Source organism: Haemaphysalis longicornis, unplaced genomic scaffold (assembly GCF_048455015.1).
Source record: "Haemaphysalis longicornis isolate Haplotype H1 unplaced genomic scaffold, Haemaphysalis longicornis Haplotype H1 scaffold_1, whole genome shotgun sequence".
Lineage (NCBI taxonomy): Eukaryota > Metazoa > Arthropoda > Arachnida > Ixodida > Ixodidae > Haemaphysalis > Haemaphysalis longicornis.
The window spans coordinates 481149141-481293319 of NW_027526203.1; the positions used below are offsets into that span (position 1 = coordinate 481149141).

General features: G+C 47.8%; 1 protein-coding gene across 1 annotated transcript; it reads left to right on the top strand.

Annotated features, from left to right (window-relative positions):
• The first annotated feature begins 40159 nt into the window (after window positions 1–40159).
• Suv3 (Suv3 RNA helicase) lies at window positions 40160–80811 on the top strand. Its single transcript, XM_077688349.1, has 14 exons — window positions 40160–40615; window positions 40791–40868; window positions 40945–41052; window positions 41128–41242; window positions 48274–48442; window positions 50206–50317; window positions 54672–54841; window positions 58332–58383; window positions 58756–59069; window positions 62092–62301; window positions 67143–67322; window positions 72162–72310; window positions 75487–75626; window positions 80548–80811. Exons 1-14 carry the CDS (start codon window positions 40321–40323, stop codon window positions 80709–80711), a joined length of 2256 nt encoding a protein of 751 aa, XP_077544475.1. The 5' UTR covers window positions 40160–40320; the 3' UTR covers window positions 80712–80811.
• Window positions 80812–144179: the final 63368 nt, after the last annotated feature.

The window sequence follows — 144179 nt, forward strand, 5'->3', positions numbered from 1 at the left end:
CTTGGAATACTTGCCCAACCTTCCACAGGCCTGTAGCGACGTTGCCGCGGCGCAGTTGCAGAGCAATCACGTCGGCCTCCGCCGACGCTCTATGCGCGCACAGAATCGCGGCGCCAGGCTTGTTATGACTTGTCATGCCTCGATTTCAGCCGCATTGCTCGTCCGGGCAGCAAGCTTGAGCCAGGCGGTTACAGGTCGGGTTAGCCCCACCTGCCACGGCGCACGAGGCCTGCAGATCTGGGCGAGAGTACGTGGCAGGTACTGCTTTCACACGTTCTGCGCCCGCCATCCGTTTTGTTTTCCCAAGCACTTGACTGCCGACAAATGTAAGCGCGCCGCTCAGTACCGGAAGGACCTGTCGAGCTGCCTCCCACTTTTTTCCTCTGCTCCTTTCCATCATGCACGTATGAATTCGTAGAATGATTTCCAAGGGGGGATAATCCCTGCGACGTCGCGCTTTCAAACGGCGCGTTGTGCCGTCGATGGAGCGTCCAGCCGAGGCGCTTGCTGCCCAGTGTCGGAAGCAGCCCGAGTTCTCTTGAAAACGGCGCTCATCACAAGCCCGCAACCCGAAATCAGTGCACGTGCTCCTTACAACAGCGTCGTGTCTGCCTTGGGCCATTCAAGACGACGATGTTGACGCCTCCCCGACGACGTTGACGAGCTGACACCCGCGCCGGTTGCGAGACATGTTCGGGCGCCAACCCGGTCGGCATTCCGGAACCGTCGCCTTTGACCGCTTTGATCTGGCCCGCGCCTGGCTCTGCCCTCAGCCGCCGAGCATCTCCGCTAGACGGACGATCGGGGGAATCCCATGACCTACCGCGGATCCACGCATGCCGGCTGCTTCGTCTCGCCGCAACCTGGGCTTCCTGGCGTGCCTGTTCATTCAGCTTACGCTCGTCGACCGTGGTTCGACAGCCTCGCGGCCAGTGGGCCAACCGCGTTCACTGGCCGCGCCTTGCACAGAGAGCAGCCGGCCCATCACTTTCTCCATTCTGCAGGCGAACTTGGTGCGTGACCCTTTTGCGCGCCGCCACACGTTTTGAGATGCGCCCCGCCCACCTCGCGAATGCTTGCTCTCGGTTCGACCACCTCACAAAGCCGGCACGAACGACGCCGTTGCACTTGCCGTAGGTGCAATGGACAGCTCGCTAAATACTAGACAGCCGAGCCGGCTATGAGTGCACTGCAGGGCGAACGAGGACCGGCATTGCTTGGAAACGTGATTCCCGGCTTTCGCATGCCAGCTATTGCCAGAAGGAGGCATTCACTCGCGTAGGCCGCTCCAGTCGGGTCTTCTCTCTGACTTTTCTCCCGAGTTCGGGCCCAGCTGTGCGCGCCAGTTGCCATACTAGCCGCACATCTCACTTCAAAGGTGCCCACACGAAGCAGAACCCTTCCTTCCTAAAATCCGACAAGCTTCCTTCCCTTAGCAGAGTGGCGTTGGAACTATGCTTTCCCTGGGGGAGCGAAAAATGTGTTGCCATCATCATCATCAATCATATTATTATTATTGTGGTTATTTTCTAATATCATAATTTAGTTTCTTTGAGTACTTCTGCGCGGTCTGTACAGTGGCGCTACAATTACTAGTGTGCATAAATACATGCAATCGACCCACCGACATAAAACCAAATCAAACACATTCAAATATTCACTGAGGATCACAGATGCCGGAGAGCGCAGTAAAAAGGCCAGCTAGTGACTTCACGGTGACTGTGCCATCTCCACGAGGCAACGGTAGCATCCAGGATTTTATACCTTTTTTATTTATCAATGCAAAACAAGCAGCGTACATCTCAATAAATAGAAAAAAAGCAAAAGCAATGCATTCTCCCAGAACATTTATATGCATGCCTCCTAACCGCGAACATACTACACTCTAAGAAATCGGGGCAGGTGGGCTTCACGACAACGCCCCAGAATGACCATTCAGAGTGCCTAAATGTGCGAATTTGGCGAATACCGAGGCCCAGCATGCGATTAAAGTAAAAACAAGGATCTGCGCTGGGACAACAGCGCACACGCACGCCTTGCGAAGTTGCCCCAGTGCAGATCCTAGTTTTTACTTTAATCGCATGCTGGGCCTCGTTATTCGCCAAATTCGCACATTTAGGCACGCTGAATGGTAATTCTGGGGCGTTGTCGTGAAGCCCACCTGCACCAGTTTTTTAGAGTGTAGGAGACTTGCACACCGTAGGCCGCATCGGGTCTTCTCGATAAGTCTTCCCTGTTTCGTGGTATTTTAATGTTTTCAGCACTGCGGCAGTGTCTACAGTCAAACACTTTTTCCTAGTCTATAAATCCCCCGGGTAAAGGGGTTTATTGTACTCCACTCATTTTTTTATGACATGGATGAGATAAATTCTGGAGTGACCTGTCCAAAACCAAACCTGTTCAACTGTTGTAATAATGGCACGTTCCCACCACCAGGTAAAATTTATTAGATCGCACCATTACCGAACGAACAATTACATACAAGTTCACTGTTCTTGCTGAAATCGCTGTTCTGTCCAGATAGCAGGGTTGGCATTGTTACACTGTTTATGTGCGTGGATGAGTGGGATTTTTTTAGCAAGATCTATCTTTTTCTGTGCCTTTTATATTTTTCCCCTCTATCGTATAATTTCTTTGATGTTGCAAACTCTGTACTTCTTGACAACTTTCGTGATATTTCATCATTCACTATTGCATAAAAAAACATTGTTGTTAGATATGTACTGTTTGATAGTACCTGCTCCTGTAAAAATCCCGGTAGGATTGACAGTATGCATAAGTAATACGATTAAACGCATCTAGAGGCCCCGCTACAAACACCCACACCTATTTCTTGGCGGTGGTTTAAGTCGGCGGCCGCACAAGCAAGTTTCGGTGACGTCATTGAAAAATCGCCGGAGAGTGGCCACTGCTACATATATTTTCTTTCATTTCTCGATTATTTATTCGAAGTTTGCGATAAATGTGGTGTAATTGCTATTTGGGCAAGACAGTCTTTCTAATGAACCAAACTTGTATTCGGTCTTCACTGCCCCTTTAAGCTCTTTCCCATTACCCTTTCTGTGAATCAGAATTATGTTGGCAACTTTACAGGCTAGGCGCACCCTAAAGTCCTGAGGCATTCTGAAAAGAGTTATGCAAGCTTTCCTAGTAAGATGTCGCCTCCCTCAGGTTACGCCGTCGTCTCCTGCGGGTTTTCCGCTCGCATATCCTCGAGAGCCCCTTTAGTTTGTGGCGGGACCTCGCAAGCCACGCTTCCAGGCTCTTTGCCGTCTCCCCTGCCCCAGTAACGCTGCTTCCAGCGGGAAGCTTAATGTAGATTTTTTCCGCTAATTATATTACCTTTCCCGTGTTGGGCGGAATGGCACTTTGTTCGCCAATGAGTGCGCACATGTCTATTTTCCACTAGATATCTCCTTCTTAGTGGTTCTTAGGCCACCTCCATTCTTTACGTATCCTCAATGTTTGCCATGCCATAGACAGAATGTCAGTTACTTTTATTCTGTTAATCCATTTCGAGAACTCCGCATATAAATCAGATCTACCGCTCTTGACACTTTCACGTTTCTTCCTTTAGCAAAAAGCTATTCCGTTCTCTTAGACAGTTTACCAGTTTCTTTTCTACATGCTGACCCTCCTACAGCTACTGCTGACTCTGTGATTACCTCGTCAAGTTTTCATTTAATTTGTCCCCGCTGTCTTCATTATATCCGGTTAAAAGCACGAATTTGCCCTCAAGGGTTATTTTAAGCTGCCGCACCCTGGCTCTTACTGACAGCAAGTCGGCTTTCCTACTTTCCGTCATTGTTATCCTTCCTCTTTTGAGATCTAGCTCTGGCATGCACTTCAACAATTTGCGATCGCTGCTCTTAATATTACCTAGCACCTCAACATCGCACACATTACACCTGTCTTTCAGAATGAAATTGCTTTCATGTTTAGTTGTGAAGTTGGGCTTTTGTGTGGCCATTTCCTATTGCTTCGTTTGCCCAAGAATGTATTCATGACCCTCAGGTAATTTCTCTCCGAAAATGCAACCAGTGTGGCAAGTCGGCTATTACGACGGTCTATTCCAAAGTTTCCCATTACAATGTCCTTTCCTGTACATACTGTCGTTCCTATGATAGCTCGGAGTAAACGGACCCTCCTGAGATTCAGCTTAACATCCGTCCGTCCGTCCGTCCGTCCGTCCGTCCGTCCGTCTGTCTGTCTGTCTGTCTGTCTGTCTGTCTGTCTGTCTGTTTGTCTGTCTGTCTGTCTGTCTGTCTGTCTGTCTGTAATAAAAAGATAAAATTGAAACCACAAAAGGAACTTCAACTCTGACCTAAACCGCTCACCCAGAGCGGAGAAAATTGCATATGCAAATATGGTCGGAACTTTTTAGTTAATGATGGAATAACAACTTGTGCAACAAACGCACACCGATTAAGTAATTTAGAATTACACAAAACGAAACTGAAAAGCATCGACTTCTATCAGATAGACGTAACATTGGAGAGAGAGAGAGAGAGAGAGAGAGAGAGAGAGAGAGAGAGAGAGAGAGAGAGAGAGAGAGAGAGAGAGAAAACTTTTTTTTATTGAGCATTAGGTGCGGGGTGGTACCTTATTCCAGGTAACCATGCGCCGTCTTGGCTCGGCCCGCGCTCTCGACCAGCAGAAGTTGATCTCGAGGAGGGAGCTGGACAGCAGTATCTCCCACTGCTCAGGAGATGGGGATAAGATGACGTGTGCTGAAAGGCCTCGAACGAAACGGGCGTGCACCGTGACTTTTTTTAGGGGCGAAGCTCCTTAAGTCATGGGTCTGTCTCCATCCCTTGTGTCTCGTGGTACGTGACCGCCGCATGCTTTTGGAGATGTCGCAAAGTGGGCCGCGTTGCACGCGCAAGAACCGGCTGCAACCGGCAGCGCAAACTCGGCACCGGGAGCGCGAGCTTGTCTGTGTTCACCAACGGAGGCGCGAGCGCACGTGCACTGCGAGGGGGAGATCACGCAAGAGATCACGCCACGAACGCAGGCAGTCGTTCTCGGAGATCGAACGAGACGCAAGGACCTTTGCTCCTTTCCTCTCGTCTTGTTCGGGCACAAGTTCGCCCTAAATAAAAGTTCTTTCTTTACCGTTGTGTCCCATCCTACGTGACAAATTGTGGTGGAGGTGCGGAGTAGTCCTCGATGGCGCGGGGTCTTTCACCAGGTGTGGGCCTGGGAGCATTGACTCCGAAAATAAAAGTTGATTTGTACAATGTACGCACACAGTCTTACGTCTTTCTTAATGATGTAATGGGCGAACTTTCACGGGAGAGTTACGGTTACCGATGATCTCCCCCTCTCGAGCTTCGTTCCACTTATCATCATTCATTCCGTGGATATGGCGTGATTTTTTTTCTTCTCTGGCCTTCCCCAACCGTTTGTTTCCCACACGAGCATCAAACTTATTTGAAGAAACCCTTCAGATGAAAAGACCACTCCGACCTGTGCGTCTAGCGCATAATCGGGAAACGGCGGGACAGTGACAGCTGAAATTTTGTGAAAAAAAAAATTATTGGCAATGCAGCGTAATTTGTAATACTAAATGTCTCCGGTAACAATTCATTCCATAAGAGAAGCTCAGGCAGGGGAATATTGGAGAGCAATTGTAATTTCTCTGGGACAGTTTTTCTCTACCTTAGCCTTGAGGCCATTTTCTGTGACACCAATTTCTCCAGGACCATTTTTTACAGCACCATTTTTTTCTGTTGCCCCTCTAACTTAAGAGGTGCAGCGTCTCGGAAGTTCTTTTTATTTTTTTTTCATGGACAGATAGAATCTGTCTAAGCTTTTCCGCCAAAAGATATACAGCAGGTAGGTATCGCGGATACACGAAGTTATTTTTCTGCGAGTATGAATAAGCAGGGCTTCGCCTTCCTCTATGGCGAAGCGCTGCCTGCAGCCCCATAAATGTATACAGCCCTCAAGGTAAAGCTCTCGGCCAGCGGCGTGTGCGCCGGTAGTTCCGCGGTATTTTTACAGCGAAGCTTTCTACCTCTAGATCCGGTATGCGCGCTCACTGGGGGTGCACCCGAGCCGAGAAATATCCGCGTAGTGGGAAGAGGGCGCGGCGAGGTTTCATTGCACGACAGATATCGAGGGCTTAAACCCCGCAGTGGCGAGGGCGGCCCCTCTACGCCAGTATCTTGCCGACGATCGAGGCACACGAACGCAGCCGAACGTGCGAACAGGCAAGCCGCGAAATTCCCCGTCGTCGTCAATTCTCCCGTTACACGGCGGCAGCAACGAGCAGCGGCGCAACGCGTACGAGACGGGTCGTTGCCATTCACAAGCATTAAAACGGGTCGCAAAGCGTCTCAAGCGGCAAGATTACGAAGCCCTTCGACAACGCGAGGCGGAAACAAGGCATATCTGCAGGCCTTAAACTGTGCATGCGTGCTCTCGCATTCCCAACCAATAATGGGGTTTAGGCATCTCCAGATTTCTTCTATCCTTAATATGTGTGACCCAATGAAAGCGAAACAGCTTCGCTGGGCAATCAGCCACCATATGATTGGGTCGGCCTTCGGATTTTTGCACTCCAGAGACAATTGTTTCTGTGCGGACACCATTTATAAAGGTTTAGTTTAATATTGTTACAAACGGTAAATTGGCAGTGGGGAATCAGAACCGCCATTCTGACAAAATGTCTGCTGGGTTGCCCCCCATGACGATGACGCCGCCGTAGATGCCAGAGCCCCCTGCCGAGCATATGCACTGGACTGTGGCTTGCGTTTTAGGATACATTTGTGCTGCTGGCAACGCTTCTGGCCGCAGGCCCGGGGACTGTGGGCCCTTTTCCGGGCTCATCGCGTTCTGCCCAGTACTACAATGTTCGAGAAGGTTATCTAGCTCACTATACCAGTACGTTAGAAACGGCAACCATGGCAACATCGGCTTGTCCTTGGTGGCTATGGCGGCGGTCACGTTTGCGCTTGTCTGTTTGGGGGAGGGGACTCAGGGGAGGCGGCCCAACACCAACTGTTGGTGTTGGGAGGCCCCGGCACGTCCTTCTCCTCAATCCGCCTCTTTCATTGCGGTGTGCTGCCACCTAGCGTGCCTAGCGGAAGTTGAAGCCGTAGGGTTTGCCGGCGTTTCCTCCGGCTGCGTTCTCGTTGTATGCACGGCAATCCCACATTACGGCGAGGAGCAGCCGAAGTTTTTCTTCTGTATTGGTGTTATAACGCCTTAAGATGACAGCCCCTGGTCATCACATAATACCAGGCGGCTTCTTATCACTGAATGAGGGCTGGCAGAGAAATCTCGGACAGATCCGTGTGCCGTCCGAGCAGCAGAGCGAGCAGTACTTGGAGTCGTCTGGCATGAAGTGCGATCGCCAGCTCAACAAAGGCCGGCAGTTCGCAAAATGAAGCGCTGGACACATGTACGATTGGTACACGCGATTCGCATGCGACTGATCGTTACGACTGTCGCCACGACTAGTCATACGCGTGAATTTGAGACGGCCCGATGCGCGCATGAGATGCGTCGTCGGCGTCGCTCCGCCCACTGTTTTTGCTCCATGGTCAACTACGATGATCGCTGAGCTGAATTTGTAGATTCTGCGCGTTTGTTCGCAAGAAATGGAAAGCAATCGTGAAGCGTTTTCTGCCCTCGGAAACAGTCCGCGCACACGCCGGCCGCGCCTGCCAGCTCGGCACACTCAGCGGCTCGAACCGACGCAGACCACGGTAGCAACCGCGCTTGTCGCTGCTCTTCTGAATCAATCTGATCGCTAAAAAGTTCCACATGCGAGAAAGTAGGTGTTAGTGTGGTGAAAAATTGTGCTAGGGATTGTTGTCAGGGCTTATTTTAAAAGCGGCGATCAGATATATCTGCCGCGATGCAAGCCGCCTACGCTGACCGGTCGCTGCGGCGCGCGGTGCGCCGAGCGGTCGAGAGATGGCGATACCTGCGCGGAAGCATCGAAACAGGCTACGCAGATGTCTTGGTCACCGATCGCTCAAACGGCAGTTATAACTTAATAGAGTTCCACATGCAAGAAAGGGGATGATAGTGTAGTGAAAAGTTGTGTTGCGGATTGTCATTCGCAGTTGCACAGATAGCAGCCATCAAATATCCGCCAGGATGCTAAGCCTATAGTTCCCATCACCCGAGCCGACGCGAGCGACGCAAACCGCCGTAGCCGATCGCGTGCGGCCGACGGGAAGCGATAGAAGCCGACACCGATCCCTTTTCGGCACTCCGAGTTACAGCGGAACGCAGCACAAGTTGTGGGCATTGTTCCGCGCACAACGAGCACACACAAAAAATCGAACGATGTAAATACAACCACGACCCCTTCCCGCTTGTGCGGGAGCTGTGGGGAATGTCGTCTGCTGCCCCTACTGGACTGCTTAGGGACTTGGCCGCTAGGGGATTGCGCATGCGCAGTGGGGTTGTGAAAGAGGCGGATTCGCATACTGCTCAACTTCGCGCAAGAGACTTTCTCGAGGGCGCGCGCTTTGCTCACTATGTCCGCACAGTTGTCAAACATGGTGTTGAAATCCTCCATGCACTCTTGAGCTAACGAGCAGTAGCAGTTTCCGAAACGCTTGCTGATGGAGCCCAGACCCATGGTACGACGGACGATCATGCGGTAGCCGGAGAGGTTCAGATTTGCCGCGTTTACGCGTGGGTGCCTGAAAGGTAGGACAAGGTGATGTTTCCACAGGGCCTTCACATCCACATTAAGCAGGTGCTGCAGTTGGCTGGACGTGCAGCGACCAAGATGCCTGAAGGAGATGGGGCGGATGCACCAAGCCGTTGATAGGATCCAGAAACTCTTCTTCACGGCCCCCGTCTGCATCACTTGGTTCTGGCGCACTCATTTTGTTTTGAGAGCTGTCTCCTTCGGCTCAAGCTTCCGTATTCCTACAGCAATTACGGCCGTCGGCAAGCCCGTATTCTTCGTGGCGGGATAGAAGGACAAATCCTCGACCCTCGAGCACAAAGATCGAATGCGGGGGTGGATGGTCAAAGCTGACCAAACATCAGAATTACTGCTGCGAGCTTTGGGCGTGCGCATGTTTACCTGCACAAAAATTTCATTTTTTTCTTCCAACCACTGCCTCGTATCTTTGTTACCAATTATCTCTTGTGATTATTCACTTTATCTTAATTTATATTATTTCATTGCTAATTCATAATTTTCTAAAGCGGGCACCACAGCCTCTTAGTACTCCCCATTCCTGGCCCATCCCCCAAGTGCCATTAAATGAGGAACGACGACTAGTTATGACCACGACAGCAATGACAGTAATTCCAATTGACAGTGGCGTGCTACGCCATGATCACCTCTATGAATGTGTATATGCGTGTGTGTGTGAGTGTGTTGCTTTATTGGAAGCGAAAAGACAAGGAATTCGAGGCACTTCAACGTAAATCCGGTAGGATCCAAACCCAAGGTTGTGGATTCAGATACAAGCGCAAAATTTCTCTCCATTTTCTTTCTTTTCTACCATCCTGAAATTCCCATGTTTATGCAATACAAAAAAAGAACTACTGTTTCTATGCCCTCATTGACGTTCTGCAGTGTTGGCTTCCCTCACTATCTTCATTCAGCCCGCCCCTAATCGTAAGCTACATACATTTATAGTATATAAATCAGTGCGTCAAACCGGGAAAAATACCGGTTCGGTTACGGTTCGGGTTCGGATAAATTAATTTCGTTACGGTTCAGTCCGCTCCGACTAAAATCATGCACTGAACCGGTTCGCGAACCGGTTCAGGGTTGAATCAATAATTAAGTGCAAAAACATGTTTTGTAGTTTAGACTCACCAATAATCTTATGAAAAAATTTTTTTCATTCAAAATACTGCTTTTTTCTAATAAACGTGGTGCAATAAGTCAACTTTAAACAATTAGCTCAGGTATAATTAAAAAATCCCGGGCCATCTCCACTGGCGTGAAACCTGGGGAGCGGCTAAGCATGCAGTGTATGAGTATTCAAAGATTGTAAGTCTCTCGGTTGCACCACGGCACGTACTCATTGGCCCCTAAAAAGCGCCGGTGGGAGGAGCAATAGCGCGCTTGCTGAGGCGGTGGCACTATCTGTGCCGTAGAACCGGATTTAAGCAATTAAATGAGAAACAGACTAGCCGTAAGTTGTCTTCGCGTCACACGCCGCAGCACGCTAAGTGTGCTAAGAAGTGGCGCGAGGCGTTGGAACGAGCGCTCCGGTGTGTTCTTTTAGTAGGCGTTACGTTCTAGAGCGAGGCGTTGGTAAATGAGTGTCCCGGTGTTTTAGTTCAGTGACTGCATGAGACGGCAGGAGATGCTGACAGCCCGAGCTCTAAGGTGCTTTGCCCCTAAAACGTACCAATCATTTCTTCAACCAGCCCTTAGTCGCTCTAGGTGCTGTAAAGCGACCGCTAAGAGACATGACTGTGATGTTTATTCGTGCCCCTTCTTTCATTTTATGGAACCACCTGAATGCTAACAAGATGTTAAAGCACTGTTAACTCTGTCTTAATTATTTTCCTATTACATCACTGCTCACATTTTGTAGCAGGAATTTTGAGTACTTTGCGATGTTTCTTATCTTTTTTGATGAGAACAGTGTCCTTGAGGCCATAACGAATTCGAGAAAGTTACCAAAGGTTACTTCCTTCAAATAAGGCATGGTTGGAGTTTGTTTTCAATAATTTAGCGTCCCAAGCAAAGTGTGAAAAAGGCGCAGCAGAGAAACAGTTTCGGCAAAGGCTGTGGCACTTTGAGTTTTGGGCTTGTTATCAACGTCAACCAAAACGGAACGCTGCCAGCATTCCTATGTCAAAACAGTGCACAACAAGCTTCCACGTAAAGCGGACGCACGCATGCACGCACAACAGGGCGTTCTATCCCACTGTGAGGAGCAGCGCTTTTCCTGTACAGCAGGAAAGACTGCAGTGGCAATAAGTGAACTCGAGTGTCTGGGGGCCAACGCTGCATGCAGGCGGACCTTCGAAGTCGAGAGAATACAATCTTCTCCAATTTTGAATTAAGACGCGAAATTTTGCATTGGCACATGTTTTTTGTTATCCCCCCGTTGAGTGTTTTAGGCGCTTGTTTTTGCGGCGCTCGTTCTTTTTACCCCTTTCTTGTTTTTAGGGTTCACCTTACTTGCATAAAGCCGATTCCCATGACCAATAAAACCATATGGTTTCTTCAGTCAGGGCAGGTATGCGTTTCTTTCTTCCTGTGTCCCGCCCGTCGCGCTGTTATTCTTACGATTATGTACCAACCACTCAGAACTTCCAAATAATTGAGCTGCTACAAGTAGGCGCATTTGGGGTTTGAGGCTTGGTCGGTGCGCAGTGGACCTGGTTGCCCCTGCACAGTCTCTGCGAGGGAAGGGCAAAGTCGGTGGTTCATTTCTCCTCGAGACAGGCTGCCAAGAATGTCGTTTATTTTCCCGGCATATCTTTTCAGTATTGATGCGCAGTCTTTAAAGCATTTTATTGTCACGAAGGGAGCATTCGCAGCGTTTTGATTCATCTGAAGGGACAAAAAGAGATTGCAAGCTGATGGTGCCCGAACGAAAAAAGCCCCAAATGACATTGACCACCGGTTATTAACAACCCGTTATTAACACACGTTATTAACAACTGGTGGTTAAACCGTTTTTTCGCGAGCTGGTAACCATTATTTATTTTTTTCGGTTCAGTTCCGGTTCGGGTTAAGCTGGCTCAAAAAATAGCGGTTCGGGTTCAGCTCAGCAAAAAACCGGTTCAGTTCGGTTTTCGGTTCAGTTCCGTTCCGGTTCGACATCCTGATAAAAAAACTCCCACCTCCCCTCGCGGGAACCCCTGTGTAGATGCGACGCATAGGCGGAGCGGCGAAGGGAACGCGTTTTATAGCGCGCATAACGTTGAGGGGACTGCGTAAGCCGGTCCCAGTCGATGACGACGTTGGCGTACTTGTAAAGCGGCGTGGACTCTAGGTGTTTGAGCCAAGCGTGGATGTTGCTTCGCCGGAGAACGGCACACCGGTTATATGCGCAGCGCGCCCGAAGGAGAGGAAACCGCGGAAGAGAGAGTACTGCACATGCGCCGGCCCCAGCGCATCTGCCGCGGCTATGACGCAACGTGCCGCGGCTATGACGCAACACAATCCAACACAATCCACTTTAATCCAATCCAATCCAAATCCAATCCAACCGAATCCAAGCCAAGCCAATCCAATCAAATCAAATCAAATCAAATCAAATCAAATCCAATTCAATCCAATGCCCCTCGCGAGAGAGTGTTCGTTATCGGAGAGGAGAAGGGGTGAGCGGCGGAGAGCGCAGCTCGCGCGGCGAGGAGAATGGCAGAGGGGTGGACAATGCCGACAACGACGACGACGCCGGAGGGACAAGGCGAGTGAATCAGATGCTCTGCATCTAATATTAGCCCTGATGTTGAGTTGATTCATTCATACTTGCTCACATGGGGACGGCTTTGTGAGAGCGCGATCGCAATAAAGGCGGCGATTGACGCGCCCCTCGCAGACTTGTCCGAGCATGTTCCTTTGCCGCGGACACGCGGGAATGGAATTCCGCAGGCAGCAGTCACGAGAGGATCGGGGATGCCGTGGCTCTCCTCGCGTGCCAGCGTACGGATCGCGTATCCGGCGTCATCGGTGGCACGATGTCGTCGACCGCACTCTCGGCCCGTGAGCAGACGGCGCCATGACCTTCCTCACGGCGGCGCAGGCTGGGCCGGTGGGGCTCACGGGTTTCCACGAAGGACCCCAAGTCCTGGGTTCCCGCCGTGCCCTCAGCAGAGGTCCAACGAAAGTTGGCTGAGAACGGGGGCAACACTTCCTGTGACGGGGCCATCGGTCATCGTCTGGGCACGCCGCCGAGTGCAGGCCACGCCGGAGCCGGTCAGGGAGAAAGCTCGCCAGCCGCTCGGCCAGACAATGACCTGCGCGTGCTTCGTTCTGTTTACTTGACTCACGACGCGGCATCGACGCTTCGTGCTCGCTGTCAAGGTCACCGGGCCATTCATGCCACGGGCACACACACACACACGCCGCCTATGCACGCGAAGGATTTCATCATTCGGCGGAAAGTTACTCGCAGCCGCTAGCCCGCTTTGGGCGCTTGGCTCGCCGCGCCCCGCGGATTCGCACTAGCTGGGGCTGTCGAGTGCACGCGACGCCGGTCCCTATTAGCGGGAACTGCAGAGTTGCGCACCAGCTTTATTCGCGGCGACTCATTCCAGACACTGATGTCACTTTGGGCCCGCACTGCAACATTCACGCCTGGGAAAATTTGGTTACCGGGGCTCACCCCTGGCCCAGTTTGCGGGAATAGCTAGCGATTTCACCATCCCAGATAATTTTTTGCAAGAATTTCTATTGAGGCTGGAAACGTTTGTTAAGAGGCGGTAATTTTGCTGCAATGCTTTTCCACCTCTTCTTACATGAACACGCGGTGAAACATTCAACGGAGCTTGGGAAGTCGTTCCTCAGTGAAAATGTCTCTCAACAACAGTGGTACATAGGTATATCCTCCTGCACAGAGGAGCAGAGGAGCGACTAAACGGACCTGACACGCAAGTGAGATATGGACGGAAACGCTGTCCCCAGCTGCGGGGCCAGTGTTTCAGGCCATTGGAACACGCATGTGTTGAAAGTTGAAAGTTTATTTCCAGTAAAGCACATACAAATCTTTATCAAGGGAAATCGGGAAAAAGTTGCTCAATTGCAACTTGACGGGCCCAAAAACCCTTTCAGCAGCATGCCAGTGGGCTAACACAATACTCTTACATATAGAAGAGGAGAAAAAAAAAAGAAGAAGAATAAAAAAAAAGAGTTAAAAAAAAGAAACATTGCAAAATTGAAAGGCATAGAGACAGCAACCGGTATCATGCACGGGGTAAAAAATAAAGATACGAGAATACCGTCAAACTGCAGGTCATCCAAAAAAAAAAAAAAAACGCGACAGACAACGGCAATACAGTCACCGACATCACTGTAGTGAATGGTAGAGCAAGTAAAAATATTCAAAGCAACGTACTGGCAATACTAATTGGCAATGGCAGTACTACAAGGCACAGGAACAAAAAGCCGAAAACGAGATAAGAAAAATGTAGAGGGCAAGATTCACAGCGCTCAGACCATTCTAGGAAATAAAGCAATCGTGTAAGCTAGATAAAGAGGTGATATCAACCTGCTTGGCAGCAAGGTTGTTCAGAAGAGTAGTCAATGTGTGGCGAAGCATTTGCATACCGTAATTCGTGAGCGAGGTACTTGCCAGTATTCTGGTGACCTAGTGCTATACAATTGAACGCGTCGATTTAGGAAGGCTATGTTACATAAACGGTTTTGGCCAGATGTTTGATCCTTTCTATATGCTAAAGCTATCGATAGTGGAATAAGTGATGAATTTTTAGAACATGTAGTTGTCGAAATAACGGTTCTGTGGGGCATGCGAATGGTGCGTTACAGATTAAACGAATTATTTTCTTCTGTAAAAGAAACAACTGATTTAAATTTGAAGCTGATGTCGTGCCCCAAATGAGACAGCAGTAGTTTAAATGACTGAAAAATAAGGCATCGTAGATTATCATTTTTACCTTTAAAGGGAGGTATTTCACACAGAACAGCATTCCTACAACTTTAGAAAGTTTGCCCGCAAGAAAGTTTATGTGGTTAGTCCATGACAGGCACTCATCAAAAATCACACCCAGTGTTTTGACTGAGCTTACAATTTCAATTTTGGAACCAGCTAGCATAATGTCATTTTCCAAGGTAATATTCTTGTTTTTTGCCTGAAACAGAAGGGCTTTCGTTTTATCGACATTAATTTCAAGTCCATTATCAGTGGTCCAGCGGTAAAGTTTTTCTAAAACAACATTTGCCGTAGTTGCAAGGCTGGCAGCACAGTTCGAGGTAAATAACAGAGTTGTATCGTCGTCATAAATCACATATTTGGTGTGGTGATCAACAAGCACTATATCATTGATATAGATATTAAAAAGAAGAGGACCCAGTATGCTTCCCTGTGGAACACCAGCTTTCACTGGTAAACTTTGGGAAGCAGTTTTTATCACAACTAATTGGATTCGATGTTCCAGATAGGATGTAATCAGGTCTAAGGCGACACCACGGATTCCATAACAACCTAATTTTTGGAGTAGGAGAGCATGATTAATGTGATCAAAAGCCTTGCTGAAGTCTATGAAAACACCAAGCGTGAGCAGGCGTGTTTCTAAATTTTTTAGGATAAATTCTTTTTGTTCAAGAAGGGCGTGTTGTGTGGATGAGTTCTTTCGAAAGGCGTATTGGCATTCAGTAAGTAAACCTTTACTTTCAAAAAATCCGGAGAGACGATTAAATATAATTTTTTCAAGACATTTGGAAAAGACTGGCAGTATTGATATAGGTCTATAATTTGTCATTTTAGTTTCATCTCCTTTTTTGAAAATGGCAATAACTTTTGCTACCTGCATTTTTTGTGGGAAAACACCGGTGGAAAGACAGATCATAAATATGTGCTAGTACCGGAGCGATAATATCTATGCAATATTTTGCAGGTTTAATCTGCAGGCCATCCACGTCACACGCGCTGCTATTGCTCAGCTCAGAGAAAAGACAGATAACTTCGGCTTCATTTGTGGGGCGCAAGTACATAGTTTCCGGGCAGCTAGTTATGGAAAGACATGCATTAAGATTTACCGTTGAAGTTACGATTTTCGTGAAGTAATCAATAAATGCATTGGGTAACGATTCACCCCGAACTTCTGTGCCGTTCTGGACGATTCGTTCGATGGTGTGGTTGTTTTGCGTTCGGTTTAGCAGTAAATTAATTTTTTTCCATAGCTTCCTGCCGTCGTTACCGCAAGTTGAAAATTGCTTTTCGTTGTAGCGAGCTTTTGCACGGCGTAGCTCGTTATTTAAATTATTGCGGAAACGTTTTTAAGTCGGCTATTTCACGCGATTTGATAAACTTATTGTACAGATCTTTCTTAAGTCTAATTTTCCTGTATAGTAACTCAGTAATCCACGGTTTACGAATTTTAGTAGAGCGCTTTTGGTGAAAGCCAAGGGGAAAATGCTTCTTGTAGCAAGTACTAAAACGAAGAAGGAAAGTTTCATAGGCAATGTCTGGTTCTTGCGTTGTGTAAACATCTCGCCAGTCAAGAAGGCCCAGTTCATCCCGAAAGCTCTCAAGACGAGAAGGTGTGATAAGTTGAGTCATGGGGATTTCATGTGGCACGTGCTTTTGGAAGCTTCGATTTAAACTGAGAAAAATTGGCATGTGGTCACTGATGCTACAGGAAAATACACCTGCCTTGACAGTGGAAGGGTCAACGTTTGTGATGAACAGGTCAAAGCAAGTTTCCGTAGTACAGGTAATTCTGGTAGGCACTGCTATTGTATTCAAACAACCGTATGTACTCAGTAGAATGTTTAACTCACGCTTCATTTGACTATCAGCTAGCGTATCTATGTTAAAGTCACCTCCCCAGACTATACCATACTTTAAATCAGACATTTGCAACAGAAACTGCTCAAGGAACGAGAAAAATGCCTGAACATTTCCATTCGGTGGGCGATAAAAAACAGAAAAGACAATGCGACCATAAAGGACAGATAATACTTCATAGTTGTCAGTTATATGGCAAAAGTCTTCAAGGCGGTTTACATGAATATTATCTTTTACAAGAAGACTGACACTACCCCCACGCGAGGCAGTTCTAGACTCTGTGAAACAGTTATAGCTAGGTAGTTTCCACGGAATTGTGCAGGCATCATACCAAGTTTCTGACAACATAATGAAGTCATATTGAAAATCAAAGGAACCAAAAAATGAATCCAGTACATCGAACTTATTTTTCGCCGACTGACAGTTCAAGTGAATGCATCGGGTAGCGTTTTTGTGCTCAGGACCAACATGCGTAGAATATTTGAACAGATCTACCCAACCTGCGCGTGCCATAATTTAGTGCTATCACTTCTTCCAACTTAGTTCATCATGGGTTCAGTCGCTCAAGGTCGGCCACGCATTTTATCAGATGAGCACGATCGCCTTCCTCCTTTCTAACGAACACCTTTCCGTTTCGGTGCCAGGCAAAGAGAAACTGGTTATCACGAGCCCAATCTTTTGCAGTTTTTAGCAGCGTCCTGTTACAGTGACTGGAATATACAGTATATTCCAGTCACTGTAGTCCTGTTGTGCGCAGTTAGGTTCTCAGACATATAAAGGCCGGTTTGGATTGTTGCCAAGAGCTTTCTTTTTTCCAGCCACAACTCTTTCACCGATTGACGTGCGAAACGAATGATGACTCCAGGAATCTTATCAGCCTTGCATGGTAGCCTGTGAAGCGCCGTAACGGTGCTCTCTGTTAAAGGCGGAAGTTCTAGTTTTGATGCAAGATGGTTCAGCTCTGTCATGAGGCACTCATCTTTTTTCTCTTTCAGTCCATGTATCTCAATGTTAAGTTTTCGCGTCTGGTATTCGAGGTCGTTCACAGCGGCAGATACCCTTAGGAGTTCAGCATCGGTTCGGGATTGTTCCAGCTTTAGCACTCTAGATTTGATGCTTTTAATCTCACTGCCGTGCTTCGTGACGTCTGCAAGAATCTGGTCGTACTTTTCCGACATGTGTTTCATGGATGCTTCGATCTCGCTGACCGTTTTTGTCAGGGGAACCAACTCATCAAGTTTCCTGTTCATGTCTAAAAGCAGGGTGGAAAAGCGAGTCTCGTTACATTCTTTTACACCAGGCGTCCCAGATGTCCCCTTTCGGCATTCAGGGCATCTCCAAGCCTTCTTGTAGTCTTCCCATTTCGACTTAAAGGTGGACTCTGAAACACCTGAGCAAGCGCCTAGATGGTATCGGCTTGAGCAATCACTACATGCCATTGAGCAGGCATCAGGCACAAAGGCCTCACAGCATTTGGCACAACAGGTTGCATCCATAGCACTCACTAGGCGTTCGTGCCTAGGGCGACAAGGTTACAACCAGTAGCGTATAACAGGGCACAATAGTGTGAAACGGCATTAGAATGAATACAATGCAAGCAGTGGTGGCAGCAACAGCAGTGCAATGAAATCTTTCAACGCTTTAGGCAGGTTCAGGAAGAAGCTGACACTAACCTGCAAGAACGTTTTCACACGTTTAGATCGATGTGTCCGCCACACTGCTGCTGCTGCCAAATGCCGGGGGAGACGTCGTCGGGCTTCCTTTATAGCTGCAGAAGATGCCGTCACCGTTGTGGGCGTGATGGTAATCAAGCCAGTTAAGGCGTGATGCGAGCAGCTCGATCTCGGTTCCGTACATGCGCAGCAGCGCAGGCACAGCCAGGGTCCGGTGATTGCGATTGGCGTACGATGAATCCCGGTGAGGCTCCGTGCAGCAACTGCAAGAACGTTTTCACACGTTTAGATCGATGTGTCCGCCACACTGCTGCTGCTGCCAAATTTCATTCAATCGAATGCATTCAATCGAAACGCGTTAATGCATTCAATCGAAACGCGGGTATCGAAAAGTGTTCCGTCCAATTCTTTCAGACGACAACGTCCCCAGTAGACCACCCTAGTTCTCGTACAGCAGTTTTCCCCGACAAAATTATAGTGATGAGTAACACGCGTGAACAACTTGACCAAGTGTTTGCGTGAAGTAGGCAGCGTGAAAATCTTGACTAAATGCTCGTTAGCTAACACGAACAGATCACGTGTGGAAAGACCGCACGCACCTGGAACGACACGACACGTATACCAAGTCGCACCTCACGGGTCAAGTAACTTCCCAGGAGCTTGAGGCAGTGGTTCTGCAAGGAAGGGGAGCACCCGGAGGGACCTCTTGGAGGAGGGGGCCGTGGGAGTAACATGCACAGCAGGCTTACCAGTGCTTGCTCGGAGAGCGCTTGGGTGGACGATCTCCCGCCCACTCGCTCACGTCCGCCAGTGCCGCGAGCACGGCACTTGCGTGAGGACGGGCTTAACATGAAACGGCTTTTTGTACAAGTCTGATCTCATAGCGCAGTATAAGTTGGCGCAGGCTCAAAGATCTACATTTATGGTGCCTTCAACGCTGTCTGCATACTTCGACTGAGACACCGCGGACTACTTGCTCCATCGTTCTGTCCCTAATGATGCCAAGTGCATCTTCACGGATATTCACGAAAGCAAAACGACGACGCTTCCGTCATTTTCTTCGCTGCCTGTGGAAGCACTCACTGATATTTGGAAGCGTGGGTGGGCGGTGGTTCTTCAGGGAAAAAATAAGGAAGGGGGGGGGGGGACGACAAAGAACTCAGGCTACTTCTGAACTTTTTGCATTTTCCCCTTCATTTTTGAGCATGAAATGCAGATACCCAGTTTTGCTTGAAGCTGTGTATTGGCAAGATATATGGCGATAGCGGATCATGTGCATTTCTGCGTGTGTATTTATATTCATTTCTTTTATTTTGCAGAACAACCACTGGACGGACTCCTGGGCTAAAAGCCGCGAGCGGCAGCTTGACTATGCCCAGGAGCCCAGAGGAGTGAGTGTGTATCAGTGCACCGTGCATGCAGAACTGTCCTCGCTTCCTCTGGTCGTTCTCCACTTCTCCGCGATACTCGCTCTCTAGGGTTATCCTCAGTTCGAGCTCCCTGCCTATTAAACTCTGGGCACATCCAAGCATCGGGCCCCGTCAGGTGAGCTTGGCGAAACCCTCCAACTTGATTGAATTTTAAAGCGAAGCCTTCTATGCCTTACTGGTGGCGTCGTTGGTCGCGCAAACACTAAGGGAAAGTCAATACACTTCGCTTAAAAAGGCGCATCAAGCGCCTCAAAGGGAAAACGCGTGGTCGGAATCCAGCTGGGCCCCTCGTGAAGCCGACGTCTATCCGACTGCGCCATTCCGACAGGGCAGAAGCAGTTTGGATTTTCGACTTTGGCTCAGGTAGCACGGGAGGATCGGGTTTCAACCATCTTTCTCTTAAGGAAAGGGCTTTGATTTTTTTTTTCGGCTTTTACTATGAGCTTAGGTCATGCATGCATAGTGAACGTCCCACGACGAGATCTGCTGAAACTGCCTTTGCGCCACAACGCTCGATATCTGCTACCATTGACATAAACTGTGACCCCGACGTTTTCAGCACGAAACGTTTCTTAGGATACCCGCCTATAGCACTTCCGTAATACGCGGTACGGGCACCCGGTGGCTCCACCTCCCATTGTCGAAAGTCTACAAAAACAAAAACAAATCAGTGTCATTCCACTGCACTGTGTGAAGGTAGGTGGCCAGTGGATCTGTTGGTTGGCTACAAGTCGTGCGGGGAAGCGTTCTGAGTTAATGTAACCACGCAGAGGTCTTGCACCTCGCGGTTTCGGGGTCGCTGACTCTGGATATCGTCAAATAACGACTACCTATAATTACTTTTCGGCCGTGTCTGGAGTGCCGTCCGACGGTATTATAAGCACTCCACTAAATCGACGTCCACTGGCATTTTATAACAAAATTGCCGCGTCTGGAAGTACATCGCTCTAGATAACGTAAAGCTAGGCTACCTAACCTAAACATAACATAAGATAACCTAACGCACACAAAGAAATCATATAAAACAGCAAAACTAACCTAAGGCATAAAAATTACACTTCAATAAATTAATGAAAAAAAACTACAACAACCGTACGGCAAGAGCCGGTCTCGAACCTCAAGAAGCTAAGCTCGAACCTCTGCACTACAACGGCAGACTCTTTGTCCGGTGCTAGCCTAGTGTGAAATATTCAAATGTCGTCGGACGGCACTCTAGCGATGCCTGCAACGATCAGCTAGAGTGCCGCCGGACGGCACTCTAGACACTGCGTTACTTTTCGGTAGAGAGCGATGGAGTTAGCTTGCGCGGCTTCGACGTCTTCTCTCACCACGACGATCAGCCATCTTTCGGGGCATTGTGGGAAAACTGCGTGCACAACAACAACAAAAAAAAAACACTTTAGAAGAGCAGAAAAAGACGACACTGCGCTTGTGTCATATTATTATCTTCTTCCAAAATGCTTGTTTTTTACAATGAACTACTGCTCAGGTTGCTGTTCATCCTGCTTGGCCCCTGAAGGACAACAAGAATGAAGAATACTGCAGGAAGGTTGCGCATAGGGCACCCAACTGCATTCCGAAGTTTTAGTTTCAATACTGAATTGAATTCAGGCTGTTTCTTGCTTTCTTTTCTCTCCTTATTGTGTATACTGATTTTTTTGTCGTGGTTGCGACCTCCCCGAAATAAAATCTTGCGTACGCTACAAGATGGGCTGATAAACAACGATTCCATAAATTAGGATGGTCTGCACACTTTCTGCTACGCAAACCACAAGCTTCTCCATTTATACTAGGAGCACCGAAACGCGTTTGCGCCGTTAAATGTTTTCAAATATTCAGAAACAATCACCTGCACAAGAAACGCGCGACACCTTTTATTTATTTATTTATTTATTTATTTATTTATTTATTTATTTATTTATTTATTTATTTATTTATTTATTTATTTATTTATTTATTTATTTATTTATTTATTTATTTATTTATTCGGACGCTACCAACCTTGTGCCCCCGCTTGATTCAAAATCGTTTCTGCCAAACAGAGAACGCATCCTGTTTTAAATATATATACATATAAATATATATTTTCTTGTAATGATAAGAATAAAAGTATAAATATCCGGCTATGCTTTGCATATGCAATGCACCTCCTTCTGAGAGTACAGGCTGAAAGCGCGAATAACGAGAGGAACGTGGGTTTTACGCGGCGAGGTTGCACCCGAACTACCTGGAGTGGCCCGGAGACCCGCGGATTGGTTGATGTCACCTGGCGTTCTTTAGCGTGTGCATAGATATCGTGCACGCATGCTAGAGGAACGAAGTCTCATGTGCGGGTCGCTTCCCGTTGCCTGTCGCAACATGGCCATGCGTTTGGCTGCCGAGCACGAGAGTGCGGGTTCGAATTCCGGCCGCGCCAGCGGCTGTTCCTCTCGCGAAGGGGAAATGTGAAAACTCCGGTGTGCGGTGGATTTCATCTGGTGTGCATTAAAGATGACCAGGTGGCCTACATTAGTAGTCAGCACCCCTCTATAGACCAGCTGTAGTTTTGGCGCGTAAAATGCGTTGGAGTTTTACAAGTGGGGACCCATTCCACGCGTGCCGGCCCATTTCGTTCCCCTGCTATGCTGAAGCGCGCCAGTTCTGTTCGCTAACTGGGTGCCCGTTCGCGTATCCTATACTCATTAGCGGATCGATCACAAAACAGCAAAGAGAGACGCCGCCGGCGATCGTTTGCAGCTCGTGATACGGCCTTCATGAAAAATGAAGTATGCAAGTTTCTGAAACGGAGCCCGCGCGGTTGCCCCGTGCGTACCAACAAATTACCAACCGCTTTCGTCTTTCTATTTTCGGAATGCGAGACGACTCCTTGAAGCCGGTGCGTAGTGAGCAGGGTGACATGCGGCCTGCTCTATTAGAGCATGAACCTTTACGAAGATCAGCAGGCAGAAGTAATCGTAAGAAAGGGGTTCAAGACGGCGCTCAGGCTACCGATATGCATGTCAACAGAAAAGCTGCTGGCCTTGGGACCCCTTCTATTCTGAATTCCTTCTCCACTCGAGCCTCCAGTCGAGCAGATCGGGGAAGGCGATTTTTGCATGTAAAAGCATTGCGGTATCCTCCGCTCAACCGAGTCTAGGAAACACATCGAGTCGAGGACAGGCTCAGAATACGGCCCTACTCGAGGCCCAGACTGAGAAGCTGGTGCAGACCCAGACGGATAGGACGCTCTTGCGCCAGCTCGGCTGTACCGAACAAATGTCCAAGACAGCGGACATTGCTGACGAAATCCGCCGTCGATTCCGGGTGAACCCGATACCTAAATCACGGGCCACCCCTCCCTCCACCAAGGAATACGGCAAGCACGAGCAGGCTTCATAAGGCGCCTGTTCTCCACCAAGAACACAGTGCACGTGGATGCAAAGTCTCAGACCTTCATGAGATCACCAGTGGCGTTCGTTACGTCACAGCTCGCTAGCGGGACAGAAAACGAGGAGAGAGAGAGAGAGAGAGAGAGAGAGAGAGAGAGAGAGAGAGAGAGAGAGAGAGAGAGAGAGAGAGAGAGAGAGAGAGAGAACGAAGAAAGCCGACCGAGGAATGAAAGCCTGATGGCTCGAGCTGAAAGCCCGTTTGGTTACGTGGGTATTCGAGCAGCATGCTGAAGGCTGGGAATAGTCTACGGTTCAGTTGCACTGAACAAATGTGGGCTAGAGAAATGGAGCCTGTTGGTTCTGCCCGTGGCGGTTCTTGGTGACTCAGATTTACGAGGCACAACTGCTTGGCCATCAGAGCATGCACCACCATGTGTCAAAAGCTGCCGGAGGACATTGCAGAAAGTTTGAGAACTTCAAGGCATTCCTGAAGGGGAGGCTTCTTGAACGGGAACGAAAGGCGGGGCTTTTTTTGGACCGGTGCAAAGAAAGGAAGTGAAGGCGTTATCTGGACAAGTTTGAAGATGGGAAGCAATGTCAACAGGAAGCGATCTTGCTTTGTTCCTGTCTAACCTTATTTGAGGCTAGAATTGCCATTTCAGCCTTCAGAAGTGTCATAGGGAGGGGGTATTGAGGGGATTCGGCTGGCCGCAAGTTGTCACCCCTGGTATACATGGTTGCTGCGTATGTATAAATAGAAAGAAATGCCATCAAACAACTATATATGACACGCGCGAAGAGGAGTTTGGCGATGGGCGCCAGTCGGAATAGCGCTTAAGAAGCTTCATGGGCCATTTTTGGGACAAAGTAGTCTCTGAAGGTTGGCACACAATATCAAGGCGTCCGATAAGTCCTAATTCAGTGACGCTACAAAATAATCGCACAATTCGCCCATAAAGCCGCTCCGGCGCTCGTCGATACACCCCGGCCCAAAGAAGGCCAAGGCGAGAACCGCATCCGGGAAGTCCAACAGAGCCGAGTGACGTCGCATCGTCCAACATGGCTGCGCCCAGGTCGCCACTCTCTAACGTAAACTACGCTCTTCAGGGTTGCCAGGTTCTCGCAGAGTAAACCGCCAAATTTTGCGCCATATAGCCCAAAAGTAGCCCAATGTCGACCTACAAAGATAGCCAAAATAACAAAATCATAAAACTTCACACAATTTATTTGATTGATTGATTATGAGGTTTAACGCGCCGTCGCTACACAGGCGGTGAGCAGCGCCGTAGTGCACGGCTCCTGATTAAGTTTGGCCTCCTGGGGATCTTTAACGTGCGACGAAATCTCGAACACACTTTTTTCGCCTCCATCAGAAAAGTGGCTGCCGCGGCCGGGAATCGAACCCGCGTCCTTGGGCTCAGCAGCACAACGCATTAGTCACTGAGCCACCGCGGCGGGTACGCAATTCATTTGAAACATTTATTCACATATGTCTGCTGCGAAGAGCTAATTTATTTACCGAATTATTGCAAGTAATACAACCAAACATCACTCGTTTGGAGGTTTGGAGCTCCAGTGTGCATTGGGGTGATATTGAAATGTGCCAAAAAAATCTCGGGTGGCGCAAAGTCCTTAGAACCCTGGCCTTTCTTATCAGTTGAAATTTTACATGCAAGATGTTTTCCAACGTTTCTACACACATTCTGTTCCTGAAGTAATTTTTTTTTTGCTACAGTGACTAGACTGAACACTCGTTCTACTCTAGCGGTAGACACTGGCATCGTGAGCGGTGAAATGGCTAGTTGCGGACTCAGAGGCTGCATTCCAAGTCGCGGGCAGCTTGGTAGACAACATACGAAGCTGTCTAACTAGACATATAAAGGAATAAAATTGGAACGGCGCCACGGTCCCAAGCGCACCACCAGCGCAGACGACAGCCTCGTAGCAGACATGTTGAGAAATGCAAGCCGCAGGTTTCGTAACTAATATTGCCATTGTTATCACAAACATTACGTAATATAAAAATTAAACAAAGTCATTTTCAACCCTAGTAAATTATATATTTCAATGAAAGAACAAGTGCTTTTGTTCCAACATTAATACGCAAGAAGGTGGCGCTGGCGTCACTTATTAGTAGCCTGCATCGTTGATAATAGCATCCTCGATTAACCGCACCGGTGCGCACCGGTGCACACCGGTGCGCCTTTTCATCCTTGATAAACTGCACCGGTGCGCACCATCTGCCCTCGATAAACTGGGGCGCACCGTCGCGGGGCAGTTTTTCGTTGCCCCATCGCGCACCGTGAGAGCTGACGGTGCGACGGAGTGCAATCCCGAGATGCATCGCGAACGGCGCCGGCGAAGCGGCTTCCCTCTGCCGTCTGCTGCAGCGACGGCGTATCAGTACAGTGAATTGTAGCATCGGTGCACTCGTGTGAACGCGGAACGAGCTGTATATTGTTGCTGACAAGCATGAATTGCTTGCGAATTATTCACACAGCAATGCGACGGGCTCATAACGGGCGTCAATAAGGGCCGGAGATTGAAAATGAGGATGCGAACTTCGTGTACTGCAAAGAAGGCTGAATGCATGGCCAGCCAGTTGGAGCTTTGCATTCGTTTCATTCGATTGCATTACACGAACAGTTACTGGAGTACCTAGACATGTTTTGCTGTGGCGGAAGGGCGGAACATAACAGGCACTCGCGTTATGGCTCTCAGAACGAAGATGAGAAGCAGCTTGTAGGCAGCCGTTTAGTGGAAGCGGTGAAGTACGTAGTCGCGCATGTGTGACGGATATGGCTTGCGTGTACATATAATCATTAGCTTTCAATAAATATCACTTTGCAGTGGCGCTGCTTTATATTACGCTGCTTTTTAGCCACTTTTGAACGGTTTGATGAGTTGATTTCACAGCTTAAGAGATGGCGCTAGGGTAGAACCGCTCAGTTCGTCCTCGATCAATGCACCGTGCCGGTGCGCACCGTCGTTGGGCACCGTGCACCGCGCCGGTTTTGGGGGCGACCCCGGTGCGTGTTTATCGAGGATGCTATAACTTTGATGCCGCCTACTGCTTCGTTCGAACTGGAGCGGTACTTAACATGGTGGGCTGTCCGCGAAGATGGCAACTAAGACGTCTAGAGGGGAAATTGGAACGCACCAAGAGACACTAACAGGCGCTACTTCCAAGCTTTATACTGTAACCGTAACAGGAAAAATTCTAAGACGATATCGTATCTCAAACGAAGGGTGGTAGCGATAGTGCAGATTTACAAACTGTCTAGAAATATTCTTTCACACTTTGACAGTGACGATGTGCTGATGCTTTTTTTCCCTCGCTTTACTTATGCAGTAGGCTTCTATAATATCTCTCTGTGTCTTATCTGAGGCCTTCTAATGAAACTTTGTTTTTCAAGTTTAGCAGGTCACCCACGCGACCTTCTATATTGCTGCGCACTAAACTTTTGGGTGCACCGGCACTATAAGTGTTTGAACAAGAGATAAAACCTTTGCGCGGTTTTAAGTGCGAATGCAGTTCTTAAGCGAGCCTGAAGCGTCCGCCGCCGTCCGCATTCCGCCGCCGTCCGCATAGCAACAGCTGCGGGTGCGCGCGCTCCTCGTCTTCCTTGGCAACGGGGGGAGATGGGCGCGCGCTGCCTGGCCGCTGACATGGCACATACCCACGTGGGGGATTGGCCAGGAATCTCCTCGTCTTCCTTGGCAACGGGGGGAGATGGGCGCGCGCTGCCTGGCCGCTGACATGGCACATACCCACGTGGGGGATTGGCCAGGAATCGGGCGTGAGAAGGGCTAATGCACCCGCTTAAAGGAGTACTGACACGAAATTTCAAAGCTGAGATCCGCTCTAGCAATGAAGTACAACGACAACACAAATAGGTGTCTGTGCATGGCACATACCCACGTGGGGGGATTGGCCAGGAATCGGGCGTGAGAAGGGCTAATGCACCCGCTTAAAGGAGTACTGACACGAAATTTCAAAGCTGAGATACGCTCTAGCAATCAAGTACAACGACAACACAAATAGGTGTCTGTGAATAAATGCATCTTTCTTTCTTTGTAGTTGTTTGTGTGTGTGATCTCTCCTTCGCGAACATTACCGAACCGCGCAAATTCAACTCCTGCATTCGCACTTTCACATTCTTCCCCTCTGGTAAATGCGGGAATTTTTTTAAAACTTGTATCTATACAGAATCGTTACTGTCCACCCTTTGGATATTTCTTATGCTCTTAGGTGTGTTTCTGTTACGTCTCGAAAAATAAATCAGCTGGATCAGCCACAATTTGTGTCTCTGCATGTCTAGTCTTTTGTGCCGTTACTCCACGCTATCATGCAGAAAGGATTTAAAGACCATGAGCAAACCAGCTCGCACCAGAATCCTGGTGCGACTGCTTTGTTTACTATTCTTTTGTCAGACAGCCTAAAAGTGGCGGGTTGGCTGATATGTTTCAAGCAAAGCCCAATTGAAGCTAGCCCAACTGAAGCTAAATAGCTAATAGCATTCCCGATAAATCGTACCGGTGCGCACCGGAGGAATCTTCGGTTACCCCGTCGCGCACCGAGAGAATCGACGGAGCGCCGGGGAAGCCGGGGGGCAATCCCAAGATGTATCGCGAACGACGCCGAGGAAGTAAAGCTTCCTGCGCCGTCTGCTGTGTACTGGCGCTGAGATGTTTGAGTGGCGCCCCCTGGCTCTGACGTCGGCTGAGGGACTCGCGCCGCTGTCGCCTGCTACACACCGCTTGTGAGCGGCGGAAGTGTCTGTGCTAGAAATCGCCCGCTTTGTTGCTTTGTAGTGCATTAAAAAGCGTATTTATAGTGATTAAGTTACTTTACTAGCTTCTGACGCATCTGAATAATTTGAAGCTGTATCCCCCCACAAGTTTGCAACCCACGAGGAGATAGAGAACAACTTTCTTCAGAGCATCGGTCAGAAGAGCGTGTGTAACTCGTCCTTTCTAGCTTCGCGAGGATCAGCACTCAGAGCTCCTCGATAAGTATTCAAAATGCGTAGGCTTCCCTGCAGTATTTTTGAGATGCTCTTAGGAAGAATCAACAGTCTAATGCTACGTACCAAGCAGCGGGGCCCTACACGCGCCAATCGCACAAGGAAATAGTCTTCTGTTTCTTTCGTTGGTTGTCTGTATCAGATTAATGTTTCTTTTTTTTTTTGTGCCCAACGTTTTATTTTTCTGCACCGTCACAAACGTCTTATTAGGAGGTTTGGGGATGTTTGGGAGGCTCACAAAGATACTGTGGATATTTTCTTCAGGTTGTACGGCATACATTCCCACCTTCACAAATTGGCTTTCATTCCGGCTGCGTGCAAGAAGGTGCATATCCGCATCGTGCTTTGTTTATTCACATGCAAATACAATGAGAAGGTTTGTGCTACGCTACTGCGATCGCGCCCCAAACAACGTTGTCCAAGGCGGCTTATGTACTCCGAATTTCTATCGTAACCATCATTATCATAACGAACTGACTCTCAACCCGAACAATGATGACATGATTATGGTATTGAAGGCATGATATACTCGCTAACTAACGGAATAAATAGTATACATGCATATATTACAAGAATCGCAACCGATTAATATTTCCAAGCAACTCTTTACTCATTTCCAACTGTTCCAGGCGCAAAGAACAAATCCTACTCTATTCGGGATGGCGTTCTATCAATCGAAGAAAATTACTTTTATTATCTTGTCCTGGACTGAGGACCCGGCCCACTAACCAGCTCGATTTCATTGTTAAATAAAGTTTCCTCCTCCCCCTACTCGTCCTCCTCTTGAGTGCAGTTTTCCTATAACGCATATCCGAATATCGGGAAGATATGGCTGTGGAAAATGTAACGAAATATCCCTCCAGGTCTGAACAAACATAGTGTTTCTGTATCTTTACCGTAGGGGTGACTCGTTTTGCTCATTGCAATAAACCGCCATACTGGTTAGAAGCCCGGAATAAAACCACCACGCGCCTATGCACACAGTGGGTTATTTGGAACTCAACCTGCAGTTTTTGCGCGGCCCATAGTGCATGTTGGCATATGACAACGCCATGACAACGTAAAGTGATGTAATACAATTCTTTCGAGCGTTCGGGAAGGTTGCAAAAGCTGTTTCACCGTACATGTGATTACCGAGAATCGTAATGCCTTCTGCCAAAGGCGGCAGCTTTGAAGGCCTAGAATTTGTTTTGGTCTCCCATTTTCTCTGTTGTTGGTTATTAGCAGCTGACTGTTCCCTTTGTTCGAAAGATGGCTTAATACAGAAGCTGACGCCCAGCTCCGACTCTTCGCGCTCCGCACAGGACCGGCTTCGCGCGAGGAATAGGGCGACGTCGGCAATGTTTCTTCCGTAGCGGTATCCAAAACTATACTTTAACTCACACCATGAGCTAGTCTTCGTCTTCGTCCATATTCATCTTGTTTCCTCTATTACCCCGCATCTCGCTAAGGCGCGTTGGAGGCCGACACGACGACGTAGCGACGGCGACGCCGACTTGTCAAGGCGACGCAGACAAGGCGACGCAGACCGCCTTGTCATACCACGCCGACGGCCACACGAACACGTCGGCCGACCGAAAGTATGTGTGGTGTGACTAGCTCACTGACCGAAGACGCCGACAATACGATCGTCAGAACGGTCGTCGGGAATAGATCGAGAAGCGAATACTGCGCCCTGACAACATTCGTGCGGTAATGAATGCGTATGTGTTCTGTTAGTTCTAGAGTGTAATAAACATAGTAAGGTCCATGATGTTCATACAGCTCAACACATGCGATCCGTATTTCGGCTTGCGACGCGTCGTCCGTTCGCTTCGGCGACAATTCGTTTCCCGTTGCGCTGCTGAGCACGAGGTCGTGGGTTCGATTTCCGGCCGCGGCGGCCGGTTTTCTGATGGAGGCGAAAAGCAAAAACGCCCGTGTGTACGAGATTCCGGCGCACGTTAAAGATCACCAGGTGGTCAAAATTAATCCGGAGCCCTCCACTACGGCGCGGCTTATCGCCTGCGTTGCGTCGGTGCGTTAATCCTACAATCAATCAATAAACAATTCATTTCCAGAAGTTGCAAACTGCATATGCATGTGCGACGACCAGCAACGCTTGTAGAAAATGTAGGCTCAGTTGAGAGCAGAAGAGGAGTTGCGGACGGTTTATTAGGCAATAAGGAATCAATATCGATCAAAGGTTTTTGCGTAGTGCGTAAAACAAAAGCACGGCGAGCACTATTCCCGCAGGGCGAAATCACAGTCGCAGCCGAAACAGTGCTGTTGCTGGAGCTCATATATATGGTGGGGGCTTTATGGAACCTTACTGCGCCACTGTTATTCAAAAAATGTTAAGTTGACCAGCCACGAATCCTTGAAATCAAGTAGAAAACATTGATGTGACGCAAAGGGTGTGCCTAAATGTAGTATACATGTTATTTTCACGTAATCCCCAGTTATTTCATGGCGCAGCGGGTACCCTCGCACCGCCCAATCAAAGTTGTCGGTTGAAATCCTGGAAGGGTGTTTCTTTTTCTTTTGCCTTTTCTGCCTTCAAAGTGGCATGGTTTGCGAATTATATTCGCGAATACAAAACAAAACGTTTTGGTTCAACTGTGGAACTACCATGTCAAACGTGAATGCATTGCTTAAGTGAGGCACGATTTCTTCAGTTTTAAACTCGTGCTTTGTATACATATAGAGAGGCAATTGTACTTCTAGGTGACGAAACACGGATGTGTGCATTTTGCAATATTGGGGCGCGTTTATATACGCCTCGAGCTTCGCGATCGCTGCGCCGCCTGCCGCCGCTTTTCCGCGGCGTTGACGGGATTTGCGCTGCGTGACTGATAGGGGCTCGTGCAGTGTTTCGGTTCTATTTCGCTTCTTTTCGCCTTTCCGTGCCCTAAAAAAACTTGTTATGGTGACAACTATAGGCAAAGAGTACGTTTAGGTCACTCAAAAAGCAGCTGCGTCGTCGTAGAGTACGCGATCGCCTGCAAGAGCTACCCGGGGACGCGGTTCTGCGAGCTTCGTCGCCGCTCATCCGGGCGTCGGCGACGGCAGCAAAATATCACCCATGTCACCTCCAAAACATCAGGCACAAATGAATTCTACTGACACCTAATTTATACCTGATACTGGCACAATGAGAGGTTGGCTTCATTTTGCAGCGTGGACAACGAATTCGGCTTCGTTTCGCATATATACGCCGCAGAAAAATATGTTTCGGGGATGTGATTACCCAATCCCGGACAATAACTTATGCCTTTTATAAGAATATAAACTATGCGAAAATGTAAAGTATATTCCAAGCCTGTGCGTCGTTAAATATGTGCCCACACACGCGATATAGCAAGAACTAAGGAAATGAAACCACAGAAAAATAAATGCTGTGCCAATGCGGAATTTAGAAACATATTAGCTCGAACGGAAATGAAAAAAAAAAAACAGTGCAGCTTCTGGCATGCTAAAGACATTCGTCTAAACTTAAGCCAGGTAGGTTTCACTAGACCAACTGTACGCGAAATGCACTGCTATTTCGCGAGACATCGGTGAGGGGGGGGGCGGGGAGGGGGACGCCGTGTACAAATGCGGAGCGGAATCAAGCAATGAACGTTTTAGTAATCCCGCACATAAATCTCGCGTTCACTTTCCTTTTGTTTTTCTACTTCAACGAAGATCTGATCGTACGGCGGACGCATTTTTGGAAGTATACAGGGTAGGCTGTACAACAAGCGATGAAAGGTGTCGTTGGAAGAGTGTGGTATGTGATAAGGCCATCTGATTTCAGTTTCTGGTTTATTCTGCAGGCTCCCTGTGCCATATGACGATATTTCGAAGAAGCGATTAGTCGCGGACTCGGATTATATTGTAAGCCCGTCTCCGCGCTGCTCGCAGAGGGTATATGTAGCAGATGAAGGTCTGCGGGCGCTCACCTCACGACAAGACGACTCTGTCGTGTGCTGATCCCCGAGTATAATTATGCATTGTCCATCGTACTTTTGTTGAATATTCCCGAAATTAACACAGACTGGCTTGTAAATGGTGGTGATCAATATCCGAGGTATAATATTGGCAAACGTAACTGGTGTGCTGTCAGGTATGAGTGCTCCGCTGATTATGTAAGCGCACAAAACCGATTTAAATAGTAGTGTATAGCCGTAGCATGAACATCTTAGGAACCGGTGGTTACGAAGACACGGCTAGTAAATTCATGTCAGTGTAACTACAATCGGCTCCATCATACGCCGGTTCCGCGACGCTGGCCTGTGACACACACCTGGCGCTTATACAGACCGAAAATACCACACTAAGATCGCGTCGGAAACATTTACACTTTCGTAAACACACCCCATTTGCGAACAGAGTGACTGCTCCACACAAACATGGATCTCAAACACCCACAAACGGTAAATCTCAGTCGTGAACGTGCCGCAAAAGCAGCGGCGGCAGTGGGGAGCGGGGCGCGGACTCCCGCGCCTGCTTTCGAAACGGGCCGCTAGGAGGATTTCAGTGGCGCCCCTACAGGCCGCGCTCGAGGCGTATAGGCCTCCTGCGCTGGAGTTTTGGCGACATGCAGCGCCCCTAGCGGCCGACGCCTCTGGGTAGTACAAAAGCAGACGACCCTCGCCGCCCTCCATATGTTTTCAATTACAAGCCAGAGTGAAAGTTGGTTGTGGCGCTTTGTGGCGTGTTTAAATGACTGCAGACTGTATACCTTAAAGTAGTTGCAGAGGCAAAAAAAAATAATATCCGCTAAAAGAAGCCGATTTGTCGGCTTTCTTTTGAGCGAGCTGTCGCGGTGGTCGCGGCGTGGGACAGTATCGCCAGGTCGAGTGGTTTAACTGTTTGACGACAGTTACAGTTTTTTCTTCTTACGTGCGGTCGACAAAGGCAAGTTCGCGAGTAGCATAAACACGGAACGCTGCCCATCCTATATCCTGAGGTAACTGCAAAAGGTTGCTTCAGCGGGAGCATGCAAGCGAACACAAGAATTGCGCAGCCGACTAAGCTGACACTGCTGGCCTGGCACCGCCTTTGAAACGAGTGGAAATTTTTTTTCGTATTTTCGCAAACTAAATGATTCTTGCGTAACGTTTTACGTCGCACGATTTACGAACGGTAGGGTACATGTATACTAGCGAGTAGGTGGGGCAATAGCGCCAAATAAACAAATTCAGCGCTATTAAAGGACGCAAAACATGCACCAAATTACACGCCCGCTGCCTGCAGAGATGTGTACTTCTATAACATCACATAACACAGCATAACATAACACAGCCGCATACACGGCGTGGGGCCCCGAATATTTACATACGATCATCACTGACTGTGTTGGTTTTCTAGTGCAGGGGTCGTCGAATCTGAACGCCGACACCCCAGTTTTGACTTCAAATGGACTTAGACAGCGAGACAAGAACAGAGAATTGGCGTCCTCCAGTTAAATTGCCCCCCCCCCCCCCCCCCATCTTCACACTTCGCCAGATTATTGTCAAATATTACTAGAAATTCGCTGATTTTTTTTCTCTTTGCATTCAAAGCCCCCCTCCTCCTCCCACCCGATTTGCCGTCCAGCCCTCCGCCGTGTCGGCTGCATGGAACTCGGCCTTTGCTGACCCTCATTCTAGGCTATTAAGTGCGAACTGGGAATGTATGCTGCAAGAGCGTAATTAAGTAAAGTGAGAGCAAACAAGGAAAGCGAGCGGCCTCTTAGTTCGCCCGACCACTTTGTTTTACGGCCACTAATTTCGGAATCGCAAAACAGATTTCACGCTTCTGACGGTCGCGGCATTTTGTCACTGACACACGCAACAAAACGGCAAGCTAACGCTGCACCATCTATTCGTAACGGCGACGCAAACGAGCACTGTTTAATGAAAGTGCACGCATAGTGCACGTGTGCAGGTACGCAAAACAGCGGCGCTCCGCAGCAGGCGAGCCTGAGGTCCGCCGGACGCGCTGGCTTTTCAAAGCGCGATCATCGCCGATTGCGTCACTCTTCTTTTTTGATCGGCTGTTTTTGAGAAGTCTTTGTCACCTAGGGTATTAGTTTAAACTAGAAATTTCACTAAAAATTTCACTTCGAACTACCATCGATTGGTGAACGTGCGAGTAGCAGACGCCGTCACGGTCACGGCACTTTCGTCGGCGCTGTAAACAAACGTGTTTAGCGCTGCAAAGCTTTTTCCCCTAATGCCAAGTTGATCGTTGAAATAGATCGGACGCGTCAGGGATGAGCTGGTGACCACGTCGCAAAATAATCGGGAGTGTCGAGCTCATTTTGCTACTGTCAACACGGGATCCTATAGGGACCGGGCAGCTGGACGGGTGGCGCCACCACTCGGCGCTCCCCTCGTCAGTGGAATGAGCCGGTGCATTGGACTATACAGCTTTCCGTTGTTTTTGTCGCGTTTGCTTCGGTGCTTTGTATGTTTTGGTGGCGTTGTTAGCAGACATGTGAGATGAAACGAAGTCTAGAAAGATGTGTTGGGTTCTCAGATGCAGTAATGACTACGTAAACTTGTCGGAAGCGTCTAAAGTTGGGTATCGGCTGCAATGGCATGATCGCTTTTTGCAGCGATCTGCGCTTGGCTCCACCCGGTCGGAGTACGAATAAAACTACTATTATTAGTATTATTTTCTTCTTAAATGCACTAACGGCTACGCTAACTTATTGGATGCTTGTAAGGTTGGGGAAGGGATACATTGACACGAGCGCTTTTTGCAGCGCTCTGCGCCTGGCTCCACGCGATCTGAGTATGAATAAAACTATTAGCAATATTAGAATTCATTTCTACCACTTTAAATTATCTTCACTGGCTTCAATGACTACGGTTTCCACGCCAGCCTTAGCGCTGGGATACCTCGATACGTGTGCTTTAAAGATGTTGTGCCACCAAATTTTAAGTCTGTAAAAAGCCTGCTGTAGGCTTCCTCTGCATGCAACGACCCTCAACACGAAGTGCTGGGTACAGCAAGCGCTTAATATATATTTTAATTCGCTTCTAAAAATTACCTAAATGCTCTTCTGGAAATCGGGACCCATCGCTAGCGCCACTAACCATGACGTCAGTGAATTGCCAGCTCAGCAAAGTTTGTGACGTCATACAACGCTAGCGACTCGAGCGACGTCAACGTGAACTCCAGTTACCACAGTTTGTTTGGTCGCTTGGTCGTATCGACACACTATACCGATACGACGGCGACGACAACGCGACGCCGACGAGTCGTTAAAACATCGGCCAACTGCCGAATTGCCAGACCGCGTTGTCACACCACGCCGACGGCGACACAAACACGTCGGCCGATGGAAAGTCGCCGTAGTGTGACTGACTCGCCGACCGAAGACGCCAACAAAACCGGTCGCCTGACTGTTCGCACGACGCGTCGTCAATCGACCGAGAAGCGAAAACTGCGCCCCGACAACATTCGTGCCGCAATGAACGCGGCTCTATTTTGTTAGTTTCTGGAGGGTAATAAACTCAATAAGTTCCATGAAGCCCATGCAACTCAACACTAGCGCTAATGCGATCCGTATTTTGGCGTTCGACGCTTCGGCCGTGCTCTTCTGCGACGCCGCTACCCCGGAATGCGTGTGCGATCGGCTCGCCTGTAGAAAATATAAGGTCAGTTTCGTGCAGAAGAACAGTTACGTAGGGTAATTTGGGTAATAAGAGATCAGTATCGGCAAAGGTTTTTAACGTAAAACGTAAAACCAAAGTACGGCAAGCACTATCCCTTCAGTGCAAAATCGCAGTCGCAGCCGGGCACACTTATTTTTGCGAGCGCTTTCGCAGAAGAGCAGAGTTGATGGCGATAAGCTGTCGTGGGGGCTTCGCGGAACCTTGCTGCGCAAGCGCTATTTAAAAAATTTGAGTTTACAAGCCAGGAATTCTGTAAACTAGCTAGTAAACACCGACGTACGACTCCAAGGATGGGCCTCCATCTAGTACACCGGCTATATCGCGGTGTGGAATTGTTTGTTCGCTGGCTCAGTGGTCTCGCGCGTTCCGCCCGTCCGGTCAACGTTGCCGGTTCGATTCGCGGCGGGGGCACCTTTTTTTTTTTTTTTTTTTTTCTGAGCGTTTTTTTAGCATTTGTATGGTTTGCAAATCCATGGTTTTCATTTGTCTGCATCCGAGGATGCAGACAAAGAATCCGCGTCGGAGCTGTCGCGGCTTGACGTGACGAGTTGGCGTGTTTACTTCCGTGGTGAAGCACGTATGTGGGGGAGCAGACGCCGCAGTAAAGTCGCAACGTACCGCAGCGCCGCCGTGGCAGAGGCTCCTCGCAACAATGTGACGTCACTGCTTGAAGCGGCGCCCAGAAACCGAAACCGAATCCTGTTCACATGAATCGTGCGATAATAAATTTTTCACTCAGAATATGTGCGTGTGAGAGCATGTATCATGCTTTCTAACGAATTATAAAACGTTTGCAACAAAGAATGCACAAGCAACAAATTTGGTGGCACAACACCTTTAAATAGAAAGGCACCTGCATACGAGATGGATTACCGTGTAGCCCTAGAAATTTTACACTTTCTGTAACCGTGAGCTTTGTACCTTCGGTTTTGGTGAGCGACACTGTGACAGCATGGGAGCCTGAAAGCCGAAGTGGAAATCCCACGTCTGTGGTGGTCATTTTATCAAGAGCAAAAGTTATTCACCAACTCAACAGCCCAAGCTACAAACCATCCCTCCTCCCCTTCCTGTTTTACCACCTGCGTAGAATAAAGGTTGGCACCGATAGTTAAAAAAATGTAGCAGTGTTAACGTCAGCCGGTGTTTTCTAATGCTTAAGTATTCTTTACAGAGTACCTAAAAAAATCGTGTAATGCCTGGTGAAGACACCAAAAACGCGCGATTAGTTGCCTCAAATATGGGTGCATGAGCCCGAGTCCTCCACCACGGACACATTTCCGACACGCCGGAAAAAGTTTAGATTTGGAGAGGGGGCATGGAAGTTCAAAATTAAACAGCAAAATCATCTAGCCCTCCGTCTAATGATTATTATGGTTGAACACAAAGCTTTCTTCGTGCGAAATCGAATGGGAAATGGTCAAAGTCAAAGACGCTGCAATCAAAAGACCAAACTGCGTGCTGGTCAAATTCAACCCTTAACTAGTCAAAGTTTAAATCCAGAAGACAACCAGGGAAACCCATACGATAGAGCTTTGCGATAAACCATCATCGTCGTTAGACGGAGGTGTGCATGATTTTTCAAGCGTAGGTGGCAGCTTGTAAACCGACCGCAGCATTCAGTTGTTAAGCTGAGTACAGGTTTCGGGCACCCTCCTGTCTTGCGTCCTTCAGCCACGCAGGAATTGGTTTTTGAAAAACTATTTACCAACTAGCCAGCAACCATTGCAATTCTTGTAAAAAAATGCTTCTCCACGACAAGCTATAACGTTCTACTATCATGCGGTATTTATTCTATCAACGATTCCCGATTACTGTAGTAAGAGCATTTCTGTGAAATTAAACCGTAGGTAATGAAGTTACGGAAGCGTCGTCCGTCACAATTTCTGTTTTGAGGTCAATCTTCGAAGACACCCCCCAACTTTGTCTTTCGCTTGTGTACGACGTCGACGCCGTTTCGTCATCAACTGCCATAGGCCAGCGCCGCAGCATTCCTAGATTGGTCGCACACACCGGCTTTGTGGGAGAATTTAGCGGCAATACACTCCTCGATTCGCGAAACTGCATGCAGGCATGAAAAAATTGCATGAAGCAACGAACTTTCACTTCCAGCTTGACTTGCAGCTTGGCGCATTGGGCGTCGTCTGCTATTTGTAAATACTGAGTATGGGCGTAAATAACACACATGGCATGCCTCGTAAACGTCACATCCACGCTCAAGATTTACCGATCTGAAAAATGCACGTGGGGTTACGTACGCTTTGCAAGCCGCACCGCAGAAAAATGACAGAAAACCATGCATAACTACGCTGCGTTGACCGCCACCGGCATTCCACTGACGAGCGGTTCGCCACGGGCGGCGCTGTTCGCTGAAACGACGGTGGTGGCATACAACGGCCGCCCGGTCCCTATGGGACCCGCGCAGCTTTGTACTACCCGGAAGTACTGCCCGGAAGCCGCTTGCGCAGCGCCCCCTGGGCAGCGCAGGAGGCCTATGGAGTAAAAATAGTTTCCTCCCATCCACTTAAACAAGACACAATGTATACACTTGGGGGGGGGGGGGGGGGGAGGGAGAGAGGAGAATATAGGGCCGCGGCCGGCAACCAAACCCTCCACATAGCGTAACTGGCAGCAATGAGCACGTAAAAAAAATGAATGAACAGCCTTTGTAGACAGAAAAGGGGCTCCAGGCCATCAGGAGAAAAAGCGAGGGCGGAATAATTGTTTAGTGCAGTTTGTGTCACTAAAAAAAAACCTTATTTAGTGACACTAAGTGCATGCATATGCACAGTCGAACAAAGTGGCAGGCGCGCACGGCTCCATAACTCACTCTACTCCTCCAAGACCCCTCGCAATATCTGCTACGGTGTACTTGTCTAGTAGTCGATAAACACAGGGTCGCGTAGGAGTTTCCCGAAAGTAAGGGGGGGAGGGAGGGGGAAATGGAATGCACGACGCACTCTAAAAAAGTCCCTGTGCCGTGCCGTGCCGTGCAACCCTTCGGCTGCTTTTTATCACGGTTATAATTGTTTAGAACCGATCAGAGTAACGGAATGGAATATTACAAGTGTCTGTGTATACGCGCGAGGATGGCGTCACCAAAACACGACCAAGCTCGAGATTGGCTCGAACTAGCGGCCAATCAAGCAATATTTAAACCGACGTTGGTTCGGAACGCATGTACGTGTTCACTCTAACAAATTTTGAGGAGATTCTTTAGTCATTCGCTCACATATTTTAGACTCATATGTACCAAGACATGTCGTCGCCGTGAACGCGTGGTGACAGGGTCGATCTCTTTTCGCGTGATTTTTCGGCGTGGTGTGGAGGGTAAAAGTCCCGCCCCATTCCTTCAATAAGCTTTTCCAGCCGTGAGCGGAGTGCAGGACTCATAAGCAAAATGATAAAAAAAAAAAAAAAAAAAACAGCCCAAACGAAACGCAGACGGTCAGACGGCCCCGTCCCAGAGCGATGCTGCGGCTCAGGATATCGCAGAATAATGCGATGTTTTGATTTGCAATAACTCCACTAATACTTATCGCTTTAACAAAATTCTTGAAGGAGGTAATTACTAGGACATTGATTTACCTGAAAATGCGAACACCCTTCTATCGGCAAAACAGTGCTGGTTGACGTCAAAAGCAAACACTTCGCCTGCCGCGTGCTAGCGTCAGGAATTTAGTTTTGAAACTAAAAGGTGACCCGGTCATTTCTCGAAGACGACACGAAGGCTTTTGCGTATGCTGCTTTAGAGAGTGAGAGCTGGCTGTTATCACATAGCAGAATAACAAAATAAGGTTAGTCGTCAAAATTGGTGCTAAAAATAGGCCACAAAATGTCAAATACTTGAGCACAGGCGAGTGGACGATTTGTCAAATTTTGTTTCAGTAACGTCGAAGCACCTTGTCCGGCCCCAAAAACTGCTTGACATGAACAGATACTGAGATTTTTTCTTAGCTAATGCTGCGAAATTCAACATGATGAGGTGTGCACACTCATGGACAAATGAAATGCGAACACAAAAGTATGAACCGGAACTCACTAATAGCGCAGTTTCTTTCCATGCAAGTCGGATTATGGCAGCAACAAAGTTTGGAAAAGCGACTTTCCGAATATAAAACAACAGCGCCTTTACACTGTCTCTACTAAACGTATTCACACATTTTGTGTGGTCTGGTTCATATTTTCGTGTTCCCATTTCATTTGTGCATGTCTGTACCTAGGAATTTAGTTCATAAGGTTAGCCAGTTTAGTCATAATCATAGTTTTATTTGCACAAAGAGTGCGCCCACCCAGTAGTGTGCACGGCTAGACAGAAATACAGCTACCCTTACGCTAGTGCGCCTGCTAGCCCGCCACTGGGTGGTCTGAGGGAGCTAACAATTGGTGCAAGGTTTGAATATTTCATTACTAAAAGAGACCAAATATTTGTTGGCCAGGAAACGGAGTCTAATACAGAGTAACTTCAAATGCACATGACATTTACGAGAGCCATGCTACGTGGACTGTTTCAGCAATTCGAATTAAGCGCGCGTCGCTATGAAATATGTGATGCTGCTGCCGATGTGCTGCCGCCCTGCCGCCGTTTTTCGGACAAAATCAAAACGTATCAGTTTCCGGTTCCGGGTCAACTATGGTCGCCGCCGCTGCGGTCACGTTGCCGCGCTGCCTTGGGAGGGTTATTACGATGTAACTGCCAGTGTTTTTCGTTCAAACTAAAAAGTGGTCATGTGTAACTCATAAATTGGCAGTAGACCTCAAAGTAACAAAATGCGGTTGCTGCGACTCTCCGTCCATTGCTCTGTGTGCGCTTGCCGGTGCGCCAACCGGACTGCGAGCGGCCCTTCACGGCGTCTCCACCTGCGCGCGGCGGCTCCGGAGACTCTTCGTGGGAGCCCGTGGTCTCTCTCGCGGCGATTTCAGTATGCCTGTTTGGTGCGAAACACCCGACAAAAGACCAGCAAAGGCAGCGTGTCGTCACTGTTCATGCCGGTGCCCGTGAAAGTGTCCAACAATCCGGACGATATCAATGTGGGAGAGGAGCTCACCACAAAACTGAAAAAAGGCAAGTGCGGCAAAATACTTTGAATGAGCATATATTCCATTTTCTGTGCATTGCCACGTTTGAGGTCACTGGCGATTATCCCACCGAAATAATCGGTAATTTTCGCCAACGACTTCTCCTTTTATTGTTGGAAGACAGCCTTGGCGTCTGCTAATGGGATTTTTCGATTTTTCAGAGGACCTTCTAAAGTTGCTAAACCAGTTTAGTAAACGGCCGGAAGTTATAAAATGGAGCGAGGAAAATGGTCTGGATGGTAATGTGCGTTTGCTATTTGGTCTTTGGCGTCGAAATAACGTTGCTTGTGGTGTTAAACCAAACTTACCTTGCAGCTCGACTATTTCACCAAGCCTTCGTGAGCTTTCGCCGTTACTGCATGGAGTCAGAGCAGCTGCCTGCAGACTTGCACATAGTGTTCAGCGACCTTCTTCAAGGAGGCAGTGCGTACCTTACCACTTCAACTAGTCGCTAACTGGTGGACTTCTTGAATGTCTGATGACATGGGTTGCACACAGGGCATCTGGACGACCTAGTTCCCTATTTTCTTCAACATGCAAGGCAGATCTTCCCTCACTTGGAGTGTATGGAGGAGCTGCAGAAGATCAGTGATCTTAGACTGCCTGCAAACTGGTAAAGAAACATTCATTATTAGCTGCGAAGGCACTGACAAAATGTGTGCTGGTACATGAAGGATGTGATAAGCATTTTGTAGCTTCTCTGTAGCAAATTGATTCTACAAATACCCTGTGACGTCTGTGGCTGCACCTAAAATTTGCTAGTCAGAAAAATCTCACTATTATAGCTTGGTTATTTCAGGGAAAAAAACAGTGCTGCGCACTGAAGAAGTCCAGCAGTGTGTGCTGTACGTCTGCAGGGCTGAAGCACAGAAAAAAAGCGTGATATCTGTAGGTGCCACCTGTTTGCGTGAATAATGATGGGACGTGTGTATGCATTACCCTTAACTTTTGTCGAAATAGCTGTTATCGGAGTGGGCCTTATGGTGTCGAGATACAGTGGGCTGTAAATTCTCGTTATTGTGTAAACACTGTTCAAACTCGTCAGCTGCTAAAACTCGAGTTTTATCATGCTTGCTAGAACTTAGAATGTACGAGTGCATGTCAGAGATTGCTGCAAGGTTGCACGGCAGCACTGTTAGCATCTTGCTGCTGAAGAGAAAGGGTTCAGCCATTGTAAATCTGTTTTATTTTATTTTTTTGCCACATCACTATTGTTTGAAATGATTTTTGGTACTGCCTGACACACATTTTGCGCTAAAAATATCTTTGGCAGTAAGCAAGTCAAGCCACATCGATCACGACAAAGTGTGTAAGCGAGCTCGTGGCTGCTATGTGATTCATGCATCCGTCTGGTAACCGGCAACCACAGAAGTAAACAAAAGTATTTGGGATCTCAACTGAGAGGCAACAATGTGCAGGGTGTGCCGACTGTTGTGGAAACCGCAATGCCCTGTCCCATTTGGGCGCTTGACTGTAATCGGCGTAGCTGTCAAACCTTCGAGCGCACTTGTGTATTATCCGCCTGAGACCCGGGGTGCATTTGGACGCGCAAATTTTTTCTAAACCTTCATGATAAGTAAGTAGGATTATGAGAGTGAAAAGTGTTAACTGTTTTTTCAATAGCCCTCTTAGTTTCAGCGCAGCAAGATGTCCAATACATTGGACACTGGGATGCTACCAGGTCTTTTCCCCCCGCCACGCATGTAATGACGTACAGGAGATATTGCGCTGAAACTCATGTGCAAAGATGTTTTATTAACTGGAAAGGTAAATTAGTGGATAACGGATATAAAAAGAGCAGTCCTCTGCTGAACAAAAATTTCGCTTTTGCGTTCACTTCCTGTGGGCAATTTTAAAACACCTTCTGTCCTTTTTGATGAAGAAAAAAAGCTGACATTTGGCCCGAAACAACTCTTTTCATGTCGCAACCCTATAGTCTGTAACAGGTAGCGTTGGCAGTGTCTGCCGGGCGTGGGAAGTGGCTAGTGCTCTTTTATTTGGGCTTTCCTGGAGATGGTCAAGCTATTCTTTGATGGCCACTTGGCTTCATCCTTATTCTCCGTTTCGTCCTGCTTCCCCCCTGGTGCAATGAGGGTCTCAGCAACAGACTGGTGAAATTTCACAAAATTGCTTCACCCGTCTCATCAGACAAGCGAGGAGGGTCTCCTAATGAAAAAAAGACGCGCAATTTCGCCCACAAGCCACTAAATACCAACAGCACTCGTTTGCTTTTCATAACAAGACCATCGCAAAAGCTCGTTCAAAATCTCCTTGTTAAGTACTGGTGGCTGATGTACTGGGCCCACAAAATCAAAAGAAGCTCGGAAGAAAGTGAGCGTGCGAACAGTTTAAATTGTGTATTTCGTGCGTTCGCTGTTGCATTAAGTTTATTGTAAAATCAAAGATATGCCTTGAAAGCAGGTAGAAATACGAGAAACAGTATTTGCTTCTTCAGCCAGCGCTGTAGAATGCCACACCGCTGAATGCCACCATTCTGGAACAGTTTTGGCGGGAATGTGAAGGATGTGTTTTCACCAATGTTGCCTAGATGGCACCAGCAGGTGTCCAATTTAATGGACAGCGGAGTTTTGTGGGGATGAATGCTTGTCATAGGAGTATTACCTCATTACCTAATGCCCAAAATATTGAACAAATCTTTATAGCCAGGTCTCAGGAGGCCATACTGAGTGTGATAGTACATGTGTTTTGTGCCAGATTATTTTAAGTGTCAGGGGAGTCAGCTTAGTTTGGAGTTTGGACCAGTGGCGTGGCCAGAAATATTTTTCGGGAGATGTTATACGCCACCGGTAAAAAAAGGGAAAAGAAAGAAATCCTGCTCTGCAACAAAATTTTTGCCATTTTTCGGCTTTAATAAACCGACACCCTTATTTTTGTTTTTACATATAGTCTATCGATTTAGTGTGCAAATAGCGTAGGCAAAAAGAAAGGGGAGGGCGAAAGGAAGGGGGAGGGAGGGACATGGCTCTCAGAAAATTTCGGGGTGTGCTGCTGCTGATGATGATTGATGATTGCTATTGGTTTCCCCTTTGAAGCGGGGTGATGACATGTCATCTTACCAAAAAAGGACTAATATAACCATGTTTTACACTCTTGGTTTAATACTAGCGCTGCTTAGGGCAGGCACTAAAGCTTATTAGGCCCGAAAAACTTTCTTTTCCGTGTTACAGGTGGTAACTGTCCTAGGCAATATTCCCCTCTCTGCTTTTCGTCCACCAGCATTCTAATCTTCTTTTCAGGGGGGGGGGGGGGGGGGGGTTGTGCTCTGACACAACCCCCCCCCCTCCCCCTTACCACCCCCCTGGCTGTGCCCCTGCTTTCCACTGTTCTTTAGAGGGAGAGGGGGAGCACTGTCTCACTTCATGAAGTGATGGTGACCAGTACAGTGTGCAAAAGCACCAGCAGGGACTGAAATGGTGGCCCTGTCAATTATGAAGGGAAAGACTGCATCATATGCCAAGACAAAACAAAGGAAAGATCCCTTCACCTGTAGCTAACCCTTCACCTGTAGCTAACTTATCTTCACAATGCACAGGGAGGTGCATAGGTTTTGTGCCTAGTAAAAGCTTGATCTTGACGACTGAGTTTTTGATGCGAGGTTCCTGGAGCCTGTAGCAGAGTGGACAGTGAAATGGAGGTAGTCTCTTTTGAAGGAAATGAAGTACATCAAGGCAGCTTGTATTTTGAAGGGACGAAAGTGCCCCATTGCACTTCTCGGGGGTTGTTAACTCTACGAGGCTGCCCGAGTCTTTTCTTGTATCTAAAAATTGTTGCCACTTTGATAGCCATGAAAGGATTGGCTCAGTGCATGTTTTAGAAGTAGCGCAAATGTCTTGAGGCACTTGAAGTTTTTGAGGCAGCCTCATTTGTATCAAAATTCCGTGTATAGCGAATATATTTATAATCCCAGGGGCGTTGTTTTAATAAAGGTTCACTGCGCTTGACAAGTAGTCTTGTTTAGAAACATTTCTGGGGAAGCTGCGGCTGGTCAGGCAGTAAAGGCGTATATAACGTCAGGCCTGTCAGTCTTAATAATTGTGAACTGAACAGTCTCTTAGCACCTACGTCTTGAATGTGCAGTGTTACAACCTGAGATGCCTTTCTCATATATACAACACGTTTGCGCACTGAATTAGAAAAAGGCATATTTGCATATTGCAGGACACACGAGAAGCAGAAAAAAAAAAAAACAGTATTTCGACGTTTTGCAAAATAGTCGGGCTTCTAATACAAACATTATTATATGGGTGCCAAGTGGGGAGTCGGAAATATTTTTGTTCCACTTTTCCATATCAGTTGTCACATTACTCTTTTTCCCAAAAGCTCATTTTGGTTAACTCTTTTGTTACCGTGGGAAAATAGGTGACTTTTAGTAGGTTTTCGTATGTATTTTTTGTAATAAGTAATATAATGGTTGTAGAGTAATGATATAGTCAAAACTCGATCTAATGAAGCCCGATTTTACGAATTTGCTGATCTAACGGACAAATTCGGATTTCCCCACAGGTGCCTGTACTGCTCAATGCTTTTATGAACCTGAACTAATTAAATTGCTTAAGCACCATTCCCAATTTAACTAAGCATTTGAGAAACAGACGCATTTAAGAAGGAGCAATTTGGAATGTGTCTTGTCAGAACACCACGAAGTTTATTGCGTCAAGTCAGAAAAAGGAAACAAAGCATCCAGTTGCGTTTTTACGGAGTTCTCTAATCTTTCAAACCTCTCTCACCCCCATATTTTCTAAAGTAAAATTTTTAGGCTACTACTACTCGTGGTGTTTCGCGGCGCCTGTGCTTTCATTGCCATCTTTGTTCTGGGATCTCACAAAGGAACTGAGGATACGTTGTCCACGCTTGAGTGCTACGCAAAGTCTGTGACAAAGGCGAAACGCACAGGCTTTTTTGCCAGGAAATAAATTTGTTTCTCCCAGAATGACTAGAGTTTTATTGTTGATTGATTGTAAGGTTTAAAGGGACAGACAACCGATTTTTGCCGAGTATATATTCTCTATCCCAAATGAAAGGGCATCACTTAAAGCACCTTGACGAGAAACGGTTTTGCTGATAACGCCCTAGAACTTTTTAAATCGAATTTTTTGATCTACGAGCCGTATGTGTCCCTCCCAAAACTAATGCTGGCAACCATGACATAGAGTAGCTCGGCAACATACCTTTGTCTGTATGCGAAATGAAAAACGATATTTAAAAACTTGTTCCCAGCTAAAAAAACTTTGAATCGCAGGCTTTTCTGTTCCTTTATGTGTTTTTTAATGCAACGGTCTATTTCGCACGAATGCGCCATCTGTTGGGATAGACGATAGGTAGAATCTGGCTTCACGTTGTGGAGGCGGGAAGTTCGATTCTCCCCGGGCGCGGCGTTTTTTTTTTTTTTAAGCTGCCGTTGGCGTATTTGGAAACTGAAATAAATATTTTGGCAGAACAAACGCCGCTGACTCAGGCAGAATCGTCAAAGCTCCTTCGCTGGGTTTGTTTACTGAACGCGGCCGTTGATTCTGGGCATAGAGGCTCAGTTAGCCACACTGAGAAGCATGCTGAGAGGCACCCAGCGACGGCGGTAGTGTGCGCGGGCGGTGTGTCTAAAAATTTCAGAATAGTGTTTAGAAATACATATACAATTTAACCTTGTACAAAAACTTGTGTTAAAAGGTTTTCAATACGCAAATAAACGTTTGAGCAGTTACAGTAGCTGCTAGGTTTGCAGGTCACGTGACAGGGACACATATTGTAGTGTCAAGTTTCGACACTACGAACCGCCACCCTTCCGATTTCAGGATGTTTGCTGCCAAATTAAAATTATTTCCGCCAGTTTGTTTAGAAATTGCTTGTGGTTATCGGGCTATATAAAACGCTGGCTTTCATATGAGCTAGAGAACATATACGCGACAAAAATCGGTTGTCTGTCCCTTTAATGCGCCGACGCAATGCAGGCGATCAGGTGCGCTGTATTGGAGGGCTCCGGATTGATTTTGACCACCTGGGGATCTTTAACGTGTGCTGAAATCTCGTACACATGGGCGTTTTTGCTTTTCGCCTCCATCAGAAAAGCGGCCTCCGTGGCCGGGAATCGAACCGGCGTCCTCGTGCTCAGCAGCACAACGCCTTAGCCACTGATTCACCGCGGCGGGTAGAGTTTTATTGTTATTATTTTCATGGTGGACCTTTGGTGCATTGCTCAATTATCGGGAGCTGAGAACCGCGGCCTCTGCAAGTACAGTGTCATGGTGGCTGCTGGGATGCGCCTCTCTTTAGACATCGAAGTTATGGAATCAACTGCTTGTAAAATGACAGTCCCGATTTTACGAAGTTCTTGATTTAATGAAATAATTCCCGGTTCCCGGTAGCTTTATCAGATTTGGTTTCAACTGTATATCAATAGATAGCTAAGTAAACATACTTTTAAAATGTGCAGTTTTAAAACTGAAATTAGAGCGTAATGTACAAAAAAAATCTTAAAAGACAACATATATCATAGAACATATAGAACATTTGTAATGGTGTGCTCATACATAAAAGGAGTAAAAATGAAAAATATTCTGAAATATGCAAATTGTTTGTGAAGCAGTCGTGTACATTAGAGGAAAGTTTCAATGGCCTAGCACAACTATATGAGTTACACTTTTTTCTTTCCTGCCCTGTAGAAAATGCCTTGTTCGACCAGGTGGCACAGCTGATGATGGTCCGGGCTGGTTCCGCACATTTTCGTCGTCCAAACTAAAATTCGATGGTCCGGGATCATCTTCAGAGTCACTGCTGCTATAAACAGCCAAATCGTCGCTTTCAAACGCAACATAATTGCCAGAAAGGCATCATATGTGTGAGGGTGCCGCAACTGGATTGTCTGCCACGTTCGTAAACAAACGGAGTATTTATGAACAGCACACTTTGAATCGCCGTTAAAAATTTTTACTGCTTGAAAACATACAAACTATGCTGGAAATGATGGATCAGTGCCTGGAGAATACGATGGATGGTTCTGCTAGTCCATAGAAGTGCTCATATTTTTAAAATTGCTCACGGCGCATTCGGGTCATTGGTGACCGATGTTGTATAGATGCGGTGGCGAAAGAGTTCAAGAAACAATCTTATATAATTTGGCTTTAACAAGGAGTTTTTCATACATGTGCAACACTTATCCATCCAATCTAGTACCACTAATGAAAGAAAGAGAAACATGTAGTTGAGATTTGAACAAGCTTTTTGGGACAAGGGCTTTACCAACCAGCGTCTTTGTGCATTCGTTTCCTCCATTTTCTTTGTAAATTACTCAAGTATTGCACAATCAACAGCCCACTGTAATGTTGGACTTGGTGCTGTGTGCTTGGGCTGAAGGAAATAGCACAAAAAGCACCAGGGCAGACAAGAGAGAGACAAGGCAGATGCGATGTTTGTGTCTTTCTGCTCGTGTTCCCCCTGTTTGTTTGGTAGTTTTCATGGCTTTCTCTGACACAAGCGGCCCTAATCTTCACCTAAAGCATGCTTTCGGAGAGTGGTGCTTCAGCATTGATATATGTCATGGCACCACTTGACTTACGTGGCTCACAAAGCAAGGATCTTCTCTGGGGAGCCTCTGTCCTAATGCATTGTGGGAACTTGCTCACTTTCCAGGTACCCAGAAGCGCGGGCTATACAGCGTAAAGTTATTTTCCATGCTGGACCCACAAACAGTGGTAAGACACATGCAGCACTCGAAAGCTTTCACAATGCAAGCACGGGCCTTTACTGTGGACCACTGAAAATGCTGGCTGTAGAAGTTTTTCAAAAGACTAATGAAAAGGTGAGTTACTCGGGGACCTTTCCAAGTAGACATATTTTTGTCCTTGCATTTTTAATAAAAAAAAATCTTGCGGTATGGTGTAGCCACTGTGGCCGAGCTAAGCTGCTGCTAGAGAGCAGTGAGAGGCGGTAAGACGGGGTGCCGTTTTAAGTTCTGCAGTATTACTCGGACTTTGACAGATAACTTTTCCTTGTAGTTTTACTCAGACAAGAGGTATTTTGGTAATTTTTACTGAAACCACATTGGCTCCTCATACAAATTGTGTGCCCAAAAAGCACCGGAATGAACTTGAGGAGACTGAAATATGTTTCAAAAGAATAAACAGCGCAGGACAACGAAACACAGGAAAGGACGGTACAAACAGACACATATTTACTGGCCTTGTTCTTCCTTGCTGCTAGGATGCATTTGTGTGCAGTGTTCGAATAGATTATCACGGAGCCACAGCTGCTTTTCTTCGGGTGTCTCGGGCCACGTTTTTCACCCTCTTTGCTCTTAGGACTTGCCTGCTGATGCAGTGTGTGTGCTTGAGGGGGCCACGGTGGTGGGATTGGATGTGCAATGGAGGGGAGGGAGGGCTGGTTACTCTGGGCATTGCAACACTGCTGCAGTTTCTAGGAAGATTAGGAGGTTATTTTTTTTTTCAAATTATTTTTTACCACTGTCTGATAGTAGGAAGCCTTGACCTTGAGGCCGATAGCAATTACCAGTTTTTCTCCTTGCCCTTTGCATGAAGTTGTGGCAAAAAGAAATTTTTTTGCTGCTTTCCTTAAAAAAATTGCAGAGAATTTGTATTGGAGCCACTATTGACCCAAATGACATCACTGTCCTCCTTCCTGTGTCCACTGACATTCCCTTGTATTGAGCACACATTGTGATAACTTTTAACTAACATTAGCTGTGTAATGCTTTGCTGTGATGCCCCTCAGACAACTTTATGTCTAAAACCTGACTTGTTAGTGCAAATGGAGAAGTTGATGTGACTGAATGACTGAAGGTACTGAAAGAAACACTAAACGGTTTTAAGAACTCAGTGAAACATCCCGAACATGCCTATTCTGTGTTTCTACACAGCAGTATGTTAGATGTAGACCAATTTTATTCGTAATTAGCCCCAGCTCATGGAGCACAACAAATTTTACATGTTAGGCCACTACAGGGATGAATTTTAGAGCATGTACACTGTTATAGACCAAACAAACACTTCCAATCCTTAAGTATGAAAAGGAAGATAACCTTATTATCCTAATAAGTGGCTGTAAGTGTAGGTATATTGATATCCTCCACTGTCCAGTATATCAGCTGATGTCATGTGACATCAACTGTTGTAGTGGACACCAGAGGAATTAACCCCATTTGCTAGCACTGCAACTGATTTTACTTACTCGGGCGTTGTACAGTGCTTTTTTGTACACATTTGCAGTAACAAAGAAAGGTTGTCCAGTGGGGTGGCACCTTTCCTGCACTGTCCATATGCCACAGTGCGAGTCCATTCTGCCAGCATGGAATCCACTCCAGTGGTCAAGAACAGTTGCCTTGTTTTTGGATCGCTTGATGTGAAGATGTGTGTCTGTCAAAGCTTTGAGCTGTGGAAAGAGTCCTAGTCCCCGTGGCAGGCTGTGTGTTGGGTCTGCTCGAAGAAAGGTTCAGCTGTCACAAATGAGTGTCCATGCCAAGTGTTGCCTGGAGAATACTTTTTTTTCAAGCTGCCAAAAATGTGCAAAAGTATCCACAGGGCCCCACCTTGGTGGACTTGATTGCAGGGCACTCCGTGCGACTTGGTGACGGGGGAGGAGCGTCGGTGTGTGCTGCCCGATGGTCAGCCTGCCCCCCACGTGGCGTGTACAGTGGAGATGGCTGCCGTTCACGCCCCTTGTGAGTGGCATGACTTCTCTGCGGGTCTCCAAAGGCATGGTGTTGGGGCATCACGTCCTTCCCAGTGTCCCAGGACCTCCAGATCAGATGCATACCTGCTTAAATTGTTGTGCTGCTGTGAAATTTAAAATTAATTAGCGATTTTTATTAACCTTAATTTAATTAAAATTTGCACTTTAAAATTACACTGGATGCTGTGGAATCCAGTGCATAGAAGTACCCTGACTAAACTTCATACATGTGAGCTAATGTGTACACCTTGCATCCCCAATGGAGAATCCATTTCCTTTAGTAGTTTTTGATTTGGCACTCGGCATGAATTATGTACACTTACCGGTCCTATTGGCTGTTTTAAAGATAAGTTCAGTCTTTATAACAGTTTTGTGTCAGCTTGGAGACACTGAGAGCTTGACATTCTGCTTTATGTTATGATCCTAAAGATTTGGCCAGGTAGTTTGGGCACGCACTGCTGTGGCTCTCTCGCAAAGGAGCCCAAACAAACAACACTCAGCGTATGACAGAAAGAATCTGTATTTGTGCAGTTAGCCGTATCTGTCCTTTTTGTGCTTCTCCCAGCTGTGTGAAGCTCCTCCGAGCGGCTCAACATTTTCCTGTATGCCACAGGCGGAGGAAGCAAGCGGGCGGAACACTTGTGCAGCATATTCTGGGGCAGGGAAAAGAAGTGCAAACAGCCCTGACAAATCATTGCGGATTTACCTTGCCTTGAATGAGGGAGGCGAAAAAACCCCACAATATTTGGGCTCTCCATGTTTCTTCACCAAGGTCAAAGCGAAATTCCTCCTGTGCTTTCGTGTTCTTCCAAGACATTGCAGGGTTTTCCAGAGTGAATAGGAGGGAAAGCTGTAGTCATGATGTTTTGTAAAGTATTCTGTAACTTTTTATTTAACCTCAAAGCATATCCTTGGCATAACAAAAGTGTCCTTTGTATATCACGAAGCTTGGTCGCCAGAAAAAGAAAAAAAGCAACTCGGAGGGTCTCTACTCAAGGCGTAAGGGGAATGCAGTGAAAGCTAGCCAGTGGTGCTAATTGTGTACAAATAGAGGAAGATGGTAAGGACAATTCTGGGTATTTATAGCACCCGTTTGACCAATCTCCTGTGTGCACAGAGATGATGACCATTGTAATAGCAATAATTTTGGTGTTTTGCGAACATGGGGGGCAAGGGGGCGCCATAGAGGCTTTTGCTTCAGAACTTTATGCGGAGCTCACTCTGCTTTGTTGGAAGTCCCAGCTTTTTACAATACCTTCTGAACTGCAAGTGAAACCGACAGGTTGCTTGTCACCTTCCATCAGGGCATTGTTTTGCTGTTATGCACATGTTTGGTAGTTGACCCGAGGCAACAGCAGCCGCACTTTAGATAAAGGGGAACTTGGCAAACACTTGTGTACATGAGGCTTAGTGCCTATTAACCATTTTCATGTTGTCTAAGGTTAACTGGAGCCTTCACTTTGAGTCGCTTAAAGGGGCCATGCAGACAAAATACAAGTTTGTTTTATTCAAAAGATTTGGGGTTTTGTAGTGCTCTATTCACTTGTCCGGCAGCAAACGTTCCTGTATTCACTGAGAAATTAAACGATGAAGCCAAAATTTCAATTCTCCCGCTGCATCGTGTGCTTCAAGACGTCGGCAATGACGTATTGAGGGCAGGTACTGAGAATGGGAGATAGTATGTTGACTAAAGCTGCTGCCAACGGCTAAAACTAGCTGTTTCTTAGCCCAGTTACCATCAATTTTTATAGATGGTGTAACGATACTGCTTGTGGACTATGTCTGTGCACGTTTTTTTTTTTTTCTCTGACCGTACTTGTACCTGGCTGATTGTTAAGGTTGGCAGTAATCGTGTCGTGAAAGAGTGGGTATGACTCGACAGGAAGTATCACGTAAGTGGCAGTGTCGCTTATGCCAGTTGGACAGCGTCGTGTCAGACAAGCCAACGCCTGACGGCAGTGCCGCGTCTGCTGGCATTGTGCGCACTGTATGCACTAGTGCTTATATGTTCACATGTTCATTCGTAAATTACATTGTTTATTCCACCCTTCTTATTGCTACAAAAAGACTGCACTAAAACTTAGCGCAAATAGCTCGTTCTGCAAGCTTATAATTTGTTTAATTTGTGTTGGGTTTTGTTGGCCTAGCCAACCGCGACAAATTGCTCAGTGCCCACACTGCACTCAGAAAGCTCAGTGCAGAAAAGTTGCTAGTGAGTCGCATGGCTATTCTCTGTGCTCCTCATTATGCAGTTTATTTAAGTGAAGTTTGTGTTAATAGTGGGGTCAGTGTTATTCTAACGAGGAAATCTTTTGAATGATGCAAACTTCAATTTTGTCTTCATGGCCCCTTTTATGAGGCTGTAGTTTACTTTTCACTGGTGGGACTGTTTTTGCTAACACAGTGTTAGTGACAGCAGCCCCACTCGTTGGTTGGTGGCTGCCTTCTTCTGCTCTTTTTTGGCCCTTTTGAAGTGAGGAGAGCAAGGAATGCTGAAGTGAGTGGCCTGAGAAATCAGCTGGGTTTAAGGTGAACTGAAACAAATTTAGCAGTGCAAGGTGCCCTGGAAGTGTATTACCCAGGGCATCTTGCTGCTAGGTTTACATGCTTTAACTCTGTCCTTACTGCAGTAAATTGACCGATTTTTAGGGGTCTAAGAAAACATTTTTTCTGTGCTAAACAAATGAGTTAGGCACATATTGCAGTGACACAAAATGCAGGCGATTCAAAGCCCTTTCCAACGACACCAGTTTTAATCATTTTTTTATAAATTGTGATTGTGAAAACAATTATCATTATCAAAATTTTTGTCCAGGCGTCAAAGAAAATAAAAATAGGAAGTTGTGTATAAGAAACCACCGGTAGTAGAAAAAAATTAGCATATACATTTCGTAGGTAAACATTTCAAAAACCCATCTTAGAAAAAAAAAATGATGTACTCAGAACAATTTGTCAGATATCAAGGAAAATGCCAGCCCGCGTGGTGTCTGTGCCTTGTGGCGAAGCCCAACCCCTATTTTAAATTTCGCAATTTGGGATGGTTCTCTGGAAGAAATCTGGTGGTTTGGCATTATTAAAGACACCAGTTAGTCCCCACGTGATGTAAAAACACCTTGTCAATGATTACGGCGAGCACAAGATTCAATGCAAGCAAGTGATGTGAAGAAATTTACTTGGAGTTGAAAACCAAACACGGTGGTGGATGCTTATTGACGTTCTGATCAATACTCATCTGTCAGAACTTTCATTTGCAGTTTATTATCATCTTCTGACTCACTGTGGTAGCCCTGCTTGCAGGAATAAGGTGCGATGCGCTAGAATCATGCCCAGCAATCTTTCACCAAGCACCTGTCGCGCTATGAAGAGTGTGCAGCACTATGAGCCTACTACATTGCAGCGCAACCAAACATTAACAAGCCTGTTGGAGACTGTCAGAACAGACAGTTCTACTGAGAAACGACACTAGACCTCCGGAAATACCCTCGTACAGAAACGAAACTGGCGAGAAAACAACTGGTGGTGTTCAAGGACGGTTGGAAGCAACCTCCTCGTCTGAACTGATATCAGACGACTTGGTGTTATTTTTCGACTTTCAACTGAAGCTGTTATCGCAGAAGTAAGGCATGGGCAAAGTGGAATCACACGCGGCATGCATTTTTCGAGGAACAGTAGCGAGCGACAGAGGTGCCATGGAAAATCTCCTTGAAGTTTGGTAACTGCGTAGTAGAGCCAAATATGAATTTAACAGCGCAAGAACGAAATTGAAACTGCTGGAAACTGACTGAAAATGCTAGGTCCACTTGTTAGACACACGAGAGACCTTCAGAAATAAGCTTTGGCAGAATAAAGCTGCCCTTTTTGCAAACCAAAGATCACTAGTGAATAGCCGGTGTCATTTTCAGGTAGTTATCACCTCTCAATGCGGTCCGATTTTAAAGCTGACAACACAATTTGGTATATGACTTGCTAGGAGCCTTTTAATAATAAAAAAAATGGATGGTAATGCACCATAACCACGAGTGGCATGCTTTTTTGTCAAGCGCAGCAGCCATGCCCCCTTTCGCGAAAAGACACGCACCTAAGCTGGCAAAAAATGGCGTCAAAAATCTCAATGTTGCCAGAGCGGGAAAATTTAAACTGCTTCTAAAAGTGCAGTCCCAGACTAACTACTGGGGCGTATTATCTGTACGAGAAATGACTACAACATGTCGAAATCGGCAATTTAAAGCATTGATCACTGGTGATTGATTTGAATAGGCGTGGTAACGACAGAGTTAACCATGTGCAGCACTGCAGCCGCTGTGTGTATGTCATACCCCTGGTGGGTCTGTCGTTGGCTGCAGATGAAGTGGCGGTGATCGACGAGATCCAGATGATGCGGGACCCTCAGCGTGGCTGGGCCTGGACTCGTGCCCTGCTGGGGCTGGCAGCCAAAGAGCTGCACCTGTGCGGAGAGCTGGCCGCCATCGGGCTGGTGCGCAGCTTGCTGGCTTCCCTGGGCGAGGACCTCGAGGTACGGCCCCGCCACCCACCCCGGGGGAGGGCGTGCAGCAAAGCAGGGGGCTGCTGCTGGGCTCGCTGCTTTGACGGTGGGACCGCCTGGCTCGTTGGTGATTCGCCGTCTTTCTACGAGTCGGGATTCTACAAGACAACTTGTGGTTGTGACCAGAGAGACTGAGACTGTTTAGCTGAACAGGCATACAAAGCGATAACCTGAGTAAGGGGTGGGCTCTTGTGCCTTCCAGTAGGAACGACGAGGTTGTATGCAATAGTTTAGCGACAGGCTTTGTAACATGCTTACAGAGGGCAGCACAAAGCTGCATGTATAGTCAGAGGAAGCACCGGCTTGTATAAATGTGTCCGAACACATTGTCCTGTGTGGATCAGGAGCTGTTCACATCTTGCCATTCTGACCACGTGCATTACCCCGTCTGCAGTTTAATCATGAACAACTAGCTAGAACATAGAATGAACTTGATATTCTGCCTTGAACTGGGCAGACCTTTCATGCAGACATCGCAATATTTCGAAAGTTTACGGTGATGCTGCAATGCAGGGTGTTTTGAGGTGCTTGGGCAGTTCCAAAATGGGCAGAACATGGATGGAGGGTGGCGACAGATAGGGAATGCGTTCAGCAAACTTAACCTGCAAGGGTCAAAACTGTTTGGAAGCTTGTGCACGAGGATCGTTAGAGAACAGTCTACAACATTGCTGCCATTGTTGACGTGTCATGAGAAATAGTCTAGGCAATCTTCACATGTAATTTGAGCATGCGCCGTGTCGCTACCAAGTTTGTCCCCTGGCTGCTGACCCAAGAGCAGAAGGAACACCGTGTGAAAGTTTGCTGAGAACTCGGTCAGTGTACCGGTGATGACCCGTCCGTCCTTCATGTTGGGGATCATTATTGATGAAACTTGTGTTTATGAGTACGACCCTGCGACAATCTTCGCAGTAGAAGAGCTGACGAGATCCAGTGCCAAAAAAGGCCTGGCAGGTTCATGCTCATTTTCTCTGTCAACATTTGCGGCGTTATGCACTGTGAATTCCTCCCCTTGGGATCAAACCATCAACAGCGAGTTCTACCATCAGGTTACAAGGTGTTTGAGGGAGGAAATTCAGTGAAAGCAACCAGATATCTAGAGCACAAAAAGCTGGATGCTGCCTGGGCGGCCTTACCTCATTCGGCGCCCTGTGCGGACTGCTCCGAAAGCCTCCCCCCAGGCCGTCAAACTCAGTTTTACAGTGACACTGTCTATGGCTAGGATCAAGCAGATGGTGTCCAACATGTAAACAAGAATACCATGTGAGCGTAGCACCATTTTGCGGTGCCCAGTCAAATCCTTGGGATCATAAAACTGTGCACCACTCCTTCAGCGTGAAAATAAAAATCATAAAATTTAATAAAAACGTCCCAGGACCTCCTTATTTTGGTATAACACGGCTTATATTGCCCCTGAAGAGATGTATTTTCAGCAATGAATTTGTGCTTAGACGTGAAGATGACTTTAATTGGCCTATAAATGTAAGCTGGCTTTTCCACATTGGGTGTTGTGCAGTGAAGGATGTCCATCTATGGAAGGAGTATGATTACAGAAAACGGCTATGGCTCCTGTTTTATTGAAACTATCCTAAAATCTGTTATATGGCAATTAGTTGCCAAGACGGCTCTGCCATGACGCGAAATTTCATTTACGTTTCAAATTTACATACTTCGTTGTGAAGTTGTAAATTTTTAGGCATTCCCGTCTGCTGTCAATACGTGGGCTTCTACGGGAGGGAAACGGACATTTGCCCGCTAGAGTAGAACTCCAGTCTGCCCGAGTTTCAGTCAGGTAATTGGCCAGGCGGTGTTCTCAATCGCAAACTGCAAAACAGGAACTGGGAGGCATGCTCAGTCGCAGATGGCAAACAAACGTGTATTGTTTTGTGCACTCCGTAGACTTTGCCCTGGTAAAAGCGTGTGGTCACTGACGTTGAGGCTCGGCACCACAGCTTTGTTGGTCGTCCGTCTTCACAGGGCGGGACACTGAATTTTTTTTAAAGCGAAAACCTCCTTAGTGGGACCTGTCCTGTCAAAAATATGTTGCATCCCATAGACTGGTTGGCCGACCGAAAAGCTCTCGTCAAGAAATACAAGGAGGTCATATTCTGTTATGACGGCTCCTAAAACATGTCTTTCCAGTAGTGCATTCGTGTTTAGAGGTAAAGCCGACTTTTGAGGTACCCATGTAAACTTGGGTTTTGTAAGCTGGCTTCCCCACGTTGCCCGTTCTGCAGTGAAGCATGGCCATCTATGGAGGGAGTGTGATTACAGAAAACGGTTTTAACTCTCCTGTTATCAAAAGTATCCCGAAACATTTACATGACAATTACCCGCTAAGAGGACCGACTCTACATGCATGGAACCGAGCTTCTAGTTTGTTAAAATGGTCAGTTGAAAATCGGGAAAGAGGAAGACAATACATGCATCGATCATGGAGGAGGAGTACAATGGTATATATCTAATAATTCACGTGTCGGTATACATTTAAATTGCTCGTAAATGCGTTGTGTAGTGCTTTTGCGCTTCTCTCAACTTTCTTCAGGAAGGGATGCTAGATGTTTTGTAATTACCTTTTTGCGATTGATTCTTTTTTTTTTAGGAGGATGTCTAATCGTAAAACGAAATTGTGTTTGACAGTTCATTCATGTGGGCTATGTATTTGGGTGGCTGAAGCCTGCAATGGGAACCGCGAATCAATGCACCAGCCACAATTAGGTTCTCATGCATGACGCCGCCTAAGGTCTGATCAGGTCACAGAACATGCACATTTCAAGCAGATAATGCTGCTTAAAATGCACAAACAAAAAGAGGCTTGTCAGGAAAAAAAAGGGTAGTTGTATTAACCAAAATGCCAGACAACTGCAGTTATTCATGAAGAAGCTAGCATGCACTAACTTTTGATTAAAGTTGCTGCTCCTTGAGAGTTGCATTTTTGATTGCACTTTTTGATTTCTTTAAAGTTCTGGCTTTCTCTCTCAATGGTCTTTTCTTTTATTCTCAGGGCCAAACTCTTCCTGGTCGATTAGTCGGAGGCAATTGTACCACACGTAGCTACATTTTAAGTGTGTGAAACCAATGGAGTGAATCTTATGCCAGGAAGAAAGTATATGCAAATATGATGACTGAACTGGGATCGCTAGGAATGGACACAATTAATTTAAAACGTAATGCCAAAGGCATTAGAAAAAAGAAAGGCATGCCTCTGTTTGACAACACAGAGGGGTGCATCTGCGACCAGAGTAGCACAGACCCTACCACTGTCTTTTTGTGTGGGATGAGCATTGGGTCGAGGAAGTATTTGAGCAGTGCGCAGAAATTATTCTGGGGGTGTTTTGAGGGGCATTGAACTGCTCACTCACTTTTCAATCAGCTCGGTCACCTGCCCAATCAGCTTTTAGTTGAGCTTTGTTATTGTTTATGTTGTGTTTCTTTCTCACTCTATCTTTTCCAACTCTTTCAGGTCCGAAAGTACAAACGCCTGACACAGCTGACTGTGGAAAACAGAGCTCTTGGTGAGTGCTTAGAAGTACTGGCGAAAGCCAGTAATTGGGGCTTGCCTGTCTCGTATACCACCTTTGCTTTTGCTCGTTGCACATTTATACTAAGCCAGACTGTACTGGAATCAGCACCTAGTGGGGCACAGAATACGGCTGTTCCCAAGTAATTGATGTGACCCTATGAGTATTTCTCTATAAAGCTCTGGGCACTTTACAAGGGCTGTAATGGCACCATTCTCAACTTGTTCGAGCCCCAGCAGGGCATCATTCATTCGCTGATAATGGATATGCTGGTGTTCTGCCACGAAGTGATGGCTACTGCCTGTGACCAGTTTGTGAAAGAATTTGGTGGGCGAGTGCAGCAGGGGGGGGAACTTTCGCACGCAGAGAGCCTGGAGAAGATCCAGCCAGGCGACTGCGTGGTCTGCTTCAGCAAGAGCGACATCTACCAGGTGAGCCTGCAGATCGAGCGCCAGGGCTTGGAGTGTGCGGTGATCTACGGGGGCCTGCCCCCGGGCACCAAGCTGGCCCAGGCGCAGAAGTTCAACGACCCGGCCCACCCGTGCAAGGTGCTCGTGGCCACTGATGCCATCGGCATGGGCCTGAACCTCAGCATCGGCCGTGTCATCTTCTACTCGCTCGTCAAGCCCACGCTCAACGAGCGCGGCGAGCGCCAGATGGACACCATCTCCACCTCGCAGGTGCACACATTACTACCCACGCGGGTGTCACGACGGGTGGGGGAGCAGGGTGAACCCTAGTTGGGATAGGAGGGCCTGTTAGGCGGCAGCGTGCTCTGAATGTATGCTCGCCTTGGGAGCTGCCTAGGCCGGAAACCTTAGTTATTATCGATCAATTTTGCTGATTGATGGCAAGTAGCCGTGGCCAGGACCCTCATGCTGGTATGTTCTGTATTAATTCAAATTGTTGATTAATTAAAGCCACTCATGTGATTGGCCATGTTTGTCAAGCTTTGGGAAGTCCTCCCTTACATGTGCTGCTCTATTGGGCTATTGGAATTGAGGAGGTGCCTATTAGAATTGAGGGGAGCTATTGTCTGATTCAGGAATGCAATTATACATTAAAATTAAAGCCTTTTTCTTAAGAGAAAGATGGTTAAAGCACGAAGCTTTCTTTCATGCAACGTGTGTCAGTCAAAGCCCTAAATCCCTACTTTGACCATGTTGGAATGGCGCAATAGGATAGACGTTGACTTCATAACACGAGGGACCCAGGTTCGGTTCTGACCACAGGAAGCAGGCGCTTGATATGCCTTTGCTTGTCATTATCATCGTTTTGGGAAACCCATTGCGTACAGTTGGCGTTCCTGCAGTGCGTGTTGGTGCGACATCGAGTGCCATCAGTGGGACGCAGAGAGACGTTGCACACTTGCACTTGCATGCTCTCATTGGCCAGGCAATGGCAAGATGCTGCTCTTGGTGATCGTGGCATGCTTCTGGCATAGCTGACCTCCATGTATGCAGCTGGGGCACTATGACTGGGTGATCACCGACATGTCTCCCAAAGCTGGTGCACACTCTTGCTCCTTCCCTATGTCCGTTTTAAATGGGCTGCCTCTCCATCTCTGTGCACTTAATATGGATGAGAGGATTTTGTGCAGACAGGCAACACTGTAAAAGAGAAATTCATCCTGAATTTTTAGATTGAACAAATTATTTACGTGATATAGACTTTTCATCAAGCTTGGGCAATCCTTTCTGCATGGATACAAGAGAAATGTAGAACAAATTCTATTCATTCGGTGTTTTTCCGAGAGTAGATGTCCCTTGTCAACAACATGGCAATTGCAATGTTGAAGAGCGTTATATGTATTAAATGACTTGAGTGTCATCGAAAAGGGCCTGTCCAGCTACACAGCAAATTTTTTGCAAAGCTATGTGCCATCAGAAGTTTATGTTCAAGAACAACAGCTCTGCCAAGTTCTCGGCTGAAGGCCACTGAACGATGGCACTGTAATACGGGGATAGAGGGAGCATCTTTAGTACAAACATCACTAATTTTCATCAGGACTGGACAGACAATCTTGGTATGACAAAGACCACAATGGCAGCGATGATGACAACTTCCCCTATTGGTGTAATGTACAGCTTATGCGAGAGGGTTGATGCTATAACAACATAAAAGGTTTTGGAAAATGTGCGTAGGCCTTATTGGTGTAACCACTACAGTCGAATCCCGCTACAACGAAATTGACGGGACGCGCGAAAAATTTCGCTGAAGCGAAAATTCGTTGAGGCGAAATCCGCCCCAACACACCGCGGAAAGGCCCGAAAAATAGCCCCGTATGTTTCCGCATCATTGGCAGCAAAAAAACAATGTTTAGAAAAAGGAGTGACGCGCAATAACGTCACGTTTATTCGGATAACAAACATACCAATGGTTATCTGTGTTCACTGCACGCAAAGAACGCGTTACGGAGGGGGGTGAAGAAATGCAGGCGGAAAACGTATTGCTGCACAACAAGGCGTGCCCACCGAGCTGATTACTTTCAGATAGCTGCTAGGCTGTCGGAAGCCCCCCTCGCTTGTGGCAGGAGCAGTGGCGTTATCTTATCCTCTGACGGCACTGCAGCTACTGACCTTGGCAGGCAAGACGCGCGCGCTTGCATTAAACATTACCGCGCGCTCGCGACTAAGATAGGATGACTTGGCTTCAAGACCAAACACGCAAACATGATTTTTGCTCTTGGCTATGAAGAATGGTAGAAGGAAAACGGCAAGGACAGCTGCTCACGAGCCACAACGCATACATGACGGCGCCGCGCCAGCAGCGGAGCACATTCGTGCGATTTCAATTGGATACAGATTGGCTGTAGCTCCGGCTTGGCGAACCGGGCCTGTGCCTCATGTAAAGACGGCCAGCCACATCGTTATCACCATCAAACAATGGCGACCGCCTATGAGTTTTTTTTTTTTTTTTTTTTTTTTTTGGTGGCGGTGTGGGCGCACCGCGCATGTTTTCGGTAAAACTAAGCGTCCTGAATGTTTAAAAAGTTACAAATAGCTGGCGCTATGCTTATTTTATTGTGAAATAATTGTTCAAACCCAGCCCAATTCATCGAAAATTTCGTTGAAGCGAAAGCAAGTCAGACAAATGGTTCGTTGTGGCGAGGACTTTGTTGCATTGACTTCTATGGCTAGCTGACGGGGAATTGGTAATATTTCGTTGAAGCGGAAATTTCGTTGAAGCGGACTTCGTTGTAGCGGGATTAGACTGTAGTTCATTTTGCAGATCCCCCACCTCAAGAAATGTGTATTGCGCTACTGTCTGTAACACTCTTCATGTGTTTTCGAAAAACCAGATGATGGTCCTATGTGAACAAAAAATTATATATATATTTGATTTAAAAAATAGCATCACTGTCCCCTCTCCCCCCATTCATCTCTACCACCAACATGTGGGTAAAACCATAGCTTCTACATTGTGTTTTTTGCCAGTAATTTGTTTTCAAGGCAGCTAAAATCGGGATGATTTTTCACCAGCCATTTAGAAGTCCCGTTTATTGGTTTTCGCTATCATTATTCACATATGCCCGGACCATAAATCACAAATATGCTGAAAGTACAAACTTTATGGTTATGGGGAATGTTAACCTTGATAGTTGATGGTGCAGGGTGATTGCTACTGAGGGAATGGACCTGATGACGGCATGTGAGGGCAAATAAAGTGCCTCCCCACTGAAGTATGACCCCGCCATTGCAGGCTCTCCAAATTGCCGGCCGCGCAGGCCGTTTTGGCAGCCGGTACGAGTCTGGCCGGGTGACAACGCTCAAGCCGCAGGACCTCCCGGCCCTGAAGCAGATTTTGGGCGCCCCTGTGGAGCAGATTGAAGCAGCTGGCCTGCACCCAACCGCCGAGCAGATTGAGCTCTTTGCCTACCACCTGCCCCATGCCACCCTGGCCAACCTGGTGGTGCGTCCCCTGTCTCACACTTCTTCGCCACAGAGGGCTACCCTTTGGCCAGAGATCTTCTACATGCATCATCACCGTCGTCAGCCTGCTCAGGTCCACTGCAGGACGAGGGCCTCTCCCATTTACCTCCACCCGCTCCTGTCTTGCGCTGCTCGAGTTGACAATTTACCTCCGAATTTCTTTATGTCATCCCTCCATCGGATTTTAATGGTTTTCCCCTTCTTCGAGACCCATCTCTTGGTATCCACTCTGTTTCCCTAATTGTCCACCGGTTGTCGGTTCGTCTCTCCACACGGCCAGCCCAAGTCCATTTCTTTTTATTTGTCTGAACTACGATATCTTCTACTCTAGTTTGTTCTCTGACCCAGATAGCTCGTTTCTTGTCCCCGAGTGTTATTCCTAACATTTTTCTTTCCATGGCCCGTTGAGCTGACCTAAGTTTGCTTACTAGTTGTTTAGTAAAGCGCCAAGTTTCAGCTCCATTGTGATCACCGGAAGCATGTGCTGGTTCTAGATTTTTCTTTTAAGGGATAGAGGTAGCTTACTTTTCGTTATTTGGGAGGGCTCTCCGAGTACTCCCCAGCCCATAACTATTATGCGCCGGATTTCGCTCTCGTGGTTGGGGTACGCACTAGCCATCTGTCCGAGGTTGTTATATTCTTTTACTTTTTTTAGAATTTCGTTTCCTAAGCTGAAGCGGACGATTTTGGCACGCTGATTCCTCATTGCTTTAGATTTATCCATATTTATTTTTAGCCCCACGGCCGTGCTTTCTGATTGTAGTTCCTCAAGCATTGTTTGCATGTGCCTTGCAGTCTCACTCAGCGAGACTCTGTCATCCGGAAACCTCAAATGGCTCAAGTATTCCCCGTTTATCCTTAATCCTATGCTTTCCCAGTCAAGCTTTCTGAATACCGCCTCCAGACATGCGGTGAATAGTTTTACCCTGTCTTACTCCCTTTCGGATCGACAATTTATTGTTTTGCTTCAAGAGGATTATCCTGCAGATGTATTCCTTATACAGTTGAACCCCTTTATAAGAGACACGTACCGGGGAGCAGTTTCTGTCTCTTATATAAGATGTCTCTTATAAGCAGGGTGCCATGTTTTTACCAACTGATCAACCCATAGTTCAATGTGGGCACCGTATGACTCAAATAAGCTCAAAAGAACGCTACAGCATGTTGAAAAAGATTCATTCTAATTAATGTTTGGCCCAAGCATTTATGAAACTTTGTTTGCTTCATGACTGTATTTACACTGTTTTTTACAACCAATTCTAGAAGCTTTTTTTCCTTTCCTTGTTTGTGGAAGATGAATCGTAGATGTTGAGTTCACAAGCCTGATGAATAGTCAGAGAGCACAGCTTCTTCCGCTGTGTGCTCAGGCTATTCATTACGCTTGCAGGACTCAACATCTGCAGTGCTTCTTGATTGGGAGCTACGCGAGTGGGAGAGCCCGCATGTGTGATCGCGCTCCATTCAATGGACGGCAGTAAGCTTCAACCACATCTGTAAGTTGCATTTTCATTGGCAGGGCTTCTCATTGTCATTTCATAGCTGACTGAACCACTTTGTGTTTGCTGAAGTTACAATAAATAGCGACTGCAGGTGTCTGTCCAGGATGGAAGCAACCTGTGCTTCCAGGATGGAAGCAACTGCAATTAGTGACTGGTGGCACTGTGTCTGAAGTTAAAATGTCTGTTACAAGCGAGATTATTGATTAAACTTCAAGGATAACTTGTCCCTTATAACCAAATCTTCTACATCCGATGTCTGTTATAAAAGAGGTCGATTTAATGGGAGAGATAGGGCAGCCAACCATGTGGGTGAATAGTGTCTCTTATACCCATTTGTCTCTTACATCAGTGTCTCTTATAACGAGGTTCAACTGTATATGTCTTCTAGAAGTCTTATGTAGACCTCCTTTATTCCCTGGTCCTTTAGTGCTTCTAGAACGGCTGCGGTGGGTACAGAATCAAACGCTTTCTCATAGTCTATAAATGCTGTAAAGGGGTTTAGTGTATTCTGCGGATTTTTATATCACTTTATGGGCAACATGAATGTGATCCATAGTTGAGTACCCTTTCCTAAACCCAGCTAAATTCAGGCTGCCACCTATGCGGCTAACTATAACTTTGGTAGACATCTTTTAAACAACTGAGAGTAGGCTGATGGGTATGTAATTCTTGAGGTCCTTGGGATCTCCCTTTTTATGAATCAGAATAATGTAAGCGTTTTTCCAGGGTATGGGCACTTTTTGAGTTGTCAAGCATTCCGAAAATAGTACAGCAAGTTTTTCCAGTACAATTTCTCCTCCCTCCTTCAAAAGATTCACGGTTATGCCATTGTCACCTGCAGCTTTTCCTCATTTCATGCCTCTGAGAGCCTTTCCTACCTCCTCTTTAGTTGCTAGTGGGACATCGCAAGTTGAGCTTGTACTCTCAGCAGTTTCCCCTGGTCTAAAGTCGCTGGCGTACAGCCTGGTGTAGAATCGTTTGGCTACCTTTATTATTTCGTCCAAGTTGTGCATAATGTTACCCTGCTCGTCTCTAGGTGCGTACATCTTGTCTTTGCCTATGGCTAGTTTCCTCTTAGTTGCTTTCAAGCTTCTCCTATTTTCAGCCTTTCCTCGATCACTGCCATGTTATATGCATGAATGTCGATTGTTTTACTCCTGTTAATCAGTTGTGACTAATGACTAATGCACTTGGCTAATTCAATCTGATCCGCTGTACTTGACTCTTTGATGTTCTTACGTTTGGCCATTATTTCCCTCATTTTCTTAGTTAGCCACCGCCTCTGGTGCTCACGCGTTCACACGATCCACAGTGGCGCTTTAAGGCATTCAGAACAGCCGACGTTTTGCCCATTGCAAGCAATGTATTTCAGCCGGGGACAGTTACGAATTCGTATCACACTAAAATTTGTGCCAGCCATGATGGTATCACCGAGATTTTACTGTATGTGCAGGCTGCAAGCCTGGAAAACTTACAGTGGAGATACATGGTGTGCTTTTTGCAAGCATTCAGCTATCTTGTCTTGGCAAAAGGAGAAGAGGAACGGGCTGGCTAAGGGCAACACATGTTTAATTAGTTACGCAATGATACAGTCTGACAAGAAGGAAGGAGCGGCTCCCCTATTGGCACATTGAGGGATGGACACCCATGCAGAAGAACAGTCCTGGCCCGCCCTGTTGATAGGGTGCTGCAGCACCGCAATACACAGACACGATGACACGACAAGGGAAAATGGCAATTTTGAAACCGAAATGAGGAAAAAGTTGTCCAGGCAGAATGCATGCCTGCTGGCAGACTGGGCAACCCGAGTAGGTCCGGCAACCCGGCGGCTTGAGTAGAGGCATGCACATGGCCTCATTGGGAGAAGCGCGCAAATTGGAGCTGAGCTGTCTCTGCGGTTGCCAAGCTAGCTTGGCAGACCGGGCCGGCTGAGGGGGCACTTTTTGTTTCATAGCTGTCTGTGTGCTGTGCCAGCAGGGGCAGCGCCGTTTGCTATCTTTTTAAAAATTATCTAGGCATTTCACAGAACTACCGGTCATGTCCCTGTTGCCTTAGTGGTACTTACGGCGTATTCAGGACAAGTTTGGCTGAAGTAAAATTTTACTGCTGTCAGCCTTTAACCAACAAACATTGATATTGAAGACTCTCCATGGCGTCAACCGACATTGCAAGCCAGTGTGACGTCTGTGACGCAGGATGTTTTCTCTTCCTTCGAACGTTTAAAAAGTAAAAGTAGAATAAAAGTTCACACGTGTGGAACTGCTAAATGCAGTGTGTGTGTGACTGCATTTTGCAGTTCTACACGTTTTGCAGTTCCAAACTCACTTTAGTGTCCCTTTAACGTTTCTTGAATCAAAGATATGTTCATTGTAGTATTTGGCATTTATTACGTAGAGACAGTGGGCATTTGAGGGCGATGAAACCATGACTTTTGACTAGAGGCCATGTTTGCATATTGTTTTCGGCCTATGAAAAAATTAGAACTCCTTTTTAAAGCGTTGTGCTGCAGGGAGCGCTAGATGTTTGAATTTATTGGTGTGCTGCCGCCACCTGAGTGCTGCAAGTGCCATTCAGCAGCTGCGAAAGGCATTATGCAACATGTATCATTGCTTAATTTGCTTTCTTAGTTTTCTAGCAGACGCCTGCGTGTATGCAGCAGTACAAGCAAAACTGTTTTCTATAATTGCAAGGGGTTGATGCACACGGGGTGGCTGACAGTGTAGACAGGTCTCCTGTGTGCATTGCAAAGCTGCTACAGAATTGATGTCGTTCATTTGGGCCTTTGACCCTGTATGTCAAGATGTGAAAGTTCGAATTAATCCTGCAAAGCTATTGATTGTCTTTTGAAGAAACTTTGCCTTATCAAAAGCGTGATGAGGCATCCAAAAATCATGATATTCGACAGCAGCAGTTACCAGAAATGTTGCAGCAACTATTGATTTACATCTGTTTTTGTCATGATCAGTGGTGTTTTATTTGTTACATTGGCGTGGATCTTTTGAATGGAGCCTGCCTTCTCTGTCTGCCAGAGTGCTTGGAATTCGATTCCCGTAGATATATTACACCACCAATGACAGAGTAACATGTGCACTCACAAAATTGGCTGTCTCTTATTTAAACAGCTTAGGAGAGGACGGGGCATCTTGGACAATAGACTCGCCTGTTGCAAATTTAGCGGCACTAAATGCTTTAGCAGGTGGAACTTGTCTTTGGTGCAGAGTGGGTTGCTAAAAGTGTGGGGTATCTTGGTGCTCTTCTGCCTGCGTCTCTGCCCTGGTGTTTTGTTGTGCAAGAATGTGCACTTTCCTCCTTTCCCTGGCAGGACATCTTTGTCAGCCTGTGCAAAGTGGATGCCTCATCCTACTTCATGTGCAACCTGGAGGGCTTCAAGTTTCTCGCTGACATGATCCAGCACGTACCTCTGCCCTTGCGCGCACGTTACGTCTTCTGCTGCTCGCCCATCAACCAGAAGATGCCCTTTGTGTGCAGCATGTTCCTCAAGGTGGGGAAGCGGTTGTCATTTCCGCACTAATTGATGTTTTTCGGCAGGGCACCAGGTGTCCCATATTGGCCTCAATTTTTTTCAGAATGGGAAAAATTAGTGTAGGAAGAATTTTTTATTTTGCTTGAACATTTTTGTTTTGTTGCATTATTTGTGTGGGCCAAGTGGGCTTGATTGATCTGCTTTTTGTTGTTCGAACATGGTGTGCTGACCTTTTCCAAGTTAATTGGCAGGCTGCTAAAACAGGGGTGAGACAGCTGTGCATGTTGCGCAGTTTTGATGCAAATTTGTTTTCTGGCGCCAGGCTGTTCCAAAAGCTTGAAAATTGCGGAACTTGTGCCAAACTGCTCCAAAACAGTCCGAGAGCCAAGGATTTGAATGCTCCCGTCAGTTTCCGTGGGGAAAAATGATTACTGACGGCATAATGTTCCAGCAACCTCTTGGTGATGCTGTTTGTAAAGGTTTAATCAATTGGTCATTCAATAAAAGATTCGCATAAAATTGTCCTCGAGATAGTTTTTTTGGAAAGTCACAATTTCGGGTTGCACACGTGATATTCTGTGAGTTTTAAAGTTTTCCAAAACCATTGCAAAGTCCTGTTGAACAAATACTTATGTGTACTGAGGCGACAAACTACTACTTCTGCAAGTTGATGAAAAAACGGCAATTTTCGGAGCGCCGTATCTCCGGAACGACATCACTGGGCTCTGCTATCGTGGGGAAGATGGGAAAACACGGCCGCCGGGCGAAGCAGTCGCTCGTAGTTCAGGCAGAGTGCTCTTCGCCGATCTCTACCGCGGTTATGGTCACGGAGGTGACTGGGTTTACATTTAGTCGTTTGATCTGTTCTGGGAAGTTGTGCGACTCGAAAGACGGGGAGTTCATCAAAAACAACTTGGTGCCCGCGAATTTGCCGTGTTTCGGCCTTGAGTGTGAGGTGCGGTGCGCGCTTGAAGTGAAATTTCGGTCTCATTGCGCTGTTATAAAATGGTGAGTTATTGCTACCTTTGACAGCGCACTTGCGAGCGGCGTGAATGGTACGATGGTCAGTACAGAAGTGGCGGTGCAGGCTACATCGCCGCAAAATGTTCAAGCAGCGTCCGATAGCGGGACGGGCTATTATTGCACACTAGTAATAATGGTTCATCTAGCTGAAGCGAAATTTAATGCCAAAAGGGAGGTGGCTAAACATAACAATGTTACTCAAATTGCAATCGTAGTGAACGTGCACCTTGGGGATTGAAATGCGAAGGCTGGTGGGGCGCGACGACCGTCACCTCGCTTTGCACAACGTTTGCCGGGGCTCTACACTTGTGCGTAAAGCCGAGTCTGGGATTACAAAAACAATAATTTCGGCATTCAGATGATAATAAAAATACCTTACGATGGCTTAGTTTTTCCAATAAATATTCTCAACAGCACTCCTCGCTGTCTATGCATAGAGCCTAAGAATTTAAAAATAGTTTGTAAAAAGGTGGCGCGGTTCGTACCTTGTGATACTCTGGTAGAAAAAACTTTATTAAAAGGCTGTTTCGGTGTTATGTACATTGAAAACAGATTAAAAAATGCACTTTTCCCCTCAACTTTCAAAAATTTGATTTTTTATGCTCCTAAGGTGACATAGTAAATGTCGTTCTTCTGCTCCATATCAAGGTTCTTCTGCTCCAAAATTGAGATCTCGCTGCTCCGAAAACTGCTCACAAACCTCACTCAGCTGTCTCACCCCTGCTAAAAGGGCCATGCCCAATATGAGCAAGAGGAAATGATTTTAATGCCGTTTTCTGATTATGTACAGGCATGTAAAAAGTTCTATGTAGTGCTAGTTAGAACATGTGTATAAACGTGGGGTAGTTTGCTGGGGATTTTAATTGGAACAGCATTCATCACGTAAACTTAGCTTAGTCTATCTATTTTCAATGTTCAGACACAGTTTTTGTGGGCCCATAAGTAAGCATGCGTTTCTCTCTTCTCTAGTTGGCGGTTTGAGCTTGCTGCACGAATCCGATCGTTTCGTTGGGCCAATCGCTGCTGTGCAAAATTCCTCCGTTCCGTGTTGCAGTGATCGCAAGCAAAGAGCACTAGTGTTGTTGCCAGTCTGTGGCCATGGGGCTCCTTTTGTAGCAGCATGAAGGAAAGACACCAGATTGATTTAGAAAAGATTCACTGTGACTGACGTCTAAAACCTATTCATTTACAGTGGACAGCTTTATTTTGAAGCTAAAGGGAGAATGAAGACGCAGCGTACGGCCAGTTTTAATGCATGCTTCAGTCAACTAACCTACGTAATAATTTGTAGAGACCGGATTTTAGGCAAATGCTTATTTTGTTTCTTGCATTCTTATCGCGCCACTTCGATATATGAGCATGAATCAGGCTTACAAGGGCTTTTATGGTGTTTTTACGGTGCCTAGAATGCCTATTTTGGCGCTTTGTGCTTAAATGCCTATAAGTGCCTAAAAATGGCTATTAAGTGCAGTTTTATTCGTGTTACCGAGCAGCTAGCATTGTCAGTTCGGATCTCTATTGAGTTCAGCCTAGTCCTCTAGTTCAACCAACCCTTGGAAAGCAACTGCTAGCATCAGTGGAATGGGACGCAGTGACAAGAGGCCCCATTTTGAATAAAAAAATCTGGAGATGGGGATTTGTGCCATCATAAAGAGTAACATTTTTGGTTTAACTTTTGTAGCTACAGGTCGGGCATGTCTTTGTTTGAAGTTTACATTTACAGTAGAATCTCGATGATACGATTCTGGGTGATACGAATTTCGGGATGATACGAATTTCTGAAAAGTCCCGGCAAAATTGCATTGTTTGCAATGGGAAAAATTTCGGCTGTTACGAACGGACCTGCGCGGCCCGGCGGATGATACGAACGAGCCGGCGAGGCGCCCGACTGCCGAACAAGCAAGTGACGGCTCTCTCTCCCCATTTGTCACTCTTCTTTCTCCAGAAACGGCCGGGCTGTTGTTTTCTGCTCGCGAAAACGCACCCCGCACGCCCCATGCGCGCCGCGAAACCTCTCGCACGCTGCGCGCGCCGCGGCCGGCGGCGGCAACATGGCGGTGGCTTCGGCCGCGAAGTGGCACGGCCGCTTGAGCGACTGCTTCTAGCCGCTCTTTAAAATGCCGCTCAAGGCAGACACGAAGTTTCTTGTGCAGTAAAGGAGCTGATAACGTTGGCGAAAACGGTACTATAAAACACCATCCGCGCCGCTAGTGAAAGCGCCCATAAAATATCTGCCGGAGTGCTAAGCCTAAACATCTCGGGCGGAGCCGGGGTGCTGTCTCGAGCGTTTCGCAAGTCGTCAGCGTCTTTTTCTGACCGAGGTAGGAGATACCGCGGGCGCGAAATCGTCAATGCGGCCTTGAAAATACAGCGCGCGCAAAGCCGAGGCGTGCGAATCGCGTGCAAAAACGCACCATGCGGTTCACGCTTGACTGTTGCGGCGTGTAGCCGGGAGTGAGGAGACAAGCGCGAAGCTAGGCGAAGCGTTGCGCGCTCCAGAAAGGACTGCTTTGTGACGTGGGGGTTTAAAAAAAGCAGAAAAAATTATGGATTTGTTCACGCGAAAATAAGAAAAGAAATAAACGAAAACTTTTTCCAGCGCTGAATTCTTTGGTCTGTGTTGGTTCATACGAATTTCGGATGATACGAATATTTGTCGCGGTCCCGCGAGATTCGTATCATCAAGATTCTACTGTATGTACAAATTTATGGTGCCTATATTTACGAAGTTTGATGCCTAAAACGTTTTGCCTGCCTATTTTAGACGCCTAAAACGTGCCTTTTTGATTCCTGGAAATCCGGCTTCTAGTAATAAAGGAAGCAGAAGAAAGGGTCACGATTTCTTTTCTGCACTGACGTTTGATGTTGTATGCCTAATTTGCAGCCATGTCTGGTGATGATGAACGTTAGCGTCAATAAAGAGGCATTATGAGCATGCAAACTGGCTGATTGTGGTTTAAAACTTGAAAATGGTGCTATTTCCTAGTGATTTCGTAATAAACAGATTGCTGCACTATGAAAATTTACCCGAAAGGAGCGATAAGTAAATGTTTTGACTGAAGGTGTAGTGCCATCTTTTAATGGGACAATGTTGTTATGGTGCCTAGGAAATTTGACTTGTGACCTTAAAGACTGCCGAATTCCGGCCTGCTAACACCCAAAACATTGGGTGTTAGTTTGGACACAAATTTCAGCAAAATAATTTCTTGAGCAAGAGCTTCGTAGTCAGGTGCCAGTCTTTTGAATGGCGCAAAGTTGCAGGCTGTCTTCATGGTCCACCTAAAGCTACAAAGTGCCGTACGAGCTACTACTAAGTTCGAATTAGTCCAATGTCTGGATCCTGCTGCACTGTGCCGTTTGGTGTGAAGTGAGGAAAGGGGACACTTTCAAATTTGCAGTTCTAATCGCAAATAACTTGTTGGGAGCATTGTTCCTTGTCAAACAAGCATGTAATGAGGTATGAATGGCCCAGTCTTTTGAATGGCGCAAAGTTGCAGGTTGTCTTCATGGTCCACCTAAGGCTACAAAGTTTGCTCAGGGGATTGTGTAGCATTCTCTTCTCTACCACTTCTCTGATGAATTTGTGAGGGAAACTTTCAATAACTGAACTTGCAGCTGTCACTCTGTTGTGACAGCACACGTTTGATTCTGACGCCCCTGAGAGAATGCAGCAAATGCATGCGGGACTGTTGTTGTGCCGTGCAGTAGTGGACCTTGGAAGAGCTCTGCGGGCCCTCGAAGTGGTTTCACTGGTAGCGGTGGGGGAAGGTGTGCATGTGGGGACGATGTGCGTGGGCAGCTGCGGGAGGTGTGTGGGCCTGCTGGGCTGTGCAGTTTGCCCGCCAGTATAGCCGCAACGAGCAGCTCACCTGCCAGTGGCTGGGGCGAAACATTGGCTGGCCCCTGGCTGTGCCCAAGTCCATCATGGACCTAGTCCACCTGGAGGCGGTCTTTGACGTGCTGGACCTCTACCTCTGGCTCAGGTGGGTGGGAGAACTGGGCCAGCGAGCTTCTGCGACTCCACGCTGCTGCTTTGGGGCCATGCACTGGGTGGAATGGGGCCAGCTGTATTGTGGACTGTGGGGGCAAAGGAGGCAGTGCCGAAATGCAACCTCTGCATGAAAGCTCCATGGTTGCTGGGTTTAGGCAAGGATATGGTTTGGCCTGAAGCAAGGCAGCTTCACGAGGACCGGAATTTACAGTTTTTCCAGTATGCTTCAATAAGTAGCCCACAAAAAATGAACAAAAAGGCCAATTTAATAGCCCTTGTAAAAATACTTTCTATGGTTTAAAAAAATCAGCCGATGAAACTAACACGCCGCTGTCATTTTTATTAATGTATATTGTATAGGGAGACAACTTTCGTCTGATGTGTGTACTTCAAACACAATTGTTTAGTATTAGTGTATTACCGTAATCAGGGTATAAGTCAAACAACCTACGGTTGTCACGATTTTCTTAATCGAAAAAAATTGAAAAAGAAAATTCTAAGTGGCTCTTTTATGAACATTAGTGTGAATTCTGGGAAGGCAACCCGGTGTGTGGGGCAACGTATGGCAGGAAAAATAAGCGTGATTTATAAAACCTCATAGGCATTATGATCCTGCTTTGCAACCATCTGTTCATAGATCTTAGTGCTCACAATGGCTGAATTATGACTTCATCTGCATTGCGAATGCCGCTGCAAGCACAGAAGTTTTAAATATTTCTTCTGCTAAGGCCACGTCATGCTTTATATAAATGTATAAAAAGTGTGGGGACCACAATTGGGGAAAGTGCATTGTAATGAGACATGTGGTCGGCTTTTCCAGTGCAGGGGTGTCAATGCCTTCTTGTCAAGAAAGCTTGATTCCTGCGTCATACTAGTACAAAGTGAGGCAAGTTTGACACTCTTTCTGATGCTCTACGTAGAAAAAAAAAAGGGACATTACAGGCCTAATGAAAAGGTGGATATTTTGATGAGAAAACTGGGCACTGGCACTGTGGCGCGAAAAGAGAAGCAAGAGGGTGGCGCTGGCCCAGTGCCCAGGAGCACCGTCCTCCTCTTGCTCTTCAGCTGCACGCAACCAGAGCACTGCTTGCGAGCCTTTTCACCGGTGCCTAAGGAGGGTGGTGCGTTTCGGCGGTGGTCGTAAGCACTCAAAATGCCATGCATTTGTGCCAAACTTGTTCTGCCTTATTCCTTGTTGTCAACAAGGCATCATTTTATCTATTCAAGTTCATTGCAACAAGTGTGTATTTGAGTTTTCTAACTTTTATGCACTTTGAAACATTCATTATTGAAACCAAAGCACAAATTTATACACAGACAAGAGAAAAAAAAATATCAGAGCTTACTGTCAAGTGATTTCTTTTATTTTCTGGAAAAAAATATGTAGTATTATACCCACACAATGCCTTGCAAATCTTTGGAGTTTTGTGATAGTGCTATTTGATTCGAAACCAGATTGAATCCTAAGAGAAAATGGTAGCTGGTCCCAGCTGGTTTATGGTTAAATTCCCAGATGGCCCCAGCTTGCAATTTAACCATAAACCAGCTGGGACCAGCTACCATTTTCTCTTGGGATAGCATAGTAGTATTTTCTTTAATCTTCAGAGTATTCGATTATTTTTATTTTCTTTTTGAGGATGGGCAAGGTAGGACGGTGACGTTATTGGTAGTTCTGGTAAGGGGTAACGGTAAGTTCATCTGCGGCTTTTAATTGGTGCAAAGTAGGATTATTGTGTTAAAATGGCCATAATCAACTGGTGGCTTTTTGCCCATTTTGAATTTTTATTTATTTTGCTGACTGCAGGACAGTAATTTGGCCCCAGCAGCATAAATGAGATCTTTCACTTTTAAGACTTCCGAAATAATTTAAGGGGGGACACTGCTCTTAAAAAAACTTTTTTAATTGCCAAGTAAACTCTGTGAAACTTGTCAGTCTTGCTACTTTTTACCCACTGATTTCGAATAGGGTATTATTTTTTCAGTTGGTCAATTGGTTCCCAAGATAATTAGAGATAATCAGTCATTTTTGGAGGAACAATAAACAAAATAGCATTAGTCATAACACTGTAATCTTTGCATTTTCCAGCACTATGAACACTGGTGAATGCAATAAGAGAATTGGTTTTTTGATGCACTGCTTGGAACTAATTTTACGGCTCATGAAACTTTGGTGGCACCAGTGGCAAGGAACCATTTTAAATGCCCATTTCAAACATTAAAGTTTAATGAGCTCTAAAACTAGTTCCAAGGGTGGACAGAGTTGCATGCCGACGACTAGAAATGAACCACTTCATGTTGCGTGAGAGCTAAGCTGTGAAGTTGCTGGGAGGTAAGGCTCGCAAAGTAATATAACTGACTTTAGGAAATAAATGTTTGGTCTATGGGCGATTTTCTTGTCGTTTATGTTCCGTTCTTGCGTCAACAAAATTCTCACTAAAGCAAATTTTTTGCCTTTTTCTCAGAAGTGATTTTTTTATTTATTACGGGGTTCGATTGTAATGAAAATCCTGCATTCCCAGGAGCCTCTGTGTTGAATGGGGGAAGGAAGAAGCTTTTTGCACATTCGGACTGGTTGCCCAAACGAAATAATTCTGCTTCTATTTAGGGAGCCAGAAATTATTCTTTGCTTTTGCAGCATGAAAGCCCTGAACTACAAAATGTGTGGAGCTACTGGAGGTGCAAGCAATCATGCAACTTTCATCAGCTATGGGTATCACTAGACAGTGACTTTTTTTTCTTTTTAGCTTGCGTTTTGTATTGCACAGTCAGTTGCAAGAGACTGGCGTGGTAGCATCAAAGCATTTCTTTTTGTGTTTTTGCAACCAAAAAGTTGCTGGGTTTTGGGCGCTCTTGCTCAGTAAAAAAAATGATCCTTTTTTACGGGAAAACGATAGGTCATGTGTGTTTCAAAACCAGGCTCTTTTTTTTGCTTTGTTCTTTTTTAGGACCCATGGCCAGGAGTAGGCATTTAAAAATCTAGTTAGTGAATATTAGTTAATATTGCAGGTATCGGCATGATTATCCCCTCATTGTGTGGCCACCAAAATGCAGAGGCATGCAGAAATGGACATGGTGGCTATTGCACCTCTGCAGGGCCAGAAGAACGTTCAGTAGGCTGTGCGTTTTAGTTTGCCCCTGTCCCTTGCTCTGTGGCTCCTTGTGATGCAGCTACCGTTTTCCTGACCTCTTCCCGGATGCGGAGGCCGTGCGAGCCATGCAGCAGGAGCTGGACCTGATCATACAGAAGGGTGTGCTCAACATTACGCAGCTTCTGCGCGCCGGCATGGAGAGCGCCTCCGAGGACGCAGGTGGGGGAAGGCAGACGTCCAATTCTCTTTGTGAAAATACAGAGAAACCTCGACAAAGGAGCAGATAAAAAGCCATCTGCTTAAAAGCCAAAGTGGTGCATTAGCTGGTTTGATCCCATGAAAACAGTAGTTGCCTTCCCCGCTTTTTTGATGGAGGCGACAAGGAAAAATTGCCATGTGTTTGAGATTTCGGAGCACGTTAAAGATCCCCAGGTGGTCAGAATTAGTCCGGAGCCCTCCACTACGGCGTGCCTCATCGCCTGTGTTGCGTCAATGCGTTAAAACTCCCACAATCCGTAGTTGCCTTCCACTTCTGTATTTTCTCTTTCCTAAGTTTTCGGTTTGAGTCGAGGTGTGCAGGCAATGTTTGAAGGCAGGAGGTGGCGAGGGCAACAAGGGGGGATGGGGGGCGGGATGCAATTCAGTAGGATTATAACCAGGAAGCATTTTTTTATTTGTCCCATCTAATTCCCTTAATCGAGACCTTTAATTTGGTATCACACACACCCTGGCATCGTCATTTTGGCTTTAACCCAATCTACAACCCACCATGACTATGTCATGATTATAAGCAGGAAGCATTTTTTATTTCTCCCACGTGATTCCCCTCATCGAGACCTTTAATTTGATGCCCCACACGCCTTTGCGGCATCAATTTAAGTTTTCACCCTGGCTATTATTATTCACCGTGACTATCTCATGATGTGGCCCTTATTCGGGTTAAAGGTGCGTCACCAAGACCTTTAAGTTCTTTCTTTCTTTCTTATTTCTTTCTCTACAGAAAGGGGAGCATCTGACACCTCATTTGCACGTCTATGACCATTATTATGTGCGCAGCGTGTTCGCGAAGTTTAGCTACTTCTAACTAGTACTGATCAGCAGTGTGACTGATTTGTGATGGGATTCTCCATACTGAGACCTACAATTTGATACCCAGCTGACCCGAACGATATCGCTTGAAAGTTTAGCTCAAGCTATGACTAACCATGGCTATTTTGCGAGGGGTCATTAGCTGAGCTAAACGCGTGCCTTCGGGTACTGTTGCGGGATGCCTCATTGCGGGTGTGCGAACTGAAGCCACACTGACCGCGCCACAAGCACTGCAAAGCTCGAGAAAGACACACTTGGCTGACATCCAGTGCAGAACGTCAAATAAACCAACCACACCACCCGGCCATACCACTGTTCTGCGGAAACGCACACGAAGATTTGAAACCGAAATTGAGGCACGTAGCTTCACTGGCTCACAGGTCACTCTCGCTAACAACACAACCGCTGCTAGACTGAAAGGCGCAGCAAAATATGAACAGCTCAAACAGCAGCGGTAAGGTGAGTGCCGGTAAGAAAACAGGACACAGTCGTTGGCTCCTGTAACTGGAGACCGGAAAGGAAAAAAAAAAAAGCAAAAACTCTACAGCAGGCTCACTGTCCAGCCGCCGAGTCCCACGGTTGGCTGTCCATAATATCAGCCCCACCCCTATTCTCTTTTTATTATTTTTTTTTTGTTCCCGGCCAAGCCCCAGGGCCGTCTATAAGAAAGAGCAGACATGGCGGTCCTGAGTGAGTCCCCCTTAAAACGCGGTTGCCCAATGAGCAACACCATTTATAGTGCGGTGTTTGGCGGGTCTGCCGATCGACGGGTGCGGCTCTTGGTACACCTCTGAAGATAACGAATCCCCCCCTCCGTGCGGTAATTTGTTGTGGTTAGACCCTGTGCAGATAAGCAACCACGCTTTTCCTCTTCAAACATCTGGAGATAGTCAGCCGAGCCGTGATGCCCGAGGTTTCCAGGACCTGTACACGTGCCATCATAAGTAATTGGAACAGGGATTTGTGAATATGATAAAATATTCGTCTTACTGGCTTTATGACAGCAATTGCTGATTTACAGGAAGGTTTTTCTATTAGGAAGGACTCCTTTTTTAAAACGCACACCAATGCTGGCGGGTGGTTTTCAGAAGAAGAAATTCCTGTAAATTTACGAGACCATGTTTCATTTACTTTCGATGGCACCTGTGGTTGTGCTGATAAGCAACTGCCTTCGGCATCGCGAACCCAGAGCGCAAATGAAGGGGGGGGACACACTGTTTCGCATTTTTTATCACCTTGTCTTGCCAGCATAAGCCGGCCACTATTTCCCTCTCTGCGGCATTTGTTCTTCTAGACACTAAGAAACGCAGATCCCTCAAAACATAAGCACAAAGTACAAATTAAAGCCGCGATCGCGGTTTGTAAGACCGTGCAACAGCGTCTGTTGTGGGAAAAAAAAAGCCGAAATAAGGACGGTACCTGTTTTTAGGTGGTGTTCGGTTGAGTGATGATCAAAGAATGGTTGAAAGGTAGGTTGCAATATATGGTTGGGTTCACGTATGTTTGGTTTTATAGTGCGGATTTTCGCGTCTCCAGCGACATGCGTTATATAAACGGCATCTGTGTTCTGTGTGGTGTAACAGTCCAGTGAAACTTCCCAAACCAATTTTTTTTTTTATTTTCTTTTCCTGGAGTGCAGCTGTCACAGAAACAAGGCTGCACACAGGAGGAAGCCATTTTTAAATATCGTGGTTGCCAGCATTGAAACAGTGCTCTGCCTGATGTTGGCTTTCAGCATGTTAATTTTTTGTTTTTTTTTTACGGCACTAACTCTTGACAGCAGAAAGGAGAGCATCAGGGAAAGCATCAGGGTAGCGGGACTGCTGTACTTAAGGAGTGCATTTTTCATTGTGGACGATTACAGGTTGTCTTCGTGGGGTGTGGTAAAAGTATGTTGGATGATGCCAGCTTCTATGCGGTAAAGAAAAGGTTAAAGGGCAGAGTTTGTGCTAATCCTAGGATGAACAGGGCAGCTGAAGGACTGGTTTCAGTGTGCAGTTTTTTGTCGCGGTGTTTCTCTGAATTTGAAGTAAAAAATGTGCTATTCAATACTATTGTATTTGATTTTTACCTACTGTCTGAAACTGGTAAACTTTGTTTCAGTTTGAGCCAGAATTTAACCATTTGCACTGCTTTAGAGTTAAAACATCATCCAACTTGTGTCTGTCCACCATGTAACAACGTAACACAGCGTTCGAACACTCTTGTTTTCTTGCTCCCTGATACGCACACCTGGGCTTGTGCCACTGGACTTAGCCATTTCAGACCAGGTTGAATAACAGGGGGGCAACGGTTGGAGCTTTTTTTTTTTTACTTTGAAGCTTGATTAAAAATTGTTAAAATGTGGTCATCTTGTCTTCATAGGCTTGTGGGAGCTTTTGGTTCGTCTTCTGTCTGTCTTGGCTGACATCTAGCCAGCCAGAAACGAGCAACGCGACCAATGTCATCGATGGAGGGGCTTGGCAGCAGTGTACCGTATTTACTCGCGTAATGAACCCACTCGCGTAATGAACCCTCCCCCCCCCCCCCTTTTCTTGTTGAGAATTTACTTTTTTGTCACTGAATAAAAAATGCAGCGGGAATATGTTTTTATTTCAGCACGGTTGTTGATGCTGTAGGTGATCGCAGTAACTTTATACCGTGATACAGTACGTGCAGAAATGCTAAAAAGGCATTCCAACAAAAAGAAATCTCAACACTAGCCGGAGACGTGAGCGCGAATGCCATGGCTTACAATTTAAAAATTGTGCGCTCGCGGTGCGCCACCTGTTGAATGCAAAACAAACCTTCTTGCGCCATAAAATGTTGTGGCGTGCGAACAAAGCACAAAACCTACTCTGCACTCCTTCCCTGCTCTGTGCTGTTTAGGCTGGTTTCGCCGGCGTGCAAACAAAGCACTAAACATACTCTACTCTCCTCTGCGCTTGCTGTTACGCAACTTCGCCATTATGCTCCGTGGTTTTGCTGTTCAGCTGTGTTCCAACCTTTTTTTGTGCTCCTGGTGCGCGCTCTTTTAAACTAAGGAGGTGGTGGAGCATGTGTTGCACATGGAAATGGCGCACCTGTGTGGCACTTCAGTGTTGACTGAAGTGCCACACAGGTTTTCGGGCAGTGAACAGGGGTCGCTGTGTGTGTTGTGGGCCCCAAAAAAGGGAAGTTTGCCGGTGTCGGAAAAGAAATTTTGCAGTGCCTTGACAGCACGGACGACGGTGCACTGTGGGCTGACAACAAATGTGCGGCCGCAAGCGACTTCAGTGAGGAGGGAAGCGCCATGGCGGAGGGGGGCGATGGCGAGTTGCGAATAAAATATAAATTTCATTACATAATTACCTACGTGGTTTTACGGAAATGGTAAGGCTGTGACGGCGCTTCTCTTAGCAACTTTATTGTGTGAAATTTCTACTTTTAAAACTCTGTTGCAATTTTTTACCCACATAATGAACCCTCTGCCCAAATTCATGCCAAATTTTCTGGAAAAAAAGTGGGTTCAGTTCATTACGCGAGTAAATATCTTGTAGGCACTGACACTGCTAGGTCACTGCACCCATCGAGTCCCACTTGTCATGTCGCTCCCTAAAATCGCTCCATGTGGCTTACCCCTTGACTGCAAACCAACAAGGAATAACTCCTGGTTCCTCACTTATGCCAATGTATTGTCATCAAACTTTTTTCTGGTTTTCAAACTTTACACAAGTACCTACGTTGCACTTCAGCTGACATACCCCAGAGTTGGTAATGCTTGTTTTGTGCAAGGCCTGCACGTGTGAGGCTTTTTTGCACCACTTTGGGGACGCCAACTCAAAAGGGGCATGCCATGCGGGGAAGCTCGAAAATGTGAATATCGTGCAGCAGAGCCAACTTTTGTTGCTGTATTACTCGTAAATTTTGAATGTTTGAAAACTGCGGTTACTTCACAGGGTAAAAATGTGTTGCAAATTGAATGAAATAGTGTCTCGCTTCTTCCAGTGGCAGTGTTTCCTCCATTAGATGTGGGCATAGACTGATACTAACAAAGCTGCGAGTCGGGTGACGAACAATGTGGTGCTTTCAGATCAAGACGAAGGCCCCTCGTCGGCACATGCACCGAGGCTGCAGGGCAAGCTGGCTGACCGGCTGCTCGCCCAGGGCCTGCTCACCAGGGAGCAGCTCGTGGAGCTCCAGCGCGAGTGGCAGCGGGGAAGCCCCAGGGATCGCCGCAGCAAGAAGCCAAAGTAGGCTCGGCTAGAACAAAGAAGAGTAGCCTTGTGAAGCAGCAGGAAGCAGTGCGTGCCTAGTGTGTAAGAAATTAAATTGACCTATTTTTACCATTGGAAATGGTGCGACAATTGTCGTGATCTCTTTCTGCATACTATCAGTCTTTGTGGGGCTTAGCTCTCATCACAGGCTACACCCAGCTTTGCAGGGACAGTGCAGGGCTGACTTCATATTCTTGGAATTTTTCAAGAAAGCCTCTCTTCCTTCTTTCGTTCCCCCCCCCCCCCCACCTCCCCCCCTTTTTAACGCCACCAGACAGTAATCACAGGCACACACAGTTGTGCCACTTTTTTGAGGGCAGTTTTGAGACAGAGAAAGAGAAGTGGGGTGTCGTACACATTTGTGCAAAAACGTTGGTAAAAGCATTCGAACGATTGATTCTCTTTCTAAAGCAGTGTGTGGCAAACTTGGCCAGCCCCTATACAAGGGTGATAAAAGCTACGACCCTGGCCCGGTATAATAATTAGAAAACAGTGAGGGTGGTGCAAATCTTTTTGGTATAGCTAGCTGCCTTGAATTTCAGTGCACTTGTTCCATTGCTTCATAGCCAGGAATTTAATAATATTATCTTTAAGAGATATAACGCCCCACATCACAACTCAAGATGAAAATTTCAGCCCAAAAATGAACGTGAAGAGATTTGGCAAAAGCCACTCGCGTAGTTTGTTGCGGCAGGAAGGCTGACAGCGCTCGATCTGTGACACAACAAAACTTCTGTCAGCGGATATCACGGGCTCACAAGCCACCAGAACTAGTGGAGTCCGCTCTTAACCGGAACAAATTTATCAGAGTACGCGAGCTTACTAGGCGTTTTTTTAATGCCAGTTTACTTGGCCAATCGCCTGTATAAGGCACTTTCATATACCATTCGGTGCTACCTTGTGTCACCGTGTACAGGATGTGCAAGTCAATGGACTGGTCAGCGTGATTAGTGATCATTTTCTACTAGATCTGTTTTATCACCAGTGAAAACAACGATGTAAAGGTTTAATCAATCAAACTATCTGAACGTAGTTGCTTGAAGGTTTACAGTATCCTTCGTGAGACGTATTTTTTTTTCTTTTTCATTTAAAATAACAATACCGAGCGGTTGACACTCGCAGTTGTAGTCGCATTGCTCCCTACTAAAAACCAATTCTTTTTGTTAAGAAACACTATTAGTAGTATGCCGGATGCTGGTCATAAAGAAAAGAAAACGTGTGAAACTTTTTTTCCAGAAAAACAGTACCCATCCGCTGTTTTTTTATGGCTGGCGTACACGTAACGCAGAAAATAATTTTGTGCATTCCAGGCTCTATGTGTTTCTATTCCTTAACCTGAAGAATTCTATTTGGTAAGATTGCTGTTCCTTCGAGTAAACACCGCGTGATGTGTGCGCATATATAGTATTTTTGAATAAAATTTCTATCGTACACTGTAAATTATACACCAAGTGTGGTCACAGCCATAGAGTTTCATACTAATATATACTAGAGGGAAATCTGTCGCTGTAGTGGCGGGCCGCCGTGGGCGGCACCGTTGCTGCTAGCGACGTTCCTCGCCTGCTTGGCTTAGCTAGCCATACGGCTTCTTTTTTGTCTCGAAGCCAAAATCAATGAAAAAAAGTAAAATTTTTTTCTTGTTCATCGTACATTAAGCTTCTAAAAACTACTGACATTTTGTAGGTTCAATTTTATAACAACAAAACGAATTTTATGAACCATCTACGGTAATATTGTTGCTTTTTTGCAGCCATGGCCAGCGTTTCAGCCTGTTCATGAGCCATGCCAAGGACAAGTGCAACGTACCTGCCGGGTACTGACGGAACGCTCGCTGAAGCGCAGCTCCCCTAGACAATGGCGCCAGATTTCCCTCTGGAACTTTATGGTCGCAGCAAACCACCCAAAACAATTTTGTGGCTCTTTATTGCAGCTCATTCAATGCTTGAAACTCCTATGCGGAGTTTCAAACTGCTAACCAGCTTTAGCTGCTTTCTTATTATCACCTAACGTTTTATGCATTGCTAGCAGTGGCATCCTGTAACAAGCTCACAAGAACAAGGACAGGCAAGGAATGAATTCACAAAGCTCTTCGCACGTAAAACATTAAATGTATTGGCAGGTTGTAAATGGTCACGCCTTGGTGCAGCCACTACTTGGTGCATTGTGAGGTGATAGCCAAAGTGTCCCCAAATCGCAACCTGCCCTCACGGTGTCGTACATGCAAACAGCTTTGTTAATATGGGCCCATATTATCTGAAAACGTGCCTGCACAATGTGCAAAGCAGGGAAACAGTCATCAACTGCTGTAGGTTTTGAAAACATATTAGACTTCGTTCAGCGGAAGAACTTGCTAATGAAATACTTCATGCCTGCATCCTCACACCCCTGCATACGTCAAGTAAGGGTGGCGGAAACTAAAGGCGTCCGCCGCGTATTCGCTGAGTTGTTATTTGGGGAAGGCAATACATACTTTCAAGGATTTAAAAGCATTGCACAAAGACAAGGACTAAAACATCAAAATACAATCTGCGCGCTTTGTTCGGATTGTGTTTTGGTTCCTTAATGCACAGCGCATTGAAATTTTTGCACACGGTGTATCATGCAAGAGATCCTTTAGAACATAACATATTCGGGTAATGTTGCACTGCTTATGTCGCGTGAAAATGGTGTCAAAATCTCTGTAATGCTACGGGTGAACGCCGCCGGCCAACGTGCGGGCGTGCGGGCTCCGCCGCTTCCGCCACTCACTGATCCTCCATATAGTGTTGTTGTCTCCCGCCACCGTGTGGCGCCACTGTCTACACCCCTTTCAACTTGTGATTGTGTAATCAGGTACTTCACACAGACTACCCAGTTGCTTTGACGATATCTACAGACTTTCAAAATTTGGCCGAGGTGAAACTTCGCTGCAGTTGGCTTTTATTCTCTCACTTGGAGATGGCAAGAGCATAGAGTGCGGCAACAGAGAATGGGGTGTGTGCATGCGCACCACGTGCATGTATCGTGGCACTCGCTTGGCGCCCACCACACTCGCGTGCCTCCAGCGGCCGACTGCACATCCCCTTCGGGAAACTGCCCGAGTCGCCCACACAGATCGGCGCTTGAGGTACGGTTCCTCGCGTCATTGGTGAGAGCGTTTCCAATTTTACCGCATGAGCGTGACATAGGCCACGCCTGGGGATTTTGTTTCCTGGGAGTCCCATGTATCACCAGGTGCAGAGCTGCACGCATACCCGCTGAGGTGTACTGGCTGCGCCTACCCCCAATATTTTTCTTTTCGTGATGAGAGAGGGAGGGGGGACGTGGTGGCGGCGTGGGTTTGCGATGCTTTGACGTCACCCGTAATGTTACGCTGAGGCCAAACAGTTTTAATTCTACAATGAGTTAACATTGCTTGGCCCGTTGTTATGCCCAGAATTATGGCTACCTAACATTAAAGGGGCACTGACACAAAATTTTGAAGGCGAGATAACTTCGGAGATAGATTGGTGGGAACACATTACACCATCTGCAAAATATCAGCGGCGAATACAGCCTAGAGCATATTTAAAATCAATTTTAAAGTGTGCGAAACGCAACCAAGCAGCCAGCAGAGGACCACGCGGCATCGACATCCCGAGGATATTGAGTAAATAAACAGAGAGAGAGAGAGAGAGAGAGAAAACTTTATTTGCTCAGAGCCATGGTCGGGCCCACGGAGCAAGCTCCGTGGTCGGGCCCGCTAATCCGGGGCTGCCGGTGGTCGACGCGTAGCTCTCTCAGCCCGGTCCGCAAGCCATTTCTGGCAAGCTGGATGCGGGTTGAGCAGGGTGGCCTCCCATTGTGTCGTGGATCTGTTGTTCGGTGTGATGTTCTTCATGTTGGGGTTTTGTGTGCAGTGCCACATCGTGTGGAGTAAATCTCCCGTCTGGTCGCAGTGCGGGCACTGTGGTGTTGGGTAGATGTCCGGGTAGTATTTATGTAGGGTTGCGGGAATCGGAAGTGTGTTTGTGTGAAGCTGTCGGAGTAACACCTCCTCCATTCTTGTGAGCGAGGGATGAGGGGCTGGAAATCTCCTCCTGCCGAGCCTCTGTTCAAGCAGTATCTCCCTGTAGGCGGTACGCAGCGAAGGGGGTGAAGGTGATCGGCTGGCTCCCTTGCCTGGGGGGCAACCAGCGGGGGTGAACGCCCGGAATAAGGAATCGCGGGCTAACGCATGCGCGGCGACATTCCCCCTGGTCTGTCCCTGATGACCCGGGAACCATATGATCTGTGCCCCTTCAGGCGGCTGATTCGCAATTATGCGAAGGGCCTGGCGACATATCCTGCCTCTGAGGAAATTTCGGCAAGCCTCTTGGGAATCGGTTAGTATAATGGCGCGAGGATGGGCAGAGATGGCCAGGGCGATGGCGACCTCTTCCGCGCGGGTCGGATCCGTCGTTTTGATGGATGCCATTGCAATGGGGTTACCACTGGACGAGCAGGCTGCTGCTGTGATCACCCCATTGGTGGGGCCGGCACCGTCCACGTAGATTGTAGCAGGGTGGGAGTCCCACGTTTTGGAGAGGTATTGGGCCCGGAGTGTTCTGCGGACTTGATCGTGTTCCGGGTGCATGTGTCTGGGGAGGGGATGGATGTGAATGCGTTCTCTTATTTCTCGAGGGATGTCGAATCGATCCTGCACCGTGGTCGGAGGAGTTATGTCCAGTCTATTTAGGATGGCTCTGCCTGTTTTTGTCCTCGTGAGGCGCACCTGTTGCGCTATTCTCTGAGCATCAATGAGCTCTTTTGTGGTGTTATGGACCCCCAGAGCCATTAGGCGCTCATTGGACGTAGATACTGGGAGGCCCAAAGATAGTTTGACGCACTTACGAAGAGCCCGGTCTAGTCTGTCCTCCTCTCTGGGTTTGAGGTTCAGAAAAGGAGCGACGTATGTGTATCTGGAGACCACAAAGGCTTGTACCAGCTTAGTGGTTTCAGTCTCCTTCATTCCGTGGTTTTTGGAGGTCACTCGCTTGATCATTCTGGCTACCTGGTTGGCCGCCGCTATCAGGCGACTCACCGCTGTGGTGTTGTGTGCCATGTGTAGCGAGTGTAGCGACCGCAGTCTGCTGGTAGCGGGGCCGGTCGCCGTCGCTCTGTCGAGCCAGGACTAGGGGAGAGCTTAGAGCAAACTCAACGGGTTTATTTACATTTTTACAGTGAGTTGTCGAGATGAAGACAGAAGACAGATCCTGGCGGGCCGCAGCACGCCCTTTTTGTTGACCCCCGATCCCTAGTTCCCTAGGTTAGGGATCTCCATACAAAAGACATCCCCCTCGCGAGGGGCACGATCAAATGCACAGCATTTCCGAGGGGGTGCGCCGGCAAGTCGTATCTCGATCGCGGGACCCGTGTCGCCATCTTTTGGAGGCGCGGGACAACTTGTGGCGCTTTCGAAACAAACGAGAAATGAGTGAAGGATATAAGGCGCGTTCGGTGCATCGAAATGTGTGTTGGTTTCGTGGCTCGGTCGGTAGTGCGCCGGGCACCTTGCGCTCCGCCCGCGGCGTCATGGGTTCGAAACCGGGCGCCGGAAACTGTTATTTCTTTTATATTGTAGTGGCCTGGCTGCGGACTACGACAAGGCGCGCATGCGGACTACGACAAGGCACGCCAACGCCGCGTGACATTGTGAGTTACTAAAATGCTATGCATTTAAAACAATGCGGACCAATGGTGATGTGTACGTTCCTCGCTGTGAAGCACCGCCCTCGGGTAGGGACACGCCTTTCAGGTATGTCGGCAGATGCACAGCACACGCACACGCACACACCCTTGCCACTCGTCAGGAGCCTGTAGTAGAGGGGAAGAACGGAAGACGCGCGGGCGCCGCGTATCCTTTTGGTGTCTGCCGCGCGCTGCGTTCCCAGGGAGCCTAACAGCACAGATTAACAAGGTTCGTGGTCCGTGGAATCACTCCGGGAAGGGTTAATGGCTCCATGGCCACTGCCTTCTTCGCTGTGCTGCCGCCGCCACTGGGTCCCATTGTCCGGTCGTCGCCGTCTGGGCTTTCACGCGCACACGCGTTCAGTTGCTTAGGCCGGGGGAAGACCGGCGGCTCCTTAATCCCTTTTGGGGCAACAACACTCAACGCCGCTCTAAAGCCGCTGTCAATCAGTGGCCGCCACAGCGTCGTGTCGGCCTCCTTTCGTTTCCGTCGACAAGCGGTGGGGTGGTCGACCGGCGGGCAAACATGGCGCCAGTGAGTTATAACACATGCTGGAAAAGTGCACGCCGAGGACGCGGATCTCCTGCCTGGCGGGGATAGGCATGAAATCCACGTGCAGCTTGATGGGGTTGTCGCGACGGCGACAGAGAGATGAGGAGACACACGTCTGCACGCTACAGCGCCGTGGACCCAAACTGGAGGCCCCGCTTTATTCCACGCTCGTGCCCAGCGCGCACCGCAAGCGCGTGGTCAGCACTCGCCACTCGTGGCTCAGCCCCAGCGTCATCGTTCCTGGAGCGTGCCCGTTTGCGGCAGCAGACGACGCAAGCTGCTGGGGCGCCGCCACATAGCCCCCCCCTCTTCAGACGGAGTGTCGGCAAAACGGACAGTCTTTGCGCTGGGATGTTCGCGGGTGGGGCTGCGAACGGAGGGGAGAGTGGTGGTGTTCAGGGTGGAGTGGTGGATGGTGGTGTCGAAGGCAGGCGGTTCAGCCTCGGTGAAAGCGGGCTTGAGGCGATCGATGGAAACGACAGTGTCGCGGCCGTTAACGCGAACTGTAAACGTCTTTTCGCCGCGTGAAATGACGAGATGAGGGCCGGTGTAGGGCGGTTGAAGTGGCCGGCGGGTACTGTCGACACGGATGAAAACGTATTGGCTGACAGAAAGACTTGGGTGAATAAAAGTGGGTTTTGTGGAACACGGCCGTGGCGGTTGGGGACGGATATAGCTGAAAAACCGGGTTAAATCCTTTACGTAGGATGGACCAGGAGAGGAAGGGTTATCTTGAGGCTGTGGAGGGACCAGGAAGTCTGCCGGTAACCGCAAAGACGTGCCGTAGACCATTTGGGATGCGGCACAACCAAGATCATCTTTGATGACAGTGCGCAATCCTAGCAGCACAAGAGGAAGGTGAACTGCCCACTGCTCAGGTGATTCGTGAGCCATCAGCGAGGCCATGAGCTGACGATGAAACCTCTCGACCATGCCGTTGGCTTGAGGATGATAGGCCGTTGTTTTTAGGTGAGTAACACCGAGTAGGCATGTCAAGCGGCGAAAGAGTGTGGACTCAAATTGGCGGCCACGGTCTGTGATAATCTCCGACGGCACGCCAAAACGGGCGATCCACGTCGACATAAGCGTGGAAGCAACAGTCTCAGCCGTAATATCGTCGATTGGAGAAGCCTCCGGCCAGCGGGTAAAACGGTCGATCACTGTCACGATGTAGCGGCAGCCCTTAGATGGTGGTAGTGGGCCAACAAGGTCCACGTGAATTGTGGAGAACCTTGAGTCCGGTAGTGGGAAAGTAGCCAGAGGCGATGTGGTATGCCGAGAGACCTTGCATTGTTGGCAGGCGAGGCAGGAACGGGCCCAGGCGCGTACGTCAGTATTCATGCCCGGCCAGACGCAGGGCCGTACCCAGAGGGGAGGTTTGGGGGTTCGAACCCCTCCCGAAATCTTTACCAGGCAGCGCGTAAGCAATACTTCCTGTTGCTTTCGGCAAAACTACCCCCTTCCTGAAACCCATAACCCCCTCCGAAAAAAATTTCTGGTTACGGCCCTGGCCAGACGTATCTCTCGGCAATCAAGCGCCGTGAGGCACGAACTCCAGGATGAGAGAGACGGTGAATAGAGTTGAAGGCAATGCGCCTGAGAGACGCAGGGAGGTACGGCCGTCTGCGGCCTGAGACCGGGTCAATGTCGCAAACGATGCTGATTCCCGAATCAGGGCATAGAATGTCCTCGAGTTGCAGAGAGGAGCTGTTTGAAGAACGTAGAGTTCGGAGCTCCTCGTCATCGCTTTGGGCTTGGGCCAACTCCTGAGAACTGAAACCGGAGCGCTGTATGGCGGAAATACGGCTAAGGGCGTCGGCTGGAATGTTGTTAACTCCCTTGACAAGCCGAATGTCCGTCGTAAACTCTGCAAGATAAGCCAAATGTCGCGTCTCTCGGGGAGAATATGTAGTCTTCGATGACTTGAAGGCGTTCGTAAGAGGCTTGTGATCGGTGAAGATCACGAAGCTGCGGCCTTCGAGGAAAAAGCGGAAATGCTTCACAGCGAGGTATGCCGCCAGGAGTTCCCGTCCGAAAGTGCTGTACCGTTGCTCAGTGGGAGAAAGCTTCTTCGAAAAGAAACCGAGCGGGTGCCAGCTGCCGCGGATGTGCTGCTGAAGTACACCTCCAATCGCACAGTGGGAAGCATCTACCATCAGGCTTGTGGGAGCGTTGTGGCGCGGGTGCACGAGGAGGGTAGAAGAGGCCAGGCGCTCCTTGATGGTAGTGAATGCGCGATCAGCGGCTTCAGACCATTCAAGACTGCACTCGGGAGACTTGGAAGTTTGAAGGAAAGTTTCGAGAGGTTGAACAATGGCCGCACATTCCGGGATGAACGGTCGGTAATAATTCACCAGCCCTAGGAAACGGCGCAGTTGGCGCAAGGACTCAGGTCGGGGAAAGTCGATTATGGCCTTCACTTTGTCTGGCAGAGGGCGAATTCCATTGCAGTCAACGAAATGACCGAGAAACTCCAACGACGGCAACCCGAACGCACACTTGTCGCTATTAAGGATGAGGCCATGCTCTGCTAGGCGTTCGAAAACTATCCGCAGATGGTGCAGGTGCTCAGATAGCGATGAACTGGCGACAAGAACGTCATCTATGTAGGCGAAAACAAAAGGTAGACCACGGAGGACGACGTCTATGAAGCGCTGAAAAGTCTGAGCTGCGTTGCGTAACCCGAAAGGCATCCGAGGGAATTCGAAGAGGCCAAACGGTGTAATAATGGCAGTTTTCTTGACGTCATCCGGGGCTACGGGGATTTGGTGGTAGGCTTTTTGGAGGTCAAGCTTTGAAAAGGTGGTACATCCACTGAGGTTATTGGTGAAGTCCTGTATATTAGGTAGGGGGTACCTGTCGGGTACAGTGGCCACGTTCAAGGAGCGGTAATCACCACAGGGTCGCCAGTCTCCTGATTTCTTCGGGACCATGTGTAACGACGAGGACCAGTTGCTCGATGACGGGCGAGCAATGCCGATTTCAACCATGTGGTGAAATTCCTGTTCCGCGATTTTATGTTTCTCTGGAGCCAGTCGACGCGCCACGGCGTGCGTAGGTGGACCGGTGGTGATGATCTGATGAACGACGTCATGCTTTACTGGCTTTGTCCAGTCTGGAGGGGCAGTCAGGGAAGGAAACTCGTTCAGCAATTCCCGGTACGGAGAAGGTAGGTCGCAAAGAAGCGTGAATGCGAACGGATGGACTGGAGCCGATTTGCCGATGACAGAAAGGCCGGTTGTGGCGTCCAGGATTCTTTTTCGGGCCATGTCAACCAGGAGGCTGAAGTGCGAAAGGAAATCGGCTCCTAGAATGGCGTGACTCACGTTGACCACGAGGAAAATCCAGCGGAACGCACGGCGTAGGCCGATGTTTACCATCAGGGATTTTTTTCGGTACACGGGAATGCTGGACTTGTTAATAGCTTGGAGATGGCACAGTGGTGCTTGAGTGCGGTCACAGGAATTAGCGGGGAGCACACTCACTTCAGCCCCAGTGTCAACTAGGAAACGTTGACCACTGGTTGCATCTGTGATGTAGAAGAGGCGACTGTCGCTGGCTTGGGAATCGGTCGCCGCCGCTAACGATCCCTCGTCCCGTTTCCCGGCCAGCCGCAAGGACGGGTGCAACGTTGCGCCGCTGCACCGAAGCGGCGATGGTACCAGCACAATGAATCAGGGTGTTGAGGTGGCTGGCGCGTTGTGCCTTCCTGGCGAAATACTTGCGGAGACGGGGTACGGCGAGAAGGGCAAAACCGGCGAGCTCGAGGGTTGCGAGCGGCGGCGAGCTGTAACCAGCCGAGGCGACAAGCTCCTCCAAGTTTTGCATGCGCTCTCGGAGAGCGGCGAGGTCGTCGGATAGCGGTGAGGGCAAAGGAGTAGTAGGCGCCGCCACGGTGGTATGGTCGGAAGATTGAGCGGATGCCACCGTGGACAAAGGCGGATGCAACGTGGCGACTTCCATTATCTTGTCAGCATGCGCGGCCAACGCGGATAAGGGAAGGTCAGAAGCAGTCGCGAGGATCATCTGCACAGAAGAGGGGAGCCGTCGCAGGAAAAGTTCCTTCAACAAACGGGAGTCCGTGGCAGAAGGTGCGTCGCCGAGCAGGGTTTGCAGTTCGTGAAGGAGCTGCGAAGGTCGACGGTCACCCAACTCCTCTGCAGAAAGCAGCCCCTGGAAACGCTGCCGTTCCGAAGGGCTCGTGCGGCTCAAGATGGCAGCCTTCAACATGTCGTAAGGGTTCGTGGTAGGCGGGTTGGCAAGGATGTCACGAACCTCAACCGCGATCTCAATAGGCAGTGACTGTTGTAGATGGTTGAAGCGGGTCTCTTGCGACGTGATGTGACTCACTCGGAAGCTTGCCTCGGCCTGAAGGAACCACACGTCGGGGTGCTTAGCGCTGAAGGGGGGCAAACGGCAAGCGACGGCGGAGATGCCAGGTGAAGAGGCAGCGGAGGACACAGAAGGACCGCTGGCGTCGCGGGGAGGGTCCATTATGAGTACGTGGCTCCGCTGCAACGTCCGGGTCACCAATGTCGCGACGGCGACAGAGAGATGAGAAGACACACGTCTGCACGCTACAGCGCCGTGGACCCAAACTGGAGGCCCCGTTTATTCCACGCTCGTGCCCAGCGCGCACCGCAAGCGCGTGGTCAGCACTCGCCACTCGTGGCTCAGCCCCAGCGTCATCGTTCCTGGAGCGTGCCCGTTTGCGGCAGCAGACGACGCAAGCTGCTGGGGCGCCGCCACAGGGTCTTGTTTCGGGTATTTGGGCTTCTTGGGCTGGACCACCAGTAGTTCCGACTTATCCGGTGCACACTCCAGGCCACGGGACCGGGCGAAGGTCTGCACGATTTCTATCGCTCGTTGGAAGCTGTCCTCTATGTCGGCCCTAGTTCCTTGATTTGACCATATGGCGACGTCGTCCGCGTACAGTGCGTGACAAATGTCTGGCACCCGGTTCAGTCTGGGCGGCAGATCCTTCATCGCCAAGTTGAAGAGCAAAGGGGAGAGAACTGCACCCTGAGGTGTACCCCGCGATCCCAGCTCAATTAGATCTGACTCGAGTCCCCCTATAGAGAGCTTGGCCTTCCGATCTTGTAAGAACGCCTTGATATAGTTGTAGGTTCTGGAGCCGCAATTAGTCTCCGCTAAGGTGCGTAGTATGGCCGAGTGCAGGACGTTATCGAAAGCCCCTTTTAAATCAAGGGCCAGCACCGCGCATGGTTGCATGCGGTCTGGGTGAAGGTATACGTCCCTGTAGACCTGCAAAAGCACATCGGCAGTGCCTAGGTGTGGTCTGAAGCCAAACTGTGTGTGCGGAAATTGGTCTGTGCCGTCGAGAAACCGTTGCAACCGAGTGTTGATTACTCGCTCGAAAAGTTTCCCCAGGCAGGATGTTAGGGAGATGGGCCTAAGATTCTCTACCTTCAAGTCCTTTCCCGGTTTCGGGATAAACCGAATTTCCGCTGTTTTCCACTGTTGCGGTAACGCACCAGGGATCCAGTACTCCCGATTGAAATGGTCGACCAAAGCTTGAATGTCTGCTTCACCTAGGTTGTAGAGGGCTCTCGCTGTGATTTGGTCTGGTCCCGGGGCTGTGGTCTTCTTCATGTTGGCGAGCTCAGTTTTGATTTCGTGTATAGTGACGGGTTCGTCCAAGACTTCGTTGGGTTCTCCTTGGTAATCTGGGTAATCATCCCGGCGGTCTGTTCGGAGATACTTGGCCTTGAGGTCGTCCATAAGTTCTTGGTCCGTCCCGGGGTATTGGTGCACCAGCCTAGCAAGTCGATTGGCATGCTCAGTCCTCGTGGCAGTCGGCTCCATCATTGCTTTAAGAACCTTCCACGTCTTCGCCACGCCCAGCTGGCCCGACATGCTGTCGCAAAACTTTCTCCAGTTTTGATTAACAAACTTTATGGCGTAATCTTCTGCCTCCTTACTAAGCTGGGCCACTCGACGTCGTAGCTTGCGGTTGAGGGGCTGTCTCCGCCATCTCTTGGTGAGCGATTCTCTGGTATCCCAGATATGGAGAAGGTGCGAGTCGACAGCTGGCACGCCGTCTGGAGCGTCGATTTTTCGCATGTGGTGTTCCACGTCCAATAACAGCTCTCGGGTCCACAGCTCGATGTCCACTATGTTGGGTCCCCCTTGTTCCCCAAGCCGTCTTTCTCTGGCTTCTCTCCACTTGTGCCAGTCTGTTAGTCTGCAAGCTCGACGTCTTCTCTCCCATCTGCCACAAGCGTCGTCCATGCTCGTCTGTAAAATAAACAACATCCAAACACGTCACGAGTTTGTGTTTGCCGCTTCCGCACTGCCGGCGTTTTTCGCCGGCTCGCCCGGCTCGCCGCTCCAATCGGAGGGCCGGAGGGTGGAGCTTCTGCTCTCGAGAACGAACGACCCGATCGTTGGCGGCGGTGGCGGAGGCGCCGTGATTTCGTCAGCTCATCGGGCAGCTGGCCGCGACCAAAGTTCTACAGAGATTCCAGGCACTCTGTTTCTATTACTGTTTATTACCATTGGATGCGAAAACGCGCCGGAGGCACGAAAAGCCCACTGAGCTTGCCGTGGCTAGCCGCACAGTCGCTGTACAGGCGGCGGGCACGGCCGCGAAGTGGCCCAGGCCGGCACAGGTAGCTCGAGTGATAGCTTGTTCACGCTGCACGAAATTGTCCCAATGTCCCGACCATGGTGGCTTACATGAGAAAGGAGTTAATGATGCGATGGCGGGTTGCATTAAAAATTGTCATCTGCACCGCTTACGAGAGTGGCACTCCGCTCTCCGCCGCCGCAGTGCTAAGCCGAACACATCTGTAGGCGGACCTGTAGGCAGACCGGCCGGCTGCTCCCAGCGCGCGTCTTGCCACCCACCGTCTCGAGCGTCGCGCGTCGTTCTTTAGCCGCGGTAGCATTTGCACTCGCAGCGCCTGCGTCACTTCCACGGTCGCTTTTTAATTAAGCGCCTCACGAGATCAGTACGTGGGGGCATTCGCAGAAACTGCCGTCGATGCGGATTCGACAGTGCTACGGCGGCTCTGCTCTGTGATATCCCTGCGACGGTCACGTGGTCAGCTTTGTTCACACAAAATCCACAAAATCCATCGTTTCGCGGCACTCGCTGAAACCGAAACTGCGACTGGCCGCATTGAAAAGGCCTCTAATTAAACAACCGTCGCACGCTGAAGCAAATGAGATTTCTACAGGTTATGTAGGTCACTAGCTACTTATCGCAAAAAAAAAAAAAAAAACAAGATGCAAAATTTTTGTGTCAGTGCCCCTTTAAGCCTAACAAGGGCGATAGCACACATACCTGCAGATGGTTATTTGCACTAGTTTTTCCCACCAATTAGCATGCTTCAAATTCACCCCCACGGTGCGAGCCATACACCATTGACCAACACCCCCGTAACGTATGCCCCTCTCCATACCCCAAGCCTTCACCGTTGCCCCATTTCACGAGATATGCATCCCACCGTCAAGCACACCAAATCCAGAGGAAAAAGGGTTTAAAGGCGCAAAAATGGGGACACGAGGAGAAACGAACAAGACAGACAAGGCGCCTCATTTCACTCATGTGGAACCAACTGCCCACATCAAGCTTTGGTTAGCACCAAAGCCCTCACTGACAAGTATGTTACACAGCCCAGCCCCCTCTATACTGACGGTCATCACATGCGTTGGCACAGTCTTCAGTCAGGTCAATAACTAATCCCTGCAACAGCTCTAGCCCACTGCATTGAAACCGCAGAGGAGATGGCCATCGCACTTGCAACTACCATCATCACCCCCACAGCAAACTCAACACACTTGACGATTATCACAGACTCCCAGGTCGTCTGTAGAAACTAAACCCTCGACCGTGTCTCCTCACAAGCGCTTGCTTTGTTCCGTAGAGAAAAAAGGCTTTCCACTTCCCTGTCGCCTGGAAACAGGGTTGCCAGGTACTGAGATGGAAAAGTCGCCGGAAGATTGATCATAGCCAAGAAAGTCGGCAACTCGAAGTAAATGTTTGAAAAGGACCCAGAAAAGTCGCCATTTTTAGCAAGGTGATGCTAGTCAATACTTTTTGATTACCTTCATGGAAAAATGCAGAAATTCTGAGAAGTAGAGAACCGTATTTTATTCGCCTGCTGTGGTGGGAGACAGAGACCGATTGACTACTGTCTACAAAAAGGCTGAAATGGGCAAGCTTAAAGCATTCAAAGAATATGAATGACTTAGAACAGGCGTTCTCTATACACTATATTTTATAACTTTCGCTGATTTTTTACATTTCTATGCCTATTCTATATTGTCATACACATTTCCCACCACTCTGCATGAAATCTGAAACTCCCGTAAACTACTGAAGCATTGCACTTTAAATGGATGGCGTTGTTGAAGGCCTTGTCGCCATTCATACGACATCAGGTGCCATATTAAAAAATGAGCAAGGCAAATTTTGATTTGTGCCGGTAAGTAGCGCTGTACGGTAGTGTGTTTAAGTGACTGATTTGCTGGGACCTATTCTAGACTTTGCCAGATCACCGTCATCTGCCTAAACGTTTGATCTGTTCTGTTTGTTCACTTTGTCTCGATGGCTGAAATGGACTGAAAGGTCATATTCGGCCCTTTTTGTGGAAAGTGTAGTGTCGGCAGGGCCCGGAAATGTATAAAATCACCAATGTTCAAAGGAGCCAGAAAGTAACCAAGTTGCCGCACTGCACTGAAATTCCCGTCGCCACGAGTCTTGAAAAGTTGCCAGTTTGGCAACAAATCACCAGACCTGGCAACCCTGTCTGGAAATCGGGATGCGTCCCTCGAGGGAAATGAAGTGGCACAAAGCCTGCGCTCAAGCACTCCGGGCCATTTCCGAAGACGGCAGTGATCTACAGTTTGAGACCCTATTGAAATATACGGACACATTAGCACATTACCATCACAAGCGCTGCGCCTTTCCCCCACCACACGCCTTTCTTACAAGAGCTGAAGCAGGCACTTTCCGCCTCATTTTGCCACCCGACATATACCCTACCGTCTACCCATGCCATGTTCCCACTATTGGTATGGGGGTGCTCCCAGACCCCACAACTCACCCGTAATTCCAATCCCATTTATGAGCCGTGGGTGGCCCGGCTGACCAGTTCTGACCCTTAATTCTCACCAGCGAGACTTGGTGACCAGGGCCCGGACAGCAGCCGCGGACCTGGGCTTTGCCAACTAGGAAGACCCCCCTACAGGGTGGGCGTCTCTGCCCACCCTGTAGGGGGGTCTTTAGGGGGCTCTGTAAGGGGGCGGCTCAATGGATTTTTAACACGGAGCTGTTTAGGGGCCCTCATGTCCTCCATCCCCGTCGTAACGCTTCAGGGAACCGTTCCTGCTCAAGCAAAGAGAGTTAGTGGAGCACCAGGCGGATGAGCGCTCTTCGAGGGCAGAACATGGACCCACAGCGTGGACGACCGCGAGACCACTTGAGTGCCCACTCCCAGGGAAGGCAGACTCGTTCGGGTTCGAAGTTCAGGTCGACTTCCACGAACAAGGCACACAGGCCAGGCACGAGTGACAGACAGGTGAGCTGGGCGGCAATTGTACCTCCCACTGCTCAACGCGATCCCAACCCCCTATACCCTTTCCGGAAAACTCAAATTACCCTCCATACCACGATTGCATCAGCTAAAATCACAAGCTGAACAACAGCGATCTACAGTCGCCACACTTCAGGCGATATTAGAAGCCCTAGAAAAAATACAAGCTGAGAGTGGTGCTTGCAAGCGAAAGAAGCCTTTCTGCCCAGATCGACCCATGGGTGCAGCCCCACCTTCACCCACCTCGACTGAGGAGCCACAGAGTACAATCACAAATGTGATTGCACTCTGTGGCTCCTCACATACCGCTGCACGCCGTTCCAGCACAAGACAGAAGCTTGCACGCAATGCTGGCGGTGAGGTCACAGACCTGACGTCTGCCCAAACCCAACGACCAGGTGCCCTAAGTGCGGCATCACCATCCCCATTGAAGGACACCCGTGCAAGCCTAAGTGCATTGTGGGCGGAGGAGCCCACTTCGCGGGGTCCACAGAGTACCCGCAACGCGTCAGACACGTTGCCTCCTACCGCCGCCAGAAACAACAAAGGACGGGAAAAAGAAAAAAAGACACCCCGCTGAACGCTCGAAGCCAAGATTGGCCCGCCCTTCCAGGACGCAAACCTCCCAGGACAGAGACCCCGGAAAGAGGAAGAGCCTCGTTGAGATCGCAGTCCAAACACGGGGCAAGATCTCCATCGGTCGGTCGCTCCAAACGCAATTCCAAGAGGTGGGCCACCCCTCCGACGGCACCACAGAAGACCGCCGATAAGGGAAAGTCGGTAAGCTTCAATGGCGGAGCCTCCCAGCCCAGCACCTCTTCCCACTCCTTCCAAACTTCCATAACCACCTAATAGGTGAGCTGAACAACATCGGAGCAGATGGCATCCCTTGGGGAAAAAAACAATGACCTAAAACAAAAACTCTTTACGGTCCGTCGCCAAAACGCGGCAATCTCGCAGCCAAATTACACCGATCAAGAAGCCGCCTACCCCGCACCCAAAAAAAAACTAGCGATTGCGGTAGCCTCCGCGTACAAAACCCCAACCCAGCAGAAGAGCCCCCTCAGCAACAAAAACTTGACCGTAAAATAATCACTCTAGGGAGAAGCGACTGCACGAGCACATTACCACCATGAAAAACAGTATTAGAACCCTTCCGATCCGAAGTGAAGCTTGTACAGATCTGAAAAACACAGCTTCATGCAAGATTTTTTGAACAGGTCCCCAACCCGAAACACACAATGGCTCGCAGTAACAATATATGAGTGAAATAGCCGAGAGACCAAGAGCAAAAAAAAAAAACTAATTTAATTAACACACGTACCTACAAATATTACACTCCCCCAAGAAATAGCACCACACGAGACAAACGCCGTTGTAAAATTGCCCAGTTACACGGTCTTTCAAAGTGCGACGAATCTGAAAACGGTGGTTCTCGTACAGAGGCATATACCGGCTTATAGGAGTCAATTCGACAGTGTTGCCATCCCTCACGACTTAATTACTGTCCTCCCACGCAAAAGGTGAGCGGAAAGACTAGGCAGACCGATTCAATCACTTATTCTTGCTCATGCGGAAGGAAGTGGGCCCACAATCACTGCTCATATTTAAAGATTTTAATGCTCCTCACATGGCCTGGGGATACCCAACCTGTGAGCCAAAGGGCCGCGACCTCTGGAAACGAATGCAGACACATCATTTTACGCCAGAGAATGGCATTCGCACCCCTACATGAATCGGAAACAGCGCACAACGCGACACCACCCCGGATCTCACTATCTCACTGCACACAAACAGGGTAAGATGGGAAGTCACCGAACAATCACTGGGCAGCGACCACCTAATAATCGAGATGGTGATCATACCCAACCACAAAATCAGTCAAACCCTCAGACAAAAAACTATGACAGACTGGGATGAGTTCAGAGCGCTCCGGGATTACAACAGCAACCATGCGGTACGCAAGCCCGTAAGACATTGGGGACATAAACGAATGAACACTACAACTACTTGCAGATGTTAAAGCAGTCACCAAGGGCCTAGATTCCCACATTCCTTCCGATATCGTAGACTCCCGCCTCAGTCACCTTTGGGTAGCGTACCGAGGAATACAAAAACGATGGCGCAGAAATAAGAGCAATCGCAAACTGCGGCTAAGACTGCCCCGACTGCAGACGGAGATTGATGCGCTTGCGGTCACTCTCTCGCACAACCAATGGGACCAGAGCTTCGACCAGATGCAAGGAAACTTTGGAATGAAGAAGACGTGGCAGCTACTTGGACACATCCTCGATCCTGATGAGAACAAGACAGAACAGAGAAACCGCATAACCAAAACCCTCCCCACATACTCAGGATCTGACGACGAACTCATAGCACAAATCCGAGGCATGTACCTCTCTACAGGGCCCAAGATCGCACTACCCCCGTACATGGGTCATCTCTATATCAAGATGGCCAGAGATCATAATTCTGAAGCCGAGGTCCGATTGGCGATTCGCAAACTTAGGTCCAATTCGGCCCCAGGGCCTGACCACATTTCGACGAAACCTGGACGATTTCTCAATCACCGAAATCACTGCTTTTCTCAACACATGATGTACGGGGCGAATTTCGGAATCGTGGAAGCATGCCTAAGTTATTCTTATTCCCAAGCCAGACGAACCACTCACAATCGAACACCTCCGCCCGTAGGACGTGCGTAGGAAAACTCATGGAACATATATGTAATCGTAGCCCGACTCACAACATGCATGAACAACACCGAACAATTCCTCCACACAATGATTGGCTTTAGACCTGGTTTCTCAACTCAAGGTATACTCATACAGCTATCAGAACAACTTATCAAACCCCCCATCGGCCTAGACACAGCGATGAGCCCTGGACTTGACAAAAAGCATTTCAAAACGTCTCCCACGGGGCCATAATGTCAGGACTGGGATCGGTAAATCCGAGCGAGAGAACCTGTAACTACGTTAGGGACTTGTCAAATCGGACAGCTGCCATACACCTACAGCCAATGCGTTGTCAATAAAATGCGTTGTTAATTAGAAACGTTTAGAATAGCTCCGTCGCAGCCTCGCAGGCGCGCTGCACTTGCCGGCAGATCACCCACAGACACGAAGCGGAAGTGACATTGTGGCCGTCCCTCCGCATTTTCCTACGGCCAGCCAGCAGAACCGGTCGAGCTCTGCTGCTGGGAGGGCTTTTAATATAGGGCTGCGGCGACGGCGAAGCGTTGCACGCAAGTTTGAACCGGCCGGCCGGACGCCTGCGGCGGCTCGCTCGCCGGCTGTCCAGACCATCTGGAACGTCACTTCAGCCTGACCGTAACCTGGCTAGAGCCTCGTTTGCTATCCTGCACGTGGAAAAGGGGAAATGGGCAAAAAAGAGAGAGGAAAAAAAGAGGAAAAGTTGGACCAGACACGTATGCCCAACACTGAGGCACTGACAGTGATTGACACTGGAGGCTCTCAGTCTATAAGCCTAGTGTTCAAGTTCGCCGCCCGTAGAAAACGTAATATTTCCTTAGTCGCCTTCTGAGCGGATGACTGAGAAGGCCAGTGGCACAGAATCAGGCTGTAGTGACGCGCTGAAGTAATGGCCGCGCTCTTCTCAATTTCGGTGTCAAGATGCGGCGGCTCGCTCGCCGGCTGTCCAGACCGTCTGGAACGTCACTTCAGCCTGACCGTAATGGCCCGCGCTCTTCTCAATTTCGGTGCCAAGATCTCTAATTTTTGATGGTCGTTTGCGCCGCAGATACGCATATTTCAGCTGTCATATTTTGTATCTTGCAGTCTTTTTGGGCAGATTATACGGAAATAACGCTTTCAAGAGGTTGAAATTTTGACTGCAGTTGGCGGTTAGCCTGGCTTTTCTTAGGTCTGTCCATCGTATCGGTAGATGGGACCCTGATCCCGTCGAGCGCACGCCCTCTCTCTCAACTAGGAGAACACCTGCATGTCAGAGCTTACGTCATCACTAGGCGCAGCCAATCCTCGACGAGCGTCTCCCCTCCCGAACATCTGCGCCGCGACGCGCTCTCCCCACACGTGCTCGTCGGCTCCTCTCCTCCCCGCCACTTCGCCTCACACTTCTTGGCCTAGCATTTTCCGCCTCTCCACTTTGCTGCACCGAGTTTTGAGCGACGCCAGACACGGATGGAACCAAAGGCCAACGGCACTCAAATTATAGTGCCTAGAATATACAGTATATTCTAGGCACTATACTGAAATGTTTCTTTGCCGAATTTTGATCCGAATAAGTTGTTTCAGCTCTAAAAATGACAATGGGCGAAGTTTTAAGCCAGACACCCTCATAGCACAATAACTGCAAGTGTTCAATGTATCCGTAGCGGACGACGTTTGCACCTGGCGGAGAGTCGCCGAAACAAGTTCTGAGTTGCCTGTGACGGAGAAGAGGAAACCTGGAAACCTGTTCCGTGGAGCTCGCGATTCTCCAGCTGTACACAAAGCTAGCCCACTTTACCCGCCTGATCCCTTCCACACTTATGAGCTTTGGGAGAGCGCCTTGGCCAGCTCTTCCCTCGACGTCCAGCGCAAGTTGGTGGAGAGGGCAGAAGACGCGGCCCGTGCCAATGGACTCGTGGAATGCGGAGGCCACCGTAAAGACTGTACTAGGAAACAATAAATATGTTTAGTCTCTCTCTCCAGCGGCTGTAACTACACTACACTTTGATCTTAGCCAAAAGGCCGAGAAGTAAAGGAACAACGACAGCAGCAACAACCACAAGAACAGCAACGGCTGGCATGGCGCACTGCCGTGCCAGCTCTGCATACACCTTGGGCTTTCCTGCTCCACCGGCGCTCTGTGCCGCCGCCGGCATCACGTTTTAAAACTAACCGCATAGGTATACTCGGTTACAACTTAAGAACGGCACCAAAGTTAATTGCCGCTGTGCCTCATCACCGCAGCCGGATGTCACTCCGCGCAGCACAAGTAGCGCGTTGCTGGGAATATTTTGAACATGCCACGAGCCGTTTTTGTATCTTTTTGGACCTAATATGCTATTAAACTACTGCAGCGACGGCAAACAAACTACGCGAGAAAAGGCAGACGATATCACGCATTCGTGGCAGTCTCCTTTCAAAACGCGCGCGCCCGTTGACATCCGGGTCCGTCGCTTAGGCGGAGTGATACCGTACATGAGCTGGTGCCGTTCTTAACTTGTTCCCGAGTATAGCAATACCCACAATTTTTCAATGCATGATTATGGTGATTTTTGTTTATTGGCGCAAGGCCAGCTAGGGCAAAGAGCGCAAAGTCAAAGTTGTTTAATGATACAGTTGTAAGTATAAATACTAAATTATGTAAGTAAAAAAATAGGGGTGGGCGATTGATCGATTAACCTTCCGATTAATCAATTACTGCTTTAGTCGTGGTTAATCTTTTTAACCGCTTAATCGGTTGAAGTCATGCGAGCAAACTGAAACAAGAATGCCGTGTTGAAATTGTGCACAAGCGGGTTGAGGATCATATTCACTTTCCAATAACCCGCCTTATGTCAATACAAAACGATGCAAGCATAATTAGACATGGCGATTAAAACCGACAGCTTATGGCCAAGACAGATAACAAAATAGCTACTCTTAATACAAATGTACGCGGTCCAAAAATCAGCGTGCGGGCACCCACACCGTTTGGTCGTTGCATAAACGAACTGTGTCTTAAGTAAACCGCGATTAATAGGCGACCCCCGCAATTAGTTCCAGTGCCGATGTTCCCGATTCTAGAAAAATGGGAGTGACGAAGGCGGTGATAAGCGTCGCGCCCGCATCAGCGCCACGATGATAACCTGCTTACCTCACTTGGAATGTCTGTGAACAGGCCGACAGACTTCTCGATCTTATTTTTGTAGCGATATTATTGCGAATATTAATAAAATATTATTTTGAAATATTATTTTGACTGAGTTTTGAAAAGTTCACAACAGAAATATAACCGCATTCGAAGAACAGGATATTGGTATAAGAAATCCAACCAGGCATCATCTTTATTACCTTCGAAGCAGCGTTTATTCCTGTTCGTACTGCGTAAACATGGCTTGATCGAACACCAGTATTTTTTTGTATATATTTTCCATGAGAAAATTTTTAATGTCCACAAGGCGATAACGGCGTCAGAGGTCGTGTAAAAGGAACTCGGCTTTATTTATTACCAATAGGCATTGGCTGCCGATAAGAATGATTCTTTAGCGCCGATACCGGTGACAGTGTCAGACCGTGCGTTCATTCAGCTGTATTTTTAAGAACGGAATATAACAAGCTGGCGATAATGCCGCTAGCTCTGCGGCGCTCACCGGAGAAGCGGCGGTGCTTGTTCTACGCCGACGCCAAAGTGCGAGTTGGTGTCTTGTTTGTATGGAGTTTTTTTGCTGTAAATTTTAGCCCCCAGTGCAGTGCGTGTTACGAGTCATGGCGGCAGAAGGGGCACCAAGAAATTGCAGGGCACTGAGGCCGCAGGTTTTGGCTAGGCCTGCTCGCGGTCGAGGGCGGCTCTGTGGGCCCGAGCCCTGCCGACGTGGGCTCGGCCCAGGTCGACAGGTCTCGGAATCAGAACCTGCCCTCAACTCCCTGAACAACACAAGAAACTCCGTATGTTGCGCATCACAAAGCGGATGCTCATAAAAACTGCGAAGTTCGAGAAAAAGTAAAAGAAACTCTAAAGAAACACCCTCCACATATACCTTGGACTCCGAAAATGCCAAAACCGTATATACCTAGACGTATAGTTTATGAGAAAATCTGCTTTCAATTACAGTAACAGAAAGTTTGAGTCTCTTTGAGTTTCGGGGCCGGAAGACACGTACTTACCGCTTTATCCTTCGCGTGAATGCTTCGCCGAGCCGTGCCATCCGCTGACGTTCGCGCGACGTCGCAAGCCCGTCTGCGGACATGAGCGCCGTGTTGACAGAAGCACTGCCAGTGCATGCAGGCTATGTCATCAGCGGGCATTGCTGGATTTGAAAGTTATTTTGCTATAAAGCTTATTTGCATACACCGCGCAGCTCCCCCGCAGGGTGTAGAAGCATCATGTGTACCAGCGAGGCAAAAGTGGAAATACTCCGCGACGTATCAGAGCAGAAAACGAAACGCATAAATAAGAACCAAACACAAAGCTCCTTAAAGGAGCAGTGAGAGCACCGGCTTTGAATCCTATAGGCTTCTGTTTAGTGAGTAAGGTCGTTCAATTGCAACGAGACCTCGAGGAAAAAATAGTATGCATCGGAAACGGTTATTGCAGAGATTCAGTGGTGTTATCGGGTTATCAGCAAGGCGTGGCGACGTCTTGAGTCGTGATCAAACGATGAAGTGTCAGTCTTACGGGTTTCATGGCTATAATGTCTCTAAAGTATTCGAAGGAAGAATTTAAGCAACGAATTCGGGTTCTTTTGAGACTGATGGAGTATACAGTAGACTCTCGATAAACGGAACTTCAAGGGACCGAAAAAATTAGTTCCGTTTAACAGGAGTTCCGTTTACTGAGATAGATGTGCAAAGGTGCAAATTTATGTGCGTGCACACTCGTAAGGGCATTTCATGGAACTCTAAGCACTAGAAGGTGAATGTAGCGGGTAGTTTTTCAGAAAGCAAGAAAACTACAAGAGGCTTGAGCATTCAGCATCAATTATTTTTGTTTGAGTCCTTGCAACTGCATTTTCACGCCGGAACTTCGCGAGTGCTTACGAGCCACCGAATATAGAAGACGGCAACGTCGTAATGAAGCGCGAATAGCAATAGCACCACGATGGCACGAACGAGGCGGCAGGAGCTGAGCCCTGTAACCTCGGCGTCTTGAATCGAGACCGAACGACTGGAACAAGAACTGCGATGTTGCATTCGTTGCGCTAACACGGCTAACCACTTACGAGACGAGGCTTACGAGGCCAACGAGGCTAAAAAAAAACACGCAGGAAGAAAAAACAAAAACGAAACAGCCGGAACCGTAAAAAGCTGATTCTCATGCCGAGGGGTATCACAAGAAGTTCCGATTCTAGTTCCGTTTACACGGTGATGCAGAAAGTTTAGTTCCGATCACCGGAAGTTTTTTTACGTTATCTAAATACAAAACCAACCAACCTAGTGGCTACTGTTCCGTTTAAGCGGCAATTCCGTTTAAGCGATTTCCGTTTATCGAGATTCTACTGTATTTTGCTGGAGGAGGGCAGATATTGAGACGCGACCACGTCAATTCTGGACCGGACACCCTTGTGTTGCAATATTTCGGGGTTGTCTCGGTGAATATAAAAACAAGCAACCTGACTAGAAAATGACCCACCCATGTATATATATTCACTGCGAAGTTTAGCGGATGATTTCCTCGCCTGGAAACACTGAAAACCGTCATGACAGTGATCACTGTGCCTGCGCATGGGTGTTGCTCCCGCATCTCGCACAAAAAAACACCAGCGTGCATCGCCTGCCGCGTTTCAACCCGATTCTCGGCAGTGGCGTCAACAGATTATCGCACTGGCATCAGGCGGTGGCTGTACATACCCTCGAGCACTTCGCAACTCTGGAGAGTGAATCTGCGGTGGTGAACGAAAGCGACACGCCGACGCTGCAGTTGCCTGCGACCACGGATGTCGCCACAAGTGCCCTCTAAAGCGTGGTTGAGTAGAAAAATCAAATAATGGTTTTTAAAAGATATTTCACGCGTACGCCGATTTATATGAGATGGTAGCGTGGCAGGTAGTGCATTCGAAGCAGTCTCCCGAGCCGTGCCGTGTTCGCACTGCCCAGCCGGCACAAGCGCTGGAGAATCGCAAGTGACCTTTGACTTCCGAGCGGTAAAATTTTCGGCAATAATATTTCTGTTGTCGTCCTTGAGCAGGTGAAAGACATTGAAGGGGCGATTGGTCCATCTCGTCGCAGTTGGACGCGTACGTAGGCTCGGAATTTTTTCACCACTGTATACCTAGTCGTGCGACGATTTCAACCGTGTATGGCGATAAGTAGAAGTTCTGCACGTAGCAGTATTTGGCGTCGAGGTATTACTTCAAGTACGGTGGGGCATAGTTAGGAACATCGAACAGCTCGCTGTTGTCATGTGCTGTGCTTGATCGGGCGCCAGCACGGACAAATACTGCCATATCGTGGACCCCGACGTAACCAGTGCGCCGTCGCCTTAACACAGACGCTTGGGCACAGCATGGCGGCGCACGCGCATGGTTTCCCGCAGGCGTGCCACGCCCGTGAATACAACCTATACATACCATGCGTGCGAGGTGGCCGGTAGCAGACGACGCGGGTCATATAATCGCAGACGGTTTTGAGGGTCGCCGCAGCTCTTTTAAGTGCGAATGCACTTTATAAGCGACCCCAAACCATCCACCGCCGGCGGCGGCGGCGGCGGCGGCGTCCGCAGTGCTCCTCTATATTTAAAAAAGAAACAGCATCCGGCGCCAGGTTTCGATTCGAGGACTTTGCGGCCGCAGCGCGACGCTCTACCGACCAAGCCACGGACGCGACGCTGACATCAGTGTTAGTGACGCGCCTTATATCTTTAACGCATTCAAACTACGTCGTCAGCGGCGTGCGTTGGCGACTCAGCGGCGTTATAGCGGCTTGATAACTGCGTGGTGTACACGTGATACTACAAACCCGATGGAAGAGATGGAAGAGAAGGCGGCGAGGCGGTGGGCTGCGGGGGCCGAGCGCAAGCGCCGCAAGCGGGCCGACAACCGTGCATTCGCACTTTCACATTCTCCCCCTCGGGGAAATGCGGGGGAATTTTTTACAAGTGGTGCAGACAAATGTATATTTCGTCTGACACTAAATCAGTGGTAGCTACAGCTTGCGTACAAAGCTGGTGAATGACAATGACGGTATTAGAATGGAGACAACGAAAAGATGACGGCATAAAAAAAGTGAGGGGGAGGGGTAATGATTGTTGTTTCCTGCCAGGCTGCAAGATGTGCACGGGCTGGGCCCAGGCCCGCTGCTTATCGCAGTAGGCCCGGCTCGGCCCGACCAAGAAGACCAACAGGCCGGCCCGGCCCCAGACCGGCGCCTGCGGGATTTGAACGTAGTTCATGCGATTGTTACCCCAAAGCGGAACCCACGAGGCCAGCCGACCCGTGTGTGTTTGAAGAGGGTATAAGAAGAACGCATATACAGATTCAAACGTGCCCCCCTGCGCCACGCGTGATGGAATGTGAATGTGCGGCCGGGCCATGCCAATGCAATAAGTACTACAACAACGCATTTTCCGCTTCTGTGAAAGAAAACTATTGATTTATTTATGATGAGCAGGCTGAATACTTAGGGTACCAAAAATATTCACAGTTGGCCGGCGGGAACAATACGATAAAAATGAACTATGTAAACAACAAAATATTTAAAGCTTTTTTGGGGGGAAATGGCGCGTGCAGATGGACTACCTACAAAAGCGTTTACAAATTGTTGTGAAGGAAGATGAGATTGTCCATGGCTTCAGGCACGTCCGTCGTTCCTGGATGATAAAACCGGCAGCGCTGGAGTTTCGCTGACCGCTAGCGCCTGTGGCGGGAGCTGCCTATATATATATATATATATATATTTTTTTTTTGCGATGAGGGCGAGTTCTGGCTTCGCTGCTGTCTTTTCCAGGACGACAGAAGCTCTGATGGGGAGAGAGATAGATTGTGAGTACAAAACCTGGAGGCAGAGTTTAAGTATTCGTGGAATTCGTATTTGGCAGGCACAGTCGGGGAGAACGTTGCTCCGCTCACAGTTCCATGGATGTCTTTTTCATCGGAGGCTGTAGGTCCGCTGCTGCATTGGCACATTTGGTAGCAATGAAAGGAAACGCTTTGTGTGCTGGTATGTTTCCTAGCGCACTTCTAGTGCCAGAATCCGTATACGTGTCGTAATTGAGGACAGAGAAATGGTGCTACGTGGTGTTCAGGAGCCAAGGTCACCTTTGTATGGAACAAAATGCAGTGCACGTTCCTTGTTTTTTGTTTCATTTCAATTTTCTGAGACGCAGAAAGAAGTTTCAGGGCATAGCGATAAGCCCCGTGGAATGTGAAAAAAAAAAAGAAAAACTTGTCTGAGCTTAGGCCACGTCGCCAAAGTGTAGGTTCTGTGCCACTACAGAGACTTAAGTGTCGCTCCAATGTACCTGGCCGAACCCGGGCCGTCAGGACGGCCCGGCCGGGCCATAGCATTAATGTTTCGGCCCAGGTCCGGCCCGGGCCCGGGTGAAAAGTGTGCCGGGCCCAGGATTGGGTAGGCCTGAGCCCGGGCCAACCTCTAAGAGCAATCTCCTTTCCTGCAAAGGACCCCGGTCCCTTTTCCGGTCGCCGACAGAGCGTGAGCGCTGTGGCATGTAGGCGAAGTGTCAAGAGGGGGGACAGACAGCGGGGCGAAGGCAGCATTGTTTGCGAGCGCCGCTTCGAACGCTTCGAGCCACGCTTCGAAGTTGCGAACTTCGAGCGCAGGGTTGAAAGCACCAATTAAAATGCATTTTCAATTATCACCATACATCATACATCATAGGGACGCCACGTACACTCTGTCAAAATTTCTAGGCTATGTCGAGTGCGCATAGGCTGCAAAAAATTATAAGTACGACATTACCTCTCGAGCGCGGCTGAAACGTTTTATGCCGGAGAACTATAAAATATTGTGATCACAGCCAAACGTTAAGCTTATGCTGAATTCTTTGTGGCCCGGAAAGGTTTTGCGTGGCCTAGAAAATTTTGACAAAGACTGTACATCCATTGACTGTGGCGTTGACTTTGAAGTTGCGTCACCTGCATCGAAGAAGGGCGCTTCCAATCGCCAGCGTCTAGGCGGGAACGCTTCATCGTTTGCTATCAATTCTTAGCTATTCATTCCGCTACATTACAGTTTTGCGATATCGCAGTGCATGTGTTGCCAACAGAACATGATTTTATGCTTGCTTGAGAGCGCCTTCAAGCTGGAATAATTTTCGTAAATGGGATAATCGTATTCTTGCATGCGCCGTGTAGGGCTGTGAAGAAGTTTACTTCAAAACCTAACTGTTGAAAGAAATTCTCCCTCGGCTGCGGTCAAATCTGAAAATACCACCGTATTAGGACAGCCCCTTTCTAACTGCTTTCGCCATGAGTCCAGCTGCTTTCGTTTTGTCGTTTGCTTTGAACTACATGAAAAATCATTCTGGGTAAAGGAACCGTCATAATCGTCCAATAAGGCGATGGTAAAACATGATAAATAAATGAACGTAAGGTATCACGTAAAAATAACAATTTTGATCAAAAGTTTTGATCATAATTGAGCACCGAAAACTACAGTTCTTGCATAGAAGGAAAACTACACAGAGACTTGGTGACGTATCTATCGGCTTTTGCTGACACCAGGTCGCTATAAGAGGTTTTTCCTGTACTGGGTAGCTCCTGAGTTCCGGGTCGTTATCGGTTCTGTGCCTGCGCATTCCCTCACGGCCCCTCGTGCCGCCTACGTGGTTCATGGTTGGAGCTGATCGATCGAAACGAACAAGCTTTTCTGCGTGACTTTTCTCTGTGTGACACAAGACCGAATAAAAACGATCGAATATTCGCGAAAAACTCGCAAGTTGAGATGTGGCAAAAACCAACGTTGGTTTTTTTTTTTGAATGGCGCCTAGCGTACACGACGTACGCATCGTGCGCGCATGTACACGAGGATAGCTTGGAGCCATGTCGTACGAGATGTGCGATGCCTCCGCATTCCTGCACACCAGCGCCTTGATCCGAACTTTTAGAGAACCCGGGTCTAAAAATAACCCTTGAGCATAGCAAGTCTTAGCAGCAAACTGGCGAACGAGTCAGACCACCCGCCCACCCGAGGAGGCCTTCAATCATCAGATCCCGAGAAACTTTGGCCGAATTCTTACGCTCACGTAACCAGCAAGAGACAGGCAGACAGGCAGAGAGCTTCTAGCACAGCGCCGTCAAAAGTGACACCTGTTCCCCTCTTCGTCAACGCAGTGGCCTCGGAAAGACGCCGCAGCCATATTTCGCCGTGCCCGACTCCTTCCGTATCCTTTCTGTGAAGCACTACAGGGCCACCCTACCAGGGAACCATGTTCGACCGCGCCGTGAGCACATCCAACCGCCCTCCATCCACTGTCGCCCTGCTGATACACCCGCCTCACCTTTGCCCACCTACCCCGTAATCCCATGGCACACGAGCACCAACAATCCCAGCCATGGAGACTGCGTATCGACCAGGTTCTCTGATTAAATATGATCCCGTTGATACCAGAAGTTGGAGGAGCTCCAACACAGTTCCGAAATAAAATGCTTACTTCCATTCAGTTACATCGCGTATACGTTCGGCCGGTGCTGTGGTCACCCCAGCAAGATCGGTTCCTCCTCAATTCCGAATACCGACCACCACGGCATAGAGTTCTTCGGAATTTGCAGCCCTCCATGAAATATACGCCGCTAATGAGTACTCAGTCTTTTCTGATTCGAAAGCTGCTTTACAGTGGATTGCTCTAATCTGTGCGAGTTGGTATATAATCGCGTGTAGACAGCGGTGCGATTAGTCATCGGTGTGTCGTATTTTCCCTGTCTTTCCAAGCTGATTCCCACCCGACTGCTTTAACGCGCCTTCCGTCCTCCCTGTGCCGCGTTGCTTATGCTCAACTCTTGGTGGAAACCAGATAGCCTTACCACCAGAATGCCAGTTTTGGCCACCATGCTGCGTTTCAGTGGCTCCCTAGGAACTATGGCACTATCGGTAAAAACTGTACCAATCAAGATGCTCGACCTGCATGCCCATACCGCTGTGCATACTTCCTTCATGCGGATGTCAAAAGCTGTTGCTGCAAAATCTCTGCCCAGTATCGCACGTGAAGCTATAAATTAGGCAAATGTACCCCGGACTTCAAATTGCCACCTGATTTTGCTGGACCCTCAACTGCAGCGTAGGCTAACTCATGGTCTCCTTCCCTGAAGCAACCCTACTCTGTCACCTGTGGGCAGGGTTAACTTTTACTACAGCTTGCTACTACCTCATCGGAATGGCTGACAGCGCTGCCTGACGTGTGTGATGTGGGCGGAACCGTTGAGCACTAGTCTTTTTCTGTGTGTGCACATGGCTTACAACTAAGCGGCGCCCGCTGTTTCCCAGACTTCGCAGATTGGGCAACCGTCCATTAATTTAATAGACTATTCTAGGCCTGTTCTGCTTAACAGACTTAATTATAACGAACGTGAGGATTTCGAAAGCTTTAGTTTTGATTCGCTCAGCATACTCTGAAATTCATCTTTCGGCAACGTGAAAATCCAAACGGAGAAGAGTGTAATGAACATCGCTACGTGCTCTTTTCCATTCTCAGTGAGACGCTGCGCGTTGGGAAAAACAGCACGTCTCCTCCCACGCCGCGGCGGCCACAACACCCAGCCAGCTATAAGAGCCTGCAAAGAAATCAGCTGCTGCCACAAAGGACAACCTCCACTGAAGCGCATCATGCAAGAGGAAGCCACTATTCAAGCCGAGTTGGAAGAACTCGTGCAAGAAGTAGACGACCTTTGACGACGGCGTGAAGAAACGGAAGCGCGGCATACCGCCCTCCTCAAGCGACTCCGCGCTGCACGGCGGGAACAGCCCACACTAAACTTTTTTACACCCTTTTAGCCAAAAAGGGTGTAGCATAAGTGGAAAAAGGGTGTTGGGAGGTCTTTACACCCTTTTTCTTGAATCTCCACACCCTTTTCCTAGCTCTACACCCTTTTTGTATGAAAAAAAAGGGTGTTGATCAACTTCAACACCCTTGGTTTTTCTTAGGGTGTTGAAAGGGTGTGGAAAAGGTGTTCAGCTGTTCATTTATTAAGGGCATGTTTGGATGCATATTAGCACTGTAAAGAAGAAGACATCCCCTCATATACTCTTCTACTCGCAAGAAAATTTCAAACGCATGCAAAAAAAAATTGCTCTATGCAATGATCGCTCGTTTCCATATCCGGTGCACCTCATGCCCCAAGTTTAGCATTGGCACGTGAAAGACCAATTTGAACCTTCAAAATTAAAAAGACTATATAGTCGTGTGGCGAAAAGAGTGTTTACCGACTGCAACACGCTTGGCTTTCTGTAGGTTGTTGAAACGGTGTGAAATAGGTGTTCAGTTGCAAGAAAAAAACAGCGGAGCTGGCGTCGACCTAGTTTCTTCCGGGGTTGCTAAGTTTGGATATGTTTGCTAAGCTTTGCAATGTTCTTGCTAAGCTAGGATGACCGCTGAGAGGTGAGGCCAAGTTTAACCGAATTGGACAAGGCTGTTCGATTGTCCCCCCCCCCCCTCCCACTACCCGGGGATCCAAGGGGGAAACAAGCTCCCCAGCTATGCTTTTTTTCCAGCCTTGCACCACTATTGCAAGCTGCGCCAATTTTTTTGCCTTTTAGAATCCAAAAATGACTAGTACCTTTGAAATGGTATAGTAAGAGGTGCGCATACGCATACGCCCCTTGTGCTCACACTCTAACAAGCTCGAAGGCCGACATCACTGTTATAATACCCTATCTGCGGTGGTGCACCCTTTACAGGTGCCGCAGTTCTTTTTCTTTATATTTTTTTTTGCTGCCGCCACCGAAACTAGCTCAAGCTTAAAGAGCTTCACTGGTAATAAGTTATGTCAGTTCATATTTCGTTAAAAATCGTGAGGTACAAAACACCCCCGCTTGTAGAAAATGTTCGTCCACCCGTGTAAACAGGTACAAAATGCCTCTATAGTTGGAGGTCTCTTCACCTTTTTTCTTAGTTGGCAGTCTTTTCTTACACCCTTTTTCTTGCACCCTTTTTTCTTTACGCCGTTTTTCTTAGTTTCGAACACCCTAATTTGTAGCTTTACACCCTTCTGGGAAAAAGGGTGTTGAAATAAGGAACACCCTTTTTGAAGGGTGTTGAGGTGGCGGGAAGATTTGTTCGGTATTTAATAAAATTCTATAAGTTATGAACAGAAAAACTACCTCGTAATTAAAAAGTTCTTGCAAATCCGCGTGTTGATTTGTATATTCTCATAGTAAAATCCATATTTCCAAAAAACCGCTAAAATATCTGTTTTTTGCGACAAGCCCACCGACTCGATCGGGGGGCTTTCCTTTGCTGGATATAAAAGCAAGAACAGCACATGTATTACTAAGTAAGTATGCACTCCCTGTACCGCTTGCATCCCGTTGGTTTTCTTGCGCAATTCATTTGTGTTCTAACTGTTACTTGTGCATATTGACTGTTTGTGTTGAATTTTGCGCGCTCCGGCGATTCACATTGCCACCGTTCACTGTGCCATCACGCAAAAATAGGGTGTGAGGCTCAACACTCTTTTTTAGGGTGTTGAGCATCCTCAACACCCTTGTCTAAGGGTGTTAAGCTCAACACCCTTTTTTTCATCCGTACACCCTTTTATTGCCAAAACACCTTTTAAGGGTGTTAGCCATGGCACAAGATTTTTACACCCTTTTCGGCCAAAAAGGGTGTAAAAAGTTTAGTGTGTATCAATGATCACTATGCGACACCACACATACCGCGTGAATGAAGAGGCATTCTGCTTCCCACGTCCTCATCTTCTGTTTTGCCTGGTCCTAAAAGGTATAGCAGGATGTCTACATACTCAAATCGTACTACAGTTGAAAAGTTTTCGCGATACCGTTACATCATATTCCTTTTAGACTATTTCCGAGGTGAAATAAGATAAAATGCATTTACGGCAAATGTTTACGCTGCCCTGTTTATAGTCCCTCATCATGACGGCTGATTGTAAAGGCTTTTTGCGCTAATAAGGTGAAGAAAATGTGCCTAGTGTACTCAATCCCATAACCATTCTGCGCCGTATTTCTTTTCCGTAGGTAAGATCAGCTCTAACAACCTGTCTAACGTAGTTATAATCGTCCATTTGTTCCAGCATTTTATTACCTATTGGCTGAAGGGGGCTTTTGTTTTTTTTTTGTTTTTTTTATTGCGGAAGTTTGCTATTCAGCATAAGGGGAAATTAAATGTATAGATACACCCCGGATTCCCGAAGGAATCGGAGTAGGGGGCCATGATGTGGTCCTTGTATCCACGCCATGAAGTCTGGTGGACGTCCGGGGCGCGGGCCGCAGGTGGCGATGTGCACATCGCGTAGGCTTCGCAGAGCAGGGCAACTCCACACCAGGTTCTCTGCTGTGGCCGGGTCAACTGGAGCGGGGCAAAAGGGGCAGGTGGAGTTGAACGGGGCATGGTATTGAGGAGGCCAGGACCTCGTTACAGCTGGCGTGAGGGCGATTCCCAGGCGAAGACGTCTGAGCAGGACCTCATCTTGGCGAGACAACCCGCCAGGGAGATCTGTACCGCGCGGGGGTATGAGAGCGCGCGCGGTGCGCCGTAGACCTTCTTTTGCACTGGCAAGGCGAACACCGTTTGACGAAGGTGCAAGAGGAGCTGGATAGTGCACACGCACGGGGTGTGTTTCGGCATCTGCAGCCTGCATTGCGAGGTGGCTATTCCGTTGGCGCCATGACACGCGCACACGACATGGATAAGTGTCCATTATGTCCTGGATTTCTAGCAGAAGTTCGTTGGACGTGAGAGTTTTACGAAGCTCTCGAACAGCTGCCGACGAATCAGTGTAAATTGTACACTGTGGTGAAGCGTGGTTGATTAGCAACGATGTGTGTAGCAGAGTATCCCGCACTGCAAGGAGTTCTGCCTGCGTTGATGGCCATTTCTCCGTTGTTATGTAAGTGCAGGTAACTGGATCGGGAGCCACAGTCGGGCAGAGTAGAGCCGTATGAAGTAAGGTATCGGAAGCACTGGCGTCGACAAACATCAGCGTAGACGAAGGGCTACCAATCTCCATAGAAGGCGGAATCGGAGCACCAACTGTCCGGGGATGAATACGGGCAACAGGTCGTGTATCCGTTAATTGGTGGAACTTCCATGGGGGCCGTATAGTGGTGTTTGATAGTGGTGGGGCTGGTGAACCGGTCATGTACGCTGCAAGAGCGGCGGAATCAGGGTCAAGGGCTTGTTTTTGGAGGCGGGCTTGTCGACGCTGATGCACTAGCTCATCAAACGTGTTGAGCTGCGCTTCCTGTTGCAGGATTGGGACGGGGGTGAGGGCTGGAAGACCAGTTATAGCTCGCATAGCCGAATTGTTTATTGATTCGAGTAGTGCCCAGTCTGACTTTGTAAGAAAGTGGAATTGCGCTTGATAAACTATGCGAGGCTGAAGAATGGCTCGGAAAAGCATGCGGGCCATCTTGGAGGCCGAACCGCCGGCTTTTTGAGACATGCGACGGAACAGATGCAGCGATTGTGAAGCTTGATGCTTTGCAGAGCGAATCCAAGGTTTTGCAGAACCGGTGGCCGTAATATCCAAGCCCAACACCAGCAGGGTAGATGCTGTTGGTATAGGCGTGCCTTGAACCGAAAGACGGATCGGGGAGGTTGCCAACCGCCGATGGCCCCATGCGTTGGCCACGGTGAGAAGGGCTGTTTTGTTAGGCGAAAGCGTGAGGCCAAGATACCTGCACGAAGAATTGGTTTCATCTAGAGCTTGTTTCAGGCGGACACTTTGGACGTGAAGGTCCTGGTGAACACACCATACCGTGATGTCGTCTGCATAGATGATACTATAGATGTGTGGAATAGCACCAAGTCGCCAGGCAAGAGGTATCATGGCCATGTTAAAAAGCAAGGGGGCCAAGACAGATCCCTGAGGCACACCACGGTGGGGCTGGAAGGAACCTATGGGAGATCCGTTGAGACGTATGGAGAAAGTGCGGTTTCGTAGGTAGAAGGAAATGAAATCACATAGGCGGGATGGCAGGTGAAGGAGATGAAGTACCGCAATGACGGCGGCGTGGCCAAGGTGGTCGTACGCTTTGTGAACGTCCATGCCCAGCACAGAGCGAACACGGTGGGATCGGCCGCCAATAAGGATCATCTCGGAGAGGTGGCCCAGACCATCCTCTGCACCAAAGTGGGGACGAAATCCAATTTGGCATGGGTGGTATAGATGGTGCTCGTGGAGCCACCACTGAAGGCGTGGGGCAATCATCCGTTCCAACAGCTTCCAAATGGTCGCCGTAAGCGCTATTGGTCGGAGGTTGCGGATGTCTGTACTCGGTTTAACGGGTTTCGGTATAGTGATAACATCCGCTTGAAGCCAGGCCGCGGGGATTGTACACGTGAGCCAAACCCGGTTGTACGCCTCTAGGAGTCCCCCCAGAGAAGGATGGTCGAGGTTCTTGAAAGATTCAAATGTTTCTCCGTCGGGGCCAGGAGCTTTGCGGAGTGCCGCCGTGTCAATGGCCGTGGTTAGTTCCGCAATTGTAAATGGTGAGAGTATGCCCTCGGTTGCTGCTTCCGATGGCGGCGTACCAGCACCGGACGGGAGAGTGAACGGAGGGGTCATGATGGCTGGGTCCAAGTCAAAATCGGGGTATAAAGTATGGGCCAGCGTATCTGCAAATTGCAAAGAAGTCTGGTTGGACGTGAGGAACGCCGACGCAGCAGGATCTGGGGATCGTGGTGCTCGCTCCAAAGAATGAAATATGCACCATATGGAGCTTAGTCCAGACTGAGGCCCTAACGAAGCGCACATGTCAAGCCAGCGCTGGCGGGACAGCCGGCGTTCATGGCGACGAGCCGTGGCTGTGAGCTGTTTAAGGCGGATTTGGCAAGTCGGAGAGTTGGGATTGCGACAAGCAAACACCTCTGCCTGGCGGCGCTGCGCCCACAGCTGAAGGAGGCGCAAATCAGGGTTAGGGCGGCTCTCGTCAACCCAGTTTACAGTTGTAGAATCTTCAAGAGCCTTTTGTATGGATGATAAAGGGTCCTCTTTGAATGCTGATATCTGCCTAATCGACTTCCGAAACTCTTCCCACTTGATAATATGGCATTTACGACGTAGGCGACGAGAGGGCGAAGATGAAATACCGAGGTAAATGCGATGATGGTCGCTACCCCAGCAGTCTGGCTCCCGCCGCCAAGTAACGGCCGTTGGACCAAGCCACCAAGCTAGGTCTGGGGAATGTGGAGGCATACAAGTAGACGTGGAGCGGCGAGTTGACTGGGTCGTGTCATTAAGTAGAGTGAAGCGCGCATTCTCAATGATCTTGAGGGGATCTGAACCTCGCGCACTCGCCATGTTATAGCCCCAGGCTGGGTGCGGAGCATTAAAGTCACCGCCGATGAGGATGGGACAACCGGGATGTTGTGCTTGTATATGCGAAATCCACCCAAACCGAGCCCGCGGGGCATGACCACTGTGAGGACGCACATAGCAGGATACGAGGATCACTGCACAGGGACTTAGTTGAACTTTCACCGCAACAGTTTCTTGCCACGGGGAGCACCAGCTTTGAAGGTCAATGGCTTGCTGGGGAAGGCGCGTGAGGACATATACCACCGCTTTACCTCGTGGCGTTGGTGGGGCGTTACGGTGGTCAATGATTGTTGGAGACGCATAGCCGGTAAAAAAGAGGATACGGGGTAGGCCATTCGCTTCCTGAAGCAGTAGCGCCCATGCACGAAGTGAGCCTAGGAGAAGGCGTTCCTTAAGTTCACCAACTTTTTGGGGCAGGCCCCGACAGTTCCATTGTAGGATAGTGTCCTTGCGTGTAGTTGCAGGTACGGCAGGTGCATAATTTAGCGGAGGCATGCTGCAAGAGTCGTGGTTAGTATGGTTAATATGGTTAATAATCGGATGCTGACGAGATCGAGGCTGCTGCTGGTAATGATGCCGAGGAGGTGGAGGCAAGGGAGAAGTTGACAGAGGAGGTCTAGCTTCACATGAGCTCTCTTTTGAAGCAGCACGCTTTAAGCGTCTCTGTGCCAGCAACTGGGCACGACGAGCGGTCAAATTCGCAAGCTCCGTTTGAAGTGCCTGGAGGCGAAGATCTACCTCTTCTAGGGCCGGGGAATTCTGGTCGGCCTTTTGAAGACGGGATCGCTGACGAGGTCGACGCAGTCGCACCACCTGGCTGTATGAAACCGAATTCATAGGTGGTGTGGCAGAGACCGGTTCTGGTACGTGATCTGCAATATCGTTGTCGTCATTCGAAGCTAGGAGTTCGTACCGGTTTGAAAGCGGGAGCCGTTGATCAACCTGGGACCTCGGGGAGCTCTTCACACGCGCACGTGGTGTGGCGTTAAGCTTCGTCGGGCACTTCCTGTCTGTGATATCATGATCATCAGACTTGCACAGCCCACAACGAAATTTAGGGGCATTTTCATTTCCAGCAGTCGCGTCCGGAGTCGCCGAGGTTTGAGCAGGAGGTGGATTTGGGCAAGAGGTGCGCATGTGACCCTGTTGCAAGCATTGGTAACAAAATACTGGCCTCGTCTTGTAAGGCCGAGGGCGAAGGATGCATCCATCGTATATGAATCGCACCGGTGGTTCCGGAGGACCAAGAACAGTCACGAGGCATGTACGATGACTGCCAAGATACCGGGCTAGGAGCACTTGGTGCGTCTCGCATCGGATGGTGTCCCGGAGCACGTCGGAGGGCTCACCGGCATCGACGCCCGAGACAACATAACGGTGGACATGAGTACCCCCTAGGAGGTAAGCTTGTACCGGCAGGTGAACTCCGGGCTTTTGTTGCATGTGTATTTAACGTAGCTTTCGATTTATCCATATTTACATGTAACCCTAGAACCCCTATTTCTGAATGCAGGCCCTGAAGCATTACTTGAAGGTCTTATCTAGGCTCATTGAACAAGACAATGTCGTCCGAAAATATAAAGCGGCTCAAATACTCCCCAGTTATTTGTACTCCTGGTTTTTATCGGTCTAGCTTCCTGCATGCTCTTTCAAGACACGCTATAAAGCGTTTTGGCGAGATAATCTTTCCGCGTAGCCCGCACCTACCTGATCGGGAATTTTTTTACGCTTCCTGTGAAGGATTGTCGCTTTCGTACATGTTTTGTATGCACACCCTGCAAGAGTCTTATGTGAGTCTGCTTTGTTCACTGATCTTCTAATTCTCCAGTTGGCAGCTGAATAAAGCTTTATCTCTCTCGCTGCCTCTCTCTCTCTCTCCAGTACTGCGATGCTGTCCACAGAATCGAGCTTTTTCCCACAGCCTATCGGTGCCATGAAAATGGATGTGTGTGCTCTGTCCGCGGATTTTCCGCTACTTGATTGATGACATGAATGGGATAAATTGTTGAGTAGCATTCCACAAACCCACCCTATACTCACAGTTGGTGGAAATCCTGGTTGTCGCATATGCGGTTGGCTATCGCGTTTGTTTTCAGCTACAGGCTCTGAATTCTTAAGCTCTTTACATCACCTTTCTTGTGAATCAAAATTTTGTTGACATTTTTCCGGGCTACGGGCCCCCTTAGAGTACCGAGGCATTTCGAAATAATTCTGAAAGCTTTTATAGTACAATGTCACCTCCCCACTTTGGGGTGGTCCGAGGTTATTCCGTCTTCTCCTGTAGCTTGGTGGTGATGATGGTACCAGTTAAATGACCCTTACCCACTCAGGGCGATTGACCAGGAAATGGGTGCTTTACCGAAAGAAACTATATATAGGTTTTGGGGGAAAAGAAAAATATTTAAAAAATGGCAGCATCTCCACTCCGTGGATGATGGCGAGGGTGCGGAGTACGGGGACTCGAAATGACATCCAATGAGAGCTTGTTTCTGGGCTAGTTAACACATTATTTCTGTGTTATTTCGGAACACACGAAGCATCGTGTGTTCCGCCGTCCTTCGTCTTCGTAATTTCAATTTAGCGCAGTGTTTTTGCATGACATCCAAGTTGCGCCCCGAGTACATCCGATATGCGCCCCGACCGTCATTCAAATTGAGCCGTGAGTTTCACCTTGATTATTCCCTAAATGAAACTGCAACTCACGGCTCAAATCGAATTTCGCTTGAGTTTCGCTTGATGGTGGTGTGTGCACGGATGGACGCGGACGAACATTGGGAGGTCCTAAGGTACTCTGCACCGTTACAGGCGAGGGAGTAAGCCGTTTGACTCTGGGGTACTAACTCACGACTGTTGGGACCCAGTGTTCCACTGGGACGTCCTCCAACGTACGTTAAAGAAAGACTTACCCATAACACCGCACGGAATTCGGTTCCTACCCGTGAAAAATGAGGGTGGTGTGCCGTTACGATCTGAACATGCTCCTCAGTATTCATAGTATATGGAGGACGAGAATGGCAGTGAGGAATGCGGATATAAATTCCCGGCCTGCCAGGTGAAATTTCATCGAAAGCGTACAGTATATATGGGAAGTGTTTCATGCAGAGGATAATCCCCCTGAGTGGGTGCCTCTGCTTGACGATTTAGGGTGTCTTAGAAAGTTTTAAAGCCACTGAGTCAGCCAAGTAGGCTTGACGGATGATTGCAATATGACATGATGTGTGATGTACTGTAGAAATGTCGAAGCAGGCTATAAAAAAAAATGGTCGTAGCCCAATGGGTAAGACGACTGATAATAACTCTGTCTGGTCTACCAGACACAGGTTCGAATCCTACCGGTGCCTGTGTGATTTTCTGCGACTGTAAATGCTACGCGCACGGACGCGGACGGACATTGTGCGGTCCTAAGGTATACTCCGCACCTAGGGCCCTATTCTCGACTGCACAAATTGCCGGCAATTCGCCATGTTTGCCGGCAATTTGCCGGAAGTCTTTTCTGATTGGCTTTCAATTTTGGTCACGTGCTTCCAGTTGACAAAACGGTTGGGTGTGCTGTCGTCATTTTGACGTTTTATGACGTTTACGGGCACCAGTTCTAAAGTTTGCCTTATTTCTCGTTACTGAAAGCGCATAATTCTTGGCCGGCAATGAAAAACCCGACTAAAAGCACTAGACATGACAACGTAGGCCTGTCTTTGCTATTCAACAACAATAATGCCTGTAATACACGCCCTCTCTGTGATTAGCTGAGAAGGCATGACGTAACTTAAACAGTTGGCATAAACGATTACGTCAGGCATTGGCAACTTCAGCCTGCGTAAAAGTGACGTAATGCAACGTAACAGCTTGAAAATGACGGCTGTTTTTGTCGCAAAATACAAGCAAAATAGGGCAAAAAATTGACCCGGCTTTCGGCGCCGTGAAATGTCCGCCAATTTGCAGCAGACGCAGTTCCGCATACACGCTGTTTAAAGAATGTTTCCTACCGAAAAAATTATAGTTTCAACTGCTTCCAAGTCAGCGATCATGGAGCATACAAATAACGTGCAGTATTTTGCTTTTATATTTGGCAATAAAATAAAAATTATTTGTTTGGCGTAACCGCAACATAAGAGGGCAGTATACAAGCCCCTCCATGACAAAGAGAACCCAATGCACGGCATTTGTCCACACTCGTCCTAGTAAGCTGTTGGGTCACATGATCGAACTCAAGAGAAAAATAACAAAGAAAAGTGACTCTGGTTCTTTACAGCGCTGATTGAAGTAGAGATTGACGAATAAGTGGATCGCTCCGCGGTTATCATGCGTAGCGCTTCGCTGCTCTTATGTGTCATGGAAGCGATGGTCGCGGCCGTCTTTTTCTGTGATCACGCTATAAACTTGTAACATAGCAGCAGACGATGGCGTGGCGGCGGTGGCGGCAGGGAAGGTGATAACGCAAGAAAGCTTGCATTGAAGCAGAGATCCCAGCTATGTTACTAAAAGCGATTGAAAGAAATAAATAGATACGGTAAAAAAATTGTGTGATGTTCTTTAGCTCGACATCCGCCTTTCGGTCGCTTTTGGATCAACGTTACTCGATCGCCTTGTGGTGTTGAAGCCAAGTTTGACCTTCAGAAATGTGTTTTTCTTGTCAGCCTCAGCTACCGTCTAAATTTTTATAGTACATGCCAAGTGTTTTTATATCTTTCTTGCACAATACTTGATACCTTGGTTGCGATCTTTATGAGTGAATCGTCAAATTACACCGCATGTCGTCATAGCTATAGGTGCAGCACGTCACTGATTGCTTACGTTGTGCTTACGCAAAAAAAAAAAAAAAACTTGGCGAATTGCCGGCAATTTGTGCAGTCGAGAATAGGGCCCTAGGGCCCCTAATATTAAAATGCATTAGCTGTAGACGACTAGAGAAATAAAAGTTAGGAGATTATAACCTCTCTTTATACTCTCAAGCGCTTTTCCACTTCCTCCTTTTTGCATCTGGGACTTCGCGAACCAAGTTGGTTGGTTTATTACTGACTCATGGTCTAATACTGCTAGCGTACGGCCTAGTATATAATCGTTCCACTGCTTTTAGTATCTCATCTGTGCTCTACATGATGTCACCTTGTTAGTGTCCGAGTGCGCACATTCTACCTTTGCCAATAGCTAGCTTTTGCTTAGTTGCTGTTTGCTCTTAAGCTCCCTCCTTTCTTAAGCGTTCTCACATCATCACCATCATCAGCCTGCTCAGGTCCACTGCAGGACGAGGGCCTCTCCCATTTACCTCCACCCGCTCCTGTCTTGCGCTGCTCGAGTTGACAATTTACCTCCGAATTTCTTTATGTCATCCCTCCATCGGATTTTAATGGTTTTCCCCTTCTTCGAGACCCATCTCTTGGTATCCACTCTGTTTCCCTAATTGTCCACCGGTTGTCGGTTCGTCTCTCCACACGGCCAGCCCAAGTCCATTTCTTTTTCTTTATTTGAACTACGATATCTTCTACTCTAGTTTGTTCTCTGACCCAGATAGCTCGTTTCTTGTCCCCGAGTGTTATTCCTAACATTTTTCTTTCCATGGCCCGTTGAGCCGACCTAAGTTTGCTTACTAGTTGTTTAGTAAAGCGCCAAGTTTCAGCTCCATTGTGATCACCGGAAGCATGCGCTGGTTCTAGATTTTTCTTTTAAGGGATAGAGGTAGCTTACTTTTCATTATTTGGGAGGGCTCTCCGAGTACTCCCCAGCCCATAACTATTATGCGCCGGATTTCGCTCTCGTGGTTGGGGTACGCACTAGCCATCTGTCCGAGGTTGTTATATTCTTTTACTTTTTTTAGAATTTCGTTTCCTAAGCTGAAGCGGACGATTTTGGCACGCTGATTCCTCATTGCTTTAGATTTATCCATATTTATTTTTAGCCCTACGACCGTGTTTTTGATTGTAGTTCCTCAAGCATTGTTTGCAGATGTTCTGAAGTCTCACTCAGCAAGTCTATGTCGTCCGGAAACCTAAAATGGCTCAAGCATTCCCCGTTTATCCTTAATCCTGTGTTTTTTTTTCAGTCAACCTTTCTGAATACCGCCTCCAGACATGCGGTGAATAGTTTTGGCGAAATGGTATCTCCCTGTCTTACCCCTTTCAGATTGGGAATTTATCGCTTTACTTGTGGAGGGTTATCCTGCCCGTGCATTCCTTATATATGTATTCTAGAAGTTTTAAGTGGGTCTCCTCTATTCCCTGGTCTTTAATTCTTCTAGCGCGGCTGCGTTGCCCCAGTCGTGCTAACCCAGCCTGCTCTCTGGGTGGTTGGAAATTCAGGCTGTCACCTATGCGGCTAACTATAACTTTGGTAAACAGCATGTAAGCAACTGAGTAGGCTGATGGTCCGTAATTCTTGAGGTCCTTGGTATCTCCATTCTTATGAATCAGAATAATGTTGGCGTATTCCCAGGCTATGGGCATTTTTTGAGTCTGTAAGCATTCAGAAAATAGTACAGAAAGCTTTTCCAGTACAACTCCTCCCTCCTTCAAAGGATCCATGGTTAAGCCGTCGTCACCTGCAGCTTTTCCTCAGGTCATGCCTTTGAGAGCCTTTCCTACCTCCTTTTTAGTTACTTGTGGGACATCGCAAATTGAGTTTGTACTCTCAGTAGTTTCCCCCGGTCTAAAGTCGCTGGCATGCGACCTGGTGTAGAATCGTTCTGCTACCATTATTATCTCGTCTAACTTGTGCGGAATGCTTCTCTGCTCATCTCTGAGTGCGTACATCCTGTCTCTGCCGATGGCTAGCTTTCTCTTAGTGGCTTTCAAGCTTACCCCTATTTCCAGCGTTGCGCCGCGGTGGCTCAGTGGCTAAGGCGTTGCGCTGCTGAGCACGAGGTCACGGGTTCGATTCCCGGCCGCGGCGGCCGCTTTTGTGATGGAGGCGAAAAGCAAAAACGCCCGTGTGTACGAGATTTCGGCGCACGTTAAAGATCCCCAGGTGGTCAAAATTAATCCGGAACCCGCCCCTACGGCGCGCCTCATCGCCTGCGTTGCGTCGGCGCGTTAAACCCTACAATCAATCAATTATTTCCAGCGTTTCCTCAATCACTACCATGTCATATGCATGAATGTCGTTTGTTTCACTTCTGTTAATCAGTTTCGACAGCTCGGCTAATTTATTCTGATCTTCCGAACTTGACACTTTCATGTTCTTACGTTTGGCAATTAGTTCCTCCATTTTCTTGGTTTCTCAGTTTGTGCCCTACATGTTGTTTCTCCAACAGCTGCTGCCGATTCTCTTATTGCTGTTAGGTTCTCATTTAGCCTGTGTAAACTGATCTCGTTCTGCTCGTTTAGAAGCGCTAATTTGTTTTGAAGAGCTGTTTAAACTCCTGCGATCTGGCCCTGACTGAATACACGCGGGGTTCTTAGTTTTCACGAGTTTCCTTCTTTATCTTTCTTTATGCAGCGTTAGCTTGCATCTAACCATCCTATGATCGCTGCACCGAATCTCTGAGCACCTCCACGTCTTGCACAATATTGCTTGATTGTAGGGCTTAACGCGCCGACGCAACGCAGGCGGTGAGGCACGCCGTAGTGGAGAGCTCCGGATTAATTTTAACCACCTGGGGATCTTTAACGTGCGCCGAAATCTCGTACACACGGGCGTTTTTGCTTTTCGCCTCCATCAGAAAAGCGGCCGCCGCGGCCGGGAATCGAACCCGCGACCTCGTGCTCAGCACGTCTTGCACAATACCTGGGTTGTCACTTAAAATGAAGTTAAATCAATTTTCATCATTTTTGTAGGCCCGAATGTCATTAGTTATTGTTCTGTTAGTCAATTTCGACAGCTCCGCCAATTCAGTCTCATCTTTCGTCTTTGACAATCTCATGTACCCACATTTCGCAATAAGGACCTCCGTTTTCCGAGTTAGTGCACCCGTTTCCTTCTATACATTGTGGTCCTCCTTGCAGCTCCTGCTGACTCTGTGGTTATCATCGTTAGGTTGCTATTCATTATGTCCGCGCTGTTATCGTCGTGTCCGGTTAAAAGCGAAAACTGCTCTGCCCTGGCCCGAATTGACTCCTTGTTGGTTTTACAACTTCTGGTTGCTTTCATCCTTTACCTTTTGATATCTAGCCTTATTCGGCGTCTTTGCTAACGGTGATAAGGGCCTTGCCTCTTACTTCAACGTCCTGTAGAACGGCGAGATTGTCGCTTAGAATGAAGCTGCTGCGGCTGCTGCTGCTGATGATGATGGTTTGAGTTTTCTGGTGCGAGGTCAGCTAGGCCAAAGAGCGCCAAAAATTACTTGATAAAAGACAGAGATGATGAGAGTTAATAAAATTGGTAATCAAGATAAAAATTGAAATCAACTTAAGACAATGAGGATGGCTGCTGTAGAGGGCCAGGTAATGACAACGCGTCCTAGGAAATGAGGTGGAAAAATTTCGTTTCGGCCAGAAACTTAAAAGTGCGTAGTGGAGGAATCATGGGATCATTCACTAAAAGAATGCTGGGGGTAGTGGAATGGGTTGTCTGTATAGTTGTGGGAAGTGTTGGCGTGTTGTTGTGTCGAGTGCTTTGCATATAATTAGAATGTGAAGTACGGTTAGGCCCTCCTCACACCTTCCACGCATTTTATTTCATTTCATTTTTTCATGATATTTCATTTAATTTTATTTCAGCTCATTTCATTTTTAGTTTCGCTGTTTGAGATTTTCCGTGTGCTTTTCTCGTTTCTTCGTTCGTGGAATAAGGGTGTGTTCGTTATCCTTACGCTATTATTACCTAGCATTCTTTGCCGAATACCCCCACAGCCAGAACCGTGTAACGCTCTGCGTTTCCACAAAAATGCAGATCTCGCAAAAGTAACACCAGTAATCGTTGTAATAGCGTAAATGAAGAAAATTGGACGGACAGAATTTCGAAAAAAGCAAAAAATAGGAAAAGTAGAAAGAATAAAATGTTCACAGAAATGATCTGACAAAATCAAGTATACATTTCCCCCCAAAACGGAAGAATAAACAAGAAAAGTTCAGAAAGGAACGTTTAATAATAAAAATAATAAAAATAACGAAAATGGCCGACCGTATAAAGCCCTGAATTTCCACAAAATGCAGATTTACCTGAAGTAACACCTTTAATCGTTATAATAGCGTAAATGAGGATAATTGGTGGGACAGAAATAATTAGAAAAAAAAGTAAGAAAAAGAAAGAAAAATTAAATTTTCACAAAAATGATCTGATAAAATAAAAAATATGTATCTTATACCCCTCCCCCCAAAACCGAAGAATAAACGAAAAAAGTCCTCAAAAGAAGGTTGGCAATACGTGTTACGTAAATGGACCGACTCTGCAGTAAGGCTTGCATCTTCGAAAAAAAAAACATAGCTAGCGAAGTAAAGTCACTTCATCGCTATAATGGTATATATTTGCATCATTGGCGAAAAGAAACAAAGGAAAACTTAAAAATAAAATATTCCAACATCTTTCGATACTCATTGCCATATTTGGCTGTAAAGAACTCGCACTCTAGACAAGCGGTGAAACAATGCTTTAAAGGAGCACTGACACCAATTTTCGGCGTTAATATTATTGCACAGTTCGCTTCCTTCTCTCAACAGAATACCCTGACTGAAATATGAGCGGCCTGCGACGCGAAGAACATAGTTCAATTGGATCGCATTTATCGCGCCGATGGAGAAGCGCGCGGAGCGGCACTCAGCAAATGGACATCAGCGTGACATCACTCCAGGAGAGGAAAAAGAAGTGACGCGACAGCGCTCGTCAAAAACTCGTGACGTCACTTCACGCGCGCGACCCCACGAGCGGCGAGCGGGCGCAACACCCTCTCAAGCGGGCGCCGGTGACGTCCGCACAAAGCGGTGAGGTCAAACCGGGAGGCTGTCATATGCGCCGTTCGAGTTGAAAGCGCGGGAATTTGAAAAAAAAAAAAAAAAAAAAAACGATTTTCAGGCCGTTCAATGTAATTAACTATCGCGCGCTGAAGTATTTGAAGTGCTGTTTTAGGTTCGCCAGACCATTAAGCATCGATAAAAGCAATAAAAGTGTAACATAAAATTTTCGTGTCAGTGCTCCTTGGTAATGATGCATCTCGAAAAACAAACTGCGCGCAAATTAACGGGGACAAAAACACATGAAGAGAGCACAAGCGCAGGCTGCGCTTGTGCTGTCTTTATGCGTTTTTGTCCCCGTTAATTTGCGCGCAGTTTGTTTTTCAAGATGAAACAATGCTTAGTGCACAACTTGCTTCTTCACCTGCTTGCTTCTCACTTGCTTTAGCTTTGAAATCTCATATACGCATTGTGCCTCCCGCTGCTCTTTTATTCATTGCCGATTCAACGTCCTCGTAGAAACTGTCTACAGCCTCGTCACCACAGCTAGATATTGATGGAAACGTTTGTACTTTCTTGAACCTATGGCCGAATGTATCTGAAAAAACAACGAGCCATCACGTCTATTTGTTTGTTTGTCTTTATTCGCATCTTGCACAACGTACATGACGCTGGGAGTGAGCAGTAAAAGCTTTCAGAAATCGACAGCTTGACAGAGCTGCAAGCCCCCAAACACTGGACAGCATTTCAGCAACATCGAATACAACTTGTATCTTGAAAAGAAAAGAAGGAGAGCAAAAGAAAAATAGACGAAATTAACCACCTATACAGTATTTGCGGCCTTATTGTAACGTAAAAAAATCTGTTTTGTCTTTTTTTTCTTTCACATGAGCAAGTAACCGCTTAAGAAATCTGGCAGTACGGTGCTGATAACCAAGCCGGAGCGCTTTATCCTTTCTGTTTTATTTAGTGGGATCGCATCACCAAAGCGTAACTTCGAAGTGCCTCAAGAGCTGTAGAAAATCGCTTCCTAACATAATTCGCCTTTTTAGTTGAGAGCTGCCCTTTCAGGTCGTCGCAGAGGGAGTTCCAATTCGATCGAGCAAGAATTTGGGCGTGCTGTTCTATTGGTGTTCGGAGGTGTACTAGTTTGAGTGAGAGTCTTCTTTTGTGTTTGCGCTTACGCCATCGTTTTTTGATGCTGCAATAAGCTTCCCATAGGTGAGTAATGTGAGGGTCAACGTATGGGGTGGGGATTTTGGGGTCGATGAGAGAGGTACTCTGTTCTTTGGAGTGTAGGATAGATGTTGTCCATGTTTCGAGCTCACTTTCTGTGTTAGGGGGCGGGATGTCTAGGCTGTTGGTGCGGAATTGGTCCCAGTTGGTAAGGGTGTGTCGACGTCGTGGGGGGCGTGTATGAGCGCTACGGATAATTTTTGTTTGAGTGATGAAGTGATCACTTCCTAGGGATTGTGGTGCTCCATGTGGCGTTGGATATGTTTTTAGTTATAGTAGATCGGGAGTTGTGTCCTTTTGGACGCTATTGCCTAATCTGGTGGGTTGTTGAGGGTCGTTATGCGTAGTGAGTTGGAGTTCCTGTATAACTTCCCATTCTATTCTATTTTTGCGGGTGGTGCGTGTGTATCCCGAGGCTATGTGTGGCGCATTGAAGTCACCCAGAAAGAGTAGGGGCTGGGTTTTGGAATGGTGTATGGCTTGTTGGAATAACACTTTGAAATTAGTATTGGTGAATTTCGGTGGGCTGTAGACATCCAGGACGTGTAATTAAGTACTAGTTGGTTTCACATGATCTAAAAACAGCGCAGTAGGACGAAATACACGAGGAAAGAAACCAGACAGGACGAGCGCTGACTAATTTATTTGAACGAAAAGACATATATATATATATATATATATATATATATATAAAATCCAGGGAGTAGTAGAACTTTGAAGATGGTAGAGAACACAAGAGAAGAAAAACTTCGAACAATGTAAAAGCACGATTGTGGCCTACGTTTCAGCAAAGAGAACTTGCTTTCCTCAGAACAATCTCTCGCCTGGCAGGCAGGGTTTATATAGGGGTAGGACCCCAGGTGAAAGGAGAGGGAAAGATGGAAGGGAAATTGAGCAAGCTGATTGGTTTCGGAGTGTGTCCGGGGAGAGATTGAGGGGCCAAGAAGGTTGTCTAGTTTAAGCCGCGAAGTAGGTCACACGGAAGTCAGCTGGTGGTTGATATTCGTGGAATTTTTGGACAGAAAGGATGAGAGGGTGCTTATTGACCCGCCGCGGGGTATAGGGAAAGGATCTCAGAACCACCGGAAGCAGACCAGGCGGTGAGGGTGGGGTCCTTATCAGAAACTATCTGCAAGCCTCAGGTCAAAAGAAAAGATAGAGACAGGGGAAGACTAACTAGGTCAAGAAAAAAAGACAAAAAAGGAGAAAGAAACAGGGAGGGAAACCACATAAACCCACACACAAAAGAAAAAGCAATGACCCGGCAACTGAAATGGCACGTGTCACCCACGGCAACATTCCTGGAACAGGCCTGTCCTGAAACTCAAAAACGAAAAGATAAAGTTAGAGTGACGTACGGGGCACAAGACCACGCGGAGTAAAAAAAAAAAGGAGAAATTAAATAAATAAAATTGAATTCCAAAAGCAAAGGTTGGAGGCATGAGGGCGAGTATTAAGCTAGACGCTAAGGAATGAAAAAAAAAGGAAAAAGAAATTAGGTGACCAGGTACAGAGCAGAGTGAACGGTCATAGTCTTTGGATGAGGTATATGCACGAAAATGCCTAATGCTGTATTCCCGGTGAATATCGCAAGGATTACAAGTTGCCCTTGGACGCATTAATTCCAGCAGGTTCCATGGAGTTGAATTTGTGAATTAAGTAGGATTCTCGGTATTTCCTGTCCCTAGGAGACTTAAAATTTGACTGAAGTATATATAACTTAAGGTCATCAAAATTGTGGCCTGGTTGGTTGAAATGCTGCGCTACAGCTATGGAGGATTTGCTAAGAGTATCTGCCCGGTGACCATTAAGCCGTAGGCTCATAGGCTGACTCGTTTCGCCTATATACTGTTTGTGGCACATTGAGCATTCCAACATATACACAATGTTGGATGAAGTGCACGTAAAACTTGAATTAATCTTGTGGACATAATTACTGGCTGTGCTTTTTACAACGCAGTCTGTTTGCAGGTGCCTACAAGTCTTGCATCTGGGGCGGGAGCAGCTGGCTATGACTGGTTGCTTTGAAGGCCCTGTTTTAGCATGCACTAAAATATCTTTTAGATTCCTGTTTCTCCGGTAGGTAACCCTTGGTGCTTCCGGGAAAGTCTTTTTAAGTCAGTCGTTACTGGCTAAAATGGGGTAGTACTTCCGCAGTATATTGTTTACGTTTGGGAGGGCGTTTGAAAATTTAGTTATTAGGGCAGGTGGCCTGGCGCTTTCGTTTTGCCGCTGTTTGTTGAGAACGTCATCCCTTTTGAGATTAGACACACGTTGGTACGCCTGATCGAGCGAGCTTTTGGGGTGGTTCCTGTTCATAAGGGTGGCCTTGAGTTCGTCTAGGTGCTCTACGTAGTCACTGTCATCACTGCATACTCTTCTAAGCCTGGTGGCTTGTCCTACAAAGATCCCTTGTTTGCAGTGTCTGGGGTGATGGCTTTTATAATCTAGGTACTGCTGCCTGTCTGTTGGCTTTCTAAAAAGCGTGGTTTTAAGTTTACCGTTGTCTAGAATGACGGTAGTATCTAGGAAGTTCACTTCTTTTTCAGAATACTGGCAGGAGAATTTAATAGTCGTATGCGAAGAATTGAGATGAGATATAAACGTTTCTAGAGTCGCGCGACCGTGTTCCCAAATCATAAAGATGTCGTCTATGTAGCGGAGGTAAACCTGAGGTTTATGCGGAAAAGAGCTTAATAGGGTAGCTTCAAGTTGCTCCATGAAAATGTTGGCATAGGTCGGTGCGAATGGAGTACTCATGCTAGTTCCAAAAACTTGCAAAAAGTAAGAAGAGTCAAATTCAAAATAATTGAGAGTTAGAACTAGTTTTAACAAAGTTATGTACACTTCTGGTGCATGTTGGTGCGGGTTCCCTGATAGAGATTTTGAAATCGCTTCAATTCCTTCGGCGAACGGAATGTTTGTATACAATGCACCAACGTCAAGAGTAACAAGGAGGGTTCCACTGGGTAGGCGCCCTCCCATATTTATCTCTTCTATTATGCGGAGGAAGTGGGGGGTGTCCTGAACGAATGAAGGAAGAAGAGCCGGAATGTCGGATAGGTGATGATTCAGAAACAGAGATAGTGCTTCGGTTGGGGTATTGTTATTCAAAACTATGGGTCTGCCAGGAATGTCGGCAGTGAACAATAATTCTACGGGGACTTTATGGACTTTTGGGAGGAGGTAAAAACGTCTTGCATGCTTATTATTCGGTTTCATGAAATTTAAGTCAGTAATCGTTGAACATTGAAACAGCGCATGCGCTGTTTCAATGTTTATATATATATATATATATATAGCGAATCAGAATAGGAAATGAGGGGCTCGTTGAAAATAACACAGAAATAAGGGTTGGCAGTCGAGAAAACCTCGGAAAGCAAAGGGGAGGATGTGGTAGATCATTGAAACAGATTAAGAATTTGGAAAGAAAGAAAGAAAGTGAAGAAAAAATGCCCGCCAGGTGGGATCCGAACCCACGACCTCCAGAATACCGGTCTGGTGCGATACCAGATCGCACCAGACCGGTATTCTGGAGGTCGTGGGTTCGGATCCCACCTGGCGGGCATTTTTTCTTCACTTTCTTTCTTTCTTTCCAAATTCTTAATCTGTTTCAATGATCTACCACATCCTCCCCTTTGCTTTCCGAGGTTTTCTCGACTGCCAACCCTTATTTCTGTGTTATATATATATATATATATATATATATATATATATATATATATATATATATATATATATATATAAACATTGAAACAGCGCATGCGCTAACATCCGTGCCATACCAAACACTGATAGAGATAAAAAAGAGGAAACAAGTTTGCTCCTACATAGTGTCAACAACGAGCAAGATAAGCCGCTTCTTTATCATGTAAAGTGACTGAAGCCTGACTGATGCACTCGTCACCAAGCCTGTTTATATTGAACGCCTCTATTATTTCGCGCTTTAGCTTATTAGAATGACGGAACAGTACGACCGCTTTATCAAATTGGGGCTGACAGGAGCGCGTAGGACACGAACGACAACAATCGGACAAATGGGATGTTGGTGTACCTTTCAAAGAATTAAAGTACTCTCTCAAACGCACATTTACACATCGGGCCGTTTGGCCAACGTAGAACCGACCACAAGACAAAGGTATTTTATAAACAATTGTTTTATAATTTTTGTATTTTTGTATTTTATAAACAAGTATTTTATTATATGCCTTCACGTGAGTTTGTTGTTGGTCTGCGCTGCGGCTGCAGTTTTTTGAACTGCGTCATCAGCTGACCTTCTTTCTTTAGTTTTTACGGCGCATGCCCTGACCTTGCTTTTCCTTCTGAATTTTATTAATTAAACTGTTGCTGGTCCCAGCGTGTGTGTTGTCTGCTCTCTCTCGTGTTCGCGTCTTCAAGGCTGGGTTTCACCGTTCTCCACAGTATGTACCAACAGGCCCAACACCAAACTCTTGTACGTGAGTATGTTCAGTCATGGACAAGAAAACGCGAACACAAAAATAAGATAAGCTAAGGTAAAACTTTATTTCCGACAACCGGGGGGCTCGGAAAAAAGTGAAATTCACTTGAAAAAGTGCAAGCCCCGGTTACATACAGCAACGGGCATCACAAAGTACATCTTTTAAGAGAAAATAGTTTTTGTGGCATCATTATACACAGTTTTCCAGAAATCATTCTGCTGTAATCAAGAAATTTTTAATACAACACTGTTTGCATGCTCTGTATTAACCTCAATGGCGACAAGGTGGTTTAACAAGGAAGGCAAACTGTGTCGAATCAGTCATTTGGTTTCCAAGGTAGTACGCGAAAATGGTACAGTCCATACCTCTTGTGAACGTGTTGGGTGTTTGTATGAACCACGAACCAATGAACTACGAACCAATGAACTACGAACTACGTAGTATGCACTACGAACCAGTAGCGCGACTTCTTTCCATGCGAGTCAAAATGACGCGTGGCTTAGTTACAAAAACTAAGTTAAGAAATGTGGCTTTCCGACATACCAAAAGCGCGCCATTGTTGGACCTCAACGAAGAGTATTTTTTCAATTTTGCGTCTTCTGTTTCAAATTTTCGGGTGCGCATTTCGTTTGTCCATGACTGTACTCGCTCTCCCCATGCTTCCCGTTGGTTTCCTTGCTCAACTCACTTGTGGTCAAAATGTTACTTGTGCTTGTTGAATCTGTCGGTACGTCATGCTGTGCGCTCAGCCGATCCACGTCGTCACGCGTAGCAGCGCTGCCCGCACCCTTATGTTAGGGTGTTCACAAGCACACCTTTCTTATCCTTGCATCCTTTTTTAGCTAAAACACCTTTGAAGGGTGTGTGCCATGGGCCAAGATTTTTACGCCCTTTTCGGCCATAAAAGGCGTAAAACAGTTTTAGTGTGTTTAATAGCCGAATAGATCACGGCGGTGACATTTATGTAGTCTTTATTCTTGTTTCAGGCCACAGCCTTACGTGGTGATCATAAATATTTTTTTTCCTGTGGGGAATTGTCACGGATAAATGGAGTGGAACTCAATCTTTATTAACGTCCTTTGAGGGACGGAGGAAATACTGGGCGTTACCAAGTTGTATGGAAAAACGAAGGTTTGCCCAGGAATTTTCTTGCAGCCAGTGCGACAATACGCTTCACCCAGGTGAGCGTGTAAGGACTGCTTTCGAATTAACTGAAGTGGACAAATTACATAGGCAGATGAACAAACAATGAGCCGACCGAATACGTTACCCTCTTTTCGTTTTTATCTGTTTCCGTTTGCGTGACAATTCTCCCGTGCTGTCTGCTAGCCCTGTATGTGCGCTTGCCCTGCCTGCCTCTCTTCTTTTGCCAGCGAACTAGTCCGTTCTGGAAATCATGAAACTTGCCAGACCAGCGTCCTGCTATACCTTCACGAATGGGAGCGGGTCGCAATTGCTCTGTCCGGAGGCGCCACGCGGCGACAAGCCCCGGCTTAATTCGTAGCATTTCCTTGGGGAGAAAATATACGGGATAAGCTCTTTATCAATAGCGGTTGCTCACCTCACGAACAGCTGGATATGGGCAACGCAAAGCTTCCCATCTCAACACACGCTCATCCACGCTTCCGAAGGAACTGAGGTGCCCAACCACGTGCTTCGAGGGCGTTCTAGATAAACTTCCAGCAAGCACTGAACCAAAACCCGCATGATTCCAACTTATTGTGCGCAATAAAAAAACTTACATGACGCATCAGTAAAAGGCGGTGCGCAGAGCTCGCTTCGCTCCTATCTTTCATTGCGCGCTCTCACACCGCGACACAACCGGTTAAGTACCTTAGCGGCATTCTGATGCGAATTCGTCCATCCCCAACATGGGTGCGGAAAAGTACCTCCCGGCATCACCGACAGCGCAAAGCCCCCAGCCATCAGTGCATTGCAGAGTTCGATCTGCTGGTCCCAGCTTTCTCCTACACTTCTATACTGCCCATAAATGTGAGCATTCTCGTCCTCACGTCATTTCTGTCCTGGTGCTCTTCTTTCGCCTTTTCTTTCCTTTTTGTCGCTTTTATTAGCGCATATTTCTTCGTCTTGATTCGATAAACTCTTTGTGTGTCCCTTGGGTTTCCGGCCAATCGAATTGAGTGAGCTCGCGATTTTATATCATTCCTTCGCAACTATACATCGGCGATTCTCATTGTTACAACCAACACGGATGGCACCTAAATTTCGAAGCCAACAAGGCGTCTATTAAATGTTGAGAAGAAAAAGAGAAAGGTCCCCCTTCCAGTTGATTTCTGCAAATTTAGTCGCAGGACGCCTTTCGTTCATGTTCTGATTATATTCATCTGTCTCATTTACAGAAGCCAAAACTCTCGGATTCTCGTAAATGCGAGGTAACAGTCACAAAATTTCGGTGCAGAATTCTCCCATTAAATGTATGTATACACAAATCTGCTCGGGTTTCGCCTCTTGAATACCCTTTCTGCAAAGATCCGGAAACTATTGAACGCTTTTTTAAAATTGCCGCAGGTTTTCCTCTATGCGGTGCTTGAATATACTTTCAATTGGCCTAATCTTTCGTTGTCCGTTGTTCTTTCCCTGCAGGTGCTTAGGTCGCAGGAGTATGCCAGAGTGGCAGGGGCAGCTCGGCTGCCCTGCTGGATGGTTACTGCTTCATTCCTTCGTTCTTTCACTCTTTTGTTACATTGCAAGATTTTGTCTTGCTTGCTTGCTTGCTGTTTGTTTCAAAAACAAACCAGGCCTAATCATCTAGGTATACCTTCTCGGCCCCGCGTGGATTTGTGCCACGATCCGAGGTTAGCAAGCAACCAAAGCTGGGTCGTGCTCCTCTAATTGGAAGCCCTCCGCTACGCAAAGAACGGCGAGTACACTGGCCGCTCTTTGTTTAGCTGCAAAGCAGTGGGGCCACCGTGGATGTATACCCGTAGAAGGCGTGTCACGTCAGCTTCTTTTGTAGTGGCGACTCGGTTACCTTCCTCACGAGCAAGAACTAAAGAAGCCCTTTATGTTGCTGACATCCCCGAAACCCTCATGCCGATGCTGCAGGCTTGCAATAGTCCAGTTCGTTGACGTTTTTGCACAAGTGCGCCAGCTATTTTCTATTCAATGCTAGAAGCAAAAAGCCGTCCCGCTATCCTCATGCGACTTTTCTCCCCGTTTTCTTCGCCAGAAGTCCACTGGGGACGATAATCGCACGTGGAGGACGGCCATACGTACAAGCGGCTGCGCATTTCGCAAGGAGAAGCATCGTTCAGTTCTCGAACGTGAACCAAATGTCCCTGACGCAAGGCAACCAAAAAGGAGACGACGACGACGACGACGACGAGGACGGCGACAGTGCACCCCTGTTTCCCACTAAGAGAGAAAATGTCGGTGAAGAATAAAAAAGAAGGAAACCTTCCTAACAGGAATATATACATTTCTTTGTACGGTGAGCTTGTCCGCGTCGCGAGCATGCATTCATTCGTTCCTAACAGGAATATATACATTTCCTTGCGCGATACGTTTGTCGACGTTGCAAATATAATTTTTGTGTTTCAGTCTTCTTTTTTTATGTATAGAGAACAGGAAAGGAACGAAGGGAAGAATAAAAGTGAAAAAAAAATGAGAGAAATCACGAAAGCGAAGGCTGTGATTCTGTGTCCCCGTTGAACACAGGCCTTACACGTCCGCCATGCCGTGGTCGGGTTTAGGTGACTTTCCCGCCTGTACAACAGCTAACGGTCCACGCGCTGCGTACAGAACGCATCTGAACGTTGTACTGCCATCTACTGCCGCCGCACTGTCAGACACTGCGTCGCCAGCGCTAACCTGCATGCAGTGCAAGCGGCCTGTTTCCTACCTTGTGCCACTCTATACGGACGAGTGTCTAAATTTGACGCATTCATTCAAAGGTGTAACCGCAATGGGAGAAAAAATAGTTCTTGCTGGAGTCGCTGTTGAATTTCGCCATTGCCTCCTTGGGGCGTCCCTCTTTGCCCGCTGCCCTTAGTGAGCCTACGAAGCCCCTATTCTAATGAAGAGTTCACATTCATCATAATTATTTACGCTGTTCATCGAGAGTTGAACAAACTACTGGTGTAACATTTTCGGATAAATTCGGGAAAGATTAATATTTACCATCAGATAATATTGACCCTCACTTGCTAAACAATGGGAATTGGAAGCGGCAGGCTCAATAGACGCCAAATTGCGGAGATAAGAACTCGGCCTGTTTACTTGAACAAACAGAAGGGAGAATTCGATGCGAGGCCGCTGTGAGGCCTGCTGCAGGGGAGCGTGGGCTCGCACCGAGCCGAGGCGAGAACTGGGCTCCAGCAGAGCGTAAACACAGTGGGCGAGCACGCTCCCTTTTTACGGCGCGCGCTGAGGGCGCTATTTGAAAAGGAAACGGCCGCTGCTTGTTCACAGCCCGCGTCTTTCGGGTGGCTGGATCCGGTGCCGCCACTGAAGGATCTTTGCGTGACGCGATCGCATTTGCCACGCGGCCGGAAATATGTTGTCCCCGTACCGCTTCTTTGCTTTTGCTTTCTTGTACATACCTTCTTGATTATGTTTGCTTCGCTGTTACAGTGGGCGTAGCGAGGGCGGGCCCTTTCCTTTTTGGTTCAGTTTGTAATTTTCTTCTTCCATTGCTAGCAAGAAAAATCAGTGCATTGCCACGCGCCACGGTGCAGCCAGGTCAGTAAATATACGTGCTGGAAGGATTCCTATAGTGGCGATGTCCACTATTGGTTTTCAACTTTGTCGATCAGCCGCAAAGTACCAATCACAAACGGGACGCACGCGGGGAACGTTACACTGCACCACAATAGCTGTGATGAAATAGCCTGTGGGAGCTAGAGGGCGTGGCGCGCAGAAGGAGCACTAATCAGTACCAGTTCAGCAAGTAGAAATACCACGAGTAAGAAGAGTATGAATATTCAGGAGTATGGCTTAACGACGGCGTAGATCACATGCATGCGTATGAGGCTCACCTTAAATGCCAACTGCCGTCAAGATTTCAAAGTCTTTAAAACGTTGTTTCCGCATAGTCTGACTGCAAGGTACAAAATATGACAGCTGAAATACGCGTATCCGCGGCGCAAATGACTGTCCAAAAATCGGAGATTTCGAAAGCGACATTGAGGAGAGCGTGGCCAGTACGGCCAAGCTGAAGTGACATTCCAGCCGGCCCAACCGGCGAGCGAGCAGGCGGCACGATAAGAAATTTCCGACCAAAACAGCGTCATTTTGAAGCTTGAAAAAAAGCACGGCTTTATCCCTTTGTGATCAGATATATCCATCGGCCGGTTCATGAGTATGTCCGGTTCAGAATATCCCTGTGAGGTGCAGCCGGTGCTTCTGTTATGCTGTTTTGTTCCAAGTGCTCATGCCGCGTCCATTTCGCGGCAGGAGTCATCCGATAACACATGCTCCTTCCGTTTATTTTTTTTTCTCCTTCAAGGACTTCAACATATGTGTTTTAATTGATGATTTTGAGTAGTTCGATGACTTTTTAATTGGTGCTTTTGTATTTGCGTGGGTGGTTCGGTCAATAAATAAATAAATAAATAAATAAATAAATAAATAAATAAATAAATAAATAAATAAATAAATAAATAAATAAATAAATAAATAAATAAATAAATGAATAAATAAATAAATAAATAAATCAATTAGTCAGTCAGTCAGTCAGTCCAGTCCACTCCAGTCCAGTAGAGTCCAGTTCAATTCAGTTCATTCCAATCAAGTTCAGACCCGTCCAGTCCAGTCCAGTCCAGTCCAGTGCAGTTTAGTTCACTGAAGGCCAGTTCTTTCCAGTGCAGTCCTGTCCAGTTCAGTTTATAGTTCAGTTCAGTTCAGTTCAGTTCAGTTCAGTTCAGTTCAGTTCAGTTCAGTTCAGTTCAGTCCACTCCAATACAGTCCAGTCTAGTCCAGTGCAGTCAGTCAGTCAGTAAGTCAATGAGTAAGTCAGTAAGGCAGCCAGCCAATCGTTATTTTTTTTTCGGGGGAAGGGGGAGGGGCACCTCAACTTAGCGTAGAGGTAGAGGACCCCTACGAACTTCATACTTCGACTACTCATTCTGAATTCACGCACATCATTTTCACCTTGCCTAATGCTTCGGTTTTTAGAAAGCAGTGGAGGAGTATTTGTACCCTTTCTATTGGGGGAGGGGTGCGTAGGTTCTTGTGCTCTCCTTACGTGTAAGCCCTCATTGCCACAGCCGATTTTCACCCCGTCACGTCACCGTCACGTCACTGTCTTCCGTCATGGGCGCCGTTTTTCGACCGATTTCTCGCCGAAAATGGTGCGACAGTGACGGGAGGCCGAGCTCTACGTTTCCGTCACGTCAACGTGGCGGGACCATGCCCCGCGCTAAACCAGCTAATCAGAAAACAAAATTTTACGGCTAAATTTAGCGAAAAGTGAGCACAAACCATTTTCTTTACTTTTCAGATTAAAAACGCGCAATTCTAGGCTAAACTGATCACTAGGCAGACGACCCTGTAATCTGATGGAGAGCTCCAGTACGAACGCTACTCGTTTACGTCTCCGTCGCGGTTTCTTGACGTGACGGTGCCGTGACGGAGAAGGTGACGGCTGTGTGAATGAGGGCTAACGCTGGTCGGAGTAAACAGAGGCTTGAACAAGTCATGTGGTTATTCTACTCAGGTTGAAACCCCTCCATGTCTTAAGAGAAAACGGAGGGAACCTGGGGCTAATACGGCGGCTTTCGTCATTCGATTACATCGAAATAACCTTTATAAGCGGTAGGTGTGAACTAAAAACGCGACGCTCGGTTTTGGGGGAACATTCTGATATCTCGGCCAAAAGTCGTAAATGCTGAGGTGCTTTGGATCTTAACATCCGATTTCGCAGTGATCCTGTCACCAGTTTTCACAATCATTCGGTGATAAAACAGCAATAAAAGAAGATCTGCTGAATCACCATGTTGGCACGGTCACGTCTCAACCATATAACGGCATTGAAGTTAAGTGGCTAGCTGTGGAAGTTTATTGCGCTGCGTTTGCACTCTTAACATAACGGTATCTTTCGTTAACTTGTACCAACAACTTCTTACCACAAGAAATGGCGTTCTCTGGATGAAAAACCAGAAGCGCCAAATACTTGCGGCCCACTCGACAGATCGCCTCCACGATCTGTGTTTCAAATTTGAAGTTGATCAAATTAGCTGAATACGGCCAAATAGAATCTGTGGAGTTGAAAATCGACGGAAGTCTTTGCTTGAAGAGACGCGCGACACGTCATTGAGTCTGAAAACGGGACCGGAGCTTCGGGCTGCTGGGCCAATGTGATTGGTGGGACTCCAGCAGACCACTTTCGCGCTGTGTCCACTTTGCGGTGTGGGCGAGAAATCATTTGTTTATGTGCGCGCTCTTATGCATCCAGAATTTTCCCTTTAGTATCCCTGCGCCAGCCGCTCTTTGTAAGGTTGAAAATAAGCGATGTGTTGGGCCCCTGGTCGTGTCCTAAACGAGCCTACCGGCGACCAAAGTTCCGCTGACTTTCCTGAAAATACAGTACTGGACCAGTGTCTATAAACAAGTCAACGCAAGCATACGAATCATCGTCGTTATCGCCGACATCTATTTCATTGCCATGACCGTTATTTTGTTTTTTAGCAATGTGTGGATAACCTCTCGGCCTTTCCTTTCGCTTTTTTCTCCTCTCTCCTCCTTTTAGCAATGTGAATAGCAAGCCAGGCCTCTTTGCCAGGATAACATCGCCACTCTCATTAAACACCATTATATCAATCTTTGTCTCGTTTTATACTTGTGTATGACACGGGCCGCTGATTGGTTTGTTGATTGGTCTTGAAAGCACCAGTTATGTAGAGTCGAGTATGTTAATAAGAATAATTCACGGGCCCCAAATAAAGAAAACGCTGAGTTGTTGTAGGACCATACATGTGTGTACATCGCTTTCAATCAGGAAACATGCATAGAATTTGCAAACACGGTCGAGTACATCGGTCCTGTAATCATAAACAAAGGAATGCCTCACTTGACCTTTAGCAGCTGTGCGCCCTGGCGCGACTGAATGGTCACTCATTGCAATGAGGAGACAATGACGGGGTCAGGCATATATTTGGCCCCATTGCGACATTATTCAATCCAAGCATTACGCCTGATGTCACAGCTCGGAGCCCATTATACAGCGAAGCTGTGTATGACGCTTCCGAATTCTATTCGGGAGCGCGGGGCGTCTTTGTTTGCTCGCGTGCGTGTACCTGCGTGCTGGCATTTGGCGCCGCACTTGCGCTCGCTCTCGGCAAGCTGCCGCTCCCCATTGGGCTCCACTTTCGCTTTTCCTCGGGGGCCGCGCGAACGGGGAGGCACTCCGGCTGACTGACTGAAAAACATTTATTTACAGAAGTCCGGCGACGTCAAAAATTTCCAGGCGTGCGGAGGGAAAATCCCACTGGGTGCCGGGAAAGTTTCGCTGCACTCGATTTCTCGTGCAGTCTTCCGTGATTGGCGGCGGCCCGAAAACGTCACGAAATACCACCCTGGAAGCGAATCACGCGAGACCACACGAGAAATCGAGCGCACCGGAAGTTTTCCGGCACCCAGTAGGATTTGCCCCCTGGACGTGTAAAGACTGTCCGCTTACAGGTGCCGCGCCCCAATTCTCCCCCACGAACGGATGAGCGAGCACACGCTACAGCCCGAGCATGCACCCTCCGGGCACCGCACCAGTCGCTCCGTGACCCAGAGCCTGTCCAGCAGCAGTACCGTACACTTCTGCAACACCACCGCCTTGCCAGATGTGCCTACCCACCACCGCACCAGAAGCTCACCCGAGAGGAGGCTGTAGCCTGGCGGCAACTACAGACAAACACATACCCCCACCTTAGCTTCCTGCACATCATACACCCCACAATGTATCCACCAACATGCCCACACTGCAGCGAACATCCAACACTGTACCACACCACGTGGGCTTGCCAAAACACACCAGCAGCCCCCATTATTCGCACACCCACCTTCGAGCAGTGGGAGGCCGCGCTGTGCAGTTCGGACCCTGAGGACCAGCGACAGTTGGTGGACCGGGCACGCAGAACCGCAGCCGCCGCAGGGGCCCTGGACTGAGGGCTTCTCCCGCTTTCAAGCGCTAACCTCTTTCGCTTGAATAAATGTTTCTCCACCACCACCACACCTAGAGCCACGATTACAGACCATCTGCCGAGATTGAATGACGTCGAGGAACGGAGCCGTAGCTGGACTCCCGTCAGGAGTTGGCATCTTCGTGCAAAATTTTGTGTCACCTCAGCTTCGCAGAGCGGAATGACTCAGTTGAATTCCACGCCTGGCCGATTATTCGATAGGTGTGCTCACTTGGACCCAGGGTTGGACTACTCGGGTGCACTGTGGCAAAGCAGCGCCACTGAAATTTTCAGGAGTATTGTTCTATGCGAACGATACATAAGAAAGCCGTTCCGTGTAGAGTTAAGGATTGAAATCGAGTGTTTGAAGCAACGCATCTGATGGAGGGGAATTACGCCGAATGCTGCAAAAGCAGCCGTCTGAAAATGCGAAAACGCAACGTTTGTTCTTCTAAGCCACGAGAGCTTGTAACTCGAGTTGGTCCAGTTCGACGGCCGAAACGTATTGAGATCTTTGTCCCGGTTCTTCGTCTGCTGGTTGTTGTTTGTGCATACAGGCGGAAAATGCTTTCCACAGATTTACTTGCTGAGGAAATGCTTTTAAACCGAAGGTAAGTAGCTCGGTCGCGCATTTTCTTGGCCATTCAGGTAGCGCCAGGAAAGCATCGTGAGGCCCATTTTCTTTTCTGTAGTGGCTTTACTTTGGGCCGAACGACGTGTCACATTATCTTCAGACAATCGTGGCTGTATTGTTATTTCGGAAGACGGTACTCTTACCGTGCCGCCCACGCCAAACTCTATCGCAAACACAACACTGAAAATGGATTGGGGTCTCAGAACCCCACGCATAAACACGGACACGCACGCATGTGCGCGCGTTTACATGCATGTCCACACGCGACACGTGCATACGCATACTCTTCGGACTGGACCAATCTACGCGGCGTTTCATCCTAGACTGCACCGGGAGCGAATTCGGCCCAAATACGCAGTCCTCGAGGCCTTCCTCCCAGGAAGACCTAAATATACCGCGGGGTATTTCGCTGAGATGTCTCCGTCAGGCCATAGGCGCGTTTTCTTACTTTGTATTTCCGCGCACCTCCGGCGTGCAAATTTTACTTTGCTACTGCAACAACTGAATGAGCCCTGCTTGATCCGGGACGCTACCGCACAGGGGCTGCGAGCACACGGTTTGCCCGTGTAAATCAACTTAATGGCGTGGATCCGGCAGCTCGATTGCTCGGGGGAACCGCGAGCGGTATGGACGCGGCCGTAATTATGCCATCGGTGGCGCGTTTATTAAGTTGGCTCCGAAGGCGATCGCACCGGCGAAGCTTAGGAGTGCGGCTAGAAGAGCGCCACGTCGTCTCATGCAGTATATACCGTGTGGTTTGTTTCTAATTATCATGGCCAAATTAAAAAGAAGTCTATGATTGGGTTAGGTGTTCGGAACCTGATAATCGTGGCGGCTTGAACGTGATGACTTGTTACTCATTTAAAATAATGACCCCTATACACATTTTTTCAGCGCACAGGGTATGTTAAGTGAAATGCACGAGGAAGCCTACGTGATAGGGCCGCTCTTATCAGTCGTGTTCGTTATAGGGGTGCAAATTTCAGTCCCGAACGTACACTTGCACTACGCCTCTATCAGCAGTCTCCAACATGCCCCGGACGCGCAATTTTGCCTCTCATTGGGCCTGTGGGATAAGGGACGAGCCGCCAAGACCCGTTCTGATGACTGTTTAATGCCACATGCTTCCGATGATGATCACGACGATGACGACGACGACGACGACGACGATGATGATGATAATAATGATGATGATGATGATGAGAACGAGAGAAGCGAGGCATCTTCTTTTTTAACAGGGCCTTCTACGTCACGAGCATAGAGGCTTGTAGGGGAGTTGTACGAAAAGGAACAGGGAAACAAGTACGAAGAGGAAATAGGAAACACATACCTACAGCAAGCTGTAATTCAAGCATGGCGATTGCTATCCCGGTGCTTGGATTAGCAGCACGCCGTCACCGTGCTAGTGTGGTACAGTCGCGCGCGATTTGAAGGTAATCGCGCGAGCTTCGACCGGTAAAGACGATAACGCCCCCGAGCGGCATTTTTTGGTGCGCCTGGGACCACGTTTATGCATTCTCCTCTCCCTCGGTCGCTGTTCCTTCAAGCAGTCATCACTCCCACGGGTAGTAAACCACCTTTTCGCTTTGTGGTGATTTTGTGTGGTTGTAATCACGTGTGGGCTTTCTTCTTGGTTATCGTGAGCAAGGATAGCACCCATTGTTATAAATGTCGGGTATTTGCCGACAATGTGTTTGTGCGCACCTTTTCGGGAACTACTGTAAGATACGACAAGTGCGATCTCGTCGCTGCGTGCGCGATAACAAAAGAGGAAGGGGGTACTGGTTTTGCCGCGGGAGTGATGGCCGCTTGAATAAACAGCGACCGAGAGAGGGAAGGATGCTTAAACAAGGAACCAGGCGCCGTAAAACAAGCCGCGCGGGGGCGTTATCGTCGTGGTCGGTCGACGCTCGCGCGATTACCTTCAAATCGCACGCGACTGTACGTAGGGGCCTCCGCATTGCCGTAAAGCTTGCCGCAACGACAGTGTCGGTTTCTGATGTCACGAGGAATGAGGTGCCTTGGAATTTTCCTTCTGAATTGTTGTGAACTGTCATTCGCCGTTATGAAGCCTTGCTCAAATCTACGCGCAATCAAGAAAGCCAACTAATTTCCTATCGCAAATTCAGCGTCCATGAATCTGCATGACTGGCCGAAGAAATCGGCTGGAATAGGAGCGATTAAACGCAATAAGCTTTTGAGAGATAAAGTTATTGTGCCTTATTGTGCCTTATCAACTTCAT

Bases quoted from the DNA above. Each gene is read 5' to 3' on its own strand.
- Suv3 (XM_077688349.1), top strand. From the start codon at position 40,321: ATGCGGTTGCTGCGACTCTCCGTCCATTGCTCTGTGTGCGCTTGCCGG. The intron at 67,323-72,161 runs GTGGGGAAGCGG...TGGGCTGTGCAG, and splicing joins TGTGCAGCATGTTCCTCAAG to TTTGCCCGCCAGTATAGCCG. The intron at 75,627-80,547 runs GTGGGGGAAGGC...TGGTGCTTTCAG, and splicing joins GAGCGCCTCCGAGGACGCAG to ATCAAGACGAAGGCCCCTCG.